At 44.3% G+C, this 144,179-nt stretch overlaps 2 protein-coding genes across 3 annotated transcripts in view; one reads left to right on the top strand and one right to left on the bottom strand.

Moving 5' to 3' along the window:
• Positions 1 to 35,542: 35,542 nt before the first annotated feature.
• Positions 35,543 to 91,677, bottom strand: Pdcd6ip (programmed cell death 6 interacting protein). 2 transcript variants are annotated; one of them, XM_052187088.1, is made up of 18 exons: positions 91,345 to 91,677; positions 83,969 to 84,023; positions 81,675 to 81,744; positions 76,162 to 76,289; positions 74,417 to 74,570; positions 72,469 to 72,569; positions 70,255 to 70,386; positions 64,973 to 65,195; positions 63,018 to 63,141; positions 59,136 to 59,313; positions 55,968 to 56,079; positions 55,000 to 55,169; positions 45,744 to 45,992; positions 44,465 to 44,599; positions 43,376 to 43,470; positions 40,783 to 40,906; positions 39,741 to 39,940; positions 35,543 to 38,898 (listed from the first exon to the last, which is right to left on the bottom strand). In XM_052187088.1, exons 1-18 carry the CDS (start codon positions 91,551 to 91,553, stop codon positions 38,724 to 38,726), a joined length of 2,634 nt encoding a protein of 877 aa, XP_052043048.1. In that variant the 5' UTR covers positions 91,554 to 91,677; the 3' UTR covers positions 35,543 to 38,723. The 2 variants fall into 2 exon arrangements, with proteins under 2 accessions (XP_052043048.1, XP_052043049.1); XM_052187089.1 differs by having other exon boundaries at positions 70,255 to 70,371; positions 91,345 to 91,676.
• A 32,837-nt stretch (positions 91,678 to 124,514) lies between these two features.
• Positions 124,515 to 144,179, top strand: part of Clasp2 (cytoplasmic linker associated protein 2) — a 181,953-nt gene continuing 162,288 nt past the window's right edge. The window contains exon 1 of the mRNA XM_052187084.1: positions 124,515 to 124,914. Coding sequence (XP_052043044.1) covers positions 124,720 to 124,914 — 195 coding nt within the window. The 5' untranslated portion in view covers positions 124,515 to 124,719. The remainder of the gene's footprint in view (positions 124,915 to 144,179) is intronic.

Here is a 144,179-nt window from a genome sequence, read left to right as displayed (position 1 = left end):
AATGTTGAGAAGAATGATTTGGCTTAAATGTCCCATGTCTATCATTTAGGGAAGTCAGGGCAGAAACTCACGGCAGGGAACTAAAAGAAGGAATGGAGGAACACTACTTACTGGCTTGCTCAGCCTGCTTTCTAATAGAACCCAGGTCCACCTGCCCAGGGGTGACCCCACTCACAGTGGCTGGGCCCTCCCACCTCAATGTTTAATCTAGAAAACGCCTCACAGACACGCCCACAGGTCAATCTGATGGAGGCAATTCCTCTGCTGAGGTTCCCTCTTCTTCAGGTGACTCCAATTTGTGTCAAGTTGACGAAAACTAACCAGTACACTCCATCACGGAGCCTCCCCTCCTGGAAGGAACCTATCTATAAACAAGCTAGAGACTGACACCTAGAACCTGGCAGAGTTAACCCATCCCTCCACTGAGTCTCAGAGACTGTGACCTTCCAAACGAGGTACAACAGCTCAGAAGGTTCATTCACAGTCAGCCAATCTCAAAACCCCACCAGCCTTGGATTGGTCTTCGTTTTTATTCACACTGAATAACTAAGAATTTGTTGACTCTATTGTCCTAAATTTAATTCATACTAGAGACAGGAGTGCTGGCACACCCCTATAATGCCAGCCCATGGGAAACTGAGGCAGGAGGGTTGGTGAGAGGGCTCAAGGCCAGCCCAAGCTACATAGTGAGATCCAGGCTGTGACAGCAAGATTATGTCTCAAGAAAACAACAACGTACGAGCATACATCAAAAGACTTGTACTTAAAGGTTCTGGCAGCTTTATGCAAAACAGTCCAACCTAGAAACAACTGGAATCTCCTCTAACAGAAAAGGAGATAAAAACTGTAAAAACTGAGCCCACATGACAAAATAATGTTCCTCAATAAATCAGGCCAACGAGATGGGACAAGCCAGTGACGTGGGGACATAAAAATGACTCTCGTAGTCGAGAGTTTGAGTGAAAGAGGCCAGTACCTTCTGAAGCACACTGATTTATGTAGACAATCAGAGTGGTGGTTATCTCTAGGCAGGGTGAAGGGAACGGGATGTAGGTAGGCTAGGCCATTGTCTCAGCTGAGAGAAAATTCCTGTACCTCTATCATCCTGGCAGTCACACAGTTGTACACAATTGTAAAGAGTCATCAAGACATATACTTCAGATGCATTCCTTTGACTGTACATAGATGAAACCTCTATAAGGAATCTCTAAATTTTACTCACCGTGTCTTGCGATGTAAGTGGTATCTGCCTTTCCAAGCAATCAGACTGCCCAAACCTCCAGCAATCTGCTTAAAATAAGTCTTGTTCAATATTCTTTGGTAAAGTGGGCACTTAAAGGTTCTTTGGAAAGTCAGTTGTATTGGATGGTGTTTTGCTGGGGCAAACATGTGAAGGAACGTTTGGCTGAAGCAGACACAGGTGAAAGGATGTTCTGCTAAAGGAAGCACATGAAAATACACATGAGAAGGATTCTTTGCTGACAACACACATGCATTGGTCTGCCTTTGTTGGGACTCCGTAGAGAGAAACATACAAAAAGACTTCTGGTGGTGTGCTGCACTTTCTTGCTGTTTCCTCAGACTCGGACTGATTGGCAGAGTGGTGTCAGCTGAGGCAAATCCCGTGGAGGACACGTGATGTTTGAAGGGACTATAAAAAGAACTCGACAGACAGTGACAGGGACTGAGCTAGGCTTGTTTATAGAGTTAGCTGTGCAATATTTGTGGGTCTTAAGTCTTCATTGATCTTCGCTTCCCTGAGAGAAGCACAGCTGGGAACTTCTCTTGGTATTTCTACTGGTCCCTCCTCGTCCCTCCTGCTGACTACTGCCAAGGCAGAGGCCTGGCTGTCTCTGCCAGGTAGTGCCACCACTGGTAATCTGTGTTTGATATCCTGGCACTACTTTTCTAAACAGGTTCATTAGCCCCACCCTCATCCCCCACCCCCGTATCCTTTCTTCCCCACCATCTCTGATGGGTTATGGGAAGCTAAATGCTAAAAGGGGAACTGGGCAGTAATGGTGCACACCTGTAATCCCAGCACTCTGGGAGGCAGAGGCAGGCGGATTTCTGAGTTCAAGGCCAGCTTGGTCTACAGAGTGAGTTCCAGGACAGCCAGGGCTACACAGAGAAACCCTGTCTTGAAAAACCCAAATCCAAAAAACTAATAATAATAATAATATAATAACAGTAAAATGCTAAAAGGGAAGTTAAATCATTTAAGAACCACCATTAAAAATAGGTTTTGAAAAAAATTAAAGTTATACTTGGGTTCCTGGATAGATGCATGTATAACTGAGGATGGATGGATGAAGGATGGATGGATAGATACATAAGACTGGATGGATGGATGGATGGATGGATTGTGAATGGATTATGAGTGGAAGGATGAATGGATGAATGGTGCTGGCATCGTGCTGGCACTTCAACTTTCAGAGACTAATTGCTGAATTGCTCTCGCAGAAGCTGGGCTGAATCTGTACCCACTCACATTCACCTGATCCTCCAGCTACCAGCAGCACACAGTGGAGAGATGAGCGGTGTGTGACCAGAAGAAAGACTGAAGTTGCACATTCACAAGGAAATAAAACCATAATACAGGCTCATACAGTTTGCCATCATCTGAGGTACTAGGAAACCAGGCTTAAGAACTTTAATGAAGGAAAGCAAACCTTGAATAAGTCAAACTTGAGACCAAAGCAACTTGCATTAAGGGTCTTGACAATTGTGACTGATGCCCGGATGTTTAGATCAATAGAGGCTGGGGATTGAACTCAGGATCTCACACACTCTAGGCAAGTGCTACATCACTGAGACATGCCCCTAACTAAAGCTAAGGTTAGGATTTTCTTAATGGATGAGAGGTACGTCAGCAAGTTAACTAAGAAGATGGGAGACAAATTTGTAGTTGCATTTGTTACTGTTTCATTGCTGTGACAAAACACAATGACCAAGACAACTTATAGAAGCAAGTGTTTACTTGGGCTTGTGGTTTCAGGAAGTTAGAGTCCATGACGGCAGAGCAAAGGCATGGAGGTAGAAACAGCAGAGAGTTCACATCTTGATCCACAAGCAGGAGGCAAAGAACACACTGGGAAAGACACAAGTCTTTTAAAACCTCAAAGCCTGCCTCTAGAGACACACTTCAACAGGGCCATGCCTCCTAATCCTTCCTAAACAGTTCCACCAGGGGGGGGACCAAGGCATCCAAATATATGAGCCTGCAGAATTCTCATTCAAAACACCACAGCAGACCATTAAAAACTAAGAATCAGTTACTTCTTTGGGTCTCTAACTGGTCTCATTTAGGCAGATAACATGCCTGAATCCAGATATGTTTGTATCTGTTTTATCAGCTTTTTATCTTTATCCTTTTAACAATGTATTGGTAGGATTTTTTTCCTTAAAGAAAAAAACATCTCTTTTTTAAAGAAAAAAACATCTTAAGCATGAAAACATATCTCCAGTTTTTTGAAAGAGGATTCTCAGACAAGGGTGGGCAGGACTGAGAATAGCAAATTGTATTACCTTGCTGAAAAGAAGGTTATTTTAACCTTTTGAGGTGGCGTTGATGTAAACATCTGCAAAGGAGCAGGAATATAGGTGAGAAATGTCCTAGTTACATGTGGGGAAAGCTGCAGCTACATAGGCATTGATTATTTTTAAGATAACAGCCAAGTAAGATGTGTCATCTCTGCCTCTCTATACTCTAGATCTGTGATGTTTAAGATAAAACGGGCTGGACTTCAGCTGATGATATTCTTCTAAATCTGTAGAACGTGAAGCTGCAATGGATTAAAATACTCCAGAAATCTGACCTTGAGCTGCTGCCTGTGTATACAAAACCACGTCTACTGTGTACTGTCTTCAGACAGCCCAGAGCCAAAGTCATCGGTTACCAAAGGCATTCAAGTGTAGCCCATTCCTCTTAAACAAGACTGTTGTATGCATGCACACAAACACACAAGCACTTGTTCACTCTTCCACATACACTATCCTAGCCCTGCCAACATCCCACACCACGGAACCAGAAGCTCTCACTGTTGACAACTTGGCTTTATTTGACATGGTCTCACTGCATAGCCATGGCTAGCTTGGAACTAGAAACTCTCCTGACTCAGTCACCACCTCCTACACCCCCTCCTCAGACACACAGTCCTGGCCACACACCTAGTTCTCCATGTGGCTCTGTTCCCCCAAGAGAAGTGAGTTTCAAGTACTCTCAGGGTTAGGATTGATGTCGCGCCTTTAGTTTCATCTCGAAAGATATATTGTCACCAAAGGTTTGTGCAAAAAGGAAAATGCTGAAAGCGGATTCCAAGTGGTCGGAAAGAAGAGGAGGTGAGCCCACCAGCCTCCATAACCTAGTCACTACCATTTAACTTTAGATAGTTAAAATACCCATAGACTGTTTACTCTCCATGACCACTCCCTATGTGTTCCAGAGAGTACTGGTAAGTTCTAGAAGATTCCAGAAGGTAGGGGTAGCCCTGTTGACTCCGAAACTCTGTTTTTAAAGGACAATGAAATTCTTCTCTTGGTCTTTATGGCCTCACTCACTGGCCTGCCACTGTGGCCCCAGCTCTATACAGCTTACCCACATCTCCATCCTCAGAGCCTGCCACTGAAGACTCAGGAAGTCCACGGCCCAGGAGGCTACTCACTTCTCTTGAAAAGGTGGCTTGCAGACACAATGTCATACACACTGACTGGTCACAGTGTCAGGCAAGGTTATCTGGTTGACCTGGCAGGGTTATCTGGTTGACCTGGCAGGGTTATCTGGTTGACCTGGCAGGGTTATCTGGTTGACCTGGCAACCTACAGTTCCTCTCCCTGTGCTGTAACTGCAGAAACTGCCTAAAGCCATTTGGTCAGAACTGCCCTTGAGCAAAAGAACAGAGATAGTACTGAGGCTTTGAACAAACTGGATCTCATCGTCCCATAAATGTTGTATTCTGGGTACTTAGAATCTCTCATTTACGTCTCAAAATCATCCTCAAAAAAATGAGTGTTTTCCATTTATTTGCATTTGTGAATGATGACTTTATTTTTAAAAAAGAAAATAAAATACTACTATAGGACAATACAATAAAATACCCTCCACCTTTGAGAGATTTTTTTTTTAAAAAAAATACTAAATTATAGTTCTCCAGAAACATCTTACAAATGGCCTAGACAAACCCAGAATTAAAATCAAGGTAGGAAAGTATGTTCATTTCTTCTCTCATCGCTGTGACAATGAAGTACCTAACAGTTCCTTCCTTAAGGAAGGGAAAATCTGTCTGGGCTCACAGTTTGAGCATCCAGTCCATCAAGGAGGAAAACATGGCGCAGCTGGTCACGCGGCACCCACACCCAGGAAGCAGGATGAATGCTGCCACGTGGCTGCCTTTTCTTTGTCATTAAGCATGTGGGTAAGGGGTGTGGGTACACTCACCCTCGTATGCACATGTGGGGGGATGCATTCACCCTGTATGCACATGGGGGTACACTTACCCTTGTAAGCACATGTGGTGGTGGGGGTGCATTCACCCCATAAGCACATGTGGTGGAGGGTACACTCACCCTCATATGCACATGTGGGGGGTTGCATTCACCCTGTATGCACATGTGGGGGGGTACATTCACCCTGTATGCACATGTGGGGGGAGGGGGTGCATTCACCCTGTATGCACATGTGGAGGGGTACATTCACCCTCGTATGCACATGTGGGGGAGGGGAGTGCATTCACCCTGTATGCACATGTGGTGAGGGGTGCATTCACCCTATAAGCACATGTGGGGGAGTACGTTTACCCTGTATGCACATGTGGGGGGGTGCATTCACCTTGTATGCACATGTGGGGGGGTGCATTCACCCTGTATGCACATGTGGGGGGGTGCATTCACCCTGTATGCACATGTGGGGGGGTGCATTCACCCTCGTATGCACATGTGGGGGGAGGGGGTGCATTCACCCTGTATGCACATGTGGTGGGGGGTACATTCACCCTATAAGCACATGTGGGGGAGTACATTCACCCTGTATGCACAAGTGATAACCAGAGATTGGTGTCGGGTGTGTCCTTTATTACTTGTTATTCTTTTGTTATTATTTTCTTTATTTACATTTCAAATGTTATCCCCTTTCCTCATTTCCCCTCCGAAAACCCCCTATCCCATCCCCCATCCCCCTGCTCACCAGCCCACCCACTCCTGCTTCCTTGTCCTGGCACTCCCCTACACTGGGGCATCAAGACTTCTCAGGACCAAGGGCTCCTCCTCCCTTTGCTGTCCAACAAGGCCACCCTCTGCTGCCTATGCAGCTAGAGCCATGGGTCCCTCCATGTGTGCCCTTCGGTTGGCCCCTTACCTTAATCTTTGAGTCAGGGTCTCTCACTAACCCTGTGGCTGGCCTTTTCTGCATTAGTGTCTTGCCAGCCTGTGGGATCTGCGTGTCTCCCTCCACTGGGCTGGAGCTGCAGATGCACGCTGCCACGTCTGGCTCCCAGGTACGGAAAAGTTGAACTCGGGTTCTCATTCTTGCACAGCAAACCCTTTACCTGCCTTCACAGCCTCTCTCTCTTTCAACTTTTCTATTCAGTACAGGACTCCAGCCCATGAAATGGTACCTCCTCATTCAGAGTTGCTCTTCCCACCTCAGGTAAACCTCTGAAAAACGGCCTCACAGTCACACTCAGAGCTGTCTCCTAGGTGACTCTAAACCCAATGGAGCTGGCATTCATGATTAACCGTCACAGAAAGTCTGCAGCTCCATGTGCGCTTACTTAACACAGAATCGCAACCGCTTCAGTTGTGCCCCTTTCTAGACTAGAGTGCAGGCAGTGAGCCCATGGAACGTCCTCGTGAAGGTAAGGAGGCAGCTGAGGGCGTGCCCCAAAAAGCACTCGTGTGTGTGTGTGTGTGTGTGTGTGTGTGTGTGTGTATGAGAGAGAGAGAGAGAGAGAGAGAGAGAGAGGACATTCACAACGGTCACCTTGGGTCCACAGAACAGAGGTAGGTTTTTCATAACATGGGATGAAGGGAAATGGGGTATAGAGGGATCAAGGTTGGCTGTGGACGGTTGTGGCTGTTTGTTAGTTGATGGGGTTTATTGTGTCATGTTCTGACTTTCATTTATGCCTGGGGTTTCTCTCAATATAGCCAAAAGAGTCTTTTAAGGATAAATTGATTTTAGGGTATTCTGCTTTAAAAGGGTAGAAATTATATTATGCGATTTAAAATTATGTCTTTCAATAGCAATTCAACTAAAATATGAAGGCACTTTAAAAAAGATGCTCCAAAAAGTTTATTTCTCTAAAAATAACTCAACTCATGCCGGTAATAGAGGAAGGAGAGTTTATGGGCTTTTATCTGTCTCTGGCTCTGTCTTCCCCACTCCCTCCAGCTCCTTTTCCCCCCTTTCCTCCCTTTCAGTCTTTGCCAGGTTCCAAATCTATTCTTTTTCCTCCCCTGGTTTTTCAAGACAGGGTTTCTCTGTGTAGCCCTGGCTGTCCTGGAACTAGCTCTGTAAAACAGGCTGGCCTCCAACTCAGAGATTCACCTGTTTCTGCCTCCCGAGTGCTGGGATTAAATGTGTGTGCCACCTCCACCTAGCCCCCCAAATCTATTCTTTCTGCACTAAGAATCTGTCTCTCTTCATGGGCCAACCACCTCTCAAATGGCATCTCTGTAGAATGGGCTCTGAGGATGCTGGATCTCCTGATGTGGCCTGACTCCATCCCCACCCCCTCCTCCCTTCTGTACCCTCTCCTCCCCTCTACACCCAACATGAGAAGCAGCTCACATGGAATAGATCTAACAAAAGCTAAGGATTATTGCAGAAGAAAAACTTGTGTCTTCTTTCCATGTCCCACATTTCTTTTAAAAATAAAGTCTTTGTGGACTGGAGATGGCAGATCAGTTAGCAGCACTGGCTGCTCTTGCAGAGGACCCAGGTTCGATTCTCAGCACCCACATGGCAGCTCACAACTGCCTGCAACTCAGGTTCTAGGGGATCAGATGCGCTCTTCTCGCCTTCTTGGGTACTGCACACGGGTAGTGCGCGGGCATACATGCAGACAAAACATCCATAAACATGAAATTTTTAAAATCTAAAAATAAGGAAGTACAGACCAGATCATTGACTAACAATCCCGTAGAGAGCCCTACTTAGCTGACCCTTTCAAAGCCATGGGGACCTCCATATTGCTTATGATTTTCAAAGCCTCTTTCTACCAAGGCGAAGCAATGCTAATAGCTCACTGTCACTCACAAAGCAAACCTAGCCCCTTAAATATATCACCAGAGAACAATAGGCATTTTATGTGTGTGTGTGTGTGTGAGAGAGAGAGAGAGAGAGAGAGAGAGAGAGAGAGAGAGAGAGAGAAGGAGAGAGAGAGAGAGAGAGAGAAGGAGAGAGAGAGAGAGAGAGAGAGAGAGAGAGAGATCAAGGAAGTCGGAGCCTTCGGCCAGTCCAGACAGTACAGTTTAAAGGAAATTAGACTCTAATTCAGAATTTAGATGGATAACAGGAGAATGAGGCAGTGTTATAGGCTCAGGGGGCACTCCTGCAAACCCCAAAGAAATGAAGCTCCAGTCAGGGTGGCGGAGGCCTTCTGGGATTTGGACCGATAACTGGGGTGGATCAAGTGGATTATGAAGGCTTTAACTAGGCTGATTGCATCCTTTCAGGCTTAATCACAGAGGTACTTCACTGCAAGGAAAGGGCTCCATCCTCATGAGGCGGTCAGAGATGGGAAGCCTATGGCTTCTGGGGGGTGGAGCTCAGCACAGCCTGGGAGGCTGAGATGCAGGGCAGCTGCTGTGTGTGACCGGATGGTTAAAGATGGAAGATATTTGCTTTCCAAACCAAACCACAGCTCATGTTCCCTGGCACAGACAGATTTACGACCCAAACACTGTCTGGAAAGCAAAACTTCATGTCTGACAAGGAAAGGACACTTGAGACTAGGCATTGCCGTGACTAAGAAAAGACAGACGCCATCCTTTGAGTCGGAGTAGCACAGAGACTGAGAGAGGTGATTGTGACTCCGTTCTTTGCTGGCAAACGTGGACTCCTGGGGCTGGCACACCCACTAAGAATGAAGAAGTGCTCTGCCGGCTTCCTGCCAGTCCCTTACACTGGCCAACCTGTCTTCATTCTCCCCAAATCTATCCCTTCCTCCATCCACAAGCCCCAGACTTAAAGGCTAACCCTGGGCAGTGAACTTCCTGATCTAGAGGCAGAGAGTAAATATAGACTTCGCAGAGTCTCCTTGGCTACCCCTCAAATCCACTGCAGCCATAGGCAATATGTAAATTGATAAGAATAGCTGTTTTTATAAATTTTTATGTATGGACAACAAATGTGAGAGCTTCATGTAACTTTTACACGTTGTGAAATATTATTCTTTCAATTATTCTTTCCCCAACCATTTAAAGCTAAAAGCTGGTTCCTAGCTCCCACACCACATAAAACCGGGTTGGCAGAATCTATCCCAGGAGCTTGCTAAGTCTTCATGTAGCCAATGCATAATATTCTGAGACATGAATATCCAGTGCTGTGACTGAAATACCAGCCTTCCCCCAAGGCAAAATGTATGTTAAAGTATCAGGGGTCCATTTTATTCCAAAACTGGTCAAAATGTAGGGAACAGCTGACCACAGATGCCCATCTCCAATTAACAGGTCTACAAACAACCTCTACACGTAAGGCTCGGGAGACATTGTGGAAGAAGAGAAGAAGACTATAAAAGCCAGAGGACCAGTGTGTCTTCTATGGTGTCTTCTATACATGCCAGAGACACGCCCATAAAATCTTAACATTATGATCACCTAAACAAGCCCTACCATGACAATACAAGCCAGTGTACCACTGTGCCTGTGATTAAAGCCATTACCAAGCCGGGCCGTGGTGGTGCACGCCTGTAATCCCAGCACTCTAGAAGACAGAGGCAGAGGCGGATTTCTGAGTTCGAGGCCAGCCTGGTCTACAGAGTGAGTTCCAGGACAGCCAGGGCTACACAGAGAAACCCTGTCTCGAAAACCCAAATCCAGAAAATAAAAAAAAAGCCATGACCAAAAGCAACTTGGGAAGAAAAGGGTTTATTTCATCTTATATCTTACTGTCCTCCATGGGGTAAGTCAGAGCAGGGATCTGAAGCCGAGGCCATGAACGGGTGCTACTGACTGGCTTGCTCCCCGTGGCTTGCTCACCCTCCTGTCCAGGGTTGGCACCGTCCACTGTGGGCTGCATCAATCATTCATCAAGAAAACACCACACAGATTTGCCCACCAAACAATCTGATGAAGACATTTTCTCAGCGGAGATGCCTTCTTCCCAAGTGGCCCTAGCTTGTGTCAAGTTGACAGAAAACTGGCCAGCGCAGCCCCGCCCTACATAAAGAACCTCACCTCAGGCAACTAACAGCTGCTGAGAGAAGAATCAGTCTTTTCCAGGAAAAAGACCCTTGTTAGGTTATCCAATCCCAGGTGGTCAGCCCTAAACACAAGTCCATAGGAGCAACACTAAATAAACTTAGCAGGGTGTGTTTACATCTGCAGTGTAAATACAGCAATAAAGATAATGAAAGGGCTAAGCCTTCATCTAAGCAAGCACAGTATCCTGAGAAATAAACAGCCAATACTGGGGTTGAAATACCAGCATTTCTCAGATTGGTAACAACAATAATTAAAATAGATGAGGTCATGAGTTTGCAAAGGAGTTAGGGTTGGGGACAGAGGAGGAGTTGGAGGCAGGGAGAGAGGGAGGTAGAAATGATATAAACTCGTGTGTGAGTTCTCAAGCAAAATAATAAAATACACATAATAAAAATGATTTTTTTTTTAAAGTTCACTTTCCCCAGTTGCTAGCTTTCAGCGGCTTCCTACTGTTCTATACCACGCTGCATGCTGGGAAGTAGGCCACGCATTCAGAAAAGATGTTCTAGAGCTGATGGTTGTCAGGGATACCTCTGACAGAATGGTGGGAGGAGCAGTCCAGGCAGGAAAAGAGACCGTGTCAAAAGGACGTGGAATCCACACCACTGAGCGCACAGTAGGTCTTGAACACAATCCATAGCCAAGCCAGGTCCAAAAAGGCCGGTGCTGTGCCAAGTGGTTCCCACCTCACTCCAGAATGCCCCGAGAAAGCCCTCTCCCAACACCTTGTTGTGAGTGAGGCCACAGCCTGAACTGTGGGTGGGTTGGAAAGAACTGGTTTCTGTTTGGTGTTTAGGATGTAGGACAGAGGCTGCAGAACTATGGAAGCAAAAGCGAGCTACTAACGCTCGAACCGCAGAGCTGAGCCGGGGTTGAACATCTGTTTGAAGGCGAATTTACCGATCGTAACTCAGATCTTAACACCTTCTGGGCAACAACACTCGTTTACACGCAGCCTCTAAAAACAGTGCTGTTCTGTCTCCCCAGCCCGTGAAGGGCGCGGATCGCAATCTGCACTTGCTTATTTTGTATCTAAGCAACTGTCAGATTCCATATCTACTAATAAGAAAGGGTATAATTATACCCTGATACTTTAATTAGCAGCAGATGCCAGTGTTTGTGAAGAAAATGTAAGATTTTAGAGCCCAATTATATGCAAACTTTAGGCACCCGATGTCAGGCCTCTAATTCACCCTGTAGGTCAGCAGAGATCAGAGGAGAGGGCCGCGGACTGTGCCAGCCTTGGCTGTGTGAGGAGAAATGGGGTCCAATTTGCATGGGATTTTCCTATCATTGGTTCTCAGTGTCGGCCTGTGTTCTCCAGCCACATTCCAGAAAGTGTTGTAGCACATCTATCTCACTTACTAATTCTCCATTTCTTTCTACCCAAAAAACTTAAGCAATATACCCTAACAAAAGAGCAAAACCCCAGAACCTGAGGAACTGGGGCAGCCCAGCCCAGTGCAAATTGTGATTGGGTCGTTTGGACAGCACCTTCCTGAGAGTGCTTTTGAGCTTTTCTGTGGCAGAAGGTATATGCCCTCAGGCCTAAAAAGAAAAAAAAAAGAACTTAAAAACATTTAACTAGTTCAGTTTATTTTTCTCTCTCAGAGTACAAGGCAAGTTACTATAATAAAGCAGAAACTTTCTTCTTAAAGTCTCAAAGTACTTGTCTTGTATTAAGCCTTTCTTTGGGGAAGGACAAGAGTGATTAGCTATGTCCTTGGAGTCCCCCAAGTTAGTCATCTTTGACTAGTAACGTGCAAAATCCTCTCGTGGCTTCAAATAGCATCAGATTTCTTTTTCTTTTTCTTTTCCTCTTTGGTGGTCATTTTTGTTTATCTGTTTTGTAATTTTGAAGGCAGGGTTTCTCTTTAGCTTTGGCTTTTTCTGCCCTCAATCCGTAAACCAGGCTGGCCTCAAACTCAGAGACGCATCAGCCTTCTGAGTGCTGGATCAGAGGTGTGCACCACCACCTCCCGGCTCAGATTTTTTTTTTAAAGGGTCAGGAGAGGCCAGAGTTGTAGCCCAGCTAGTAGAGTCCATTCCTAGCATGCGTGGGCATTCCAACCCTGGCCCATAGAAATTGGGTGTGACACCCATACCTGTGACCCCAGCACTGAGGAGGCAGAGAGACAAGAGACTCAGAAATCCAAGGTTACCTTCAGCCACACAGCTTGTTGAGGTCAGCCTGGGCTACATGAAACCTTTCTCAACAAAAAATAATAATAATGTTGAAAATGTAAAAGGTAGAAGAAAAATAGGAAGGAAAAGGAAAGAACTTAAGAGAGAAGGAAGAGAAAAGAAAGGTGGGAGGGAGAGAGGGATGGGAGGAAAGGAGGGAAAAAGGGAAGGAATGAAGGAGGGAGGGAAGAAGGAGAAAGGAAGGGTAGGATGGAGGGAGGAAGAGAAGAAGGAAGGAAGGAGGGGGAAGGAAGGAGGGAAGGAGGGAGGGAGGGAAGGAAGGAAGGAGGGAAGGAAGAAAGGAAGGAAGGAGGGAAGGAAGGAGGGAAGGAAGGAGGGAGGGAGGGAAGGAAGGAGCAGCAGGGATTAGACTTGTGCCTCACACCCTCTGTGTCTTCAGCCCTCAGCACAGAGCCTGGCTCGTGTCCACCCGTCTTGGCTTTGCTAAAATGAGCACAGTGGCTCTCTCAGAGCCTCCAACAAGACACGGCTAAGACATGTTCTCCCACCCATCCTACAATCCATAACCCTACTGCCACTGAGCCCACAGACTTCCACAGCACCAGCAACCTCACCAAGCCTCAGTTTCAGTTAGAGACAGACGGTCCCATGAAAAAACTCAGAGTCTAAATCTCAACACTGAAGTCTCTAAAACCAGTGTCCGCACCGGGCTGTTTCAGGCAGCACCGCCATCAAACAGGCCGGAATTCATTCTGTCTTCTTTTTAATGGGTTCCCAAATAAGTTTTCAAATTCTCATCTTCACTCACCAAATAGACCATCTTGAACCAAGCACCATAAGATAAAGAGACCAGGCTAGGCGCTGGGGAGATAACGTAGCAATTCAGAGCACTGGCTGCTCTTCCGGAGGATCCGAGTTTGATTCCTAGCACCTGTGTGATAGCTCACATCCTTCTGTAACTCCAGCTCCAGGGGAGTCTGAGGCCCTCTTCTGGCCTCCAAGGGAACTGCACATACATGGTGCACAGACACATACAGGCAGAAGGTCCACACACATAAAATAGAAATAAGTCTTTTAGGAGCTGGAGAGATGGCTCAGTGGGTAAGAGCACCAACTGTTCTTCCAAAGGACATGAGTTCAAATCCCAGCACTCACCTGGTGGCTCACAGCCATTCATAGAGATCTGATGCCATCTTCTGGTATCTGAAGACAGCTGCAGTGTACTTACATATAATAAATAAATAAATCCTTTTTTAAAATAGAGAGGCCAGGTTTAATAAGATGGCCCCACAATTCAGGGGGTTGTCTTTCATTCCAAGCCAAATTCTTCCAGTCCACAGAGGGTTTCCCAACCCCTCTAACATGGTTGCTGGTGCCCAAAGGGGATGCAAAATGGAGAGAACCAAAGAAAGCCTGTATGTTCTTTTCCCAGTCTGGTCAGTCAACGATGTGGACGTGAGGGCTCAATACACCAACAACTCTCCCTCCAGGCTTTCAGGCCAAAGGCAGCAAAAGTCAGCCTCTAAGAGGTGTGTAGGCACATGCCAAGGACCTGGAGTGTGGAGAAAGGATGTTCCCATCCCTGTAGCCTGCCTGTGACTAACCGGTGCTGCACACTGTCTGGCCGCTGCCTCCCATGACCTCTGGGAGCAGAACCAAGCAGACCGGGAGGTTCTTACCCACGCTTCAGTCTCTGCATCTTCACCGTTTCCAGCTGCTGATGCCCCTCCCCTGAGGGGGACAGTGTGTGTTTAACATAGCTAGAGGCCAAAAAAGCAAAAGAAAAAGAAGCAATTACAAACGCCCAACTCTCTCATTCCACAAGACGGACTTTCCGGTAAGTCTCCATTGCTTTCACGTCACCCCGACAATCTCCTTTCATGGCCCAACTTTGCTCAACTGCCCCCTACCCCGCCCAATGCGGCCTTATCATTTTGTCTTTCCCCTAGACAATAACCCAACTGCCTAGCAAACTTTTTTCCAGTGTCCTTCTGCTGCCATCTAGTGTACACACACTGTCACAACCACCAAGCCAGGAGCTACTAAGACACTCATTGCCCTGGAAATAAATGCAAGGGTTAGCTTTGTCCATCCTTGCAGGGAAATGTTTATTTCTGGGGACACACTAGTGTGGAGCATTTTGCCATGTCCCTGACACCCCCAGATAGCCTGCAGTCTTTCCTTTCAGAAGAACCCCTCTGTAGCAGTTCCTGGATTTTCGGGTGCATTCTAATCACAAGAAAATCTTGCTAAAATGCATATTCTATAGCAAATTCTTGTTGGTAGGATTCTTGCCTGCCCTGTGTGAGGGCCAAGGTTTGATTCCCCAAGACAGAGAAAGAAAGAAAAGAAAGAAAGAAAGAAAGAAAGAAAGAAAGAAAGAAAGAAAGGAGGGAGGGAGGGAGGGAGGGAGGGAGGGAGGGAGGGAGGAAAATCAAAATGCAGATTCTGAGCTGATAGTGCTTGGCTTGAAGCAAGAGGAACTGAGTTCAAGTCCCAGGACCAACATTAATATATATATATATATATATATATATATATATATATATATATATATACATATATACATACATACATACATACACCAGGCGTAGAGGTGCATGCTTACCACATTCCATGTGACAGCAGGGCGGGGCAGATCCCTGGAGCTCACTGAGCAACCAGCCTAGCCTGCCTGGCAAGTTCCCAGCCAGCAAGAGACCCTGTCTCAAAACTACAACGTGAGTGGGACCTGAGGAAGGACACCTGAGGTTGTCCTGTGATTGTCACATGCACGCATTCACATACACCCTCAGAGATACATGCACACACAAAAATAACTGATTAATTAAAGTGCATATTCTGACGCAGCAATCAGGGTTGCCGGGCTCTGCGTCTATAACAAACAAACTGAGACCCAGTTTGAGCAAAGAGCTAGAAACGCAGCCGAGGATGCAGGAACCTCTGCTCAGACTCTGAACAGCACGGGGTTCTGCGAACGCCACAGGACAAACGCGTCACAGCCCACAAGCCACGACGACAGCAGTGTGAGAACAGTTTGAGCTTGAAGATTGACATCCGACTGCTACTTGCTGTGCAGTCTTGAGGGAGACACTGAATCCATCAGAACCTCTTTTGCCTCGGTAAAATGCAGGAAACCGTGTGACCCAGTGAGAAAAAATGCATGGGACAGGCCTGTGTGTAGCACTCAGCCATAGGAAAGCATTAAAGCCCCTCCTCTGCTCTCGAAGAGAGGGGTGCTTCAGAACCCAAAGAGCAGACTCCTATGCGAAACAGGCCAGGAAGTGGAGAGGGGGTGGGAGGGCTGATAAGCAGCCATTCTGCCCCTCTGCATAAAACTAGTCAGCCCCAGCCCTGGGAGATGTTTGCTCCTCTGCTGGTACTTCTTCCAGGACAGGTGGGTAATGGTCGGTCCTACCCAGTTCCCAAACTGATGTCCCCTTTGCTGACGGCGTAAGGAACTAGAAGGGTAGAAATTATTTATTTCGTCCATTCTATTTGGACTACTGTTATTAAAGTGCCTATCTCAACAGCGTAAATAGTGTCTGAAGTCTCAGAATCACCCATGATCCTCTGGGCTCCAAAGGGCTTGGGTAGCCCGGTTGCTCCGGCTCTGCCATCAGCACCACGTGCGGGCTGTCACCCAGGCTCCACACCTGCCACTGTCCTTAGTGGTCTTCCCGCCAGTCTTGCATCTCCAGTATGGTTGGGGTCTCCATGGAAACGGCTTCACCCGCAGCCTCCTGGCCCCTCTGCGGGAACCGCATCCCTACCGCATCAGCTATCCATGGCTCCGTCCTGCCTTCTAAGCCAGTACCATGCTGGAGGCTCTTCGTATTACCAGGCTTGGCTACCATCTCGAGAGGCAGCCTCGGCCTCCTCCCTAAGCCACGGCATTCTGAGTGACGGCCCTGACTGAATAAATCCCGGGAGATTTCATTTCAGTGATGCTGATCTCTCTAGGATGGCAGCCGATTTCTCAGTCCACGCTGACCAGTAGGTCTTTAGGGGGCTCTGAGGCGTCGCTCTGAAACTTCGCAAGCCAGGCCTCCAGCCTTCTCACTTCTCTCTGCATTATCTGCCAAGCTCCTACCTCAGCTCGCTGAGCTCCGAGCACGTAATGGCTTTCCCAGCCCAGAGCTACAAACGTGTTCCCTTTCTTCCAATTACATAGTCTAAAATCTAAAAGCTTCAAGGTCAGCATCCCATTATCTGTTAACAATTTCTGTCCTGGTTCAATTCCTGCTGCTGTGACAAAACACAGACCAAAACCAACTTGCGGGTGGTGGTAACTTCAGCTCACAGGTTACAGTCCACCACTGAGGGACACCAAGGAAGGAGGACAGACGGGATAACGCTTCTAACTGGCTTGCTCTCCCTTGCTCAGCCTGCTTTCTTAGACAAGACTACCTGCCTAGGGTTGGCCCCGCCCACAGTGAGCTGGGCCCGCCCACATCAGACATATATCAAAAAAATGCCCCCATAGCCTTGCTCTCAAACCAATTCAGAAGGCAGCCTCAACTGGGGTGTCTGCTTCCCAGGCGATCCTACTTTATGTCAAAGTAACAAAAAAACAAAAAACAAACAAAAACAACAACAAAAAACTGAACCAGTGCACCAGCGTTGCTTGGCTGAGGCAGCAGCAGTTGGGCAGTCAATCTTCAGGCCCTCCCAAGCTCCTCCTAGCTACCATCATCTTTTATTCCTTCCTGCCCACAGACGTCTCAATTTATCCTCTCTCACAAAGGAAAATGATTGCAAGGTCCTACCCTCTTTTTCGTGAAGAGAAAAGAAAACTAATATTGTTTTTCTGCTCGGAGCCTTGTCAGAAATGCCTAGAAGACAAAATTAAATCTCAGATCAATCAAAACCTTGAGCAAAGAGATAAGCCAGACCTCCCTCCCTCAGGGCTCAGGCTACACAGACCCCTGCCAGGCACTGGAAGCCCAGGCCCTGGAGGTGACCCAGCCCTGGGGGGGAGTTCTGGATGCCCTGCCTATCCCAGGATTTTGCCTCCTGATGATGTCATCCTTGCCCTGCTCTGATCCCAGTTTCAGGTGCACAGCCTTGGTCCCTTACCACCTATTCCAGAGTGACATCGGGTACGGAGGGCTAAGGAGCCCTGAGCTGTGAGCCTGGCTTCTTAAATACTCTAAGGGTGGTCTCCATGACCCTCAAAACAGCAGCCGCAGCTAAGCATTGTGTCTTTCCCCAGCATAAGGATGAGATAGGTTGATTGAGGATTTTCTTTTTTGTCCTTTTAAATTGTAAGTGGCTGCAGCTCAAAATGTCACAAATACAAAAATAACAGCTCTTGACACTCCGAAGCTTAAAATCAGTTCCTGGGATGAGGTCTATGTTCTGTCTCTCCACACCCACTTGGCTGGCGCCTCCCTCCCTCCCTCCTTCCCTCCCTCCCTCCCTCCTTCCCTCTTCTATGATAAGCATCATGTCTTTTCATAGTCTGTTTTTGCAGGCGCCCTGGTCTCCTGCAGTATTTTCCCCATCTCTGCCTAGCTCTTGCCTCCTCGGACCCACCCATCAGAGCCTCCTCAGCAGTCACAGCTCAGGCACGGCCTTTGACCAGAGACTGCATGCTTGCCTGTACCCAGGATCCAGTTTCCTGCCTTCCCTCTGCTTTCAGACTTGCTTTGCTGCCCTCTGGGCAGAGGTTCTGCGGAGCTGAGACTTGTGTGGCTCACCTGGGCTCACTCCCAGTGCCCTCAGCCACCAGCATGAGGATGGGGGCAGAATCCTTGCCACCTCATCTAGGCGGGGAGCCATGGCTTGGAGCAGAGCAGCAAGTGTCTGGGGACCAAGGAGGGAACTGATGATGGAAAACGTGTCAAAAGAACAGGCGACCACTCTAGTTTTCTTTCTCAAAACACCTGACCAAGATGCCTCCTCTCTGTTTCTGTCAGACTATCCCAAGGCAGCCAAACGGGTCAGCTGCCTCACGTGAGGAATGGAGCTATGGCCAAGCACACAGAGGCACAGTCCAGGCCTCTGGGCAGAAATGCCTTGACACAGTGTTCTGTCGCCCAGGGCCTCAGTGTACTCACTCGTGAAGGTAATAACTTCTCAAGTTCACAGAAGACAGCGGCCATAATAGACTTGAGGCACCACTGTCTCTTGTCTTCTGTTCAAAACTTTTTCCCACTGAGGGTGGTAGTGCACACAACTTTAATCCCAGCATTTGGGAGGCAGAGGCAGTTGGGTCTCTGTGAGTTCAAGGCCAGCCTGTTTGACATAGTGATACTGTCTTAGTCAGGGTTTCTATTCCTGCACAAACATCATGACCAAGAAGCAAGTTGGGGAGGAAAGGGTTTGTTGAGCTTACACTTCCATGTTGCAGTTCATCACAAAAGGAAGTCAGGACTGGAACTCAAGCAGGTCAGGAAGCAGGAGCTGATGCAGAGGCCATGGCTTGCTTCCCCTGACTTGCTCAACCTGCTCTCTTATAGAACCCAAGACTACCAGCCCAGGGTTGGCACCACCCACAAGGGAGCCTCCCCCCTTGATCACTAATTGAGAAAATGGCCCACAGATGGATCTCATGGGGGCACTTCCCCAACTGAAGCCTGAAGCTCCTTTCTCTGTGATAACTCCAGCCTGTGTCAAGTTGACATACAGAACCAGCCAGTACAGATGCCTTATATCAAAAAAAAATTAAAATGACCTCTCCCATCTCTAGATAGGAAAGGTTGGCTCTTGGATAATTTCTCCTAAGAAAGCTCTCTTTCAGTCAGTCAGTCAATCAATCCACTTGTGAAAGTTTCCCGAGCACCTACACTGTGTCAAGACCCTTTGCCAAGTACTGGGCATTAAAATCAAACGAGACAACACTGCTATCTAGGGGATCCCAAGGCAGTGGAAGAGACAAATACCAGGTAAGACAGGCCACCTCAGGAATGCAGAGGAAGGGTAGCTATCAGATTCGTGGGAACAACTCACGCTCTCTTTGGAGCCGTGGCCTCAGTCAGGTGACCCGCCCTCCTTGAAAGGAAAGACTTCTGGCATGAAAAACAAGGGGCTGGAAGCCGTCAATATCTAAGGTTTGTAAGTCTTCCATGCCCTGCTCCACAAGGTCTTGCTATGAAGAAAACATGAAGAAGATGGGGCTACGGAGATGACTCTGCTAAGGAAGGGTTTGCCTCCCAATCGTGAGGACCTGGGTTTGGTCTACAAGACATGGGAGAAGCCATAATGACACACACTCAAAATCTCATTGCTGGGGAGCCTGAGACAGGGGAATCGCTGGGACTGGCTGGCAAGTGACCTTGGCCTATTTGGAAAGTTCCAGGCCAGTGAAGAATCTGCACCACATAGTATGAATAGTGCCTGGAGTGGCTCTTCCTGATTGTCAACTTGACTGCATCCGGAATGAACTATGATCCAGAATTGGAAGGCTCACCTGTGATCCTAATCTGGAGGCTGGGAGATACACATTTCTGACCTGGATCTTGGCCTGGAGATCTTGAGGCATAGTGGCTATGAATCCCAGATTAAGACAGGGAGATCCCTAAATTCAAGGTCATCTGGGACAAGGCAAGTCCCAGATTCTGGCATGGTGGCACACATCTTTAATCTGGGCCACACCCTCTGCTGGAGACCTACATAAGGACATTGGAGGAAGGAAGATTCACTCTCTCTCTCTCTTTCACCTGCTTGCCTCGCGGGACTGAGCAACTGCTAGATCCTTGACTTCCATGCACAGCTGCTGCTGACCATTGTTGAGGAGTTGGACTACAGACTGTAAGTCACAACAAATTCCTTTACTATATAGAGACTACCATACGTTCTGTGACTCTAGGGAACCCTGACTAATACAGTGCCTGATGCCTTCCTCTGGCTTCTACATGCGTGTGTGTGTGTGTGTGTGTGTGTGTGTGTGTGTGTGTGTGCGCGCGCGCGCGCACACACACACATACACACACAAAAAAATACTAAATAAATAAAAAGATTCTAACCTCCAGGTAAGCTTTATACTCTCACAGACTCTCCCCTCTCCTCTTACACAAACACACACACACACAGACACACACACACACCAGCACTCACTGTAAGAGCATTTGTGTATTACTCATAGCAAAGCAACCAGCCATCTACCCCCACACTCCTCTCTTTGGTCACGGCTGAGAGGTACCGCAGGGATCACCTGGATGCACCTGGAATGAATTCAAGTCTCATCCTAGCGTGGCACGCAGCTGCTGGAGTTAGTAAGGAAGCTCTGGGTGCTTTGGGAAGCAGTTCAGGGCTTTGAGCTATTTATAGACACTTCAATATGCACAACTGCCGCCTTACACTTTCCATTAACCCCTCCGAGGTTTGAACCGGCAGATTAATTTCACAGTTCTCTGAGGAATGCTGGCCTTTATTAACCCCATTAGGACATTTTCTTTAGGGGTTCAACTCTCTGTGTGTGAAAAAAGACACTCTGAACATCTTCATAGGCTTGTTCAATTTACCTTGCACTTAAGTTATAAAGTAATAATAATAATTTCAACTCCAAATGATAAACATTCCAAACACTTTCCATAGCAAATAAAATGCATGGCTGGGGCATGCAATTTCAAAAAAAAAAAACCCACAAGCCATGCATAAGCATGGTGCTTTATGCAGTTGCAAAAAAAAAAATGGTAACATGTATGGCTTTGTAAGTATTTTTATAAACTAAAAAAAAAAAAGAAGGGAAAAAGGAAAGAAAGAAAGAGAGGGAGAGAGAAAAAAGAAAGGAAGAAAGGAAGTAAGAAAGAGAGAGGGAAAGAAAGAAAGAGAGAGAGAGAGAGAGAGAGAGAGAGAGAGAGAGAAAGAGAAGGAAAGAAAAAGAGAGAAAGACTTTGCATATGACCTGAGTTCAAGTCCCATCTCTGCCACCAATGACTCTCTTTGTGCTGAGGTTGCCTTTGATATAAGAGAGGAGAACTCAGTTGAAGAATGTGCTGGATTTGATTTGATTCAATCAAATCAAAAATGATTCTCCTTTGAGCATCAGAATCCTCCTAGTGATGGTGTGGAGGGCCTGGCATGTGGCTCGGTTGGCAGAGTGCGTGAAGTCCTGGGTTCAAGCCCCTGCACTACAGAAACCATTTGTGATGGTGCTGAGCCATAATTGGAGCTTTCTGGGGGTAAGAGGAGGATGCTCGGAAGTTCAAGGTTATTGTCAGCTGTGTTGCAAGTTCAAGACCAACCTGGGCTACAGAAGACCCTGCATCAAAAGTTTTAAAGAGGATATTACAGATTGGTCGCATTGTATAAAATAGCAAATGCTCCACCTGCCCAGGGCATCTGAGTTCTACCCAGTGTTCCCTCTTCTCCCCGGTGTTGGGTCCATGGGGCTCCGAGGGATCCCTAGAGCATAGATTGAGGCTTCTTAAATAAGTTCTAAATCTCCCATAAGCCTCAAGCTTTGTTATTCTCACCACCAAGCCCTTGCTTCCTCAACCCAAACAGCACCTCAGGGTGGTGTCCTGCTGCCCTAAGTGGTTCTAAGCCTGTAAGAGAGACCTTCATAACAACACAGAATGACCACCTCCCTTGAAATAACCACATGTGGTGTGGTTCTGCCAGTGCGCAAAGGCATTCAGTAAGGGACGGGGGACTGAGGCGACCTCACTTCACAGCAACAAGAGTAGAATAAGGACACTGAAAAAAAATGGCTCAAGAATCCCCAGGAAGATGCAGGGAAATGACAACCCCCATCTCCAAGCACATGGCAGAGAACTTCTCAAAGACAAGCTCCATGTCCTGCCGCACATCACTAGAGACTGTGGAGACGGTCACCATGGCGACGGTGAACCCTCTCACCATCCTCTAGGGGGTGGTGAGCCCTGAGCCTGAGCAGCCCCAAAAGCAATGGACAGAGGATGGTGAGTACCATCCCAAGGTCCAGGATCTCAAAGCCATTGTAACTGAATGGGGAGACGCCACTCACTCCCACCCCAAGGGCATGGACACAGACTGAAACTCCAGCAACTCTGGAAAGTATGGAAATCCCACTGGAGACATTTGAAGAGATGACTGGCCGGTCGAAAATCTGGAAGAAAAAAAAAGAATCTGGCTATTTGTGAACTCCATAGCCAAATCAAGTTGGCATTGCCCATTCCAATTGCTGCCTGTTTCTGAGGTCTGCAGACCAGGGCATGGGTGAGATTTAGTTAAAAAGACACACCCAGGGAAAGATAAAACTCAGTGGACAGAGAATGTTCTGCAGGGCCAAGGAATCCCATAGAACTGTAATTATTGTAATCCTTGCCCTCAGCACCAACAGCCTACAGTGTGAACTGGATCACACAGCAGCCACTAAAGAAAAGAAAAGCAAGCCGGGTGGTGGTGGCGCACGTCTTTAATCCCAGCACTCTGGGAGGCAGAGGCAGGTGGATTTCTGAGTTCGAGGCCAGCCTGGTCTACAGAGTGAGTTCCAGGACAGCCAGGACTACACAGAGAAACCCTGTCTCGAAAAACCAAAAAAGAAAGAAGAGGAGGAGGAGGAGGAGGAGAAGAAAGAAAGAAAGAAAGAAAGAAAGAAAGAAAGAAAGAAAGAAAGAAAGAAAGAAAGAAAGAAAGAAAGAAAGAAAGAAAGAAAGAAAAGCAAGACAAGCTGGTGACACAGCTCCTGTCCCTTGATAGGGAAAAAAAAAACCTATGGAGATCAATGTGTCTGACTCCCAAGAGGGATCAAAGAGAAGGCCCCAGATAGCAATGGGGTGATCGGTGTTGGCTCTGTGGCTGCCTCGTAGTCCTGCACGTGGCATGCTAGGCCCTTCTAGTTCTGAGGCCTGTCTTCCAGTCTCCTCCTTCTGCTTCCCTCTCTCTGCATCTCTGCTATGTCTGGTTGTCTCAAGAACACAGTCTTGAAGGCTGTGATAATTAACCGGGGTAGGGCTTAGTGCAGAGTAAGCACACAGTGGCTGTGGACCAACATACTACAGCACAGCTAAGCATGTCCCCGGCATCACTGCCCACTTCAACATACTACAGCACAGCTAAGCATGTCCCCGGCATCACTGCCCACTTCAACATACTACAGCACAGCTAAGCATGTCCCCGGCATCACTGCCCACTTCAACATACTACAGCACAGCTAAGCATGTCCCTGGCATCACTGCCCACTTCAAACTCTAGCGCACACAATCCAGGCTTTCCTGGCATTTAGCATGAGGGACCTTGGCTAGGGTCGCTCAGCATCACTGTCCCCCGGGACCTGGGAAATGGAACAGCAATGCTTCTTGCCTCAGGTCTGTCGTGAGAATTTGAAAAGACAAAACAGAGAAATCAGAACACTCCTGGACACTTTAGGCAAGCACAGTATGGCAGGGTGGCCTCTGTCACCACACACAGTGCCATTTAGCACCCCTGTGGCCATTTCATCAGAGAACTCACACCCATCTGCCAAGCATCCTTTCATGAAGGGAGACAGGTTTAGGTCCTTTTTTTTTTTTTTTTTTTTTTTTTTTTTTACCAGAAACTTCCCTGATATCCACACCATCCTCTTCCCTGAGGCCTCCCCTGTCCCTGTCCTCCTAGAAAACAGGAGAGGATACCCTGAGGAAGCAGAGGTCCACGGGCCAGGGTCTGCTGTGCAGCATGTGTCCATAAGTGTCCATCCCAGTCCCTACTAACCTAGCAAGAAGAGAGTTCTCATCCCAGCTTGCTGTTCCTTCCTCTAACAACAACGGCAAGATGCCAAGGGTACCTCTCTGCCCTGTAAGGAGAGAAAGTCATGCTGGACCTGTATGTTAGAAATCAGTCCAGCCCTAGGGTAGACCGTGCAACCTTTCTTCCCGTCACTTCAGTAATGAGCAGAGTCTCCCTGGGCAGGCTCCATCCCCCACTGATGCCCTCAGAGCCCGGCACCCACCTACAGCAGCTTTCTGCCCCTGACCAAAGTGGCTGCAATCTCTCTCAGGTCATTAATTCAGAGTGCCAGTATCACACAGAACAGGGGAGGTACTTACTGCCTCAGCTACATCTGCTGAATAACAGAAAAGGAGCTGGGAAGAGGTGCTATCCCCGGCTCTAACCAAACTATAAACTTAGACAAGAGTCTAGGGAAATAACTCAACTGATAGAGTGCTTGCCACAAAATCTGGAGATCCCGTGTTCTCATGGTTGTGATCCATGGGAAGTTCAGACACGGTCAAACTCCTATAAAGGAGGCAGAGGTAGGTGGATCTCTGGAGTTTGCTGGCTAGGCAGTCAGTAGGCTGTAGCTTCAGTGAGAACCCTGTCTCAAAGCATACGGTGGCAACCAATCATGGAAGACACCTGAGCTCGGTGGCTGGCTTCCACTGGCTTGTACATACTTGTGAATCTACACACACACACACACACACACACAACTTACACAAGGTACTGGAGATGTAGATCCACTGACAGTCTTTGACCAGCACGCCCAAAGCCCTATCCACATCCTATGGTCTGCTCACTCTGTGGTCCGAGAATGGTTTATTTTGACCAGATGATGATGAGGTGTGATACAGGATTCGTGTCTGCAGGTGGCAGCCACTGGCTGGGGACAGAGACTAGTGATAAAGTGCTTACCTTGCAATCAGGACACTGGGTCCCCAACACTGAGGAGTTTTTGAGAGATCCTTAATATGACAGACACATGTCTCAATGTGGAGGTTGTTGTCACTTAGGTTTGTCTGTTTTGGTTTGGCTTTAAGACAGTCTCTCATTGTAGCCCTGGCTGACCTGGATCTCACACTGTAGACCAGGCTAACCTCCAACTTACAGAGCTCTGCTTGGCTCTGCTTCCTAAGTGCTGGGATTAATGACACGTACTACCTGATAATAGCCAGGTAAGCAGTTTGGGCATTGGCACAGGGCACGTTTGGAGGTGCTGAGAGGCCGGAGTCCCTGTGGCTTCTGAGTTGAGGCTGTAAAGTGCCTTGGGAGGACATGTGGTATTGTGCAGGAAGGGTCCCTTCATCTCCGTGGCTGCCGAAGGCCAGGGCTATCCACTCTCCAGGGAAGGTGGCAGCCTGCCCCCGACACAGCTCTTCTTTGTGGTCTGGGTGTAAATAAAGGCAGAATACACAAGACGGGGTGTGATTCGGTATCCAGTATTTCAGTTCAGTAAACATTTGTCAAGCCACGGCTGTGAGCCTAGCGAGCCCTCAGATCTGGAAGGCTCTACATTCAAACCAAGCCACCAGCCCTCCACCAGCTGGCCCTGCCTCACTCCCTGGCCTTGAACCCCTGACTCTCCGCACGCCTTCATTCCTGGCCTGCTCTCGTCCACTGCCTCCTGGGATACCCCACGCCCCCCAGTTGATCTAGAACACTCCTCCTCGCCTCTCAGTTCCCAGGTCCCAGGTAATTTGATGGAGAGCGTCATTTCGAGGGGAAAGTGTCTCTGAGGTCTTTCATTTGGGACTCAACCTGCTGCTCCCTGCTAGACTGTGATGTCTCCAAGATCCACGGCTGTGTCACAATACTGGCAGCAACTGAGAAGCCCAACAAGATACAAAGGAAATCACTTCATAACTGAACAAAGGAGAGAGAAGGGGAGGGGGAGAGAGAGAAACAGAGAGGAGGGGAGGAAAGGAGGGGAAAGGAGCGGGAGGGAGAGAGGGAAGGAGGAAAGAGAGGGAGAGGGAGAAGGAAAGGCCCAGGTTTCTCTCCCTTGACTAATATGGACCATTACTGATCCTTTCCAAGCAATGGCTCCAGAGAGTTTCATCTTCCACACCTACAGGCTAAACCAAGAAGCGTGACTAATACAAGATGCCTACCCAACAAACCGCTCCACTTTCTGAAATACTAACCCAGAAGATAACCCAAATCTACTATAGCCAACCCCGGTCAGTCCAGCCCAAATTATTTCATAAACTCAGACCCTCCCTCTTGCCTCAAACACTGTGGTTTCCTTCAGTGGGGTAAACTAGGAAGCCAACCCTGACTCGACCCAGGCCCGGTGGCTTTGAATGGGTCATTGACATCAGTTGCTGCCCCACCTCACAAAGTAACATCTTGACACAGTCCACGGCAGCACACCCTGCAATGCCCTACACTTCTAGGGGGGTACAACTCCCCCACCCCAGATTTCCTTCCTGGGTTTTGGGTTATTTCTTCCAGACAACTGAGGCAGCTAACCCAGGTGGGCGCGGAGCAGGCCACACCTGGAGTTAAGTCATCCAGAGCCTCCCTGCAGACCTCTAAGGATCTTGACCAAGCACTACAAAGGGGTTCCTGATGGTCACTCCTTCCCAGCCCGGGTTCTGAGAGCAGAACCCCAGGACAGGAAGGGAAGAAAATTGTGCTTTCTCAGCACTTCCTGTGGCTCCGTTCGTTTGTTTGTTTGTTGTTTGTTTGTTTCGCCTTCCATGCTGTTTTTACATTTGCAAAATTGCCATGACACTGCTCAACTTCTGAGACCACCGCTGAGGCTCCAGTGTCTCCCCAGATGGCACTTGGCTGATTATTGCAAGCAGAGGGCCGCAATCTCGGGCCCTTAATGGGAACACAAGTTAATGAGTGGGTAACAGCAAGAGCTTTCTCCAGAGGGAAGAAAGGGCCAGTCCTAGGGCTTAAACATCTCTGTAAAACAGCCGCAAATAGGACCGGGGAGGCTGCTGGGAGCACAGGGCTTCCGTATAACATGTGCAATTAGCGTTTGAGGATGCTGTTGGCTGAGGACACACAGCCCGGCCCGTGTGCGGACCTCACATCCATTTCTCCGCCGGAACGCACCTCAAACAGCTTCACGGTCTTCGTCGTAGCTCCCACTCCAACAACCTACCATCTCCAAGGACAGGGACCGCGGCGGACCCCTCTCTTCAAAGGCATACTCGAAGAAGCTGCAGCTTTTCTCGACAAGGAAAATGTGATCTTTTTTTCCTCAGCTTTAAAAACAGTGAGGCAAAAAAAAAAAAAAAAAAAAAAAAAAATCTGAGTGATCAAAAATAACAAAAGTGTTTAGGGCCTTTTAAAAAGAAATCTCTCTTTCTTACATTCCTTCTTTTCTCTCTCCAAAATGGTTCTTGAACTGGCAAGGGCAGTACAAACAACATCCAATCTTAAAAGATTCATAGAAAACCTGCACGCCTCCTCCCCCCCCCCCCCGTGTCCCAGCTGTTCTGTGGCTCATCCCCCCCCACCCCAGTCCCGCCCTTGTCGGCAAGGAAACCAGGTCACCCGTGCCAAAGCCACTCAACCTGGCTCCCTGAAAGGACCGAAGAAACAGATGCCGGCAGCCCCTTTCCTTCCCTAGTAAAGGAGATGGAAATATAACAAACGACCTTTTTCCTCCAACAAAAATCCATTCCACCAGCGCCATAAAGGGTTGCAAACCAGAAGCCACTTTGCTTGAGAAACATGAGACCTGGAGACGAACTTCAATTTTGTCACCTGTGAAGTGAGGTTCTTCCGCCTGACCCTACATCAAAGGCGTGTTGTAAGAAATAGCTGAACAGTATCTTTAAAATGCCTGTGGTTTCTCAGAGGGGAAAAATATAAAATGAGACTATAAAATAAATGTGGGAAGAAGAGCAGTTAAGAGCACTTTTTCTTGCAAAGGACCCTGGTTTGATTCCCAGCACCCACATGGCTGCCCGCAGCTGTCCGTAATTCCAGTTCCGGAAGATCTAGCTCCTTCCCTCGGCACCAGGAACATACATGCTTCACATACTTAGATGCAAACTATCCACACACATAACATAGTTTTTAATATCCATGCACATAAAATAAATAGTTTTAAATTTTACAAATGTAACAGGGCTGCAGAGATAGCTCATTGGCTAAAGCACTCTCCACACAGCCTCAGTACCAGAGGTTGGCTCCCCTAAAACCCACAGAAATGTGGGCGAGGTGTGATAGTCTGCCTGAAACTCCACCCTCAGAAGGCAGAGACCGGATCCTCAGAGCAAGTTGGCTACTGAGACCAGCCATATCGGTGAGCTCTGGGTTTGATTGAGAGACCTGCCTCAATGAATAAGGAAGTGAGATACAGGATGAATCCCGACATCAGCCCTGTGCCTTCATGCAAGCACGCATGTGCACACACACACACACACACACACACACACACACCACGCCTGCAAACATGTATATATGCACAAAACCAGAAAATAAAAAAAATAATTATTAATTGATCAATTACTTTAGTAAAACATCCATAAATGAATGAGGCAAGTTATTGGGCAATGATCAGAACCTGGTTTAGCTGCCAACACACCAGGACCTCCAAGAAGACAGTTGGGATCCTGAGGGGCTGCAGTCATGTCAGCTACTGAAGGCGGCGACCTGTGGTGCTGGTCAGTAAGGAAGCACTCACAGAGCTGAGAGAGGGAGCATCTTACCTCCCCACACCGCCTCCACACAGCTCCAGCAATGTCTACCCCATCCTTCCTCCTCCATGCACCAGTCCCTCATCATCCCTCCCCCGCCAACACCCCACTGTCGCCGCATGACCGCATCAAGCCAGCCGACCACCCGTCAATCACCTCCATCACCTGTTTTGTTCTGACTTTAAAATGCGTCCCCAAAGGGGCTCACGTGTTCCGTGTTTGGTCCTCCAATGGCTATGCTGGCTGGGGAGGGCGGGGAGCCTGAGCTAAGGGAACAACCTCCGCCAAGTTCCTACTGCCCGGAACCAGAGTCAACCGAGCACGAGCCCTCTGGGACGGTGGGTGAGGTGATTCCAAACCTCCCAGGCCAACACCTCATCGGTCTGTACACTCCACCGAGCAATGGCGCCACCAGCTCCTCACCGCCTGGCCTTCATCCTCACCGCAACCCCACCCCGCGCCCCTGCTCTTCCGCCCACTCCCTCTTCACTCCACGCCCCTCGTGTTCGGGACACGGGATCCAGAGATGTGCGATGGCAGGTCTACACTGCCTTTAAATGCATCGCCGGAGCACCGCCTGCGAGTTAGCCAGAACAACAGGCGTGATGACCTCAGCAGAGCCTTGAGCGGCTGCAGCCCGCCAGGGCCTAAGTGCTCATAACCGCTTTATTCAGAAAGCTGCTGTTACAGGTTAGAACTGAAGCGCCGAGACCCTACGTGGCTTAAAGCTTGCAGTCAGTAATCGTCCGACTGGGACTTACCACGGCCCGGGCAGCTCGGGGACCTGTGCCCTTACACAAGTCATCATGCTGTCAGCTCACAAACTCAGTCTCGGGCACCTTAGGGAAGGGCGTCTATTAGGTTCACAGGGTTTAGGACACCAGTGCCATCCATCTGGTGAAGCAAGGTATAGTAGCAGTTCGCACTCTTGGCTACAACAGTCCACGGGCCCCACGCTGACCGAGCACACCATGTTCACCGTCTGTTTGACGCTCTCCCATTGTCATCCTGTGAGGCTGGTAGTTCTGTTTGGAGCAAAATTATTTCTGTTTCGTATGTGAGAAGACTGAAGCTCAGAAAAGACAGTAAGTCACCACCCGGTAGGCATGTCTCAGAGGACTCACAAGTTCCCCAGCATGTCCCAAGCGTTCTGAAAGGTCCTCTCCCTCTCCTGGGGCTCCAGCATCTGGGATGGAGTCTGGGGAGGACAGCTTCCAATAGCCTTGTGAATGAATGAATGAATGAATGAATGAATGAATGAAACATGGCTCATAATCGATAGAAGGGTGAGAACAGGGTAACCAAAAGACCTCGGGGCCAAGGAAGCAGGCGACTGAGGAATGTCTGTTTCCGTTTCAGAGCCTCACAGACAGACAGAGCCTCACACCCAGACACAGAGGCTTCCTTCCAGCCTGACCTACTTCAGGCCAAGCAGGGTTTGCAGAGCTGTCCCCTTGAACAAATGATGCTGACTTGTAGAAGTGGCTGCTGCCCTCTGCAGTTAGACGCTTTGAGACCTCTTCTCTGTGCCCTGCAATAAAGGCGGTGACCTAAGTGCTGATGTGGCCAAAGGACCAGGGACGATGTGAAATTGTTCCCATTAAAACCAGCCCTGGGGCAAAGAGCAAAACCAAGCAGAAAGCCTGGACGGGCCCTCAGGTTTTGAGTGCAGGATCACAGCCTATGTCCGTTAAAAATGTCCTCCTACCCTTCCTTCACACCCTTCCAGCCCCTCCCCAACACCACACACACACACACACACACACACACACACACACACACACCGTGTTAACAGAAAACCTCCAGCTATAAGCCTATTCAGAATAGCAAAATAAGTATCTTCTCCGACGTCTGCAAGGTTTGGATGTGGGGGTGCAGGGCTGCAGCTCACGGGGCGGGATGGGGGTGCAGGGATGGGGGTGAGAGGCTGTTAACACTAATGTGCATGTTCTCACCTAGCCCTGGGGAAGCCACTCTTTCATCTCTCCTTCCTGGATTCACAAGACAAGAATTCTTCCGCTCCTGGTGTGGAGCCACCACAGACCCTCATCACAGGGCTCCGATCACACTGTTAACTCTGAGGAAAACTTGAACCAATTTTAGAACAAGTACTAAGGGGGCCAGAAGAAAATCCCTGCTGCCAGGTCTTGAAACATAAATTGTGAAATGTCTCCATCTTGTGGTCACCTGTGGAATTGCCATTCTTATTCCATACCCAGTAGACTTGAATTCTGTCAGCTGCGGCCACCATCTCCCCTTTCCCTGAACTGAAACATCAGAATCAGTTTTGCCGATGCAGCAGGCTAAAGCGCAGGCTTGCACAGCAGAAATACGTCTGCTTCAATGGCAAGACGGGCCAGGGACTGGGGGTGCTTTGGGTGAACTGACTTCAGCCACTGGGATCCACATAAAGGAAGGATAGAAACAACTACATACGATGTCCTCCGACCTCCAGACACGAGCTACTGCACACGCGCAGTAGGAGTAAATACTTCCGCCCTTGGAGACAGCCTTATGCAGGACGCGACCATGGACTAAGCCTGTTAAGTGAAAAACATTTTTAAGTGTTCGGCTTTCGTCTCTGAAGCACATCCTCTGGGGTGGTGAGAAACCATCTTAGTGGTCACTGGATCTTCACACAGTCAGCCACAGTGGTGCAGGTACCACCCTGGATGACCACACACCCTGTCCCTTCAGCTGTGGGCATTTCACCTTACAGGAAGCAAGCATGACAGTTCTCGGAATGTCCTAACACCACTATGCCGCTCCTCCTCCCAGGTTGGATCTTCGACTCTTAGACACAGAGGCCAGCTCCTGCTTGCACCTCCAACGGCCACACCCAGGGAGAGGTTTCTATAGTGCAGTGGTTATCATGCTTGCCTCATAATTTTAATACAGTATTCACCTTCACGTGTTCTCCTTCAATCTCACTCTCACTCAAAATGCAAATACCAGGCAGCAGCAATATCCCCAAAACCTAGAACATAAGTCGTCTCTCGCCGTGCAATTTAGTTTGGTCAGTTTTTATACATGCGTTCTCTCTTGCTCTCTCGCTCTCTTCCGGTTTTTGTTGTTGCTGTTTTGAGACAGGGTTTCTCTGTATAGTTCTGACTGCCCTGAAACTCACTGTGTATAAACTAGGCTGACCTCTTACTCACAGAGATATTGTTTTCCCTCCCAAGTGCTGGGATTAAAGGTGTGTGCCACTATGCTTGGCAAGTTAGAAAAAGAAAAAAAAAAAGTTCAAGGCCAGAGGTCTTAATCCCTGAGACATCTCTCCAGCCTCTCCAATACATTTACAGGAACTGCTGGAAACCTGGTGTGTGCTAGCCTGAGAGCTTCGTGCTGCTCAGTCCTAGTCACACACACACACACCACACAAACACCACACACAAACACCACACAGGACACCAGATACACACCACACACACACACCACACCACACACCAAACCACACACACAAACACACACACACACACACCACACACACAAACACCATACCATACACCAGACACACACACACACCACACAAACACCACACACAAACACCACACAGGATACCAGATACACACCACACACACACACACACCACACACCAAACCACACACCACACACACACACACACACACACACCACACCATACACCAGACACACACACACACACACTTTCACTCTTTCATGACATCTATTCCAGGATCCATTTGAGAAAGTGTCTTCATGGATCCAGCAAGAAGGAAGAGACAGTGGCTGCCTCTGCGTTCTGCTCTACCACAGTGGACCTTTCCAGCCCTTCTATCCTAAGACCTCATGTAAGGAGGAAAACCAAGATGGGAAGCACTTGTTAAAGATCATAGCTCAGGGCCACAGGCTCAAGCCCCAGGGTCTTCTCAGGACCCATGTGGTCACCTTACCACACCAAGAGTGCTCCTGCCTGGCACGGCCACAGCTACCGCTGAAGTAACTCTCGGGTCCACTTAAGGAGCTCCTAGGGAAAGCAAAGGCACTTTAAAAGACTACACACACACACACACACACACACACACACACACACGAATGAAGGAGCTGGAAAAATGGCTCCCTGGCTAAGAGTACATATTGTTTTTGCAGGGGACCCAAGTTTGATTCCCAGCACCCACATCAAGCAACTCACTAATGCTTGGGATTCCAACTTCAGGGGGGCTGATGCCACTCTGGCCTCCCTGGGAAGACACATACACATGTGCACACACATAATTGCCATTTTTTTAATGAAGCCAGAAGACATAACAGCCACAATAAACTGTAACCAGTGGCCAAGCCAGAGGAGCATTAACCTTGATCCTACAGTTCTCTATCTCTGTCCCTTTATCCAACATGCAGTGTCTTCCTTTTCAACAAACGCATGCTGAAAGGCAGAGTCTAAAGAGACATAGGCAGCAACAGAAGCAGATTCACTGGAACACCTTACACAACTGCTCAGGAAACACTGCAGGGAGATGTTTCATGTTGAAAAGAAATGACCCCAGCCTAGAATTCTGTGTTGGAAAAAAAAAAAAAAAAGCTTTGAACTGTCAATGTTGATTTACATGTAAAACACTACCTACAAACTCCTAGGGTCCAGGAGAAAAATTTAGGTGACTCTAGGTTGGGCTGTTTTACACAACAAAAGCATGCTCTGAAAGAAAGGGCCCTTAGAGAAGGTCGCTGATGTTTTTATTTCCAAGGTTTTTTATAATAAAGTTTTAAAATGTCGAATTTCTTAACTTTGCAATCTATATTGTGTATTTCTATAATACTCATTTTAAGATAACTACTTGAATTTTGAAGGTTAGCAAAATAAGGAAGCAAGCCACCAAATTGGGAGGGGTGGGAGATACAAAATACATCTGACAATGGAACTACAGCCAAAATATACACAAAATCCTTAAAACTCAATAAGAAAAGAACTCTCAGTTCAGATAGCTGCCTCTGCAGTTAAAAGCACTGGCCGCTCTTGCACAGGACCTCAATTCAATCCCCAGGGCCCACTCCAGTTCCAGATCTGATGTTCTCTTCTGGCCTCCATGGACAATAGACACACACATGTAGTGCACATACACACTTGCAAGCAAAACACTCACACACATAAAACAAAATAATCTCCTTTAAAATGAGCGGATGATCAGCATCTTCAGTGAATTATGAATTCAAAGCAATAGCATAACACCACACACATATTCATTCCAATGACTAACACCCAGAAAACAGATCACATAAATATTAACAATAATGGAGAGAAATAGGAACTAACTATTGCTGGTGGGATACAAAATACTAAAGAGACTTTGGAAAAGTATTTGGACAGTTTCTTTCAAAGCTGTCTACAGTCTATGCAGAAGTTGCAATGAGACTTTCACCCAGGTGGCACTGGAGCTGTATGGACACACGTTTCCTCCCGTGTTTCAAGAATTAAAAAGCACCCAAGATCCATCAAGAGAGGGGCAAATACCTGGGCAGGGATATGTCCTGGTAAATCCACATACACTGTGCTCTTGAGCCATGAAGAGGCATGGAGGAAACAGATACAAAGGAATCAGCCTTGAAAGGCTGTACTGTGATTCCAACTCTGAATTCTAATGTTCTGGAAAAGGCAACACTAGAGAGACAGTGTGAAGACCAGTGGTCACTAGGAGTTACAGAGGGAGGGGCAGTAGCTGGCACACAGGGACTTGAATGGATACATATGCTTCTGGCAAAACTTTCAGTGCAGAAATGGGCCTTAATGGGAAATATGAACTTCAGTTAATGTATATTGATTCATTCATTTGGTCAATGAACCATGCAAAATGTTAACAGAAGCTGGGTGGAGGGGCATGGAAACTCCTGCTTTCTGCTCAACTTTCTGTAAATGCCCACGTGCTGTGAAAAAGGAACTCAAGAAACTAAAAATAGAACCACCATCTGATGCCCTCATCTCATTCCTAGGTATATGGTCAAGAGATCTAGTCATGTGAAGGAGTGCCTGGACCCATGCATACTGTGGTAGCATTCACAATGGCTACATCATGGAGTCAGCATGAGTGCTAACAACAGACCAACAGCTCTATTCTGCCAAACAGTAAAAGTGTGTCCCAGGAAAATGAACCTGGAGATTACATCAAACAAAGATAAATATTCATGTTGTCGCTCATATGCAAAATCTAACTAAAAAAATAAAAAGACACAAAAGAGGAAGAGAGAAAGGAGATGATAATTTGACTCTTAAACCTTGTTCCTGGAGGAAAGACATGGGGGGGGGGGGAGGTATGATCCAAGCCCTTTATATATATATAAATGAAATGCCATTACATGCATTTATTTTTATAACCAACAGGCATTAATAAGGAGGGGAGAGAAGAGGAACACACGTTATTACCCCTTCTCCAATGAAATGAATACAGTAGTAATCATGTTGACTTGTCCCAAAAATTAGACCACAAAAGATCTCTAGAAGAAAATGCATGTCTGGAAAAGCTGCAGCCAAATTGCTAATTAATGAGAACCACAGTTTGCCCATAACAATTAAGCCCCAAGCTGGACAGCTGTTAAAAGCTGACAGGCGTCCTTCTGCAGTCTTGTACACTAGGCAGAGGGTGTGGCTTCCCAACCCACCAGCTGCCAAGGCAGTCATGGAAACTGAAACTCGAGGAGAAACACTTTAAATAAGAATTCATACTCCACAGAAGTAAGAATCTTTCAACTTTTATTTCTAGGATACATTCATCCGGTATCTTTTTGTTTCTTTACAATTTTCCCCCTAAGAGAAATGAATACAATAAAAATATAATCCAACTACCAGCAATGTTTGTAACCAGAAAGGAATCTAAAATCTCTGGTGTGATAATATAGGATATATTTCTAAAAAATATAAATTTCATACCAGAAATAAAGCCTGAATATTCTCTTTTGTTAAAAATATAATTTTCCTTCTTTGCTCTTCCACTTAGTTCTAAAGTCTGTACTTAAACCAGTAACTTTAACTTTCTTGCAAAGGTTTGTCCAGCTTGTGCCCGGTTCTACACTATGAGTCAACTAGATGCACAAGTCTTAGAGGCCACAGGGCTGCAGCAAGGCTTCAAAACATACTAGTCATTGATTTAAAAACTCCCGCTAGCAAACTGAGGCCTGTTTACTATTTTATCCTGTTCATGAAATTAGGAAATGTATATAAAGGAATGTTTACAAACTATAAATCTCAGTTGAGGGATAAAAACCCACTTATCTGTCTTGGCTAGAAAGGTAGCTGGCTAGGACAGAGGTGGGGATACAACTGCCACCTCCACACTTGTACTGGGGAACGTAACTGCAAGGGTGCTGGGGTATAGACTCAGGGTCTCAGAGTCTGGCTGCTGTGCAGTGTGATGTGACTGCTTTTCTCAATTGAGAAAGGGACTGAGGAACAGAGAAATCGTTCTCCATCTCAGAGAATGACACCACACTGAGTAGTCAAGCCACCCATCTCTGGGGACAGGAAATCCAAGTTGGATGGCTTTCCCTGTCTTCTGACTGGTGTCTCAGCAAAGCTTCAGTAGTTGGCAGGTAATCCATTCATTTCATAAGAGACTTAGAGTCAACATAAATGGCTTGGGAGCAGGTACCTTCATTTAAGAAGGTAGCAGAAAGTCTGGTTATAAACATGGGATACCACGCTTGAGCCAGAGTGGAACCCTCTACCTCCAAGTAAACAACCATCGTGCAGACGAACCTCTGCAGTGCGTTCTGAAGAGCACGGCAGCCAAGCACAGGTTAGGATGTGCTGACAAAGCCACCAGGTGAGGGCCGCCATCCATCGAGTTTCCTAGGAAGGACAATACACACGAGGAGGCTTCCCACCAGTCAAACCGGATAGGCTCAAGAAGGCAAAGCTAGCACTGTAGGCTAATGGCACCTAGCCTGAGACCCAAAGACCATTCTGAGCATTAAAGGGCGAGACCTGGCCAGCGCTTCCCTCAGGAGCTGGGCTGAGCAAGTGGGCAAGGCTGCCCTCCCATGCTGCCTGTCCTCTGGGACCTACAGGTATAGCCCGGGGCATGAGGAAATAGCCTCAGGCCTAACCCTTCCGCCCTTAGGCTCTCTAATACGCTTACCTTCCCTTTAGACCTCCAACCCTCTTTCCCCAAGAGAATATTCAGGCCATTTTTTTCTTTTTCTTTTTTCTATTTTTCTTCTTTTGGTGATTACTTTGCGTTAGTAAGGAATAGACTAGCAGTCTGGGAAGTCCCTAACTCAGGGAATATCTTATAAGATACTCGGGAGGGGAGAATATAAAATTCAAATGCCATTTACAGAGGACTCAAATAAACCTGTCTCATACAGCGAACAACCCAGGGCACGGGGCTGAGCAATGAAACGCCTGCTACACTTTGCAGAGGTTTAGCTCTCGGACTTTAAGCCAATGTCCATGTTCCCGGCAATCAGTGATTTATACTGAATTAGCACATCTGTGTTTTCTACATACAACAACAAAGTAAAGTGCTTTAAAATAACACACATTTAAACCAGCTTACTCCCTTTTACAATCATATCTCCAGTCTTACATTTGAGATATCGGCCTGAATTGTCAATGAGAGCAAAGGTGGACTGGGTGACAGCATCATTTAAATGAGGTGATAAGGTGACAATGTCAGCATTGAACTTAGGAAACATAGATCGAAAATCGTACACATGTCGGAAAGAACCTCACACGGGCAGAGCCGCCGTGTGAGGACAGCTCCTGCCTGTGACCTCCTGGTCCAGGATGCAGCTCCTCTCCGTCACAGGGCTTCCGCAGCACCGGGCGTATTCTGGACTAGGCACATGTCCCAACAATTGTCCTGTACGCTCCCTGGATTACAAAGTAACCTCGGCTTTCAGGAGCCACAAGAAATAAAAAAAAAATAAGAAGAAACTTTAAAAGAAGGGTTAAGATCTGTTCAAATACACTGTGCAGTAGACATTACAGGATAAGAATAGATGGAACCGAGGACTAGAAAGGCACAGGGAACTTTCTCCAGATTCTACCACATCAGTTGAGGCTGTATGGCTAAAACTACTCTTTTGAACCAGATTATGGATCAGGGAAATGAATTATTACCAGAATTTGCATCATTTTCTTGGAAGATCTCACAATAAAACATTAATACAAACGTTTTAAATGTTCTATTTATTTGAAGACTCTTTGGTAACAACTGTGTGTGTCTTCCACTTTAAAGGACCTTAAAGCCAACGTCAACCTGAGCCGACTGAGGAGCGGACGAAGATGAGCTCGGGCTCCTCAGCTCCGCAGAGCGGCCCTCGCCTGACCGCTAACCTGACTGCTCACGCATTTCAACACAGCACATGGAGCCTGTGAACATACAAAAGGAGAGGCTAATACCAGAAAGGAATTAGACAGCAGTGAGAATTAATGACAAAACATAACAATGACAACTGTTCGTAAGTAATTTATTTTTAAATTATAAGATTTACAATGCCTTGATTATGCAAAATATCATAATAGAAATTAAGCTAAATCAATAAACCAAAAGAGAAAAAGAACTTTTTCCTTAAATATCAGTACTTAAGCCATCTTTGTCCCAACCGCATCTTATAAAGTATGCTAATTTCAAATGTTTCACTTGCAGGTTTAATTTCTCATTTTCAGCGTTTTACGAACTGTAAATTTTTTCAAATGCTATTATAGCTAGCGTTTATACTGCAACAGCAGCAGAATCTCACGAGTGCGATCAAATGTGGAGGTGGGGCCCAGCCTTCGGCTTTTAGCCACAGACAGAAATCATCCACAGCAATCAGTAGAGCAAGATACTCTCGAGTGGCCAGGGCGTGGCTTAGAGCTGGTGGCAGCTGCTGTCCTGTCGCTCTGATCTGAACCAGCAGCACGGGGCAGCGTTACTGCTGTGGGTAGTAGGACTGCTGCGGGGGCTGAGGGAAGGGGTAGGTAGGCTGCTGGGGTCCTGGGTATGGAGCCTGTCCGGGGCTCTGGTGATACACCGGTGGGTACGGCATGTTGTACTGGCCATATGCGTAGGGGTTGTAGCCCATAGGCATGGGCATTTGGCAATACCTGACGGCGAGAAGAAAACAAGACACTGGGTTGATAAGCAGACCCTACAGAGTGCCTCACAGTCACTGCTTTAACGACAAGAATCTCTTTCCTTTATTTTTATTCTTCAGGAGAAAGGGATTGAGGCAAAGGTCTTATTCCAAGATACACAGAAAAAAAGCATTCCTACTATTAATTAAAAAGAATATAGCACTTTTAATACTACCCAGAAAATAATAATGTTGAATCCAACTACTAAAGGAAGAATAAAAAAGAGACAGTTTGTTTTAATGAGGCAATCTAGTTCTCTAAATATGTTCCTGTGTAGCTAAAGAAATAGCATAGTAGTTCAGAGATCTGGTTGCTCTTCCAGGATAGAACCATCCATGAATGAATGAATGAATGAATGAATGAATGAATGAATGAATGAATTGACAGACAGATGAACAAATGAATGATCCCCTGAACAAGGTTAACCTTTGAATGCATCCTATGACTAATTTTCTATTCATCAGTTTATTAGATACTGAGATTTCCAAGTATCAGTATATAAACAAGGCCTTACTGTCTTTGCTTCACATAAATAAGGGCGGCCATGAAATATATACTGAATTTCAAACAAAAGAGATATACTTATATAAATTCAAGATGCAAAAAATAAAAATATATATCTTAGACACCTAGTAAATAGCTATTCAGCTACTCAAACAAGTAATTATAACATGATCTTTAATTTCTGGGCAAGTTGACAACATAGCTAATTCATGAGACCTGTGTTGAAAGAAGGGACAAACCTGCCATTAAAGATTAATCACAGCTAGAAATTACTCACTCCTTGATGACCCAGAGGGCCACTGCCTTACCCGGGATATCCTGGATAGGTAGGGTACGGTGGTCCCTGAGCCTGCGGAGTGGGAGCCGAGCCAGGGGTCTGTGGTGGCGCTGCTGAAGCAGTCCCCACACCTGCAGGAGCAGCAGCAGCAGCAGCAGGAGGAGGAGGAGGAACTCGGTTTGCAGGAAGCACAGGAGGTGGAGGCCGGGCTGGAGGCTGGGGCTTAGCAGGCTGGAAGAGATAGCAGTGACAGGATGTGACGTGTGAGTGTCAAAGAGCCATCAACATTCAGGCGGACACTCCTGATCACCTGCCACTCCTAACACCAGCTTCCTGCACTAGAACGCGGCTGAGCAGAAGGCTCTCTCTCCAACTCTCAAGAGCCAGTGTTCTTCCTGGTGCTGATGTCTAGTCACATGCTGCCTCCACCAACAGTCAGACACATTCCTGGACCTTCTGTCAGGCCCCAAATTCTTTTTACAAAAGTCTTCAAACCTGTGAACACTTTTAAAATTCTCAGTCACATGTGTAGCCTCGAAATTCAGCGACTGCTAACACTACTTTATCTCCTATGCTTCTGTGAAACCATCTGAAGCTGCTAGCTTCACACCACCAGCAGACAGCAACCCTCAGCACGGTCACCTAGCAGTCACCCAGTCAGAGCCAAGATTCCCTAGTCACCTGAAAGAAAGGGCTCTGTGGCTGCTTTTGTGAACCAAATTTGAATCAAGGTTCATGCCACAAAAACCATAATGAACTGTTTACTCTCACCGACAATTCCCTCCCTCCTGCCTTCAGATGCCTGGAAAACGGCCGAGCCCACATCCCTGCTTTAAAAGGTCTGTCTAGCCATTTCTGGCGACAGGGCTGAGCATCAGTCTCCATCGCTCCATTCATTTGTGAGAGAAAGTCTGTCCTAACGTTCTAACGTTTCACTCAGAGGATCCATGAGCACTGCTGGGTTTACACTGCAGGCATCAGAGGTCAGGCCTGGTCAGAGGTGGAGGCCACCGGTCTCCTCACTGCAGCCTTCCTTCAGAGCTGACCAGCTGCAGAAGACTGGGCCTACTCACCGGCATGGTTCTCGGGGCTGGAGTTGGAGGAGCTGTCGCGTGCCCCCCTGCTGGAGAGGACTGATAGGCTGGGGGAGGGATTGAAGGAGCGCTGGGCTCTCTGGCAATGCTCTGCTGCAGATCCCTTGTGAAAGACAGGGGGTTAGATTGGCACCATGAAAACAACACCTAGGCCATTGTTTGTTTGTTTTTCTTCACACATGAAGTAGAAAGTGCCTCCAAATAATGACAGTATTCCAGAATGTGTTTTCAGTCTTGCCTAGAAAGTAAGTCTTTATTCCTGCAGCTAAACAAGGTTATAGCCTAATATTCCTAAAAAACTAGCAAAGAGGGTAGATTTTTCAGACATCTTAGTTACAACTCAAATATGGAATGTATTAACTAGACAAACAGCCTTCTGAGAAGACTGCTTCTTGTCTAATAAGAGGTAATTACAAAACAAAAAAACTACAGTCCATTCAGTCACCTGGCTAACATTTCAATCATGATATGACATCAGTGTCCAAACAAAATAAATCCCAGAACCAGGGATCGAAGCAGAAAGAGCACAGTCTAGGCGTAGCCCTGGCTATGTAGCAGAAAGCCTCTTTCAAACAAAAAACAAAGGATTAAAACAAAGATGGGAGCTAATTATGCAAATCATCATGTAAATTTCTAGAACAACTCTTAACCTATTATTTAAACACATGGCACTGAACTATTTTATGTTCAACGATAATATAACAATGTCACTAGGGTAATCTGTCACTAGGGTCATCTGTCACTAGGGCACAATGTCACTTAGGTACTATGTCACTGAGGTACTATGTCACTGGGGTACTCTGTCACTAGGGTAATCAATCTATCACTGAGGTACTCTGTTAATGAGGTACTTTGTCACCAGGGTAAATTCACAAAAGATACATTACTGAAAAGACATCAAAACACAGAAGTATTAAATGACAGATTTAAAGTCTCTTCAAATCTAAAGTCTGTTCAGTAAATTGGAATTAACTTCAAAAATCTCACTAAACCCCAAGGCCTATACTCAGTGACATACGGTGGCCATCAGCTTCTTAGGGCATGATCAATAGCTACAGGAGGAATAGCAGTCCTGAAGCCACAGTCACCCTTATCACAACCACCCCTCCTGCCTGCCACTCACACCCTTACTCTCACAAAGGGTGAAACATGTATTAGAGGAATATTCTTCAGTGAAAGAAGTCGATGTAGGCACTTAATGTAAGGAAACACTACTTACAAATGGGAAGTTTTTAGTCAGTAATAATATTCTAAAGGTCAGACTTTGAAAGATCTAAAATATATACATATACTACAAAGGCTTACTTATCATAAGATTCCCCCCTTAATAAACTCCAGTAATTAGCATATTCATAGGCAAATGAGAATTTCCTATGCCTTACTAGTACTGTAAATCAAAAACTATGAAGTCACAGGTCAATAATGTACAACACAAAAAGTAAACTGTGAAAAGAAATTGAAGTAAAAGCAAAAAACATTCAATCCTTTCAAATGTTCTGCCTTTAATTAAAACATTTCAATTAACAGTAAAATTAGGAAATCTGAAGGCAAATGGTCATAATTGGATAATTAATTACACTGATCGTGGTCACCTAGATCCAGAAAGACCAATGTTGAGTGTTCTCACCCACTTTAGATTTGTGTGTTCACGTGGAACCCCTGCACAAGGCAGGGAACTACAAAGGGGCTACCAGGGGGAGAGATGAAAGATCTGAAGGGAGGTATGGATACAGAACACAGGCAACAAAGGAAAGGAGAATAAAAAGAGAGATAGAAGGAGGGAGGACAACAGGAAGGAGGGTGAGGCGGAGGAAGGCTTGGGGGAGGGATAACCAAACACTAAGGATATTTCAAAGAGCCATCCAGAAACATACAATTTTATAAAGTTCCTAAATATATAGAGATATGTGGAGATATATATCTATATGTGAATGCATATATATATATGTGGGTGGGTGTGTGTGTGTAAATATATGTGTGTGTGTATATATATATTATGTGTGTGTGTGTGTGTGTGTGAGAGAGAGAGAGAGAGAGAGAGAGAGAGAGAGGGAGAGAGAAAGTGTGTGTATGTGCGCACACATGTGTATGTGTGTAGACTTAATTGAGATCCCACTACACGGGATAGTGTTCTGATAAGCAAATGAGAAGTCCAGTACCAGGCATGAATTTCTCCCCTTGGTTAGAGGTGTCAGTCAACAGTTCCTAAATCATGTCCTGTTATTCACATTATGAACACAGTATCTGTGTGAATACGGCCCAGCTTTCTCTGGGTTACTGGCTGTGTCGTCCTCCATCCCAGGCCCCTTTCGCAGTGGCTCCTGATGAAGGGGCAGTGCTATCTTCTGAACTGTTCACCTTCCGCAGGGTAATACACCTGAGCCTTTACCCTCTGCACCCCACTGTACTTCCTCAGCCTGGTTTTCTGCCCCTTTTCGTTCTTTCATCCCAGATCAAGATGTCCTATGACTCTGTGAGACGCTCAGAGGAGAAGGGCAACTGCTGCATCTGCACGCTCACCAAACACAAGGACACAGCTCCGCGCACCATCTGATACACAAAACAAACTCACTTCAAGAGCTCATCTCTTTCCGTCTTCCGTGCGAACACTATATCACTGCATTTGTTCTGGAACCTGACCAGGATTTCAGTCAGCTCATTGTAAAACTATAAGCAAAGAACAAATACAAATAATAAGTAAAAAGCAATTTTAATCTGGGGGAAATACAATCTAATAATAATTTATCAATGCTGCTGAAACTAAAAGCTGAAATCACTCCATGAGAAGCATTCTTACAATCAATCAAGTAGCATAGTCCTAAATATGTCCTAAGATTGGTAAGGAAAATAAAACTAATGAGATGATGTTTGTAGAATACTGACACTAAACATTAAAAACCAGTAAGTTAAAAGTTTTATCACTGAACATGTTCCCAATCCTTAAACAGAACCCTGTGCGCTGACTTCAATGCAGGCTCACGAAGGGCAATGTGCAAGACTCCCTCAGTCATCTGCTTGAACAGAGCACTGAGCCCCAGTGAACGCCACCACACTGTCACTACCCCAAGGCTTCCTGGGGCCATCTATTCAAAGGACTGCTGAGGATAACCACTGCATCTCATCCAAGACAACTGTACTCAGTGACCATTACAGAGTTAAGAACCAAAAGGAACTTTGCATCTGAAAAATTTAAAAATCACTTGTCTCAAAAGCAAAATAATCAGAAATATAAAAAAGCCTTTCTCTAACCCCTTAAAGGGCAAAGCAAAGAAAGCACTCAGGTAGAACTTACCTTTGCTCTCAGGCAGGCCCAAGTCTGCCCTCACCACACCACCAGCACAGAAGATCACAGCCGTGTGTCTCCTTCCACCACACGTCAGCCCCAACTACCCCTTCAGATGTCTTACTGGCTTCTGACAGCTCTGATTCCTGCTACCTGCAATTCACCTGTCCCTTCTCTACAAAGTTTATTCTTCAGGGTTTATTCAGCAGTTAAGACGCTGCTGCCTCCACTAAAAGTTCTCCCTCTACAAGCTCGACAGAAGGAGAAGGCACTAAACTCAAATCAACAGCACAAAGCTTGGCCGCTCGGGAATACCCGCAGCAGCCGCTCCTTTCCCATCTGTACTTAGCAGCTCTAGTCTCTCATGCGCACACATACCTTTGTGCCCTCCTTCAAGTTAGCTACAAGCTCAACAAAGTTGTCATACGCAGTTGCTAGGTTCTTCAGAACTTCTTCTCTCAAGTTGGCCTCATTGTTAGACTGCTTCATTTTGGAGAATTCCTGGTGTGAGACCTTTGTAAAAAACAAACAAACAAACAAAATGTATATTTATGAATAAATTTAATTCAGCTTGAAATACTTTTTAATTTTTCATTTATTACTTATAGAATACACATGTATGTGCTCAAATGTACATATGCCACAGTACACATCAGGAGGTCAGAGAGTTGGTTCTCGCCTTCCACCACATGGGTCCCAAGGATTGAACTCAGGTCATCAGGATTGGTGACATGCACCTTTATCCCGAGCCATCTTGATTTGTAACAGGAATGGGTGTAGGGCATGTGCCTTTAATCTCAACACTGGGGGAGGCAGAGGCAAGCAGCTCTCTAAAACTACTGAGCCTCTCAAAGAACAAGAATATAACCACAAATGTCCTCATCTCTTTTCCAATTAGGAAATCAGGATTGCAGATATGCAAATTGACAAGAAACATCTGGAATTTGTTTTATGCCAGTACACTGCTTTGACTTTAAGTAAAATCTCACAACTCCAATAAATATCAAAACATAATCAGTAAGTTAACAGTTTCTATCATTCTATAACGAAAAAACACTCAGATAAAAGCTGTTTACTTTAGAACACTTTATACCACTATAGAATTCTGCACTCATATAAAAAGGCGCAGTCTCAAGTCCTGTTAGTATAAACTTGTGTAAATGTGTAGCTAAAGTCTTATTATGTATTAGTCAGTTAATTCTGTAAGCACTGATGATTTCAACTAATTTTGACTCTTCCCTATGCATAGCAAGAAAATTAAAAAGGAAATACTACAAATGATTTGGAAAACCCTTGTCTGAAGTAACAAGGCCTTCTAACCAGGAAGCAGCACCCTAGTCAGAGGTGGCTTTGTTTCTAGTGCAGGGGACTGAGCGTAGGGCCTCAGCTCACATCAGGTGACGACAACCTACCCTAGAGATGCCTGGCCCTTGGGCGTGCACACTGCTCTGAACCCCAGACACACAAAGATGGCAGGTTTGCATCCTGCCTAAGGCACAGTGACAGTGAGTTCTGTCTAGGCCAGCCTGGGCTAAAAAGGACCTTTATTTTTGTAAACTCTACAGATATACCATCTTCTACTCTGTGAATTCTTCATTTTTACAATTTTCAATGGTCACAGGCTGGCATACACCTCCTATTAAAAAAATAAACTTACCTGTATATTTTTTAGAAGTCCCTCCTGCTTCTTCAGAGACTCTTGAACTTTACTTGTTAGACCACCATAGATCCGATCCAGCTCAGTGACAGAAAGAGCCTCCTCATTTATCACGCCATCTTGGGCCAGAGCTGTCAAAAACTTGCTTGTCATATCAAAATTCACTGACTTCAGGTCATTCTCAAGACCCTCTCTTTCCTTCTTTATTTCATCAAGATTTGATAGTAAGGATTTTAAGACATTTACAACCTAAACAACAAACACATACATGGTCAGTGGCAGAGCAACCCTGGGACCAAGGTTCAGGCTGAGGAATGCAATCCCTGAGGACAGGGTTCTGAACATTTTTTATATATTCAAAACACAATACTTTACTATTGAAAACAAATGGGCCTATCAAATAGCTACTTCAAAGAAAATATTTTAAACTAGGCTTGGTGTTACTCTCCTTTAATCCAAGCATTGGGAGGCAGAGGCAGATGGATAACTATTGAGTTCAGGCCAACCTAAACTACATAAGTTCCAGGCCAGCCAAGGCTACACAGAGAGAGAGCTTGTCTCAAAAGGAGCAGGGAGAGGGGAAGGGGAAGAAGGGGGAAGGAAAAGAAGAAGGGGAAGAAGGGGAAGGGGAGAGGAAGAAAACTACTTCAGCACTGGGTACCAGCAGTCAGAATGATAGACGGGACAGGTGAGCTCCTGGAAAGGTCCACTGAAAGATGGGAACAGTCCTTTGTTAGGAGCACTGTAAAGACCATGGTGACCCATATGAAGTGTTCCACAGAATTCCCTGCAGAAGGCAGAGCACCTACACCACGCACCCACTACTCCCTGGTACTCAAGGTTTGTAACGCCCAGCACAAGGCTGGCCGAGCCCACTTTGCAGCCTGGCACCTGAGCTTTATGGTATAACTGCAAACCTTGCAAACATTCTGAACTACAGAGAGGCTTAGAAATCTACACACTCAGACAGATAAAAAAGCAATACGAAACAGATCAGGACTTACAGTCCTATTTATTTAGTGAATTTAAACTTACGTCTTTAATTATGTGCCATAATTTTGGTGAAGTAAGGTTTAAAACTTTAAAATGTTAGACAATCTATACATCGGGAGGCTGGGGAGATGGCTCAGTGGGTAAACACTAGAGCCTGAGCCTGGAGCCCCAGTACCCATGGTTTGGTTTGGTTTGGTTTGGTTTGGTTTGGTTTGGTTTGGTTTGTAAGGCTAAAAGCAGTAGATCAGCCTGCGACCACTCTCCACCTACTCTCCCCAACCTGGGGGCTGGGGGGGGTGGGGGGGAAGGAAGTGAAGAGGAGCAGGAGGAACATGGGGACTCACAGGCCTGACAGTCAATCGAGACAGCATCAAGCTCCAGATTTACTGCAAGATCCTGTTTCTTTGTTGTTGTTGTTGTTGTTGTTGTTTTTATTTGTTTTTTTTTTCTAGACAGGGTTTCTCTGTGTAGCCCTGGCTGTCCTGGAACTCACTCTGTAGTCCAGGCTGGCCTCAAACTCAGAAATCCGCCTGCCTCTGCCTCCCAGAGTGCTGGGATTGCAGGTAAGCGTCACCACTGCCCAGCAAGATCCTGTTTCAAAAACTGAGAAGAAATGCTAGAGGAAGACATTCAGTGGCAATCTCTGACCTCAGTGTTTGTTCATGCATGTGTGCTCGAACACACGCACGAACCACAAAAAAATAAAAAATAAAAAAGTTACTTAATTTTCTATTAGCACATTTAAGTTGATAACGGACTAAGTTTATTTTAAATCTGTATACAAACTATATGGCTAACAAAAAACTCAGAATGAATGAGGGAGGAAAGGAGAAGTGGTTCCATCCTTGGATCTCATAGCAGATGGGGCTCATGGACAGCAGGGGAGGCCTCCCCACCACTCCAACAGTCTAACTGCCCACATCCCCTGCCATACTGAGTGACATAAAATAGGGGATCCTAGCAAAGTAGTGGAACCTCAGAATGGGCCCAGAACAAGGCAATGGCTGCTTCCCTGTTTCTATGGAAATCCTCTCAGGTGCTGACTGCCTGCCACCTCTCTATAAGGCCACTGGGATGGTTGGTTACTCCAGAGCTCCCCCCATCGGTCCAAAGGCTGTATAAAAATGCCTGCTGCCGCACAGTTCAGGAGATCTGCACCTCGATGATGTTCTCTGGAATCTGTTTCCCCAGGTTCATGATTCTGCCTCCCCCACTCTCTCCTCATCCTGGTTCCCACATCTCATCAGCCAAAAATGAAACTAAGTGTAGAAAAAAGGAAATCTGTAGAAGGGCGAAGAAACTAGGACCCACAGCTGGAACACACTGTCTGAAGACAAACTGTGTGCCTCGGACACAGCATAGAAACCTAAACTTAGATCCTCTCACCAAACAGCAGGCCTAAAAGGCGGTGAGAATCACCCCACTAGTAAGCGGCCAGGAAGAGCTGATGGAAGGGTCACACATGGACACAGGTTCCTCCCCAGTGAGGAACTGCATACAAGCGGTGAAGAATGAAGGAAGAGCCCTAAGGTTTCTAAGAAAGTCTAAAACCAGCTCTATTCATAGCTAAAGCCTGCCTACCTCCTGGTTTTCGTGCACATCGCTTTTTAATCATGGAGATAATGAGTACGTTCCTACACTTAACAAGTCTTGTGCTATTTCAAAATGTCATGGTTCTAAGTCTCTGAAAAATATATCATTTTAAACTGACTTATGAGTATGTGAAAGGGAACCACCAAGATGCTCCCTGTGTCACAGGGGCCTCTGTTCTAGCCTGGTAATTAATGGGCGCCTACACTAGCTTAACTATAGTTCAGACTGTGTGATACTGCCCTAAGTTTATCAAAGTGGATGAGAAAAATGGATTAAACTGCTTGCACAGATGAATGACCAATATAACCAAATTTAAAAAAAACACTGCCTAAATAATCTTATAAACTCAAATTTGAGGCTTACACATTGATTATCATATAAAAATACAGAAAATTCTGATGAATTTATTTCTTTCTTTCAAGTAGCTGCCATTATTACTTTTTCTTAACAGGGTCTCATTATGTAATCCAGGATGGCTTTGAACTCTCTACCCTCCAGTTAAGTCTCCTAGTGCTGATATTATGGGTTTAAGTTTATCATTACTACTACATCTGCTTATAATCAGCTTTTAAATGCAACTGCTTGAATTACTTTATTAAATTAAGCTGCCGCCAGGCAATGGTGCCACATGCCCTTAATCCCAGCATTTGGGAGGCAGAGGCAGGTGGATTTCTGAGTTCGAGGCCAGCCTGATCTACAGAGTGAGTTCCAAGACAGCCAGGGCTACACAAAGAAACCCTGTCTGGAAAAACAAACAAACAAACAAACAAACAAACAAACAAAAATTAAGCTGCCAGCAGTTACTGTTCCATCAAATGTGGGACATCGTCCTGAGTTATTGTCTTAATTATGTTAATTACCACTCCAGTTAGTGGCTCCCTTCACTTGGCAAGCAGACAACAGACTGAAACAGCAAGGACGGAGGAGCGGCTGGGATCTGAGACACGGAAAAGGCATGGTTGGGTGGAAAGTCCTTAAAGAAAATATAAACGTACAAAACTCCTGGGGTAGGATGGTGTTAACAGATCAGGGAAGGAAGAACTTGTCACAGCACAGAACCAAGAAACTTTGGTTTCTGGAAAAAGTATATGTCACAAAACTTTATCAGTTCAATAACTGTTTCAAATGGCTAGGTGTTTGGTTTTTGGTTTGTTTTTCTTTTTTATGAAAATGGACTTAAAGAGGCACCTTGGTGGTGTTTTGTATCAGTCAGGGACAGAGTTCTTTGTTTATCTTAGCCTAATGCCTGGCTTGGTGGCCAAAGCTTTTTTTATGCCTAGGACTCATAAAAATCAATCAAATCCAGAGAGCACAGCACAGGAGGAAGACAGACCTGCTGCCCTCCAGAGCACTGCACAGGTGGGCTACAGATACCTGCTTGCTGCCACGCCACACAGCAAGGACACGTAGGGGCCCACCAGCCATGTGGCCAGCCTGCAGAGGGAGCCACCACAATGTGAAATATGTGGTGGACAGATGGGAGAGAGAGAAGTGGAACAGCTTGAGTGTGGGTCAAGCAGACCACAGCACCAGACAGAAGACCTGGTAAGATTGACGCATGTTTAAAAACCCCACGAATTTTTATAATGAGAATGGCATGTATTAGAGCCAGCTTCCCACTGGGGTCTACCTGTCCCCCAATACATAACCATAATACCCCATCGAGAGGACCATGATAACCTGTCACGTAGCATGCTAATGAGGTATCTAGATAGGCCCCGAGTGTTTACCCTATAAGCTTCCCTTCCTGGGCATCCCTTTCTGCAAAAGCTATTTAATCCCTTTGCACCCTGATTAAGTATGCATTCACATCCTCCATAACAATAAAACATTTTGGATAAGCACGACGTCTCCTTCATCAATGATCACTGCAGGGAAGTGGGCAAGAGCCTTGTCATAAAGAGCTGGGTCTAAATCTCCCAGAAAAGGCCTCTCTTCCAGCCCCTCCGTACTCCAGCACTCACTCAAACAGACCAGAATTTGCCCCACTTTGGGCTCAGCCATCCCCTTCCCACCTGATGCACAGAGGAAGTGGGGGCCTGTGGACCCTCGTTCTCAACTCGTCATGGTCCCCCAGCAGCACCTGGGTACCCAGGAGGCTGGGAACCTCCATTCACAGCTTCTCACAGTCCCCAGAGGTATCTGGGTACACAGAAAATTGAGAACCACATCTGTTCCTACCCCTGCTGTTTCATACCCGGGTGACCCAGGCTAGGAGCCCCCAATCTCGGGTTGTATTCTGCCTTCCCTGAGCAACATGATGATGGCGGTGCCATCCCAGGGTCCCAGGGAGAGGCAGGCACACAGCCCACACTTGACCATTACAGAGATGGGAGTGGACAGGCAAGACTAGAGAGGAGCAGCCTGTTGTGAGTGGCCAATCCAAAATCTATTCCATCTGCAAACAGTTGGGAGGCTTGAAAGGATCAGTCCTGCTGATCCAAAGCTGCAGGATCTCCATGACACAAAGCAACAACAGGATAACTGGGAAGATGCCCAGTTAGGATCCAATATTGATGGTGTCACAGAAGCCGGAGATCTCAAACCAGACCAATGACTCATTGCAGTGAACATTTGCAAGTGAAGATGTGCAGACAGAGGGATATAGTGTGGGACATATTGTGACATACTACAACTTCCATGATGAAATGTGTAGGCATGTTTTTGCACACTGTGTAAAAATCATCCTTCTGTTATCAAATGCTGATTTCTCTTGCCCTCATATCTTGTTTCAATCCTGTAATGTTTATTTCATGAATCTCCTGTCTCAAGTTTCTATACACAATGCTTATCATTTATTCTCTGCCTTGTCAATAAAAGCTGATCAGGCAAGAGCTGGGCAAAGAGAGGATAGGGTAGAACTTCTACCAGCCAGGAGAGGGAAAGAGAGAAGAGTAAGGCTTACTCAGCCATGAGGAAGGTGTCCAGAGAAACATCAAGGCAGAAGACAACTGAAGCCCAGAGGGCCAGGCCAATACTGAAATACAGGTATCTTGGGATTCTGGCTGGGAGATAGCCAGATTAGTTTATAGGATTAAGAGAGATCAATGACTGCCCAGGTAAAGTTGGATTAAATAAATCTTTGTCTCTGTGTGTCATTACTGGGGAATCAGCTAGAATAAAGAAAAACAGTTGTTATATTTATTGCATACAGTTACCCTTACAAAGATATCTTATATGCTTTATATATTTTTGGTGTGTGTGTTTATTTTATGGGGGTAGGGGAGAGTTGCAAGGACAAAGGGCAGATACAAGAGGACAGAGAGATGTGTGGGATTGGAGTGCATGATGTGAAACATTGATCAAGAATCAATAAAGATTTAATAAAAGGAAATAGATTTTTAAAATGATTCCTGATGATATCATGCTATTCTTATAGACCGGTACCTTATCCAGTCATCATTAGAAAGACTTCCTCTGGCAGCAGATAAGAACAGATGCAGAGATCCACAGGCAGACATTATGTGGAGAGAGCCATCAAATCTCTTCCCTTAGAAGAGGAGGTGGAAAGTGTTGAGGGCCAGAGGGGAGGGAGGACACCAGGAGAGCCTCCCGGTCACCTGAGCAAGGTGTGTGCGAGCTCACAGAGCCTGAAGCAGGTGGCACGGGGCCTACAGGGTCTGCACAGCTCTTCTGCATGTATGTCATAGCTGTTAGCATGGTGTTTTTATGGGACTCCTGACTGGGACACAATTAGCAGATCTGTGACTCTTGTGCCTGCTCTTTTCCTCCTGACATGTTGCCATGTCCAACTTTAATATAATGGCTTTTGCTTGATTTTACTGTATTTTACTTTGTCATGTTTGGTTATTATCACTTTAAAGCCTGTTCTTTTCTAATGAGAGGGAAAGGAAGGGAGGGGAGGGTGTCGAGGAACTGGGAGGAGTAGAGGGAGGGGAAACTATAATCAGGATATATTCTGAGAAAAGAATATTTTTAATAAAAGAAAAAATGAATCTGAGAAGAAGAAATGGAGTGTGGATAGGATTAAAATGCATTGTGCCATCTATGAAATGCTCAAGATAAAAAAACAATAGACAAATATTTCTAAGACTTAAAAAAAATTGATTTTTTTTCCATAGAATATATTCTAATTAGCGTTTCCCTTCTCCCAATTCCTCCTGGTTCCTCTCCCCCTCCCCATCCATCTAGATCCAGACCCGTTCTATCTCTCCTTAGAAGCACAGGTATCTAAGGAATAGTAATAAAATAAAACAAAAACAAACTGGAATAAGTCAAAATAAACAAACAAAAGAAAAAACCAAAGAGAAAGAATAAGAAACACATATATTTAAGACAGAGTCTAGCCGGGCGGTGGTGGCGCACGCCTGTAATCACAGCACTCTGGGAGGCAGAGGCAGGCGGATTTCTGAGTTCGAGGCCAGCCTGGTCTACAGAGTGAGTTCCAGGACAGCCAGGGCTATACAGAGAAACCCTGTCTCAAAAAAACCAAATCAAAAAGAAAGAAAAAAGGAAAAGAAAAAAGACAGTCTCATCAGAGAGCCTGGCTAACCTGGATCTCACTATGTAGACCAGGTTAGCCTCGAACTCAGAGAGCTCTTAAGTGTCCACCCAGGCATGCACCACCATGCCTGGCTCTCAATGGCAATACTTTACCATGAACACTCTGGTAAACTATCATCAAATTTCATGATAACAGTCTGAAGCAGCTTTGATAACATACAATGCTGATCTTAATTAACAGAGGCTCATGACACATAAACAGAGTGCTGAGCATTTCCTTGCCACCTCTGTCAGGAAATTCAGCTTCAATACAATAGCTTAGTGTTGATTATAAAAGACTTTACTTCTGTGTGCAATGGCATTAAAGATTATCAAAAAGCCTCCATTAATATAAATTAATAAATTTACCAAAAACTACCAGAAAATAAAGGCTTACTAGTTCTGACTTTGCTTAGCACAAATAATTCTTGCTTTTCCATTAAAGGGAAATCAAGCCATACAAATTTATCAATAAGACACCAATGGGCTGGGACTGTAGAACTTAACAAACCTTTGATTTCAATTCCCAGGTTGGAAAGAAAAAAGAAGACACCAAAAAGAAAGATATGTCCCACAAGCATCTTTCTCAAAATTTAAAAAGAAAAAAGAAAACTGCAAAGGGCTGGAGATGCAGCTCTGTGATAGCACGCTTACCCAGCATGCACAAGGCCCCAGATTCAATCCCTGGCTCTAGAAGGTTGCAGGTAAAAGGCTTTCTTGGGCATGTATAAAGGCTCTGTGGCAGAAAAGGGGGTTTGGGGTAAGCTGGGGACTCAGGTCAGTGCTAGAATGTCCGTATAATATGCACCAGGCCCTGGTTTACTCCTCAGCCCAGCAGGGCAGGGGTTAGGAATCCTGTTGCTTTCCCTGGGGCTAGCCTCTTGTTTGTTTAGATTCCTTGTTCCTCCCATCCTTGCGTTCTGACCACATGCAGGCATCATGGTCCACCCATCCTGTAGACCTAGATCCATTAGACACTCCGCTCTGCAGCTCTCCTACTGTTGAGTGCTGCCTGGGACCTGCTCTGTTCTCCACACCCTCTACCAGTACACTCAGACTAACTCAGCCATGAGGAGCCTTACCTGTCTCTATTTATTCTACCTCTGTTCTCACAGTGAACCAATTTCCCAAGAAGACTCCCAAACTGGTGCCCCACACTACTGTCTAAATCCCAACAGCAACCCCTTATGCTTTTCCTGCTGAGTTTATAAACTTGTAACCAATCATTGTCATCTTTGTACATGACTAAGGCTCCAAACTGAAAAAGTTGAGATAAATAAAGGCTGTATTCATTTGCTAATTTTACGAAGTACTTAACACAGTATCTCATGCAATAAGTTTTGCTAGAATATATTAAATTATTATGTACAAAGAGAAATAAAGAACAGTATTAACAACTTTAGAAATCTATTATGCCTGGAAATGTACCTTTTCAATACACTGTGTGTTTCTTCCTTGCCTGAACTTATTTCCTAGGCAGCAGGGAAGCCCTACCCTAGTGTAACACAACCTTCCTTACAGTGGCCACCACCACATTTAGCCTGCATTTTCCCTCCTCTGTAAGACTTTCCTAACCAAGGGGCTCTGTGGATTTTCTCTTTACTGCTATCATTAGAAATATCATCCTGATGCTGTCCATTTATTAATATGCATACCTTGCCAATTTTCCCTTCAAACCAGCCCCATGTAGAATATTATGGGAGGCAGAAAAAAATCATAAAGAACAAAGAAATTACAGTTGGAAGGCTCCCTGTCTTCTTCACCCCAAGGGAAGTTTCTGTCCTTTCCAAGCCTCCCTCTTTTACAAAATCTGAGTTAAACACAGTTAGCATATGAAGTACCAGCTCACGAAAGTAAGTAAAAATTTCCAACAGGATGTTAATCGATAACTCCATTACCACTCCATATATAGAATACCAGTTTTGATATAATCCTAATTTTCTTCTATATGTGTTTATGTGTCTGTGTGTGAGTGTACAAGAATGTGGGGTACTTGGAGTCAAACCCAAAACTTGGTACAAGCTAAGCAAGTAGTCTTCCATGAAGCAACACCTCAAGCCCCCTTCAGCTTTGTTTGAGTTGACAGTAAAACCCTCACGGGTCTCTACATAGGAACTTGAACAGAGTCCCATAAACACAGGACGCCCATCAAGTTCCCCCTTCTCACCTCGCTGCCCTGCATGGTCTTTGCTGGGTTGGCAGAGGGGATGGCGGCATTGAGCTCGGGCTGCGGCTTACACAGAAGCGCGATGGTGTCGCGATGGCACTGGTAACGCTCCTTCACGTGTCCGTCCGCTTGCACAGCTTTCTCTAGAACGGCTCTGAATTTGGATCCCTCTGGGAAAAAGAGTTTCCAGAACTCAGCAGGCTGACGGGGCTGACTAGATCTTTAAAGCTCTGGTCCTCATCTTCCTTCCCCTTCTGTAAGCCCTAATTCACTAGGCAATAGACCTTCCATCCATCTGTGCAGTTGTGATTTAGGAAAAAACCAAAATTACTTATGAAGCTAGGGTGCAGTAATCTGTAGTCACTTGGTTAACAGCTGCCCAGTAAAAGAAAACTGGCATTTGTCTAGTTTCTTTCTAGCATTCATAAATACAGAAAGAAATCATTCATGCCAGAATGGGGTACGACTCACGGAAAAAGTAATCCTCTGTCACGGGATGCTCTCACTTCAAAGATAAATAGAACCATTTTCAGATATATCTAACAGAAATAAAATCTCTAGCTAAAATGAATATTGATATTATTTATTGTAAGCACAAATCTTAATAATCAAATTCTTAAAAAAGCATAATTTATTTCAAAGTATCTGTTATGGTTCTTTTTTTTTTTAATCACCTAGAATTCACTACTAAGTCAAAAAGGAATTACCAAATCATACAGATCACCTCCCTCGCATCTTTAAAATAAACATGGGCTTGGAAAAGCTGGAGCAGTACAGGATCTGCCTAAACCCATCACAGCGAGACTATGTGAGCTTCACTACAGCTCTGTCTTTGTTATGGACAAATGCCTGGGTTCATTATTCATACACAGCTAAGTAAAAAGTGAGTTTACAACTGAGTCTAGTTTTTAAAAATATATGCATAAATGTGAAATTCCTTGCATGCTGGTCATCTGTGCGATGGGTACCTGCTCGTAAAGGCTTGTACAGGTCATTAGACGGAGTCCTTTGCCAGCGCTCCTTGAATTTTGCTCTTAAGTCATTATCAGTTGCTTCTTCTTCATCCAACAATCTTAGCGACTAAGGAAGCAAAAATCATTGAGACAGCATTATTAGTATTGAAAAAAGAAACCTCAAACATTTTTATCGTTGTTTATGAGGCCTGAGAGGGTTGTTCATATGCTTTGGTTTTATGAGTGTCTAGCTACACAGACCTGGCTAGCCCAGAACTTGCTATGTAGAGCAGGCTGCCCTCAAACCTACTGTAATTCTTCTGTCTCCATTTCCCTGAGTGCTGAAATTATAAGCATAAAGCTACCAGGCCTGTTATTCTTTTAATGATTATATCCAATAAAGAAGATAACTAATGAGGTGGAAAATTTTCAAAGCCACTAATTGACTGCTATGTTGATTTTGTTTTGTTGGAAATGGTCTCAATATATAACCCATACTGGCCTCAGATGTGTGATCTTCCTGCCTTCTAAGTGCTGACATTATAGTTGTAAGCTACCACATCAGCTTAGTACAAAAGTGGTACATTCTTGTTGCAGAAATCTGAGTTACAACATGACAGAAACTTGATCTGGGGAGGTAGCTCAGTGTACTGGGTAGTTTTGTGTGTCAACTTGACACAGGCTGGAGTTATCACAGAGAAAGGAGCTTCAGTTGGGGAAGTACCTCCATGAGATCCAGCTGTAGGGCATTTTCTCAATTAGTGATCAAGTGGGGAGGGCCCCTTGTGGGTGGTTCCACCTTTGGGCTGGTGCTCTTGGGTTCTATAAGAGAGCAGGCTGAGCAAGCCAGAGGAAGCAAGCCAGTAAGAAACATCCCTCCATGGCCTCTGCATCAGCTCCTGCTTCCTGACCTGCTTGAGTTCCAGTCCTGACTTCCTTTAGTGATGAACTGCAATGTGGAAGTGTAAGCTCAATAAACCCTTTCCTCCCCAACTTGCTTCTTGGTCATGATGTTTGTGCAGAAATAGAAACCCTAAGACACTCGGTAATAGTGGAGAGCTTGCCTAACAGGTGCAAAGTACTGGATTCATGTACGTGTGTGAGTGCGTGTGTGTACTCGTGACACAAGTGTTAAGGGTAGCTATTATCTTTCTCAGTGAAAGAAAACAGGATGCTCAATGGTTACAGTGTTTGCTAGTATGCTTACAGCCATGGCTTCAGTCTCTAGCACCACATAAAAAACCCGGGTACAGTGAGCATGGTGGCGCATGCCTTTAATCCCAGCACTTAGGAGGCAGAGGCTGGCAGATTTCTGAGTTCAAGGCTAGCCTGGTCTACAGAGTGAGTTCCAGGACAGCCAGGGCTACACAGAGAAACCCTGACTGGGGGGTGGGGAGGGACCACACACACAAAACAATCAAACAAGTATAGTGTCACATGCCAGTCATTTCAGCACTCAGGAAATGGAAGCAGGAGGATTAGAAGTTCAAAGTCAACATTCCAACATGGATGGGAGAGGGGCTCAGTGGTTTGAACAAGGATGGCTGCTGAAGGCTTATATATGATATATGTGAATGTTTACTCATCAAAGAGTGGCACTATGTGAGAAGGATTCAGTATGTGGCCTTGTTGGAGGAGTGTGTCTCAGGTCTGAGGCGTGAAAAGCCCACATCTGACCTCAGTCGGCTCTCTATGGATCAGGAGAGAGCTCTCGGCTACTGCTCCAGCACCGAGTGCTACCATGCCCCTCACCACCGATAATGAGCTACCCTCAGAAAATATAAGCAAGCCCCCAACTAAATGCTTCCTTTGCCTTAGTCAAGGTGTTTCTTCACAGCAATAGAAGAGTGACTACGACAGGTGCTCACAAGGCTCACCCCCTAACTAGCAATTGGTGGCTGCTGGGGGAGGCAGCATTTCCTCTGTGTGGTGTGGGCTCTTGTGGGTTGCCTACATGGACAGCATTCGTATACATGCTAGCAGCACTAACTGGACGTGCCGGATTGGGGGTTGAGGAGAGCCAGAAACTGTGAAGGTAGGAGGGTAAGCATGGGAGTAGTCTGAGAGGCTGGAGGGTACCAGATATGTATGAAGCAGTCAAAGAATGCATTTCTAAAATTCTGAAAACATAAAAAAAATAACTGAGTGGGAAAATGCTTGCCTAGTTTACACAAAGGCCTCTCTCTGTTCAGTGTCATAAACTTGGATTGGTGACGCACACCTGTATTTCTAGCCCTTGAGGAGGGTTGGGGGAGGGGAGGTTTCAGGTTCAATGTCACGCTCAACTACTCCCAGGCCAGCCAAAATTACATGAGATTATTTCAAACAAGAAAGAAAGAAAAGTAACCACAAAAACAAAACACTGAGTGTAAGAGCTGCTGGGTGTGCACTGCCGTTCTAATAGCTAAAAAAGCACAGATCCTACCTAGAAGAATCCATAGGATATAGGGAGCGTGAATTCATGGTCAAACCTCATTCAACATTAAGCACAACTTAACAGTATATATGGGCCATAGGATACAAGGACAGGGTGTGTGTAGTGTGTGTAGCGTGTGTAAAACCTGATACTACGATATTCCCACTTCTTAGTTTAAAAGTGTATCACAGCCCCTAAGATCCTAACTCAGGAGAAGGGTGATTCCATGTTTACTAAGAAACCTGAAGTCCATGTCTGGGGCTGCAGCACAGTTGATAAAGAGCTTGCCTAGCATGCACAAAGCTGTGTTCAGTCCCCAAGCATTGCATAAACTGAGTGTGAGGATGTACGCTTGTAATCACAGAACTCAGAAGGTACAAGCAGGAGGATCCAAAGTTCAAAGTCATTCTTGGCTACAAGCCAGCCTGGACATCAGAATCAAAAACACAAACAAAAACAAAAATTTCCTATCTAATACAGAACCTAATGTTCTATTATACACAAAAGAAATGACTAATTATGAAGTGTTATGCCTGAACAGTTTGTTTGATCCCAATTCACTACTATGCAACAGTCAATGACTGGATGACTAATTTAGCTAATATGCATTTATTTTCCCCTAAGAATGGCTCATTGTCACTCAGTGGAATTCTTCCTGAAGCTAAAGGCATATAAGGCACAGTGATCTCAACCAGGCACTGAGTCCTAACCCTACTGCACACCACGAGGACAGTTTCTACTTGAAAGGCCAATCTTTTCTAACATACCTCCTCTAATATTTCTCTATTCCTTTGTAGTAGCTCAGGCAGCTCTTTGATCAGCTGGTCGACAGTCTGGATGCCTCCCTGTTCAACTACAGATGTAGACTTGGTGAGTATAGACTGAGGCACGGTGTCTCCAGACACATCTTCTATTGCTGCTGGAAGGTTAAGGGAGGCCAATACTCTGCAAAATAGGAAACAAGTTGTGTCATGTGCAAGTCTACACTGCCTTTAAAATAGCAGTCACTTAGCCAAGTGGTAGTGATGCACCTTTAATCCCAGCACTTGGGAAGAAGGTGGATCTCTGAATTCAAGGCCAACATGGTCTACAGAGTAAGATCCAAGACAGTCAGAGATAAACCAAAGAAACCCTATTTCAAAAAGCCAAAATAATAACAACAACATGACAGTCAACTATATCTACCCAAATCAACAATGAGTTAGTAATGACTTCTATTAAAAATAAGTGGGAGAGATCAATGATTAATGCAATTAAAACAAAATAATTAAAGAACAGACACTGGGGGAAGAGGAAATGTGCTGGCTGGGTAGTAGAGCTGGAGAAAGAAAGCATGGGACAGATAATGACAAGATTCATTATACACATATATAAATTTTCAAAAAAGTATTTAAAAAAATTAAAAACTGAGACATTTAAGTTCAGAGTTCAGAATTAAAGATAAAAAGCAAGAACAGTGGTGGGCACGGTGGTGCAAGCCGTGAGCAGCACAGACCTGAGGAGAGAGAAGCAAGCGGGTCTGCCCTGTGAGTTCCAAGCCAGTCTAGTCTAGACAGTGATTTCCAGGAATGCCAGGCCCACACAGAAACTCTGTCTCAAATTTTAAAACAAAATTGAAGGAGAGGGGGAATATGGCAGGTAAAATATTCTACCACAGTCTTGGATTACAGCTGAAACTTCAATTCTCTCTAAAATCAGAAACTGTTTGTTCTGTGTTACTAGAGTTTGAACCCAGGGCCTTAAGCATGTGAGGCAAACACTCTACCACTAACCCACACCCCTACCACCAGAAACTACATCTATTAAGATGTAATCTTTCATATTTGTCTTTTATGCTGTCACAAATAAATCAGCAATAATGTACAACTGTTATTTTATATCTAACAAAAACCAAAGAACACAGGAGACCAAAGTATTAACTGCATACTCTCCCATGTTCTGGGTTTTATGGTACAATAACACCATAAAACTCTTCAGTCACTTTTCATTGACATGAAGAGGCAGAGGAAGGAATCTACCCCTATTTACCATTTACAATGCCAAAAAAAAAACAAAAGGATATTGTAAGATAGACTGCTTAGAACATGGTTTTGTCTAAATTCAGATCGCATTTAACCATATAGAAGTGAATGCATTTTGTTATGTCTGACATAGTGGCACACACTCAGCTTCAGAGTGAAATCCTATGTCACAACCTGAATGTAAAATGCCCGCACAGGTACATATGTTTTAACAGTTGGCCCTAGGGAGTGGTACTGTTTAGAGAGGTTGTGAAATCTTTAGGCAGTAACCATGGCCAACAGGTAGGTCAGGGATGGCCAGCTTAGACGAATTAAGAGCCCATTCCACTTCTGCCAAGATATGAACAAACGATGCCACCAGCCCCTGCTGCACGGATGGAACCATGCCTGCCGCACTGTCCTGATCACTCCTAAAACCAGCAGACGTCATAAATCTTCTGTGATAACAACAAGAAAAGTAACAAGGGGCTAGAGATGGAGCGCAGTTGGTAGGTGCTTGCCTAGCACGGACAAACTGGGGTTGGATCCTAGGACAGCAAACCACACCTGTCATCCCAGCCTTCCAGAAACACAGCAGAGGACTAGGAGTTTAAGACTATCCTCAGCTACACATGAAATTTGAGGCCAGACTGGGATACATGAGGCTCTGTATTGAAATGGAGGGAGGGATGGTGGGAGGGAGGAAGGACCTAATACAAATTTTCATAAATAAAAACAGGCAAAATTTACATAATCTTTAACTGAAAACATGAAAAGTCAAAATTGAAAAACAATGCAGTTACACATCTCTGACAAAGGATTTGCATCCAAAACACATGAAGAATCCTTTAAAGACATGCCGATTAGGAGAGATGGTGCAGCTGTTAAGAGCACTCATTGCACTGTGGAGGGCCCAGCCCAGTGGGGCTCAGTCGCCAACATTCACACGGCAGCTAACAATTATCCACAAAGGCAGCTCCAGGGGATCTGATGCCCTCTTCTGTCCTCCATGGGCACTGCACAAGCATGGTACACATACATACATGCAAGTAAAATACTATAGTAATTTATAATATACTTGTAACAAATATAATAAATTACTTTAAATAGATCTTTTTTTAAAAGATGGTTTTTAAAAAATCTTAATTTATGTATGAAGGAGACACACATGGAGTCCTTACAGGCATCAGAGCTTGCCTTCCCCATGTAGGTCGTAAGGATCAAACTGAAGTGATCAGGCTTGAAGACAAATGCCTGTGCCCACTCAACTACCTCACTGATCTCAGGAAAACCTAAGTTTTCGAAACGCAATAAATGACTGAGAGCGGTAGAAAAAACACGGCGGTAGAAATGCACCTAACACATAACAGCTGGGATGAATCCTAAGTACCCTCCACACCCTCCTTACCCACCCCGTCCCTCTGGAACTCTAAAGCAAAATAAACCCTTTACACTGCTTTTGTTGTTAAGGTACCTTAACACAACAACAGAAAAGGAACTAAGACATTCCCTCAAGTAGTTTCCACAGCATTCTGTCACTCATAAAACACTGAGTATGAGGACTCAGCTGGCTGGGAAGGAAGTGGATCCCTGGAGGACAAGCTATGGAAGTCACAGCCCAGCTCTACTTCCTGACCATGCAGTATAACCAGTGACCTCATGTTCCTGAAGCCATGGCCAGCTGCTCCCACCCTCACGCCTTTCCCACCACATCATAAGCCAAAACAAACACTTCCTCCCCAGGATGCACCTGTGGGTACTATGTGACAGCGATGGACAGAATGGCCACCGCACACGGCAGGAGCAGCATGCACTGCTGATGGCACCCATGGTGCACGCTGTGGCGAACGAGGATATACACGCTAGTGTTCACTATGGCAGACTGCCAAGCACATGGCCCACGTGAGAGAATCCAGGAACTAAGGATAGAGGGAGGGACTGAAGAGGAGGCAGCGTGAGGGCTGGTTTATGTTATCTTCTCTTTGTAGTAGTTACATGGATAATGCATTCAGCAGACTGAATAAACTACATTTTAAATGAGTACATTTCATTATATGTAAATTATACCTAATTTTTTCAACCCATGGAATGTTTACTTAATCTAATATAAAAATTGGTTTACAGTACAGTTCCATGAGTTTTTATTACTTGCACTTATATTTATTGAGTATGCATGTGGACACCCACCTCCCACAGTATACATGTGTCAGAGACAACTTGTAGGAGTCCTTCTACAGTATGGATCCCAGGAACAGCACATGAGTCAGAAGGCTTGGCAGCGAGAACTTTTACCCGCTGAGCCATATTATGAGCCTGGAGTGTGCATCTTCAAGGACTCATCTCTACCCATTTTGCCTCACTCAATCTCTTGAAATACAAAATAGGAGTCAAATATTCTTACTTTTTTCTGTAATTCCATTCCTTCCAATTCTAGTTTACCTAAGGCTTTTTAATAAAATGACTGCAAGAAAGGTGTGTGTGTATGTGTGTGTGTGTGTGTGTGTGTGTGTGTGTCTATGTCTGTTTGGTATTCATTTCCAAGCTAATAAAACTAAAAAGAAAAACTAACAACTAAAAAATGTTCATAAATTACTCAAAACACAAACTTGAGAACCTCTAAGTCAGTTCTGAAAGCCAGGATCCACCTACCCATTTGCCAAAGTAGTAGCTTCTCTCATCTGAGCGATTGATCTGTTAACCAGGTCAGCTTTCCTCTGACTGAACACAGCCAGGGACTGCTGCACAGACACAGGGACCATCTTCTCAAACAAATCTAAAAGACAGGAGAATATCCAAGTAAATACATGGAACCGACTCAAGCTACAGACATGACTACGCACATTCTGAATAAGATCACAAGATCATACTGAACAGCAGCCGTGAAGAGAATCCCAGACCGCCACGCAGATGGGCAAAAGCGGTGACCGCTTCCTTTTGAATTTTTGTTTCCCTTAAGGTTTTAAGTCATCATATGGGGGCTCTTGGTGGTACTGCTCACTTGGGAACTAGACAGACAGACAGTATAGTCAGTTCATCCCCTAGCTATGCAGCCCATCTGGGCTGCAGCATCCTCATCAGTGGCACAGACATCAATAAGTTCCTGGGCCACACAGCTGCTGTGAGAGACAAATACTCATCTTTTGGTGCTTAACAATCACTGGCACATGGTAAATATAAATACTTTCTGTTTATTAAATTAAAAATAAGTTCAATAACCACTCTTTCCCAGGAACTTAAATATTCTCCAGATCTGCCAGAAGCTATAAAATACTACAAATATTACATATATTCACACTATCAAAAGAAGGCTATAAGAACATTGATCTAATGAAAAAACTATCCTAGAAAGATAATGGTTTAAAAATTATTGATCCAAGTATGAGGGCACATATCTGTAATTTCAACACTTAGGAGGCTAAAGCAGGAGAGGGGGAGTTCAAAGCCAAGCTAGTTTACAGTGAATTGAAGGCTAGGCTAGGCTAGATGAAACCTCTATCTCAGATGAATAAGTAAATAAATAACCATATATTTGAAGATTTATTTATTTTATTTACATGAGTACACTGCAGCTATTTTTAGACACACCAGAAGTAGGCATTGGATCCCATCATAGATGGTTGTGAACCACCATGTTGTTGCTGGGAACTGTACTCAGGACCTTTGGAAGAGCAGTCAGCGCTCTTAACCGCTGAGCCATCTCTCCAGCCTCCCAGTAACGGTATCTCAAATATAACAAATGTTCCACCAACATATGGTATGGCTTGTCTCAAGCCCTAACCTTATTAAGCTCTGTCTCAAACACCACATCTGGTTTATCTGTGACAGACGCTTCAGTGCTTGCTTTTCCCTTGAAAACCACACAGAAGACACCACGCTTAACTTCCCACACTCCCGTGTCCGGTTATCTGGCAGTTTGCTGGCAAGTCTTACTCATCCTACAGCCAAGCTAGGCCCGGAATTCACTTTGTAGAGCCGGCTGGCCTCAAACTCAGATCCCTGCCTCGGCCTCACAGGAGTTAGGATTTCAGGCACGAACCACCATGTCTATTCCCACATTTCTTTTAAACAACATAAATGAATGTTATAATCTAAGTATTAGAAAAAGAATGTGAGATTTTATATGAATCACACAGATCCACCTAGAAAAAAGAGAAGGCTGCACCAGAGCATTGTTTTCTTCATGGAAAATGGAAAATAAAAGCCAAGCAGTGGTGGTGCGCACCTGTAATCAGAGCCCTTGGGAAGCAAGGAAAGGCAGAGTTTAAGGACAGCCTGGTCTACAAGAGTGAGTTCCATGACGGCCAGGGCTACAGAGAAAGCCTGACTCAAAAAAAAAAAAAAAAAAAAAAAAGGAAAATAAGTAATTTTTAGGGTCTATGAGGGCAAAGGACAAGGAAGGAAGGAAGGAAGGAAGGAAGGAAGGAAGGAAGGAAGGAAGGAAGGAAGGAAGGAAGGAAGGAAGGAAGGAAGGAAAGAAGGAAGGAAGAAAGGAAAGAAGGAAGGAAGGAAGGAAGGAAAGAAGGAAGTGAAACAGAGGGAGGGGAGGGACAGAAGGACCTAGAGAAATCACCAATTTACTAAAGTGCGTGTAGAGAACAGCGTACCGGTGAACTTCTGGCTGATGGGCACATTGACTGGGGTGGGTTTCACAAGTGTGGCTTTGCCGATAGGATCCAGATCCTTAAGGTCCGGAACACGGTCATGATAAATAAAGTCATTATCCTTCTTTGCTGCAGTAAGGGCACGGTTGATTTTGTCAGAAAAATCCTTCACATTGACATATTCATCATAGCGGGAGGCCACATTCTTAATCAGTTCTGCTGCATGCTGAAAGTGAACATAACAGAGAGGGTGTGTTTATAGATGGATGTTTCTCTACCAAGCCTGTTTACGTTCTCAGGATTCCCAGTGCTATTGGCAGGACAACCTGGAAATTCCATGATAAAACACCTAAGACTACAAGGGGAAGAGCAAATCCCTGAAAATACACAAATGAGATGCCAAGGCAGTAAAAGAAAGCTGGACCAATCAACATACCCTGACATTAATGAAGGTTGGATGTTAAATTATTTCCACAAGCTATACAACTATTAGCAGTAACACCTCTATGGGGCCCTAAGACAAAGGTCTTGAAACTATAGAAATAAGCAGAGATGCAGGCTTTCCAACAATTAACATGAGCAGAAGTCAGCAGTCAGAGATGCACCCACTCCACACCAACAATTCTCGTAACTGTCAGGGATGAAATGAGTATTTGTTTTAACATCTGCCATCACAAGCTACAAAACTTCTTAATTCTGTATATAAGATTCTAGCTATGCAAGTGATTATAAGTTGCTGGTAACTCAATCCATATCAAAGTTAATATTCCTGGCTGAATGTTGAGACACATACTGGGACTAAGTTTGAAAAAAAAAAGATAAAAGACTTGAACAGCACAATCAGTGCAACTGACCGTATCTTTGGGCTTATACAGGACCATAACTTTGACACATGATGAGATACCGCAAGCCTAAAACACCAAAGCCACACTACATAAAATAAAATGGTTTAATACTAGACTACTAGCTTACACGATTCTCGAAAATATTGAAATTTAAATGTGAAAATGTCAAAGCTTTTGATAAAGCACCACATTCTCATCATTGGGACAAACATCTCAGAAGCCCACAGGTCACAGGCTTGGTCCTGAGCCCGTAGTTCAGGGAGACTCATGTAAGCTTTGAGAAGTGCAGCTTCCTAGAAGGTATCTAGCACTGGAGGTCCTCCATGAAGGGGCGAGAGAGTCAGCTTCTGACTTGTCCACTCTTGCATCCTGGCCATAAGATGATACAGTTTGCACACTGCCCCATGAGGTATTGACTCATTGCGGGACAAAAGACAACACAAGAGATTCATCATGGACGAAGCCTCCAAAATTGGAGGATAAGAAAACTGACGGGCAGGATGGCTGATTGGTTTGTTTCTCTCTCTTTTCCTTATACTTTTCTTTTTTCTAGTTTTTTATGACAGTGTCCCAGGGACACTGAATATGCCTGTCCCAGGGAGTGGCACTATTAGGAGTGTTGCCCTGGAGTAGGTGTGACCTTGTTGGAGGAAGTGTCTGACTGCAGAAGTAGGCTTTGAAACCTTCTTTCTAACTTCCTGGAAGCCAATCTTCTCCTGTCTGCCTTTGGCTGAAGATGTAGAACTCTCAGCTCCTCCAGCCCCATGTCTACCTGGATACTGCCATTTTCCCACCTTGATGATAAAGGTCTGAACCTCTGATCCTGTAAGCCAGCCCCAATTAAATGTTGTCCTTATAAGAGTTGGCTTGGAAAAAAAAGAGTTGCCTTGGGCCAGGCGGTGGTGGCACACGCCTGTAATCCCAGCACTTGGGAGGCAGAGGCAGGCAAATTTCTAAGTTCGAGGCCAGTCTGGTCTACAGAGTGAGTTCCAGGACAGCCAGGGCTATACAGAGAAACCCTGTCTCAAAAACAAACAAACAAACAAACAAAAACAAACAAAAAAAGTTGCCTTGGTCAAGCTGTCTGTTCACAGAAGTAAAGCTGGAACAAAGACAACAGCCTGGCTGTCCTAAAACTCACTCTGTAGACCAGGCTGGCTTCAAACTCAGAGATCCACCTGCCTCTGCCTCCTGAGTGCTAGGATTAAAGGTATAAGCCACCACCACCTAGTGGCTTTTTCATTGTTTATTTATTTTTGTGTGTATATGCATACAGGTGCACCTGGAGGTCAAAGTCAGTTCTTTCCCTCCACCACATGGATTCTAGGACTTCCGTTCTGGTCATCAGGCTTAGCAGCAAGTGCCTCTATCCACTGAGCCATCACCCTGGCTCAGTGTTCCTTTTCTTTTTGTTATCTTAATAGAACAGAAATAGATACACAGTTCTTTAAACATAATAAAAATCTTCCATCCATCCCTAAGTTGGTACTATGCTTAACATAAACATGTACTATTCCTAAAAGCAGAAAGTGAAGGCCACCAGTGTCACCATGATCACAGACACAGCAAGCAACTGGACAAGCAGGTGATTAAAAAAGGGGGGGGGGCTGTAGAGATGGCTCAGAGGTTAAGAGCACTGACTACTCTTCTGAAGGCCCTGAGTTCAAATCCCAACAACCACATGGTATCTGTAATGAGATCTGATACCCTCTTCTGGAGTGTCTGAAGACAGTGTACTTACAAATAATAAATAAATAAATAAGTAAATAAATAAACAAACAAACAAACAAACAAGCCTTTTAAAAAACTCAGTTACAGGTGATACATTGAGAATTTACAGGTAAAAGGCATATCTCATACATAGTACCTGAGACAAATTTTTTTTTTAATTTGGTATTTTTGGATTTGGTTTTTCCAGACAGGGTTTCTCTGTATAGCCCTGGCTGTCCTGGAACTCACTTTGTAGACCAGCTAGCCTCGAACTCAGAAATTCGCCTGCCTCTGCCTCCCAGAGTGCTGGAATTACAGGCGTGCACCACCACTGCCGGGCCCTGAGACAAATATATACAGCAAATATAAACACACAACCTCTAATGTGAAGAAGCAACAGAGGAATTAGATCTACTCTTAATAACAACAAACAAGATGTACACGTATAGATACTTAGTAAGAAAAGCAGTAGCAGGTTGTTGTTGTTGTTTTGAGAGAGGGCTTTTACTCTGTAGCCCAGGCTAACTTGGAATTCACTATGTAATCTAAGCTAGTCTGCCTTGGCCACTAAAATACTGGGATTATAGGCATAAACCACCCCACCCTGATTTCTAAGAAATTAATTCAGCAACAGCCCTACATCTCCAGTCATCTATGACGCTGTTCTTTAACTTCTAATTATGGCCTCCTACCCGGGTATCTGCTTATTACAAGTAATAAGCCATGCTGGGCTGTGGTGGCGCACGCCTGTAATCCCAGCACTCTGGGAGGCAGAGGCAGGCGGATTTCTGAGTTCGAGGCCAGCCTGGTGAACAGAGTAAGTTCCAGGACAGTCAGGGCTATACAGAGAAACCCTGTCTCCTCGGGGAAAAAAACAAATCAAAAAAAAAAAAAAGTAATAAGCCATAAATTATGGAACTGAAACTGTTACTTATTTATTTACAACCAAGTCTGCTCCAGGTACAATGAAGATTCTGCAGCCTGGCTTGAATTTAAATGACCTCCTCTTAGCACCTGCATTTCCCCAGGCATTTTCTTTAACTTCTATGGGTCTTAGTGTCTTCCTCAGCAAATTGCTATTAGCCCTCACTTTACGGGATTGTGGTGGAGATTTAGAGAATTCAGCGCAAGCCTTAGGCAGAGGCCCTGCAGTCTTCCAAGCTCACACTTCTTTCTAGCTGTAGAGATGAAAGGCAGATCATAATGACTTTACAAGGTTAAATTTGGAAATTGTTATTTGTGTGTATGTATATACATGGGTGTACAAAGCTAGGTATTGGGTATACTCAATAAACTGCTCTTTATTGATCTAGAAAAAAAAATACACTACTTTAAAACATCTAAGACCCTGGTAAAAGAGACTGCCAATCCTGCCTCAGGAGGAGCCCACACTTGTCAGATGCCTCCAATCCAGATGTATGCCTGATGTGAAAGTGGCTCTTCCAAGCAGAACAAGTCGGCAGTAGAGGGAGGAGCTTCAGTCTTTCACTTGACAACACCCATGATGGTGGCACCTTGAGCAGAAAGCTACTATGGAGACCCTAAGGGCCTGAGAACAAGGAGGAACAAGTCAGAGCCTAAAGTCAGGCTGTCACAGGATGAGACTCAACCCTCAGAAGTAATCCCAAAGAACTAGAGCCCTGGGCTCTGCATGCCCGTCAAACCCTGCAGGCAGAAGTGTACTGGGAGGGGAACACTGACTCAGCATCTGAGAACGGCCCTGGGGTCTGATGTGTGTGTGGATCAGTCTCTGGAGCCCTGTACTTGCCCTCAAGGACACTGACCTAGCGCTGGACTCCGATGCTCCAGCAGACTACTTGCCATCCATGGCCACATGCCTCTCCCGCAGTACTGAATGCTTAACGGGTTTTGAACATGCCGACAGATGCACCAGGACAGAGCTCAGCTGGGCTCACTTGCCGCATCACTGACAGACTTGAGGGGGCACTCCATAGCTAGATAAGGCACCACAGGGCTGGGATCATCTCAGGATGGCAGGTAGAGCCTTCCTGATACACAGCTACAGAGCTCAAGGAATTTTGGCAGAAGCCCTCGTAGGAAAAGGAGGAAAGCAACTTGGGTGAAGGCAGCTGTGGCACAAGCTGACACTTGTCCAATCCAAACACTGCAACCACACAGTCAACTAGCTAATGTGCCTTCCAGCAGCTACCCTGCGAAGGACACAGAGAGGCCTCAGGCCTGCATGGTGCCTATTAGGGCTTTGCTGTGCTTTTCATCTCTCGGTAATATTTAAATGAAGAAGACACCTGGCATGGACTTCTGGCTTCTAGGCATAGACACACACACACACACACAGAGCAAGAGCAAGAGCACCTGCCGCATACACACAGTGTAGAAGGAAAAGAATCACACAGTGAAAAGAGCGTATCACCAGAGTGCATAACCCCCATCCCTCTAAAACTGTGGAATTATAATCTCCAGTTTACCAGTCTACAACACAAGCTAAGCAAATAATTAACGTAGAACACTTTTACATTAAAATAAGCATGGACAAATTAAGAGAATGGAATAAAAATTTAAATGCAATTTTTAGATAACGCATAAGATTTTACAAAGCATGTTTCTGGGTAAAAGATAAAGATAGAAACCATCACTTGCCTCTGCTGATAAAGACAACAAATGGGAACCGTGTTAATGGTCAAACCTGGGTCTTACTCAGCAGAAACAGGAGAAGAATATCACCTAAACATTTATCATCAAAAGACTCACCTGCAACCTTGCGATCTCTTCCCCAAACTTCTTCTGCTGCTTGGCCAAGATGGACTGGTGGTACTCAGCATTGGCCTGCATGACACACTGCTTGGCAGCCAGGGTGGGGAATACCTCCTGGAAATAAAAATACTGACCAGGGGAAAGTCCAACCACACAAACCATCACAGACAACAAGGATGCAGGAAGAGAAAGGAGAAGGAGACAGAAATTACAATCACCCAGTAATGGCTTAGGTAGGTTAGTCAGGAGGTGTGAGCAGAGACCTCCTGGTTTTGCAGGAATTGCCATCTGTGAATTCAATTTTCTATCAGTTAAAATTAGGGTTTGTCTTTGCTTTAAACTGTTAAGGGAAGCCAACTCAGGTTTTTTAAAGCCCATTCTATGGAGTCAGAAAATCAGCATTTTGTTTACAGGAAGAAAAGCATGCATTAGAAAGAGTTGGGAAGTTCATGGGGGATGAATATCAAGCCCAGCTTGAGGTGCTTCCTTAGCCCTTACCCAGCCTTCAGGTACCTCACTCACATACACTAACGAAAATGCTCTAGAGCTGACTGTTTCATCATGTTTAAAAGACAAAAGACAGTAAGGTAAGTTCTCACTTAAACTTATATGCTAAGAGACTGTAATAAAGATTATGGTAGCCAATACAAAATGATTTAGTATCATAAATATTAACATTTCAATATTATATACTCAAAAATACATCCCAGACATACAAATGCATTAGTTACAGTGACAATACAGTGTAACTTTGCCCAAATTTATTTCTGAAATCAATATAGTCTAATATACTTAAATCCAAACATAAATCAAGAAAGCCATGATATTGCTAGGGGCTCTTCCTATCCTGCAATTTCACTGTTTTTATTACGAACATGGTATTTTTAAAACCAATGAATACACTAGATCAGTGTTCTATTAAGAACCAAATTACTACCGTGAGCATTTTTTGTCTGCTAAAAAAAAACCCCAGCACTCTGAGGCAATGCGTGCAGACATCCAGTTAGAACCACAACTGACTTGCTGCTTAGGGACCTCCAGTTAGAACTGGATATGAAAAGACCTCCAGAGACTCAGTGAAAGAAGAAATTCAAAAACATTGCAGTCTAAAACTGCCAGTACTCCAGGAAGGCTGGAGCATCTCTGTAAAGATGTTTCAAGAGACTCAGGCATGCTGCAGAGTGGCGTCCAAGTTTTTTGAGATGACAGGACTATGGTCAGACTGGAACAGGACTGAATTATTGATGCGACAGGATGTGACAGAGCACTGTGCAGCTCTCCATGTAGAGAGGATCTGAGTAATAGCACTAACACACTAGCATCCTGGGAGACTTCAACACTGGGGGAGTGAAGGCAGGGTTGTGGGTGGTATCTTCGGTGCTAAGAAGTGCCTAGCAACAATCTCAAGCCTGTTGCGCACTAAATCTCTAGATCTTGACATTAGCTCTCCACTGCTCATGTACCATTGGGCACCTTAGGTCTATTTTTAACTGTACCCTATGTTTTCTGTGATTTCATAATGTATAAAGATTCCTGAATAATGTAAACTCACAGATTATCCTACAAACACCACCAACTACCACAGATAACCAATTTCTTGCCCAACTGTGAGGAAGAGCAGTTAAAACCTCCTTCGTGCCCACACCCAGGTACATGCTTTGTCACCTGCAGGCTATCTCAGAACATTCTTCTCTATTACCCCTCAGAAGAGCGGTATGTGGTCAGGGCAGCTGCCTTTCCTTCATTGTCCATTAGCAACCAAATTTGCTATCCCTGTTTGCAAAACTTAATTCTAATCATGGAATCAGATGAATTTAGATTTTCTGTTCCCTTCTTTATGTCTGTTTTTGTGCTTTAAGGCTCATCCTTAAGAAGACAGGATAATTAAAAATGTGGGTCACCAACATGCTCCATCTCCATGCTTCTCCCAAAGCTAACCACAACCAGAATGATAACAAGATGGAGACAGATGGCCGAAGTTTTCCAGAAAGAGTTTCAGCTCAGGAAAAGAAGTTCAGTAAAGAGCAAATAGAAAGGTAACCCCCAAGAGAACAGCTCATGCATCTAAAAATCATTTTAAAAGCTATTCTTGAAATGTGTCCATTAAAATACCACATTTATTTGTTAAAACATACTTTTCAACTTGTTTCTCATACATAAAGATCTCCCCGCATGCAAACCCACCAACCGTCTAAGGAGGCGGTGACTGACCTTGGGGAGGGTATCTTTGTACTGACACTGTTTGAGAGCATCACCAAAGTAATCTGCAGCCTGATTTGCCAGTTTCGCTATGATGGCATCTTTCATCTTATCTGAAATAAAATAGTAAACTGATCATTATAACTGAAATAAGTGAGAACAGGGCCAGCGACTAAACTCAGCAGGTAAAGGTGTGCAGTGCTCCCCTTCGACAGTCTGCATTCTTCCCAACACACACACACACACACACACACACACACATTCTTTCTCTCTCTCTCTCTCTCTCTCTCTCTCTCTCTCTCTCTCTCCCTCCCTCCCTCTCCCTCTCCCTCTCCCTCTCCCTCCCTATCTCTCCCTCTTCCCCTCCCCAGCACATGCACACAAAATAACTGATATAACTGATACACGTGACGTGGTGCGCACACACACAAATCATTTAAAAAGCATGTGTACATCTGGGACTGGAACAATGGCTCAGCAGTTAAGGACATTGGTTGCTCCCCCAGAGGTCCCAGTCTCAGTTCCAGCACCTACATGGAAGCTCACAACTGTCTAGTACCCAGTGGTACCAAGCACAATAGTGGTGCATAGATATAAAGCATCTACACTATCCATACACATTTAAAAGAAAAAAAAACCAAAAGTAAAATTTATACATCTAAGAAATCTATAGTGATGAAATTTAGTCTTCTGCACAAAAAACATTCTACAACTAGCAAAACATGATGATGCCAATCTATATAACCCTAGCACTTTGGGCACAGAGCCAGAAAAATCAAAAATTCAAGCTATCTTTGGCTACAAAGCAAATTCAACCAGGCTCCATAAACCTGTTTCTAAACAAGTAAATAAACAAGTAATTCCATAAACAAGTGGACAACACAGGACAGACTAATTAATGGCTGCTGGAGGCCGCAGAAGGGAGGGAGGGAGTCCTGAGAGTCATTCTCGGGGTGACGACACTCTAACAGAAGGCAGTGGTAACGGTTATGACCTTCTGGAACACTCCAGAAAGCACTGCATTACCAAGCAAAGGGATGGTGAGACACATGACTTCTTGCCTTCCATCTCCTCATCCACGGCTCCTTTCTTCCTTTCTCCCCCTCCTCAGATTTTAAAGTAGCCTCAATCTCTAGCCCAGGATGGCCTCCAACTCAGTTTAAGTCTGACGGCTATGATTATACACACGAATCACCACATATAGAGTTTTTTGTGTGTTTTGTTTTGTTTGCGGACCCTGGAACTCACTAGGTAACGTAGCGTAACCTCAGTATCATGGCAATCCCCCTGAATCGGCTTCCAAGGTGTAGGATTACAGGCATGAGCCACCAAATCCAACTCAGATGCCATTTTAAGAAAAAAAAAAATAAGATGTGCTTGTACTTCTGCACTTTCAGTCACTCTGTACGTAGACATTCAGTCTCTACTCTCCCTCTTATATTGACTAACACACCTTTACAAGGATTGTTTTTATAGCCTGTTCACCAAGGACACTGCTGGAATAGCAGCTCCTTGTCATTCCCATCTAGTTTAAACAGGACTACTTTAGGAAGCCATTCTTGACGGCTCAATGACTTAAGAGCACTTGCTGCTCAAACATGAAGAAAGACTCCCTGCACCTTATCAAGTGGCTTACAGTGCCTGACTCCAGCCCAGGAGTCCTGTCCCTTCTTTTCACCTGCAGAGCACTGACACTTGCACACACACTCCTGAATCTTAAGAGAATCCATTCTTAACTAACTTGACTAATGCAGTGACCCCACAGGCAGACCACCAGCCACCACAGTGAAGCTTTCTACCTTCTTTAGGTAATGCTCCCTCTGAAGTGTGCCCAAGCACTCAATGACCTCTCAGTATCCCTACCCGCCTGGAATATACTGTGTTCTAATCACCATCTTGGTATAAAAGCCTAGCACTTGTTTTCACATGTAACACTAGGTAAAGAAGAAATTGAAGTTACCTCTTGTGGCTTTTAAGAAAAATACTTCTTGAGCTTGGGCCAGCATAATAAGACTAAGAGTCCCAACAGTATCTGGAGATATGTCCACAGTAGGCTCGCGACTTAAGGCAGATAACACTGTGTCTTTAATATGTGAAAAGGCACCACTAGCAAACTAGAAAAAGAGAAAAAGAATTCTTTAACATTGAGACTTAATTTTCTACTGCAACACACAAACATCTACATGCCGACTGAGAAGATGGTAATTATAGATACATTTCCATACATTCCATACATACATCCCAATTCATAGGCGGGGCCTTTGCAAAATTTTAAGAAAGATTCAAAGGAGTCTACAGGGAGAGCAAAGAATGTAAAAGGTGATCAAGCGATTTATTAAACACACTTCTTCACAAATGAAAAGATAAAACATTATTCAAATCTCTCTCTGTGTGTGTGTGTGTGTGTGTGTGTGTGTGTGTTAGACCAAAGGACAAAGCGAGGTGTCATCTTCAGGACCATCACCTCCTTCTTTGGAGCTCACCCGTTAAGCTAGAGAGGCTGGCCAGCAAGCCCCGGGAACAGGATTACAAGTATATACCATCAAGCCCAGCATTCAGTGTGTGAATTTGGAGATCAAACTCGGGTCCTTGAGCTTACAAGGCTTTAATGATTGAGACATTCCTCCAGCCTCTAAGAAAATGTTTTTAGTATGGAAATACTCTTGTCTTTATCCCAAAGTCATCTTTCAAATAAGCATACTAGACTTAGGAGACATTCCAAGGGCCACTCCAAGGGCCACCAATGCGCTGAACGTCAGAACTTCCTACTCAATGTTTCCCTTTATATTCTTCTTCCCAATTTTATTTGATTGGGGTTACTACTAATATTACTGTTTATGACAGAAATTAAACTGAGAAAAAGGACATATCACTCTAGAATTTTTAAGGTGGGTTATCTTGGTAGGCTACAACGACAAAATTCAAAGTCACAGTATTAACAAGACTATTCTGAGGCCAGCAAGATGGCTCAGTGTGTCAAAGTGCCTGCACCAAACCTGACAACCTGGGTTCAAGCCATGGGACCCATATGGTGAAAGGAGAAACTAACTCCCCCAAGTTGTCCTCCATACACATGATTAAACATAAACACACACACACACTTTTTAAATCAAACTTTTAGAAAATACTTATTGTTCTTTTATCTGAAACAACAAATAAAAACTGAGTGCATATAACAGTACAAACAGCATGTTATATTTGCCTATGCTAGTCCTGAGCTAGTTATCTATCTTAAAAATATTCCAGGCCTGACCACACTGACCACATTTAAACATGACTTCTCCACAGTCTACAGTTATCTAATTTTCTTGCCAAAAGTTCTTAATTTTGACTCACTACTTAAAGTCTGGATGTGCCTCGCCCTGAGAGAACATACAAATATCTAACCATTTTTGAATGAAGTCATTCACTTATAAGAGGTTTTCCACATATTCATCTATGTTGTCCAATCAACATTCATTGAGCCTCTATTATGTGCCAGGCACTGTGCTAGGTGCTGGGTGGGTGTACACAGGAAGGAAAACAGACATCGGCTATATTACAACTGCTAGTGCTGAAGTGTTTATCAACAACAAGGATCAGTTTACTTAAGAATGCGACCTTCCCGGAGCATCAGTCATGAAGGAGGCAGCGGCTATCACCTAAATGCCAATCACGCCTTGAATCCAGTGTGCATCCCTGTGTAGGAACTGCTTTTCTGCATACCTGGTACTGCTTAGCAGCGGTTTTCAATCCTTCATCATTATCCAGGTTCTGCTCTGCTGCAATCTGGCTAGCTAAGGCAGCACAATTGAACAACACACAGCTCTTTTCATATCCTAAGCTTGCAAGAGCTGGAAAAAATTGAGAAGGAAAAGTGTATCATTATTTTTTCTAAAGAAAACAATATTTAAATGAGTAATACTAGGGCCTCTATCCCATGGGCTTTCCCAAGACCTGCCTCCTCACCTATTGCAGGCTGGTTGCCCGTATTCCCACATCATGTCTATCATCAAAAAACTCAAAAGATAAATAAATTATTCTTTTTCTCCTACTCTTTGTTCCCATGTTTTTATAATTGCCAAGCTTAAAACATAAAACTTAGTTTTGTTATTTCTTAGTTAAAATAAATCATTTCCATTTTTCCATGACCTTTCAAATTTTCATCTCCTCCCACACACACAATGCATGTGAATGTGTGTGCATATACACACATGCACATACTCACACACTTTAAACGATCCTCTTCATCCACATAATCCTGAGTCAATGCCAGTGCTTCCTGGATGGTCTTCCCGACATCCCTCTCTGATGAAAACTCTACACAACCCACATTCTTCAATATAATATTTAATTTAAAGATGAAAAGAACAAGTGCTGATGGCGACAGAGGCGAGCTGCAGCGTATGCAGGGCTACGGAAAAGTGTGTGGGTCCTCAAAACATTAAAGATAGATTACCGTATGACTCAGAAGTCCCCTTCCTGGGCATATGCCAAAAAGAACTGAGCGCAGACTCTCACCAAGTGAGGGATTTCTATACTTAAGCTCACAGCAGCATCACTCAGAGCGACCTGAGTGAAGGGTTTATCAGTGAACCACCAAAGAAGGACCCTACATGCTCCAACCTAAGACAAACCTTAGGAGAAATAAGCAGCCACAAAAAGAATGAAGACTCCACTTACAGGAAATACTTAAGGGAGTCCAAGGCTTAGAGACACAAAGTACAAAGACCATAGTAGAAGGTAGGAGTCGGCAGGTTTTGTAGTTTAAAGAATAAAGTACTTCAAGATAAAGTTTTGGAGATTTGTTTTATCATGTGAATGTACCTTGTACTACAAAAAAACATGTACTTCAAAATGGTTAAAAGACAATTCCATGCATTGTTCCCTTCAACTTCTTAAAAAGACAGAGATGTAAGTCTACTTAGAAGAGTAAGAGTCAAAGACAAGAGGATGACAGGTCTGCCAGAAGCCAACAGGAGGAGAGGAATGGGAAGTTCCTGTTTAATGGGTACGATCTCATTTCTGTAAGAGGAGAGAGCTTTAACACCAGCTGGCAAGATGACCGCACAGTACGAAAAGTGTGCTGAGTAGTTTTATGTCAACTTGATACAGGCTAGAGTCATCTAAGGAGGGAACCTCAGCTGAGAAAATGTCTCCAAAGATCACCCTGCAGGCAAGTGACTGATGAGGAAGGACCCAGCCCACGGTGGGCGAGGCAGCCCCTGGGCTGGAGACCCTGAGCAAGCAAGCAAATCAGCAGCAGCATCTTCCATGGCCTCTGCAGCAGCTCCTCCTCCAGGGCCTGCCCTGACTTCTCTCAGTGACAGCTTGTTACCTGGAAATGTAAGCCAAGTAAACTCTTTCCTCCCCAAGTTGTTTTGGTGATGGTGTTTCATCACAGCAATAACCCTAACTAGAACAGTAGCATAATTAATACCATTTGGAACTGTAAGCTTATCATGATTAAGACTGTGTATTTTATCAAAATTGAAAATAATTATTTTAATCTACAATAGCTTTCAGTTGCTTGTAAAATTCATTCACGGGATAATTCAACATCTGTAGTTCACCAGACACTGATCACTAGGCCAAACACTCAGAAGGCTGCCTATACAGAACACTGTGAGCCCATCCCAGAGAACCAGAGCAGGATGACAGCTGTCTGTTCTACAGGAAGACCATGAAGTAGCCAGCGTCTCTCTAAAGGCAGCCAGTCCTCTACTTTCCCCAACCTTCCGTTCTCACTTAGCAGACATACTACCTGCTCCAATCGAATTCTAAATAACTGCATAAAAGCAAGGTAACACCAAATAGTAAATAGTGAGACAGGGTCCTAAGGAAGAATAAATGATCAAGGAAGAAGATACTATCTCAAAAACAAACTAAAAAGTGAGCCCAGAATAAGAGTAGAAAATTCCAGACGTCAACAATCAGAGTTGACATCCTTAAAAAACCTTTAAGGCTGAAAGTAAACTATACAGGGTTATTGTGTTGTTGTCTTACACACTCGCGGTTACCCAGGCTGGCCCAGAACTCTATGTAGCCAAGGCCAAGCTAAATCTCACCATCCTGCCTCCCACGTTCTAGGGCTGCAGAGTAGCAGCCATGATGAAATCCAAGCAGATGTTTTTTGGGTTACTGGGTAAAATAAATTTAAAACTTGATACTAGCATTTTTTTTAAGATTTATTTACTGATTTTATGAATGAGTGTTCCATCTGTATGTAGACCTGTATGCCAGAAGAGAGCATTATAACTCATTACAGATGGTTGTGAGCCACCATGTGGCTGCTGAACTTGAACTCAGGACCTCTGGAAGAACAGCCAGTGCTCTTCACTGCTAAGCCGTCCCTCCAGCCGTATACTAACATTTTCTTGTGGAAAGAAAAAAATGTAGATGGTGTACCTGGATTCAGAACCATCAACATCTAACTAATAATCAAGAGGCAGGTTGGGAAGATCAAAGAAGTATTTTTTAAAACTTCTAAGAGCTGAAAAGAATTAAGTGTTACAACTAACAGGACCAGAAATAAATGCTGTTGTATTTCTCATAACTATCATTACCCCAGGCTGTCATCTGCCATTTTATTTTCATACTATTTCATATCTGAGAGATTTCTGATTACTTTTTGATCTTTTAATTGGGATTTGTGCTTTTCTAACTTCATGATATCTCCTATAGAATCTAAACTGAAACTAGCTTTTTAAGCAATAAATATTCTATTCTTTTTATCAATAGAGCCCATTTTTTCCTACCATCCAATTCTGTTCTTATTTGTCATAATCTCTTCTTCTACACTAAGTTTATTTTAAGGAAATAACTTAGTTATAAATAATAACTGTTTCCCAAAATTCAAACTGTTAAAAAAAAAATTACAATTACAAAAGAAAGGAAAATTCAAATCACCCACTATCTTGCCTCCTAGAAATAAACTTCTATTTTCACAAATAACTGCAGGCAGGCTCACACACCGTTTCTCACAAGCCGCCACTGCACATGCTCAGGCTGCCTGGACACACACTCCAGGGAGGAGTCGGTCGGAAGAGGATCTTTACAAGCACCCCTAGGGGCCCACAGCAAAAAGCCCTTAAGGTAAGGATGTAGGTACTGAATCTAGTGTTCTCTGGGCACAGTTTAACATGCCACCACATACATGTCAGCATGGAAACTTACTCTTCTAGGAGGATACAAGAGCAGCAAGTGTGCAGAAAGGTACTACTGAAGAACATTGGATTTCTAATTTTTGCTACTAGAAATGACTATCTTCCAGATGTTCCACTATAACCTGTTTCAAACTCAGAGTCAACCTCACTCAGCTGCACAATCTGCAGTCAGCTGGAGACAGTTACTCAGGTGCCCCACCCCACAATTCCTTCCATGGCACCAGGCACACTATACTGCATATTCACCTTTAACATATCCCCCAATTGTTCTAACATGCGACCAGGTGTCAGAGCACTGGACAGCATCACCCCGAGACACGTCAACATTCACCTCCACAGTGACTAGATTTCCTGCATCCTCCATGGCCCAAAAGCTTTTTCTCAATTTAACTCTAGTTCTGGTTTTTATACACTTTTGTATATAATCTGTCAGAGGGGATGAATTTTACCACTAATGATTAGCTATTACCAAATCTACAACTCTCTCTTCTGAGCTTCAAATCTACTATTTCCAGATGTCAGAGAAACGCTTACACAGAGGTGGTAACAGAAAAGCGACATCAGACATACCATAAACTAAATATCCAACCGGCAGAATCTCAGAGTCAATCCTCTGCTCCTCCTCCCTCTGACTGGCAGCAAAGCCAATCAATTTCATTTCACCAAAGTTCTTCCAAGCCCAAGCCTTCTGTAACCATCCACGCTACCTAGTCTAACTCACCATCTCTCAGATCTCCCAGCGGTCTGTTTCTCTGGTCTTAGAAACAGGCTCTCTGCATTCCTCTCAGCTCCTTTAAATCCTAGCTACACACCCTTCACAAGTCACTTAACTTTTCCAAGCTAATATATTCAACTAGCCATGAAACTGCCTTTCCTTATTGTGTTACTGGGGATTCAGTGACGTAATACATGTGAAGCCCTGTCCGGTACCTGAGTGAAAGTAATAACAACTGGCTATTAATATGAACCTGGGAAAGTGCAAATTCAAGAGTATATTTGTACCTCTTTGCAATCTATGCATTACCATCAGCCTTCAAAATCCAATTCAACTTACAGTTTCAAGTCATAATAATTATTACACTGATCACATTTTATATAGAACATATAGAATATAATATCATATAATAGTCCTACTTCCTTACCTATAAGGGTATAAATATATATTTACTTAAGTGTATATATGTACATATTATATATATTAGTATATACTATATCTTATATAATATATAGCTACTATATAAAATATACACACATAACACATTTGTAAAAACATGTATATCATGTGTGCATACAAATATAGTTTATATGTAGTAACATTACTATTTATTATTATTCATTCATTGTAGCTAATACTTAACAAACACTGAAACTTTTAATGAAACATTTAGACTTTAAATGTTTTCATCTTTTAACTCTATAACATAGTAACTCTATAAACTAAATACTACTTCCATTTTTCAGATGAGGAAATTAAGGCTGGCTGACATAAACATCTTTATCACCTTCTGAACTTGGTTATGATGTTTGTACAAACTCATCCCTCAAGACCTAACTCATCGCTTGCTTTCTACAAGTGAAATTAACTTCTTGCTCATCCAGGCTCCCATAGACTTTACAGCCATACCTCAATGACTTCAATACATTCTGAGAAATGAGCCTTTAAGCACTTTGTTGTTATGGATGTAGTTAGACAGAGTAAGACAGGTACAGTATCACCAGACAACAATCGTTACGTGACCACCATCATACATGTAGTCTCTCGTGGATCAAAACATCACCATAGGCTGCATTCTGCACTTATGTACATACAGTACATTTCAGTGAGATAATTGTTTTCACAAACAAACTGGACACAACTGCCTTATGCATCTTTGTAACTAGGACAGTGCCTGGCAAGGCATGGGCTCTGCAAATATTTTGAAATTACATTGGATTAGAAGTTAAAGTCAAAAAAGAAAATGAGATTTTTTAAAAACTGTAGTATTCACAAGGAGTCATTAGAAAAACCAACTTTAAAACTAAAAACAGCAAAAATGCTTGTCAAGTCTCTATTTTTCATTAAATATCACATACCCAATTTCACAGATCCTCCAAAAAGGGAACCTTTATCAAACGCATCCTTCCACGTAAACGTCAAGCAGATCTAGGATGAAGGAGAGGAAACAGGAACATTATTACCTCTGTGGACTTTGTTAAATACTGAAGAAGAATCCAGTAAGGAGGACAGAGTCCAACCTGTGTAGTGCCACCTCTAGCCAATGACTCCTTTCCTTCTTATGAACTTTTTCTCCCCCATGTAAAATACTAACAGTAAGGTTTTTCAAAACCTTATTCTGTGTGGTCTTTATAAGCAAAGAGAATCAAAGGAAATAAAGCACCATGAGGTTTCCTGATGGCCCAAACTGAACAGAGAGGGAAAGCAGGAAAAATGGGCTGGTGGGATGGCTCAGCAGATAAAGAGCTTGCCACACAATCCTTACGAGAAGAGTTCAATCCCTGGAACTCATGCAGAGATGGAGGGAACAGAACCGACTCCCAGAGTTGTCCTCTGACTTACATATGTAGACCATTATATCCACACACATCATATGCATATATACTACTAATAAATAGTTCTTTTTTGAAGCAAAGCTTCACTGTGTAGCCCTGGACTAGTCCAGTCTTAAACTCACAGAAATCTGTCTGTCTCTGACTCCTACATGCATGGGTAAAAGGTGAATGACACATTTGGCCTAAAATATATTTTTTATTTTGCTTTATTATTTTTAAAAACTTAGAAATAAAGATAGCACATCAAAATTAACCAGACTCAAAGAACATACAACTTAATGAACTTACATACAATTAGAAATAGCATTCAAAATGCAAGCTGTTAAGTTTCAACATTAAATTTTACACTTATAAAATATTTTTTAAAGACATAAGAGAATGGCTTTGGGGGGAGAGTGGGATAAGGTAATATTTTATTTCTTGCTCTGAGTAGTAGTTATACAATATACTTACTTTGTAAAAAGTCAAGCTATATATGATTATAGATGAATAAAAGTTTCACCTAATAGAAAACTAGCTGGGCCTGTTAGCACGAGCCTATAATCCCAGTTATTCAGGAGGCTCAGGCAGGAAGGTCTGCCTGGGTTACACAAGTTGAAGCTGGAGGCCAGCCTCAACAACTTAGTGAGGCCATGCCTCACAATAAAAGACAGAAAGAGGGCTGGGGATGTAATTTGGTGGTAGAATGTTTGGGAGCCATGGGTTCAATCCAAAGTAACCAAAAAAAGGGCAGGGGGTGAGGGAGACCTACACCTCTCCCTAAATCTTTCTTGTTTTTCTAGACAGAGTTTCTCTGTGTAGCCTTGGCTGTCCTGGAACTCTATAGACCATGCTGGTCTCGAATTCACAGAGATCTACCTGCCTCTGACTCCCAAGTCCTGGGATCAAAGGCATGCAACCACCACACCTGGTTTTCTTCCTAATTCTAAAATAAATTTAACCCATATGAAACCTTGAAAGACCTTAGCTTCACTTAAATAATTTATGAAAATCCAATACAAAACTCTTTCAACTGAATTAGATATCTCCCCCCATACACAACTACTACACACCATCTCCATCCCCTTCCAGCTCCCAGCAGCAGCTTCTGCCTTTGACTCTTCTGAGTTCATCTACTCCAGGCTCCTTTCCGGCCATCACGTGAGCACATGCACACGCCTCTCACCCTGGACTTCCTTAAAGGGAGTCTCCACAAATGATAACTTCATCTGCAAAACTATTGGTACAAGAATAGACCAGGCAGGGGTACATGCACCTTTGATCCCAGCACTCAGGAGGCAGAAGCAGGTGGATCTCTAAGTACAAGCCCAGCCTGGGCTACAGAGTTAGTTCTAGGACAGTCAGGAACACACAGAGAAACCCTGTGTCAAAAAAAAAAAACAAAAAACAACCAAACAAGCAAAAATGGCTTTCCCAAATTTGGTGGCACATACCTTTAATCCCAGCAGAGGCAGACTGATCTCATGAGTTCAAGGCCACCCTGGCTTACATAGTAAATTCCAGGACAACCAGAAACCCTGTCTTAACCATCCTCAAAAAAAGTCAAGGGTGAAAATAGATACATCCCATTAGTATAAAATAGAGATTAACACTCTATACAAACTTCAAAACTGACTGAGGACATGAAGAAAATTCAAGAGAATCTTCAAAAGGACAATATTCACATCAGACAGAATCAAAACTTCTAATTTATATAAAACTGCCACAGAAGCCTAACCATAGTAAAGACATATTACTGACTTCAATGAAGCAGAGCCACGGGTAGAAGGAAGTGGGAGACTTGCAACCACAATTTGACAGCAAAATTAACAGCTTACCTGATTTTCAGAAAATGGGAACTTGGGTTCAATGGAACAAATCTGATCATAATATCTAGAAAAAAAGAAAGAGAGGGAAAAAAACTAATTTTTAGCAGAATAAAATGAGATGAATTTATATAAACCCAACTGCTGGAGAGAAGGCTCAGCAGTTAAAAAGCATTGGCTGCTCTTCCAGAGGACCTGAGTTCTATCCAGAATACAACTAGTTGCTCATAACCATCTCTAACTCCAGTTCCAGGTGATCTTCTAGGCTCTGCATCCTCTTCTGGACTCTGTGGGTAGCAGGTATGCATATAGTGCACACACATGCAGGCGAAACATCTATACACATAAAATTAGAATAATAAAACTTTAAGAGAATAAACCAAAACTATTTGTGGTGGTTTGAATGAGAACATCTCCTACAGGCTCATAGATTTGACTGTTTGGTCATTAAGTAGTGACACTACTTGACAGGGATTAGGATGTGTAACCTTGTTGAGTAGGAGTGGCCCTGTTGTGTCACTGGGGTGGACTTGGGGTTTCAAAAGTACAGGCCAGCCAGTCTCTCTTCCTGCTGCCTGTGGATCTGGATGTAGAATTTTCAGTCATCTCTCCAGCACTATGTCTGCCTGTTTGCTGCATGACTTCCCTTCCACCATGCTGATAATGGACTAAACCTCTAAAACTACAAGCAAGCCAAAGTTAAATGTTTTCTTCTATAAGAGCTGCTTTGGTCACAGTATCTCTTCACAGCAATAGAATATTGACTAAGATTCAACTTGTCCCCAATTACAATGGCCCACAAATCCAACTTAACCCATTGTTTTAAGGTTACTAAGTGCAATCCTTAAACCACACACTAAATTATTCACAATAAAGAGCTATACTAAAAATGAAAAAGGATGCTCACCACCACAGACAAACATTCACCTCGTATTAGTCAGTAAAAGTCAACAAACACCTACTTGAAAACTTTGTATTTCTTAAAATAGTTTATTAAGATGGCTATGTTTGGCCTTGTGTGACAGTTCACACCTTTAATTCCAGCATTGAGGAGGCAAAGGCAGGCAGATCTCTGTAAGGCCAGCCTTTTCTACACAGCATGTTCCAGAATACCCATGGTTACATAGCCTGTCTCAATATTTAAAAAAGGTTCACTATTTCTAAGTTCACATATCTAAATGAACTGATTAACAACTGATCAACTTTCTGTCAGTTTAGACATATCCATTACTGACACACACAGCTCCCCCAAAGCTCACAAATTACATGCATTTCAGGTCCGCCAATCCAAAGTCCTCACTTCTTGCTCTTTGGAGTACAAGGTCCACACAGTCATCGATATCTCACCGATATCGCACCGATAATGCAGGAAACCGACCCTTCCCAAACCACCGCACTCAGGGTGAGCCTTTACCCAGCAACTGGAGGATGGAGGGAAAGAATCCCAAATACTGGAAGGGGCAAGGTTGGAACAAACTGTAATTATAGAGTGGACTGCAAGTATCAATGTGAACTCATTTTTTTTTTAACATTATAGAGATAAACAAGAACAACTACAAATGTGTATTATACATTATATACACTGAGAGGGCCTTGAAGCAATGACACCTCACCAGAAAAAGGAACACATTAGTATCCAGATAATCTCCTGCACTAAAGAGAGATAAATGGATGAAACTGAGAAAACAAGAGAATCAAGCCAGAAAGTGATGAAGATGAGAAAAAACAAAGCAACCCAAACCACAAGGAACTAGTCTTAAGGAATTCCTCATGGTCAGGTAGAGAACAGTCAAACAAGAAGTTGAGGAGATGGCTCAGTCAGTAAAGTGCTTGCCACGAACAAAGGAGGAGAGTCTGATCCCTACTTGTAACCTCAGCACAGGTGCCCTGAAGCTCTGTCTAGCCTAGCATCTCTAGGCTAGATACTCTACCATCTTAGGTCAACGAGAGACCCTGTCTCAAAACACAGTGGAGGTCAGGAGAGATGCTCATCAGTTAAGAGTACCGACAGTCTTCCAATGGACTTGGGTTTGACTCATGTGGTGACTCACAGACATGTTCTCCTCCAGTTTCAGGGCATCCAATGCCTGGCACAAGGCATCAATGTGATGTACAGACATATACCCAGACAAAACACCCATATGCATTAACTAGACAGACAGACAAGTTTGAAAGGAAAATGAACAAGTGGATGCACCAGAAGAATGGCTTCCAAGGTTGACTTCTGGCCTTCACATGAATGTACACACATGCACACAGACCCGTACACACATGCAACCACATTCTGATGAACACACACACTGTCACACTGACAAATTACAATCCACTGAAGAAAACAACAGTATTGTCTACATATTGTGTAATGGCAACTAGTAAATCTTCTCCCACAGTATACATCTGGTTGTGGTAATATTCATCAATAGATACTGAAGATACTCAAAGCTTTGTGCGTACAAAGCCCAGGGTACAATCTCTGGCACTACACGAGCTAGAGGGAGTGCTCTGCAGCTGAAATCTCAGTCCTGGGGAGGCAGAGGCAGAGGAACAGAGTCTGAGGCCAGCCTCAACAGAACAAAGCAAGAATAATATAAGTTTGATGTGGCACCCTACACATGTTTATTAAGGAGTATAAATAACTTATTAACTGTAAAGTCAAAGAACCGGCAAATGGTATCTTAACCAAGTCATAAAAATCCAAGTTATCACACAGTACCACACTCCTCATACGCCCTGAAAGCAGCACAGTCCACCTGGGCACAAACACCCAAGCCACAAGGAAATCTAACACAAAACCTTACCAAGGGGGGCCAGAGGAGCCAGATATGGTGGCACACATCTTTAATCAAAACAGGATTTGAGTTCAAAGCCAACCTGATCTATACTGTAAGTTCTAGAACAGTCAAAGCTACATAGAGAGACCTCTTAAAAAAAGAGAGAGAAAAGAAAAAAAAAGAAAAGGAAAGGAAAGGAAAGGAAAGACTTTATCAAGGGGCATTCTGCAAAGCAACTAGCCTGAGCTCTTCAAAAATGCCAAAGTCATAGGAGGAATGTAGTTCACTAGCCTAACATGGCTGAGTCCCTGCATTTGATTCTAAGTAACCATTAAAGGGAAAGAAAGCCAAGGCTCAAATGATGAAAGTAACTACTTGGACTGAAGGACATTAAAGAGGCATTAGCAGTAACAGAAGCAACACACTGGTCAAAGACTAGACCCTTGACCTGTAAACCTCACCAATGGAGTATCAGCAAAACTTGAGTTCAACAGATTGAATGAAGTCAGCAAGTTTCCTAATTATGAAAGAAGTATCAATGTGAACTCATTTTTTAACATTGTAGAGATAAACTGGGGTCTGGATTATCCCTTGGAAAAAATTTTAAGTATTAAAACCTTTTGATGGATTACTGTTGTGGTAATGAATGAGATGTCCACAATGGTCTCAGGTATTTGAACACTTGGTCCTCAATTGATGGTGCTGACTGGGAGGTTCAGAGGTGTAACTTTGCTGGAGGAAGTATGTCGCTGGGATGGGCTTTGAAATTTCAAAGCCTCTCACCATTTCTTATGTGCTCTCTCCCCACTTGTGGTTCAAGATGTGAGCCCTCCGTTTGCTGCTCTAGCTGCCTTGTCTGATGATTCCCCATAATGGTGATAAACTCATCCCTCTAGAGCAGGGGTTCTCAACCTGACGCTGAGACCCTTTACCTTTAAGTTGTAGTGACCCCCAACCATAAAATTATTTTTGTTGTTACTTCACAACTGTAATTTTGCTACTGTCATGAATCATAATGTAAATAGTTTTGGAGATACAGGTTTGCCAAAGGCGTTACAACCTACAGGTTGAGAGCCACTACTCTAGAACTTTAGGTTCTAATAAATCCTTCCAAGTTGCCCCTGGCATGGTGCTTTATCATAGCAATGAAAGAGTAACACCCATTATACTTAAAATTACTTTCAAATGTTTTAATGATGCTATGCATTACCTGGCCCCCAATCAACTCTGGAGCTCAAAATCAGGATATTTATTATTATACATTCAAGTCAATAAATTACATTCTCTCTGGCTCAGGGCCTTCACTCCCTTCACTAGACCCTAAGGAAGCTACCTCGAGGCCTGGAGCAACAGAGCCTTAGATGTACCTGCTGCAGTAAGGCCAAGCCGGATACAGACCAAGAAGTGGCAAACGTTTTCAGAAAAAGGATATTCCAGACTGCTGATGAAGGGGAAAAGCAAAAACTGTGTAAGTACTTACATAACTAGAAAGAAACTTCTGCCCCTACCCCAAGCCTAAAGACACAACAGCTGTTCCACTCCCATCTACTAGACACATTCTCTGGAAAGTGCCACTTTGCAGGAAAGGAGACAGAAGTGGCCAACACAGGCAGCACCCCCTGTAGTTTGGTTATTCAGTGTCACCCCAAGACTGACTTCTTAAAAGCTCTACTCCTGCCAGTGGTACTCTAGAGAGTACCTGAATTAGGAAATGCTTATCCATGAGTTAATCCACTACTGCTGGATGAAGGAAGATCTCCTCTCTGGCTGCCCCATTCCCCAAACTTCGAAGCTGCCAGAGGTGAGTAGCCTCTGTCATCACATACTCAGGCTGCCTCACTCTAGGCACAAAGCAACTGAACCACAAGCACAGACTGAAAACCTCTGAAATCCTGAACAACAACAAACTTTTCTCCTTTTTTTCTCAGTATTTTTGTCACAGCAATAAACAACACCCAAATTCCAGTGTACTCTCCTCCCCTATGTGAGAACAAAATAATCCACTGTAAACTTCCAGACTGGGGGTCCACTGGGGAGCCAAGCACGCTGAGCCAGTAAGCCTAGACAGCTGTGGTGTGCACACCGCCTGGCCAACAGGAAGAGCCCTGAGGCAAAGGGCAGATTAAGCACAATCAGCATTAGGCCACCAAGACTCACAGAGCTAACCCACCCACGTGTGCTCTGCAGGCAACCCATAGTCCTAATCCTGACCCTGCTAGAAAGTAAGCAAAGAGGAAAATAGGACACGAAGCTACTTGCTTCAAAGGCATAAAAGAATGACTGCATAGTATATACTGAAACCTTTGTACCAAGCCTCTTCCTCTATAACCTGAGGTCAACGGGCAAAACCAGAGTTGCATGGGCAGAAGAGGCCATGTATATTATATATTTACATGGTCACAATGTATGAGATGGCTTCCTTAGAACATGTTACAGAAGGTGTCAGGGGAGAGCAGCCAGTAGAAATCAAAAATGTATGACCAGCCTGAAGCAAACTCCAACAAGATCAGCTATGGCTTTACATGAGGGAACCCACAAAGCTAACTATACCATGGGCAAAATGCTGCTCCTGGACAGACAAATACTACAGCTATGTACTTCCACAGAGCGAGCAGACACCAGTAACTAGCTACCCTCTAGTTCTGCCTCTGATTCAGACACCACAGTTCTCTAGGAAGGCAATCTACCAAAATCAAAAGACTTTATCAAGACATTAAGATACTTACCTAATGATATAGAGAGACCTTTGCAAGTTTAATACAACTTGAAAGCCAATATGCTTTCTCAATATGACTGAAAGTTGTCACCCAAAAGGCATCCAAGAGCCGGGCAGTGGTGGCGCGCACACCTGTAATCCCAGTACTCTGGGAGGCAGAGGCAGGCGGATTTCTGAGTTCGAGGCCAGTCTGGTCTACAGAGAAACCCTGCCTGGGGGGCGGGGGGGGGGGGGGGGGGGGAGGGCCGGACGACAGACACCAAATCCAAGAATCCCTAAGGATGTTAGTTTAGAAATAAACATCTCCTCAGGGCTGGCCAGAAAGCTAAGTACAGGAAGAGCTTGCCACCACACCTGACCACAAAGCCAACTACTATGGAGTCTTCCTGTCTCCATATGCATGTTAAGGCATGCAAGCCAAGGCATGCACACACAGAGTAGGAGAGAACATTCTTAGAAATAAGTACATTTGCCATTTTTTTTTTATTAAGCAGACTTAAAGATATCACAGCTGGCAGAACTCTGCAAAGCACACAACCCCAGGAAGGATTCGATGTCTTAGGCATTGTCTAAAGACTCTTAAGGTAAAGGCAATACTTCCCTTACAGCAACGGGGAACCATTCTCAACCTTCCTACTGCTTCACCCTTTAACACAGCTCCTCACTATGTGGTGACGCCCAACCATAAAATCTGTTGTTACTCCATAACTGTAATTCTGCTACTGTCACGGATGGCAATGTAAATATCCGCTATGCAGGATGTCTGATATGCACCGGAAAGGGGCTGTGACCCACAGGTTGAGAACCACTGCCTTGGAGGAACAGAAGATACAATGAGCATCAAGTGCTTGAGACAGCCCCTGGATACACAGACCACATAAAAAACCCGTAGACAAGCACTGTGTGACTACACCTGAGCACTTTCAGATGTTCCTTACTGTTTTACAAAACTCAGGCACTTTAAAACAAATCCACTTAAAACTCTCATGGGAGAACTGTTTGAAATCTGGCTCCAGTCTGTCAACAGATAAAGTTTACACCATTCTAACTATGGAAAGGGCTGCTAAAGGCCATCTCCCAACACACAGACCTCACCTCTGAAGGAAACATCATGGGGGCAAGATAACAAAACTACGGCTGTTCCCAGAATTTCTGCACCTTATGCCCTAATCCATCAGCGTCCCTTGCATGAAACATGATCACGTACCAGAAACTGGATCATAAGGTACCACAAAAAAGTTGTCATCATTAAGTACCTGGGTTGACTCAGACTGCAAAAAGGACCAATGTATTCCACATGTGCATGCCCCGCCCCCATATCAAAAGATTGTAAGTAACCAGTCTGTCTCAATGGTCTACCATGTCATTCAAGTTTTCTTTCAAACGACAGTAGCGCCTAACTTTTATAACTGTCAATCTGACACTCGATTGTTTTGGGCATAAGATGACTTATTTCAAGTGAACAATGTAGTAAGTCATCGACATTTGGTTCCGTGTCCAAATTCTCTCCCTTCCCTTACGTAACTATTATTAGGAAATCTAGATGTGGCCCAATAACGTCGCAAACTGGGAATGTAAAAAGGAAGACTTCGGTTTTAACACCCGCAAAGTGAAAACCGGTCAAACGGCTGGAACCAGAGAGATCACTACACGGCAGACGTCCTCCCAGGTAAGGAGCCTCGGCGACAGGAGGAGGGCAGGGTTACGAGTCCTCTCACCAGGAAAGAATGCTGACCACACCTACGCCGCTGGCCTGAGTCAGAGTGGAGAGGCCAGGCGCGGGGGAGAGGAAAAGGGAGCGAGGCTCTGAAGGAAGGAAGCAAAGCTGGGGAGGAGGGACGCTGGGAGGGGAGGAAGGAGACGAAGGGGGGCTGGGAGGGCGCCCCGCGGCCCGGGCCCACCTCAGCAGCGTCTCCAGCGAGCCCTCGTGCTTGTCCAGCGGGCGGCCGAGCGCCGAGCGCCGCAGCTTGCTGAGCTCCTCGGCCGCGCGGCAGTACTGGGCCTGCTCCTCGCCGCCGCTCGGGTAAGTCTGCTGGATGAACTTCACCAGCGGCTTGGCCAGGTCCACCTCCGAGGTCTTCTTCAGCTGCACCCAGATAAACGACGCCATGGTGAGCGGCCGGCCGCCGCGTCGGGCCGGACAGACGGAGGGACAGCGACGACGGCCTAAGCGCGCTCGGCACCGGCAGCGGACAAGCGGACCGACGGGCCGACGGACTGGGTTGCCAGCGCTTCGAGCCGGCCACTTCCGGGAGCCCCCGCGCAGGCGCAGGCGGAGGGGCGCGCCGCTCGGTCACGTGATGGTGCCACCGAAGCTTCGCTCACCTGGTCTCGCCTGTGCGGCGCCTGCGCGGTGGGCTCAGGCGGTAGCTTGCTGCGACAATTAAACTTTCAAAAAGATTCTTTGGTTATTTTGTTTCGGTTTGATTGTTTTGTTAGAGGCGGGGTTTCTCTGTACAGCTCTGGCTGTGCTGGAACTCACTTGTAGTCCAGACCCTCCTCGAACTCTCAGAGATCCTCCTGCCTCTGCCTCCCCAGTGCATGAGCCACTACCGTCCAGATTAAAAAGATTCTAAATAAATCTGAAGATTATTTAAAGAGTTAAATAAATCTGCTTTATTTTTCTTTTTAAATATTTTTAATTAATTGCAGTTTTCCTTTTTTAATTACATAAAATTAATTTTATAGATCAATATATTCTGCCTGGCGGTGAAATACTCCATTGTTTTGCTTTCTCCTATTAGACCAGACCCTGGGGCTTTGGGGTTCTCATCTCCTCAGTCCAAAGTAGGCAAAGTCCCTGCCTTGGCACAGCCTGGTAAGGACACAGACGTTAGTAAGGTAAGTCAAAAGAGATCTCTTAGAAGAACATAGCATAAGCAAAATAATTCAAGAAACATCCTCCCAGAAGATGAACTTAAAAGAATACTCGCCGTATGACATTAAAGGAGGGCACGGGTGGAGCGCCACTCTTTTCCACTTAAGAGTGGAAAGAGCCCCCACACCAAAAGCATGTGTATCCCATATCTGGAACTTAGAAGGGAAGTAGGGACTAGAATGAAAAGAAGTTGAAGAGTGACAGCACAGAGCATTATGGAACTTGTAGTCAATGTATAGAATCTGTTTAGTACAATCGGTGGTACTTAACCAATTTATTTTTATATTTTAAAAAGGCCTCCCTGGGTAACTGGAGAAATAGATTAGCAGTTAAAGATTGCTTGCTGCTCTGCCTGAGAGGGAGAGAGCTGGACCTGGGTTCCCAGTATCCTCTTTAGGCACACGTTCAGCACCTGTAACTCACGTGACCCATCGCCCTCTTGTGGCCTCCTCTGGGACCAGCTCTCACACGCACATACATAAAATGGGTTTTGAAGGCCTCCCAGGAGCCTAGTCCAGCATTTTTAATTTTTGTTTTGTTTTGTTTGTTTGGGGGTATGCAGAGGTCAGAGGACAACTTCTGGAGTCAGTTCCTTCTACCATGTGGGTCTCAGGGCTGGAACTCAGGTGGTCATGATTGGCAAGCAAGCACCTTTCCCTGCTAACCCTTCTCACCACTCTTGATTGAGCAGTAGATGAACAATATCATCTATGAAACATTCCAGGCAAAACTAACTTGATCTGTCAAGCCTTCACATCAAACACACAATTTTTTTTCATTTTCTATTATTTTTATATGTATGGGTATGCTGCCTGCATGTATGTCTGTGTACCATGTATGTTCCTGGTGCCCCCTGAAGTCAGAAGAGGGCATCAGATCCCCTGAGTTTCAGAAATGATGACCTGCATGCGGGTGCTGGGAATTGAACCTGTGTCCTCTGGAAAAGCAGCTAGTGCTCTTAACAAGGACCCATCTTTCCCATGCCAAAACACACAATCTATAAGAAATACAACAGGTGTAATAAGAAATTCTGTGACACTCTGGAGGATAACTGGTGTATAAGCTTCAACAATGTATCATCCTGGAAAAAACAATGGTTATATTAAAAGGTTTAAAAAAAAAAAAAAAAACAAGCAAACTCAGGAATATTACAGCCTGCCCCAGATCCTATTCCGAACAGACAAGCTATAAAACACCTTTCAGGACAGCTGAAGGAGGAATGAAAACATGGAATTTTTGATAAGATGAAACTGTGTTGCCACACAAACCTTGGGGGTCATTAAGAAAATGGCAACTCACAAAATCGATGTGTGTAACACTATCTTGGTTTTTAAAAAAATATGTGTATTTATGGACTATAAAAACGGATTGTACCTGAGGTGCTACTGATTATAATCTTCTGAAATAGAAACATACATTTTGTCTTATTTTTATCTTCGTGTAATATTTTTGCTTTACAGGTTATATTTGTTCACTAACAATAAGGCTTATTTTATGAAAGTTTGTCTTATTTATTCATCTACATTTACTTTTTAATTCAAGGGGAGATGTGTGTGTGTGTGTGTCTGTGTGTGTGTGTGTGTGTGTGTGTGTGTGTGTAGGTTAAAGGACAACCTGTAGTATCCTTTTCTGATCCAGCTCACATTTTCAGGCTTGGTGGCAAGTGCTATAAAATGTCTTTATTCTAATTATACTATTTCTACTTACAGTAAATGCCACGGCCACCCTGCCCGGTGTGCATCAGAAGGATGTAGTGAGGCAAAGTATGAAACACATCCAGAAATCAGGCAAAAAAAAAAAAAAAAAAAAAAAAAACCATCCTCAAACCTGACCTAAGGAAGATGATCAAAACTGATACAGTTTTTGAGTTAGGAAGTGAATTTACTAACACCCAGACAGGAAAATTAGGACCAGGGAGTAAGGGAGGATGGCACCTGGTTTGGGTACCTGTGTATCTGAACATTTGGTGAACATTTGGTTGTCAGAAAGAACGGTCGTGGATAACTCACTGAGCAGGGTGGAGAAAATAGGTTATGGTCAGAGAGTTTCAGCTGTGGCCTCAGCTAGTTATGCCACATGTAGGGCACCAGATGTCGGGCCGCATGTCTGCCCGCCAATGGGGTGCCCCATAATAAGCATCCCAGTCCGTGTTTCCCACAGTGAGAAACGGCGGAGTCTGAGACAGACGCTGTGGTTCCTAGTCTCCGGTATACCCAGACGCTACCGCCACCGGTGTATCGCTGGGAGTTGGGAACCGGGTCTGAGGGTCTGTGTTCCCTCTCGGGGCAACTACTCACCAGACAGGAGGGGGAAGGCTCAGTTCAAGATGGGGATGGAATCCGCTTTGGTTCCAATTGAGTGCCAATAATGTGGAGGGGCTGGGAGAGAAAAGGCTTTCTCCAGGAGATTTAGGCGTGGCTCTTTACCACAAAGGCTTCACCACCACCACCCTCCCTCCCCGGGATTCTTGTTGAAGAGCTGGTCCTTGCTTGTCCAAGCTGTGTTATTTGACGGCGGATGTGACTGTATATGCTTTACTTGGGGTGAACCAGGAATTAAATAGCTTTTGCGTGAAGGAATGCCCAGAAAGGGAAGTTTATTGGCTTACACTTGGGGTCTATCTAGATATCTCATTAGCATGGTGAACTCCAGGTTTTTATGGTAGGTGACAATTGTCTTGGCCCTCTTAGTGGGGTGTCTTGGGGTGTCCAGATCAGGTGGTTTGGCAGGGCGCTGGCTCCGTGCGCATTGATCTTAATTCTGAGATTCGGCGGGATTTGAGCCTGCCAGTTCTTCTGCTTGGAGGCAATGTCCGCTTCCTCCATAGGCTGTGCTAACCCCCACACATTAGGATCATTGTGGTGGTGATATATTAAAATAAAAATTGAGTTCTACAGATTGGTTTTGTGTAGGAGTCCGCATTCAGCACGCGAATTACCTACAAATCTGGGGGATTATAAAGGGCCACATAAAATAGGTCCAAAAATTATCAACAAGTAAAGGTTCAATTTAAGGGTTTGTTTGTTTGTTTGTTTGTTTGTTAATGTGTGAGTGAGGGTGGGCACAAGCCACAGATTGTGAGAGAGTGTGTGGAGGTCAGAAGACAACTTTTCAGAAGTTGGTTCTCTCTTCTACTTTGCTTTTGTTTGCTTTTGAGGCAGGAATTCTCTCTTGCTGTTGCTGTGCTGCCCGAGTGCTCCAGAGCAGCTGCCCATGCCCCAGACTGTTAATTCTCCTGTCTTCAGCTCCACCTCACTGCAGGGATTGTGGGAGCTGCATCAAACAGCTTGTTTTTTTTGTTGTTGTTGTTTTTTGTTTTTTTTAATTTGAGACAAGGTCCCTTCTGTGTAGTTCTGGCTGGGCTGTCCTTCGAACTCCATATGTAGACCAGAGGTTAAGGGTTCTTTGACAAGTCAGTTGTGTTGGATGTTTTGCTGGGGTTGGGCAAACACATGAAGGAGTGTTTTTTCCAGAAGTGGACACAGGTGAAAGGCTAAGGCAGACTCATGAAGGAACATTTGGCTGAAGCAGACCCAGGAAAAAGGATGCTAAAGCAAGCATGTGAAAGGACACGTGATGAAGGATTCCGTGCTAATGACACACATGTATTGGTCCGCTTTACATTGCATATTGAGCTGCATCTGTCCAGAGTCCATAGAGAGAAGCATACCAAAAACACTTCTGGTAGCGTGCCTCGGTTTCTTGCCACCTCCTTGGACTCAGGCTGACAGACAGAGCGATGTCAGCTGAGACAGACGCAAGTGCTGAGGCGAGACCTGTGGTGAGGCGAGACCCGTGGAGGACACGTGATGTCTGAAGGGAATATGACAAGGACTCATGGAACAGTGATGGAGGCTGGGCGTGGCTTGCTCGCATAGCTCAATTGTTGGTCTAATACCTTCCATGCTCTTCGCTCCGTCCAGGCAGACACAGCTGAGAGCTGCTCCTGACATCTCTGCTTGTCCGAATCCCTCTTGCCTGCCTATTCCTGCTGGGTCGTGCCACCTGCTGCTCTCCTGACCCGAATGAACTGGACTGCTGGTGTATCTGTGAAGTGCTTGTCAGTAGATCGAGCTGCCACTGCTGACCTGTGGACTGAACTGCTAATTTCCTTACAACACAGATGCCAATTGCTCCAAAGAACCATTCTAAACAGGTCCACTTCCCCCATATCCTTTCTTTTCCACTACCTCTGCCCTCATATCCTCTTGGTGGGGTGCTGGGCTAGAAGGGAGGTTAAAGCATCTAAGAACCATCATTAAAAGTAGACTTTGAAAAATTTAAGTTACACAGATTAGCCTTAAACTCACAGTCATCTACCTACCTGTACCTTCCAAGCATGCACCAACATACATGGCTTACATCTAGATTGTGTGTGCACGTTCTGAGGATCAAACTCAGGCCAGCTCACATGCACAGTAAGCACATTTACAGGCTGAGCCTTCTTGCTAGCACATAATTTGCTGTTGGTGGTGGTGGTGGTGGTGGTTTTGGGTCTTTTTTTCAAGACAGGGTTTCTCTGTGTAGCCCTGGCTGTCCTGGAACTCACTCTGTAGACCAGGCTGGCCTCAAACTCATAGAGATCCAATTAACTCTGCCTCCCTAAGGCTGAGGCTAAAAGTGTGTGCCACCACTGACCAGCAAAAATGGATTTTTTTTTTTACATTTCACTAAGATGTACACCATCAAAGAAGCCAAATAGATGGGGGTGGGGCAACAGTAAGCAGCAAGTGTACAAGAAGGAGATGAGCTGTAAGAAGGATAGAGAACACAACAGACGAAGGGCAAGGGACCTGACAGGCAACGTAGACCAGGCTGTAGAGAGCTGTTCTGGCTTACATGAAGCCATGGGTTTGGTCCCAGCACTGACTAAATATTACTGGCTGTAATAGCACATGCACGTAATACACCTTTCAAGGTGTAAGATGGCCAGCACGCACCATTCTGCCCAACCTTGATGACTAAATTTTTGTCTGACTTCCCCACTAGGATGTAAGCTTCATGGAAGAAAAGTTTGTGTTTGTTTTGTATAGTGTTACAAACACCCCTTGACTTACCAAAGAACTATGTCTGTCCCATGTAAACTGACTCATCATAGGTCAAAATGTATCTTTAACCAAGAAACATCATCACTTAGCAACGTGGTACGCCATGAAGGATGGTTTGTTTGCCTGAAGGAGTGTATGACCCAATGACTCACTGCACTGCCGGGTATCGTAAGAGAACAGCATACAGCATATCACTAAACCAGGAAAAAGATCAAACTTGTTGTGTAGCCAAGAATGACCTTGAACATCTGACGGTCCTCCTGTGAGTATAGACCAGCAGACAGAGGTCTAGAACTACAGGCCAAGTGACTACTTCTCCCATTATGCCCCACTTCCTAAAGGTTCTGCAGGGCCACCACCCCCGCTACCCCCTCCAAAGATCTTGCCCTATGCTGGGGAACACACTTCAAAACAGGAGCTCTAGGCTGCTGAGATTGCTCAATGGGCAAGGCACTTGCCTTGCAAAGCTGGTAGCCTCAGTTCCATCTCCGGATCCCTGGAGGGAAAGGACTGGCTCCCGACCTCCACACAGAGATGCACATACACACACACAAAGGATAACAAAGAGCTGGCAGTGGTGGCACACACCTTTAATCCCAGTACTTGGGAGGCAGAGGCAGGTGAATTTCTGAGTTTGAGGCCAGCCTGGTCTACAGAGTGAGTTCCAGGACAGCCTGGGCTACACAGAGAAACCCTATCTTGAAAAAAAACAAATGATAACAAAGAATTGCACAGTGGTGTGTGGTCTCTGAGTTTCATTCAGTCAGTTCCTACACAGTTGTGAATTTAAACCCAGCCTAGAACCCAGCCAGTCTGATGTTTCATCTCAGGCTTTTTTTTTTTTTTTTAAATTCTGTGTCACCTTGCATGAAAACATGAAAGGCCGTCACCCTGTGTGACTGATATACCTTACCTGAGACCAGTGGAAGGAATCGTACCCAGGAAAGAAAACTACCAAAGTTTTATGATTTCTGGGTCGATGTATGTTTCACTGAGTTGTTACTCTGTTTTCATAAAGAATCTGCTGTGTGCAAACACTGGGACAGGTGACAAAGGCCCATTTCATTAAGAAAGAAGAAACCAAAGAGGGAAAGGATGTAATGATCATGGATAAAATATGGCAAATGTTGGTGAAGGGATGAAGGCAGGCAATGCTTAGGCACAGGTCTTCTGTGCTTTTTAAATGGCCTAAAAAGTGTGAGTGTGCGTGTGCATGCGTGTGAGTGTGCGTGTGCGTGTGTGTGTGTGTGTGTGTGTGTGTGTTCTACCTTCAGTCTCAAGGATTTAAACTGACATCATCAGGCTCACTCAACAAGAACCTTCAAAGCCTCCCCATGCACCCCAGACCTCTGGGATTTTTTTTTTTTTTAATGACTGACTACACTTCAGACACACCAGAAGAGGGCGGCATCATATCCTATTACAGACCATTGTGAGCCACCATGTGGTTGCTGGGAACTGAACTCAGGACCTCTGGATGAGCAGTCAGTGCTCTTAAGGCCTGGCTTTGGTTTCCAGCCCCCTTATGGTGGTTTTGGATTGTCTGTAACTCCAAGGGATCTAGTTACCTCTTCTGGGTTCTGTGGACACCAGGCATACATGGGTTACACAGACATACATGCAGGCTAAACACCAGTACACATGAATATATATATATATATATATATATATATATATATATATATATATATATATATATATATATATATTTAGTATATGCGCTGCTGAAGCAAGCACAAATACATATATTTTTTGAGTCAGGATTCCTCTGTGTAGCCCTGGCTGTCCTGGAACTCTTTCTGTAAACCAGGCTGGCCTCAAACTCAGAGATCTGCCTGCCTCTGTCTATAAATGCTCAGATTACAGGGTGTACCACCAAGCTCTCTTCCAATCTCTTTGGGGTGATGCCGACGAGAGGAGAGGAGAGGAGAAGGGAGGGGAGGGGAGGGGAGGGGAGGGGAGGGGAGGGGAGGGGAGGGGAAGGGAAGGGAGGGCAGGAGAGCACAGAAGCAAGATTACAGACGAAGTTGCAGTTTGCAAAGCGTCCCAGCATGACACATGTCATGCTGCTGGGGCAGCCCCAGGGCCTGTCACTGAGAGACCAGCCGGGGTCACATGTGGCTTTCTGTCCTGCGAAGCCCAAGGGAAAGTAAAACTGGAGTGCCAAGGCCGAGAGTTGACATACTGCTGGGACCGGATCAAAAGAGGCACTTAAAATGTGCCTATCACAGATTCAGGCATGGATTTCACAAAGGGGCAACACCTAGACCCAAGAGGGGGGCTCCCACAGCGCCCAGCTCAGCTCACCAATCTCAGAAAGCATCATAAACATTCTGATTTTTAAAACTAATTTAAAAAAAAATCAATCCTTTCAGTTATTATCCCCAGGGAAAGTGAGATTGATACAGAGTTTCTCTATGTAGCCCAGAATGACCTAGGACTTGCTCTGTAATGGCAAATAACCTTAAACCTCTGATTCTTCTGCCTCCATTTTAGGGGTGCTGGGATCATGGGCCACACCCACCTGCCTTGGTAATAGTTTTTTTAATTTATTTTTATTTATTCATTTTACATCCTGATGACTGTCCCCCTCCTGGTCACCCCCTCTCACAATCCTTCCCCCTCCCCTACTCTGAAATAGTGAAGCCCCCCCCCCACGTGTATCCCCCACCCTGGCTCATCAAGTCTCTGCAGCACTAGGTGCATCCTCTCCCACTGAAGCCAAACAAGACAGCCCAGCTAGAAGAACATATCCCACAGAAAGGCAACAGCTGTAGGGACAAGCCCTGCTCCAGATGTTCAGGACTCTCATGAAGACTGAGCTGCACATCTGCTACCTATGTGTGGAGAGGCCTAGGTGCAGGCCATGTATGCTCTTTGGTTGGTGGTTCAGTCTCTGAGAGCCTCAAGGATCAAGGTGAGTTGACTCTGTTGATCTTCCTGTGGAGTTCCTATCCCCTCAGTCCTTCCCTCAACTCTTCCATTAGAGTCCCCAAGCTCCATCCACTGTTTGGCTGTGAATCTCTGCATCCATCTGAGTCAGCTGTTGGGTGGAGCCTCAAGGAGGACAGCTTGCTAGCTTCCTGTCTGTAAGCATACCAGAGTATCAATCAGGAATTGGTGCCCATGGGATGGGTCTCTAGTTGGGCCGATTATTGCCCTCAGTCTCTGTTCTATCAACTGTCCCTGCATTTCTTGTAGTCAGGATAAGCAGGACTGAAGGTCTTGTGGGTGGGTTGGTGACCCTATAGCTCCAGTGGGGTTCCTGCCTGGTCACAGGAGGTGGCCTCTTCAGATTCCATATCCCCAATGTTGTGGGGCACGCTAAGGTCACTCCCATTGAATCTTGGGTGCCTCCCTTATCCCAGGACTCTGGAGGATCCTTGAGATGCCACCACACCTTCCCACCCCCCACAGTTGCAGATTTCCATTCATCCTCATGGTCCTCTGGCCATCACCCTGTTCCCCCCACACTTGATTCTGCATCCCCATCTCCCTCCCCATCTCCCCACCCTGTTGCCTCCCTCCATCTGCCTACTACTACTAGTTTTTCCCTTTCTAAGTGTGTCAAGCATCCTCACTTGTGCCTTCTTTCTTGTTTAACTTCGTTGGGTCTGTGGAGTGTAACATGGTACCTTATTTTATGGCTAATATCCACTTGTAAGTGAGTACATACCACGCATGTTCTTTTGAGTCTGGCTTACCTTGCTCAGGATGATATTCTCAAGTTCCATCCTGCAAAATTCATTATTTCATCGCTGAATAGCATTCCATTGTGTAGATGTACCACCTATTTTTTTTAATCCATTCTTCGGTTGAGGGACATCTAGGCTGTTTCCAGCTTCCGGGTGTTGTGAATAAAGCTGCTATGAATATATGTGAACAGATGTCTTTGAGGGATGGTGGAGCATCTTTTGGGTATTTGCTCGGGAGTGGTATCGCTAGGTTTTGATGTAGAACTATTCCCAGTTTTCTGGGAAACCAACACATTGATTTCCAAAGTGGTTGTGCAAGTTTGCACTCCCACCAGCAATGGAGAAGTGTTTCCTTTGCTCCACATCCTCGTGGGCTATCACTTGAGTTTTTGATCTTAGCCATTCTGACTGGTGTAAGATAGAATCTCAGAGTTGTTTTGATTTGCATTTCTCTGGTGACTAAGGACATTTCTTTAAATGCTTCACAGCCATTCGGAATTCCTCTGTTGAGAATTCTCTGTTTCTCAGTCTGTAGGCTGCTATTTTGTACAAATGACAGTGTCCTTTGCCTTATAGAAGCTTTTCAGTTTCATAAGGTCCCATTTATCAATTGTTGATCTTACAGCGTGAGCCACTGAAGGTCATCTTTTTACCAGGGCTCAAGAGATCTTAATAACAGCAAAATTTGAGACAAAATTTTTTTTCTTGTTGTGTGTCCTCAATCCCCTGAACCACAAGGGGGAGCAGAGGCCCAGGAACAGGCAGAAAGAGATTAGCATGACTAAGATTGTCTTAGACTCCTGCAGTCTTTGGAGCTGTGGCTCTAAAGGAACAGCTGACTGCTCCCTGGCATCCACACCCCCTCCTTCTCCAACAGAAAGGCCAGCATTGTTTCTAAACACTGAGACAAGCAGAATGGAATCTTTCCAGGGGAAGGAGGGTAAGCGACCTTGGTAAGGAGTGGTATAGGGTGGGAAGGCTGGGTACACATTTTGCTGGGCCAAGAGGATGACGTGTGCTTGTCTCAGTTTGTGAAGGGCAAGTTAAGCCATCTCTGACCCAAACAGCTGCTGCCACAGTGTCATAACCCTGCATGGAAATGCACCTCTTGGCTTGGCCAAACTTCAACAACACCTATACCCTGGATGACAATACACCGTCTCTTTCCCATCATCCAGGGGTTCCCGGTCACCCAGGGACCTTTGCTTCTTTTCTATTTGTCGTGCCCAGCCTCGCCAGCAAGGAAAGACGCAACACCGGGGAGTTTTCTTCCTCCTTGCAGTTTATTTCGGGAACCTTGAACAAAGCTTCCTTTTCTTATTCTTCTTATTGGCGGCCTGAGCCCTCTCCCTGCCGCCCTTATACAGCCTTACAGCCTCGCCTGCAGAAGATAGATAGTGCGCAGCTTCCTAATAGGTGAACTAAGTGAATTTTTCATTAGCATGTAAGTGTGATAACAAATACAGCTCACTGCGCATATACTAAAGTTATTTACCACCAGGGAGCTGCATCTGGCCAGTGCCGTCTTGTAATGGAGATGAACAAAAGGTGGCTTACTATGTCTATTGTTTTGATAGAATACCCTGACAAAAACAACATAGGGAGAAAGGGTTTATTTTCCCTCACAATTCCATGTTACAGTCTATATTTGCGGGAAAGTCAAGGTAACAAAAGGTGAAGCCTCGAGTTCTATTACAACAGCTGTCAAAAGCGTGCATGCTGGTGCCCATCTGGACTTCTCCTTCCTCACACAGTTCAGGATCTCCCATCCAGAGCATGTTGTCACCTACAACACATGGGTCTTTCCACTAATTAACACAATCTAGGCCAGCCTGATATAGACACTCTATACTCAAGTGATTCTGCACACTGCCATATGGACAGTCAAAAGTCACCTAAGCTCAATACCCAGAGACCAAATGGTAGAAGGAAGACGAGACACCCCCAACTTGTCCTCTGACTTCCTTCCGTGCACACAAAATAAGTACAAGCAAATAGGGTGGAGAGTAACTGAGGAAGAGACCTGGTATCAGCCTCTGTCTTGCACACGCATGGCATATGCACCTATAGACATGTTATATGCATATACCTCACACACCAGCTGTTCAATCTGCGGGTTCATTTGTTTGGCTTTTTACTTTTTCTATTTGATTTAAGACAGGGTTCAGTGTATCACAGGCTGGCATTAAACTCACTACGGCCAAGAGTGACCTTGAGTCTCTTCCTCTACCACCTGACCTTTTCATTACAACCATCCTGATTCCTTTTTTTTTTTAAAAAGATTTTATTTATTTTATGTATATGATGAATACAATGTAGCTGTCTTCAGACACACCAGAAGAGGACATCAAATTCCATTATAGACAGTTGTGAGCCACCATGTGGTTGCTGGGAATTGAACTCAGGACCTTCAGAAGAGCAGTCAATGCTCTTAACCACTGAGCCATCTCTCCAGCCCAATCATCCTGCTTCCTGTCAATGGTATCTCCCACTATGGGTTTGCATATTTCCCTGATGGCTAAACATTTTCACATCTTTGTCAATGTGCATGTTTACCATTTGTGTATCTTCTTTTTACAAAAGCTTTTAAAATTATGTGTATATGTGTATGTAGTCTGTGTGTGAGTTAGTGCACATATGTTCAGGTGCAGTATGTTAAGGAACAGTTAACTTCATTTTAGTTAAACAATGTTAGACTTTGATCATGCCCTTAGCTAGAGGTCACCTTGTTTGGTTTTTGTTTGCTTAATTTATTCTTTGTCAATAATCTTGTGAATTGCATATTGTAAATTGTTTCCATTGTCCCAAGAATTGGTTGACCATAAAATGTTTCATAATATGTTAATTGTCTGACCACAAAGTTGTTGTTATTATTATTATTATTATTATTATTTTGGTTTCTCGAGACAGGGTTTCTCTGTGTAGCCCTGACTGTCCTGGAACTCACTCTGTAGACCAGGCTGGCCTCGAACTCAGAAATCTGCCTGCCTCTGCCTCCCAAATGCTAGGATTAAAGGCGTGCGCCACCACTTCCCAGCTGACCACGAAGTTATAACATTTACCTATCCCACCATCATGAAAATAACTGCAAAATTCTGCTTTTTTAGTCACTTGCTTGCTTGTTACAAAAGGGTCCTCTTGCTTCTGGCCTATGCTGCTTCATTTTCCTGCCAAAGGAAAATGTAAGTCTGGCCTGGCCATAAAGAGAAAACTTTGCCTGGCAGCATCTTGGTGTTGCCTCCTGGTTTTCAACACCATAACATAGAAGAGGGTTGGATCCCCAGGAATCAGAATTACAGGCAATTGTAAGCCTCAAGTTGGGTGCTAAGAACTGAACTCAAGTCTTTGGGAAGATCAGCAAGTCCTCTAACCACTGAGCCATCTCTATCCCTGGGGAACTGCTTACTCAGTCCCATGTCTTTCCTTAAATTATTTGTCCTATTTGTTTCTATAAGTCTATTGTATATTGTAGATGCAAGTTCCTACACAGAAATAAGATTTGTAAATATTTTCTCCCATTCCACAGGTTATATTTTTCTTTCATTTTGTCTTGACACAGGGTCTTAATATGTAGCCCAGACCTGGAACTTGATCACTCTCAGTGGTAAAATGACATGGCCTACCTCACCTTGAAGATGTCACCAAACAAGATGGTGGCCATGTCACATAGCTGTTGTTGTTTTGATGAGAGAACTAGCCAAACTGACAACAAAGCCTCATGGTTTTGCCTTTTTTGCCTGTAGTGAGCTCAGCTCCAAGACCCTCTGTGATGATTTTATCCAGTTAGAAAAGCATCTTCCCCAATGGAATACTACTCAACTATTAAAATCAATGAATTATTAGGCAAGTGAATGGAACTACAAAATATCATCTTGAGTGAGGTAACCCAGTCACAGAAGTGTACACATGGTATGCACTCATTGATAAGTGGATATTAGCCCAAAAGCTCAGAAGACCCAAGATATAATTCACAGATCAAACGAAGCCCAAGAAGAAGGAAGACCAATGTATGGATACTTTGGTCTTTCTTAGAAGGGAGAACAAAATACTCATGGAAGGAGATACAGAGACAAAGTATGGAGCAGAGACTGAAGGAAAGACCATCCAGAGACTGCTCCATCTGGAGATCCATCGCATATACCAAACCCAGACACTATTGTGGATGCCAACAAGTGCTTGCTGACAGGAGCCTAATATAGTTGTCTCCTGAGAGGCTCTGCCAGTACCTGATAAATACAAAGGTGGGTGCTCTCAGCCAACCATTGGACTGAGCACAAGGTCCCCAATGGAGGCTCTAGAGAAATACTCAAGTTGCTGAAGGAGCTTGCAGCCCCATAGGAGGAGCAACTATGAACCACCCAGTACCCCAGAGCTCCCAGGGACTAAACCACCAACCAAAAAGTACACATGGAGGGACCCATGGCTCCAGCCTCAGCTGTAGCAGAGGATGGCCTTGTTAAACAGCAAAGGGAAGAGAGGCCCTTGGTTCCGAGAAGGTTCAGTGTCCAATATAGGGGAATGGCAGAACAGGGAAGCAGGAGTGGGTGGGTTGGTGAGCAGGGGGAGGCAGGATGGGATAGGGTGTTTTTGGAAGGGAAACTAGGAAAGGGGACAACATTTGAAATGTAAATAAAGAAAATCTCTAAAAAGAAAAGAAAACCATCCTCCTGAGGACCATGTGGTCTAAGGCAGTGGTAAAATAACCACCCTAAGCAGTCGTGCATTCTCCCTCCCTCATCCCTGATCTGAGAGACCCATGGCATATAGGAAAAGGGGAATACTAGACCCAGAGATAACAGGCAGGGAGGTCAACCTAGCATCGTTTAGCTTCCACCACACGGCCATCAGTCAGCTGGAAAAGCCTGAGAGAAAAAGAGGCCTTTAAAAATTGTGTGTGCATGTGCACATGGGCACGCCGTGGCATGCGTGTGGAGGTCAGAGAACAACTTCATGTTTTCTCAGCTCAGTCTTTTACTCCTGAGTCAGTAACAAGAGAGTGATACCTTCAGATCACTGATGCACTGCCGGAGGAAGAAGCCTGTTAAAACTACCCAAGCTCAGCCAGGCAGTGGTGGCACACGCCTGTAATCCCAGCACTCTGGGAGGCAGGGGAAGGTGGATTTCTGAGTTCAAGGCCAACCTGGTCTACAGAGTGAGTTCCAGGACAGCCAGGGCTATACAGAGAAAATCCAAAACAAAAACAAAAACAAAAAACAAAAAATAAAAAACAAAAAAACTACCCAAGCTCTCCTAACATACTGTCCAAAATGCATAGTGTCCAATTATTAACATATCATTAATTATTCGAGAACTACAAAAACCTCACTCTGATGAGAAAAGGCAGGGACAGGTGGAAACTCCCAGGATGTCAGACATGGGAACTATCTTAGGGTTTCATTGCTGTGAAGACACACCAGGACCATGGCAACTCTTATAAATTATTTAATTGGGGTTGGCTTATGATTTCAGAGGTTCAGTCCGTTCTCGTCGCGGCAGGGAGCACGGCAGTACGGAGGCGGACATTGTGCTGGAGAAGTAGCCGAGAGTTCTACATCATGATCCTCAGGCAGCAAGAAGAGTGATCGTGCCAGACCGGGCGTAGCTCAAACAAGGGAGACTTCAAAGCCCACCCCCCACGGTGACACACTTCCTACAACTAGACCACACCCACTCCAATAGACCACACCCACTCCAACAAGGCCACACCCAATCCAACAAGGCCACACCTCCAAATAGTGCCACTCTCTATAGCCAAGCAGTCACACCCATGAGTCTGTGGGGCCATTCCTATCAAACCAAAACAGGAAATGTCTGAAAAGGGTTGGAAACAGGACATAATAAGGTGACTTGGGAGAGATCGTGGACATGCTTGAAGCAAGGGCGGGGGAAGTTTCAGTTAAAGCCAGGCGTGATAGTTGTCTTAGTCACTGTTTTATTGCTATGAAGAGACACCATGACCAAGGCAACTATTATAAGAGAAAGTACGTAACTGGGAACTTGCTTACCGTTTCAGAGCATTAATCCATCATCATCATAGGAGAGAATATCACAGCATGCAGGCAGACCCTGGAGTAATAGCTGAGAACTACATCTTGATCCATAGGTAGAAAGAGACAGGGCCCAAGTCTTTGGACATGCGTTTTTTGAAACCTCAAAGTCCACTCCCAGTGACATACTTCCTCTAAGGCCACACCTCTTTTCCCTTCTACTCCTTTCAAACAGTGACCTTCCCTGATGACTGAGCATTCAAATATATGAGCCTGTGGGGGCCATTCTCTCTCTCTCTCTCTCTCTCTCTCTCTCTCTCTCTCTCTCTCTCTCTCTTTTGTTTTCAGAGACAGGGCTTCTTTGGGGGGGGGGGGTTCGAAACAGGGTTTCTCTGTGTAGCCCTGGCTGTCCTAGAACTCACTCTGTAGACCAGGCTGGCCTCAAACTCGGAAATCCACCTGTCTCTGCCTCCCAAGTGCTGGCTTGTGGGGGGCCATTCTTAAACACTGTGGTGCACACACCTGTAATCTTGGCCCTCAGTAGACTAAGGCAAGAGGATTCTTGAGAGTTCAAGTCCAGGCTGGTGTTCAAGGCTATGTCTCAAATAACAGGGAGGTTTCAGGGAAAAGAAAGAAAGAAAGAGAGAGAGAGAGCGAGGGAGGGAGGGAGGGAGGAAAGAGGGAGGGAAGGAAGGAAGAAAGAGGGGGAGGAGGGAGGGAAGGAAGTAGGGAGGAGGAGAAAAGGAAAGAGCTAAGTGAAAAAATATAGAAAATATAAAAACTATGACCAGGGCCATAGCTCAGTTAGCCTTTGGTAGAACACTTGCCCAGCTATAATAATGAAGCCCTGAACAAGAGAAATAAGCCTGGTGATGCACACTTGTAATATCAATATTGATGGTCGAGGCAGGAAGATCAGAAATCTAAGGCCATTATCAGTTGCATAGTGAGGTCAACGCTAGCCTGAACTACATGAAATTAAGTTCCACAGAAGATGAAAACAATGTTTCAAAACAATGAACAGTGGGCTGAAGACATGAGTCAGTGGTTCAAAGTGTGACCTGCTCTTGCAGACGACCAAGTTTGCTTCCCAGCATCCATATCAAGTAGCTCCCAACCATCTACAACTGCAGCTTCAGGGAGATCTGATGCCTCTGGCTTGTGAGACAGACACACACACACACACACTCACCACTAGCCCACCACTAACACACATATACTGATAAAACACACATACCACTAACACATACACACATGGCTTACACACACACCACACACATGGCTTACACACATACCACTAACACACCACTAAGACACACACACACACATACACACACACACTTAAGAGTTTAAGAGTAAGAGCTGAAGAGATGGTTCAGTGCTTGTACTGCTCTTCCACAGGACCCGACTTTTTCAGTTTCCAAAATTCACACCAGGAATCTCATCATTGTAATTCCAGGTCCAGGGGTTTTGACACCCTCTTCTGGCCTCCAGAAATAATACATTCACAAGCACAAAATCACAACCTCTCTCTCTCTCTCTCTCTCTCTCTCTCTCTCTCTCTCTCTCTCTCTCTCACACACACACACACACACACAGTTTTACAATGATAGTATAACTATTTATAGCAGCGATTCTCAAGCTGTGGCTCGCGACTCCTTTGGCAATCCTCTATCCCCCCCCAAAAATATTTACATTATTATTCATAATGGTAGCAATTTTATAGCTATGAAGTAGCAAATAATTTTATGGCTGGAGGTCACCACAACATGAGGAACTGTATTAAAGGGCCGTGGCATTGGGACAGTCGAGAAGCACTGTCGTAAAGGATGGAGAAAGAGTCTTCCCATGTCCAGCTCTGACGTTCTCCAATAGGCAGAACACTTTTTCCATGATGGCGGCCGTGGGGGAGGGATTTCACTGAAATTAGACGGGAGCCTACATAATTCTAGCAGCCGACTGAGCCCACCAGTGCTTCCTGTGCTGGGGTGGAGCTCGGGGCCTTGTGCAGGCCAGGCAATCACCATCTCCAAGTTGCACAACCAGCCCCATAATCAAACTTCTGAAAAACCAGAGACAGAAAAATGAACCCTTGAGAAAAATGAAAGGGAAGTGACATCCTACCCACAGAGAAAACCAGTTCCTTTAACAACAGTCTGCTCATCCCAGACCGTGAAAACCAAAAGGAAGCAGGAGAAGGAAGCTAAGGAACCGTGAACCCAGAATTCTGTATCCAGCAAAAATGTCCAAATAAAGGGGATGTGAGCATTAAAAAAAATTGTATATGTGTGCTACATGTATGTTTAGTGTATGCACAGTTGTGTGTGCATGTGTGTGCGTGCATGTGGACATGTCAGCACACATGCAGAAGCCAGATGAGGAGGTTGGGAACTCCACTCACTGAAGCCAGAGTGAGGTGGGCAGACAACAAGTCTCGATATAATCTTGCCTCCCCCTGCCACAGCACTCAGGTTGCAAGGATTTGTACTCAGGTCTGGCTTTGTCTTTGGATGCTGAGAATTTGAACTAAGTTCCTCAAGCTTGTGCTTCAAGCCCCGTTACTCACTGAGCCCTCTCCTCGGCCTATGGAAAGAACAACTACAACTAACTCATCTGGCAGAGCATATGCTTTATAATTTATTCAAGGTCCTGGGTTTGAACAGTCCCCAGAACTTGAAAAAAACAAAGCACCCCATAATAATTTACCAGGAATAAAATAATCCTTAGAAAGTGACCAAAAGAACAACAAGAAAAGAATCCACGAATTAAACGAATATTATTAAAAAGGCTGAAATAAGATGCTTCCATGTCCCTCTATGTTAGCTACTTACCCACTGTTCTGAGCAAAACACGCAACAAGTAACCCTTATGGGAGAGGAGGTTTATTTTGGCTTTAAGAAGAATAAGAAAGAAAACCAGAGAAAAAATAAAATATAGATAATAACAATGGTACAATGGACTCTTTGTGCCTTGAGAATTATTGTTTTGTTGTTGTTGTTGTTGTTGTTGGTGGTGGTGGTGGTGGTGGTGGTGGTGGTGGTGGTGGTGTTTAGTGGGAACCCTTGCACAAGCCGGGAACACCCCTGCCTCCGCTCCACCCTGTCTGCTCTTCTTCGCTCAACCCTGCCCACACAAAGGAAACCCATTACCCATTGGCTCTGTGCTTCCATGACAGGTGCCTGCCCAGGGACTCAGTTTTTGACCATATATGGGCACAATCCCAGCTCCTAGCAAAAGTCATCACTCCTTACCTATGCAGCTATAAAAATGCCTTGCTCAGCCGGGCAGTGATGGCACACGCCTGTAATCCCAGCACTCTGGGAGGCAGAGGCAGGTGGATTTCTGAGTTCGAGGCCAGCCTGGTCTACAGAGAGAGTTCCAGGACAGCCAGGGCTACACAGAGAAATCCTGTCTCCAAAAAACAAAAACAAAAAAACACAAAAATGCCTTGCTCAGCCCGGGTACATGGCTTCACTGACCTTCCCCTGTGAGATTGGCCAAGCCACCTGAGAGCTGCCTCCCTGTAAACCTGCCTTTATACTCTCAGATTTGGCTTCAATTGGCTTATTGTGTCCTTGGAGAAAACCTATTAATTGTCTGGTTTTGTTTGTTCTTTGTTTGTTTTTCAAAACAGGGTTTCTCTGTGTGGCCTCAATTGTTCTAGAACTCTTTGTTTGCCCCTTTGTGTGGCCTTGAACTCACAGAGATCCTCCTGCTTCTGCCTCCTGAAGCATGTGCCAACACACGTGCCCCTGACTCCAGGATCTCATATAAGTCAGGCTAGCTTTGAACTCCTCATGTAGTCAAAGATAAGTTGAACTCTTGACCCTCCAGTCTCCGCTTCCAAGATGCTGGAAATGATAGTTAGAATTAATGTATCAACTTGTCAGGATCTAGAATCACCTAGGAGATGGGCCTTTAAGTATGCCGGTATAGAATAATCCTTAGCTTTTTAAAAATTGTGTCTGGATGGCTTAGCGGTTAAGAGCACTGATTGTTTTTCCAGAGGACCGGGCAGGATTCTGTACCCAGCACTCACTTGGTGGTTCTGGGAAATTTAATGACCTCTTGTGGCTTCGATGTGTACTGGACATACATGTGATACACATATGTACATGCAGACATACATCTTTCTTTAAAAGGGAGGAAGAACCATATCCATAGTGCCGGGGAAGGCATGACAGCAAAAATAGGTGGCCTAGGAGTCCGGAAGCAGAACAGGAAGTGAGCCAAACTCCCGCACCTCAAGGCTGCCCCTACTGACCCACTTCCTCTGTGGAGGGTCAGCTTCCTAACATTCTAAACCAGCCACATCAATTGAAGACTCTATTTAAACACTTAAGTGGAGAGTTGTGAGGGAGGTTCTGTAGGAGGCATTGCATGATCACGCATGCAGGGAGACTCTATCCCCCCGGAACGTGCATTTCCCAGGCAGCACAGTGGATTGGCTCAGGAGAGTCCTTGGGCAACCCAGATGTCCAAGGAAGCCGATGATGGGCAAAGAGCGGGTCCTCCTTGTTCCCAGCAGGAGGCAACGCCTGGAAACTCTGAGAAGCAGCTGGGCACTCGTGAGCACTGGCTCACAGGTTACATACACCACGCCTTAGAGCTCTGACTGAGATAATGAAAATGGAATCTCATTTTATTCCTAGGTTTAGTGAAGCTCAGAAGTACGGGCTGTAGCTGCCTTTCCCAAAGTCTAAGGATACACCTGCTCTTTAGACCAGTGTCCAGAACACTTTGGGCGAGAGGCCAGTTCTACAAATACTAAGAATTCTTTTTCAGATTTTTTTCATTACTTTTTTATTGTCTGAGAGATTTTAGTTTATTAAAATTATTCTTCGGGACCAAAGAGATGGCTCATTGTTGGAGAGCACTGGCTGCTCATCCAAAGGACCAAGGTTCAATTCCCAGCACCTGCAAGGCAGCTCACAACTGTAACTTCTGTTCCAGGAGATCCGACCCTTCACACATGCAGGCAAAACACAGATGGACATAAAATAAAAATTAAGAAATTATTTTAAAAATTATTCCTCATCATAACCCACATATTTAATTTCCCCCAATTATTTTCTTTTCATTAGATTTGGGAGACAGCTGATATTCATATTTATTTTAAGCACATTTTAAAAGGTGCCATTTGATCATTATGATTACATTAGTCAAGTATTTTATTGGCTGCAAGTGGGAAAAAAACTCAAATATGTCTAGGGGTGTATAGTCCAATGGTAAAGTGCAAACCTTGGCCCATGGAGATGGCTCAGTGGGTAAAGGAGCTTGCGGCCAAAACTGACAACCTGAGTTCAAAACCATGGAAAGAGAGAACCAACTCTCAAGGTCTCAGTGATGTCCTTTGACCTTCACACAAACAATATAGCAAACAAGTGTCCCCAGCACACACACTCACTCTCTCTCTCTCTCTCTCTCACATGAAAACATTTGTTAGGCCCCATCTTTATGGAAGAGGAGGAACAAGAGGAGGAGAAGAGAAAGGAAAAAAACAAAGTCTTTCAATCAGAAAACATTTGGGGCTGGAGAGACTGTTCAGCTGTTAAGAGCACTGACGACTCTTCTTAAGGTCCTGAGTTCAAATCCCAGCAACCACATGGTGGTTTACAACCATCCGTAATGAGATCTTACGCTCTCTTCTGGCGTGTCTGAAGACAACTTCAGTGTACTCACATACAATAATAAATAAATCTTAAAAAATTAAAATAAGCTGGGCAGTGGTAGCTCATGCCTTTAATCCCAGCACTTGGGAGTCAGAGGCAGGCAGATCTCTGAGTTCAAGGCCAGCCTGGTCTACAGAGTAAGTTCCAGGACAGCTAGAGCTACATAGAGAAACCCTGTCTCGAAAAACCAAAAATTAATTAATTAATTAATTAAAAAATAAATAAATAAAAATAAAACAAAAGAAAACATTTGGTCACGTTTGGCTTTGGGAATCTGGGGGCTCGGTCTTGAGACCCTCAGGTTTGCTATTTGTATATAAGAAAAGTCTATTTTCAACAAAGAATTAGTAAAAGCTCTGGAGGGGACAGAAAGATGGCTCAGCAGTGAAGGGCACTGGCTGCTCTTCCAGAGGGCCTCGGTTCCATTCCTGTACCTGGATGGCAACTGTCTGTAGCTCCAGCCCCAGGGGCCCCAATGCCCTCTTCTGGCCTCCAGGATATTGTGTGCACATAGAGCATATACATGTATGCAGAGGAAACACCCATACAAATCAGATACTTCTTAAAAAGTGAGCATGAAAGAGACGGGGGTGGGGGGGAAGCGAGGAGGATGGTGAGTGGGAGACCAGAGGAGCATAATTAGAGGTCACATCCTTGAGATAATCCTAAGGACAAAGGGATTTTATATGTTTGGGAGCCTGGCAGGAGGTTTCACATGATATGATTTATTTCAACATAGCAGTGTCCATGACAAAGAGTGTGGAAGAGGCAGGGACCGGTTGGGGTCATAATTTAACGGCTGCTGATAAGCCGTAGCATAGACAGCTTCTAAACTCTCTGTCACAGCGAGAGAGCTTCTGGGAGACTGGCTGATGTCTTCTGGCCTAACGATGCGGGCCCACATTCTAACAATGTCTGCCGATTGTTCCTGGCAATGTGAGTACATGAGTGGGAGTGGTGGAGATAGACCACAGCTGCTGGCCAGATGTGGCAGCACGTGCCCAGCTGGTATCCCAGCATCCACACAAGGTTTGAGGATCAGTAGTTCAAAGGCATCCCCTGCTGCATAGCAAGTCCCAGGGTAGCCTGCGCTACCTCAGGCTCTGACTGAAAACAATACAGCTTAGACAGGACTACCGCCACTAGCTTCAAGAGCCTGCTGTCCGTTCTCTTTCCTGTGTCTTCCCGAGTTCTAAATTTACTAAATCAATTCACTTTATTTACAAGGTGCTATTCCAGCCTGGAGTCTTCTGATTTCTATTTAAAGATCTTTCAGCTCTGGGAATTTCTCAGGGGTTTTTTGTTGTTGTAGTTCTACTACAGAAAAATTTCCACTCCCTGTGAAAACAGACATTTTAAACTGAAAACATTACCTGTCTACTGGAGTCACCAGCAAAACTAGGAAAACCAGAGGTGGCTCAGTGTTCTAAAAGACATCTTAGTGAGTAGAGTCATTCCAAGGAAAAGGGTTCCAATCTCCTCCAGCAGTCACGGCCAGCATAGGTGTGCCTCTGACATGTCCCAGTCACAGCATAGGCGTGCCTCTGACATGTCTACGCGTGTTCTGGGCATGGACTCACTCCACCTAGCCCAGAAGCCTGGAGATTCAAGGTCTGTTTCAGGTATTACTATGGCTTGGTGAAAAAGAGAAATGGGCTTATGTATGAAGCTGCAAATTCCAAAGACCTGTTACCTGTTTACCAGCAGGTAAATGCTCACTGTTATGGTTGACCAGTTGTGATGCAGCCATTTAGCCAGTGTATGAGAAGAAAATCTAAGGGATTCTTTCCCTCTTGTCTCCGGCCTTAGGGACTGAGGAGTTAAACCTTCAGGCAGTAACATTCCATTTACCTTGGTAATTCCTTGCATCTGGGCCCAACCCCAGTACCAACCCAGAACTCAGATGGAGTGGAAGAGAGGATTTGAGGGCATGGAAGTGCTAAGGAGCAATGGAGACCAAACACAAGGAGAAGATGGGATTTCCAATGAAAATAGGGTTTTTTTTTTTTTAATACTTTTCTACTTGGGTTCTTGTTTTTAAGTCTTCCTTTTCTCCTCCCCCTCCCTCCCCTGCTTTTCTCATTTTGGTCTTCTTGCAGCAGCTTCTAAGAACCAATGTGTCTCCCTCCATCGTCTTCCTCTCTCTCATTTACCTTTCCATTTTTGAAGTCAAGGTCTCATGTTGTCCAGAGCACCTTCAAACTCATCATATAGCTGAGGATGGGCTTGATCCTGGACTCCTGATCCATCCGATCACCCCTCTTAGGGATTATAAGACAACAAGAACATTTAAAAAAAATACAGGGTCTCCCTCTGTCGCCCTGGCTGGACTCTAGAACTTGTTATACAGACCAGGCTCCCTCACAGCCCCCTCACAGGGATCTTCCTGCCTCTACATACTGAGTTGTAATTATGGACACGCACCACCATGCCTGGCAAACAAAAAAGGCTTTTTAAAAAATTTGTTCTTAAAATACCAGTTAATTCGGAGTTCTAAAAATAGGAATTTTTAAGTTCTGGATGAAGGCTTAAGTCTTCTTTAGGAAGTAAGAGCTTGAGGAGGTCAAACTGCTCTACAGAAAAAAAAACTGGAAAGAATTTTATGTATTCATTTTTTTCACACTGGTTTGTTTTTCTGTTCTGAGGGTAAGCCAAGAGCAGAGCTCAGGGGGGAGGCAGCTGGGAACGGCTGGGTCTGGAGCTTGTGGCTAAGTTGCTTCTGTGGTTCTTGCCCCCTGACCGGTCATGGTAGACCACTGCCTACTCAGAGCCGCAGGACCATTCTTGGTATGAAAACTATGGGATGGACTGATGACAGGGTAGAGTCAGACTGCTGAATGAAGACCAAGAATTCAGCAGAGGCAGCCAGTGGACCATGAGCCCACAGCTCCATAGGGAGTACACAGAGATCTTGGCCAGGGCTCTGGGTTCCTTCTCCCTGAGGGGTGGAATATGAACAGGCCAATCCTAGCTGGATCTGTCTGAAAACTAATCATACCTGGGATGTGAAGTGCACATCACATCTTTGCAAGATGACTTTATAGAACAACATCCAATCAAAACACCAGAAAAGTGAGTCACACGAAAACCACAAAAATCAGTAAGAGTGTGTATGTGTGATGACCTTAAGAGGCTAGAGCCATGAGTTCCAGGCCAGCCTGGGGGTACATAGCAAGATCCCATTACAAAACGAAACACAGGAGGGTGAGCACATTGTGTTAAGGTCCTAGTTGGTCCTCTACTATGTAACACTTTTTTGATAGCAATTTACTATGACAAGGGCCATGCTACTACTATACAGAAAGCTTCTCTAAAAACCTTAATAATTAATCAGGGACCTAATAAGTGTGTCCATTTAAGCCCTCCTCTGCTGCATAGCTTCTCACACTGGCTCTGGTCCAAGCTGCTTGTAGTAAAATTGCTGTCTGAGGTTACACATCCCATGACACATTAAATCTCTTCTACTTTCTCAGTTAAGATTCCGGTATTAGTTGGGTGTGGTAGCACACTCTTCCAAACCCAGTACTGGGAGCCTGAGGCAGCAGGATCTCAAGTTGGGAGTCAGCCTGGTCTATGTAGTTCTCCCTAACCCTCCACCCCCTAAAAAACCAAAACCAAACCAAAAGAGCACTTTCATGTTAAGGAAAGTGAGTGTTCAAGACTATTGAGGGCTGGCAACACGGTGCCGTGGATAAAGATGCTCCTGTTTGGGTGTCCTGCTGCAGAGGTCAGAGGAGAATAGCAGGTGTCCTGCTCTCTCTGCCTTACTTCCTTGAGACAGGATCTTTCACTCAATCTGGATCTATGCTGGCAGCCAGGAGGCCCAGCAATTCTTCAGCATGGGATTATACCTGACTGTTTTTCTGTCGGTTGAGGATTTGAACTTGTATCTTCTCTCCAGCTTCTCTGGGCTCTGCTAATAAAAGCACTTTCAGCTGATTTGCTTCCTCTGTGTGTTCTGTCCTCCATCCTCTGGCCCTTGTGACCACAGTTAGGACAGTTAAGCATTTTCCTTTAAGCAGGTCACAGATGATCATTCCAGGAGTCCCTCACTGTCATGGCTTCACGAGAACCTAACCACCTCCTAATACTCATATAGGGCTTTAGGGCTTTGACATGAATATGGAGGAAAGGCCTGAGAACTGTCATCTGATGGTGTGGGCTTCAATCCCCGAATAAAGGCTTGAGAAGCCAATGGCCAATGGTGGAAGTTCCAGTCTGGGTCTAAGGCCAGAAACCAAAGTCAAAGGCCTCAAGTGGAGAATGCACTCTGCCACACCTACCCTTTGTCCTCTTCAGGCCCTCAGTGAACTGGGTGAAGCTCTCCTGTTAGGGAGAGGGGAAGGCAAGGCTTCTTCCTTCACCAATCACTGGTTCGAACATAAGCCCACCTTGACAGCTACACTTAGAGTAAACATAGAGCCTGATAGCTCTGGTACCCTGAGGCCTGGCCAAGTTGACACAAAGCAAACACCACAGGCTCCATTTTATCATCAGAATTAGCTGTTATACATGTGTGGGTGTGTGCATGTGCACGCATATGTGTTTGTGTGGGTGTGATACCCAACTGTGTTCATGTGTGTGGAGGCCAGATGTTAGCGTCAGGTGTCTTCAATTGCTCTGTCCCACTTTTGAAACAGGGTCTCTCACTGACTTGTAGTTCAGAGATTTGGTTAGACTGGCTGTTCAGCAGGGCCCAGGGACCCCCTCCACCTTGCAAGCATATGATCACAGACACACACCACCATCCTTGGCTTTTATGTGGCTGCTGGGAATTGAACTCATGGTTACCTGCTTGTGCAGCAAACAGCTTACCAACTGAATCATCTCTCTAACCCCAAGACTGTTAAATTGTGTGCCTGACGACTCACTCTTGAGCATATCTTTTTGCTGGTTGAGTCACATTTCTAGAATCTAGATTTTTGTTTTTGTTTCTGGTTTTGTTTTTGAGATAGGATCTGATTATGTATCCCTGGCTGCCATGGAATTCTCTGTGTAGATCAGGCTGATCTCAGACTCACAGAGATTCCCCTGCCTCAGATTCCTCGGTGCTGGTATGAGTACAATTTTAAACTACTTTATAAGTTATGTAAGATAATAATTAAGTAGATGCCATGGGAGCTGACAAAGCACCAGATCAATACATAAGTAGGCTACCTTTTATTTTACCTCCTCCCCATTGTTGTTGTTGTTGTTGAGAAAGCTCTTGGATGTAGCTCAGGGTACCCTCAGTCTCTCTTGTGTCAGCATTTCAAGTTCTGGGATTACCAGCATGTACCACCAGGCCCTGAGAGCACTGTTAATGAAAAGCTTTAGGCCTGGTAGTGCTGCTGAACTCTTTCAACCCTAGCACTCGGAGGCAGAGGCAGGCAGATCTCTGAGTTTGAGGACAGGCTGGTCTATAGAGTGAGTTCCAGAATAGCTCCACGGGGTAACCTTGTCTCAACAAACCAAAAATAAAACAAAACTCATGACGCTCTTGCCTTTCCCCCTGAGAGACAGGCTTACAGGTTTATGCCTCTATGACCAGCAGCAGGTAGGATATTTATTATTGCAAGCAAAAGAAACATCAGTTTAGGCAGAGGTGTAAATGTACTGCTTAGAGAGGTGGTAGCCCACATTTGCAGCTGGTTTCATTGGAGACTGTTTGAGTGGTCCAGCAGTGAGGGCCTTGGGTCTCTATATGAGGCCAGGATATGCCCACCTAGAAATCAGAACAGCAGCCATGGTAAGTTATCCAAATTTTAAAGAGACACGTTTCCCTTAATGACCCCAGCAGAAAGGTCCTAGCGATAAACTAACTTGGTTTAGACCCATCTACTAAACAACCACTGTGACCATGTGGACAGGACTTACTCATTATTAGAACTTGACCATATGTCCCCAACATAGACAAGAAAGGACTCTGGCTTTCAACATAACCACAAGAGTAAACCTAAGAAAATCCAGCCCTGTTTTCCTGTGTCTATGACTTTCTTGTGCCCAGCTCAGTGAGAGCTGAAACTGAGACACTCAGGCCAAACCAAGCAGCGAACTCCCTTACCCTCCTAGCAACCCAAAGGAGGGTGGGCAGATAAGTTCCCTTCCTTCCTTTCTTCCTTCCTTCCTACCTCCCTCCCTCCCTTCCCTCCCTCCCTCCTTCCTTCCTTCTCCTTTTTTTTTTTTTTTTTTTTTGCTTCTTTTCTGAATTTTGGTTTTGGTTTTTGAGACAGGGTTTCTGTGTCTAACCCTGGCTGTCCTGGAACTCACTCTGTAGATCAGGCTGGCATAGAACTCAGAGATCTGCCTATCTGCCTCTTTTTTTTAAAGATTTACTTATTGTACGTATATGAGTACACAGTAACTGTCTTCAGAAATACCAGGAAAGGGCATCAGATCCCATTACAGATGGTTGTGAGCCACCATGTGGGTGCTGAGAATTGAACTCAGGACTTCTTGTTAATAACATATATTCATCTAAATGTAAGGAAAAGGCTTGGGTTATGTATGATCCTGAATAATATTTAAATATCATTTTTACAAGAAAATAATTTTTCAGATTGCCAACTTGCTCTTTGTCCTAAACAAGTTTGGAAATATCTATCATTTAAAGTGTCACTAAACTAATTTTTTTTCCTTCCTCTTCAGTTTCCCAAGGTAATTAAAAATCACTTTCAAAGTTGTGAGCAGTTTTAACTTGGGCTGTGTATCATCTTATCATGTTTTAATCAGGGAACTCTGTAATTGACAAAAGCAACCAGTTTCCTTAGGGAGTTGCATAATTTGACTTGACCATCACGACTCTGGCCATGTAACCCAGTATGGCCTCCATTTTGTGATTGCCCCTGCTTCAGCCTCCCAAATTCTGACATTACAGTTATATGTCACGATACTGACTTTAAATGTCACTTTTTTCCCTCAAATACTCTGCCACTAAGTTAAACTCCTAGCTTCTTAAATGTTGCTTACATTGTTTTTTTTTTTTTTTTAAGATTTTGTGTGTATGAGCTTTTGCCTGCATGTATGTCTGTGTACTACATGTGCCTGGGGCCTGAGAAGACCAGAAGAGGACACTGGATACCCCTGGAATTAGAGTTTCTGACAATTGTGAGCCACCACGTGGTTGCTGGGAATTGAACCCAGGTCTTCTAGAAGAGCAGTCAGCACTCTCAAACTGCTAAGCCATCTCTCTAGCCCATTAACATACCTCTTTTTCATTAATTTATTCACTTTACATCCCAAGATCCCCCATCTCCTCGCAATCTCCCACAATTCTTCCCCATCCTTCTCCCCTTCTCTTCTGAGGAGGAGCAGCCCCCTTCCTGGGTGTCACTATACCCTGGCACATCAAATCTCTATAGGGCTAGGGACATCCTCTCCTACTGAGGCTGGACAAGGCAGCCCAATTAGGGGAACAGGATCACAGACAGGCAACAGGTTTAGGGACAGCCCCTGTTCCAGTTGTTGGGGAATCCACATGAAGACCAAGCTACACATCTTCTACACATGTACAGGGGGCCCAGGTCCAACCCACGCTAGCTCTTTGGTTGGTGGTTCAGTCTCTGGGTGCCTCCAAGAGTCCAGGTTAGTAGACTCTGTTGGTCTTCCTGTGGAGTCCCTGTCCTCTTTGGGCCCCTTAACTCTTCCACAAGACTCTATGAGCTCCATCTGATGTTTGGCTGTGGGTCTCTACATCTGTTTCAGTCAGCTGCTGGTGAAGCCTCTCAGAGGAGTTATGCTAGGATCAGGCCTGCAAGCATAGCAGAGTACTGTTAATTGTGTTAGGGATTGGTTCTTGCCTATGGGATTTAGTCTCTGGGTACTTTTAAGCAATTGTTATTCTTTTTCCAAAGCAAGGGTGAGAACCTGTTAGATTTCTAAAAAACAAACTGTAAGGATACCACCCCATCACATGAACAGGAGGCTTCCTGAAAGTCTACAAGGACCCACCAGTCTAGTGTAAAGAATTTCCACTTTATGAAAGACCAATTTTTAAAAAAGATTTATTTATTTTATGAATATGAGTACACTGCAGCTGTATGAATGGTTGTGAGCTATCATGAGGTTGCAGGGAATTGAACTCAGGACCTCTGTTTGCTCTGGCCCCCGCTTACTCCGGCCCAAAGATTTATTATATGTAAGTCCACTGTAGCTGTCTTCAGACACAACAGAAGAGGGCGTCAGATCTCATTACAGATGGTTGTGAGCCACCATGTGGTTGCTGGGATTTGAACTCAGGACCTTAGGAAGAGCAATTAGTGTTCTTAACCACTGAGCCATCTCTGTAGCTCCCATGAAAGACCATTTTAAAAATATTTTGTAACAAAAAAAATTATCCAAAAAGTCCTACAGATAAAATCCTGTCCCCATTACCCGCAATTGAATGTTTTTAAACGGCACGTTTCCATTTCATTTAGCAGAAGCTCTCTGATAAGAAAATCATATTACAGTCTGCGCTGCACTTCTACTTGCCCGGCTTGCTGCGTTCCCCATCTGTTGCTAGCAGTGGGCTGCCTCTCTCTGAATGGCCTAGAACAAGGGCACCATTCATCACCTCTCACAGCCCGGCAGGGCAGGCGCTTCAGAGACTCCCCCACTGATCTGGCTCTGGTTCTTTCCTGAGGTGACAGCTAAGACAGCAGCCCAAGGCTGTGATTGTCTGAAGGCCACCTCCATGGGAGACTCCAATGGTCTCGTCATCTCCTGGCTTTTACCAAGAAGCAGCAGCCCTGTTTGTCTTGACAGGACAACTGGCTTCCTCTCAAGAATTATTGGAGGAAGAGACAACAATATTTTTTTTATTACTTATTTTAAGAAGTCAACCGCTATTTCCATAGCCACCTTTTGTTTTCATAGGTCAGTTTACACTCACTGTAGAGAGCTGGTCTGAGAACATGGAAATCTACAGGTGAAGATGGGGGGAACCGTGTTGGAGGCTGGCAACTCATTATATTTACTTTTATATTGTATTTTCAAGTGGGAACATGCACAGCTCCGTGCTTTAGCCATGCCACCTCCCCCCAATAAATAATGTAATACAAATTTCAGAATAAATCAAAGTGGAACCTTCTGCCCTGAGTGCAGATTCAGCATTTTTAACATTCCTGTTTCTGAAACATTTGTTGGGGGTTGAGCTCTTTTCCCACAGAGGAGCTTAAATTCCTTCTGGATTTGACTTCTCCCTTATAAACAGTTAGCTCAGCAGCTTAAATTCTCCAGTCAAGGGTCTTTTCCAATTGAAGGGCCACAGGAACGAGCCCTGCACTCCAGCACACAGCGAGAGGTCAGGAGATCCAGACCATTGTCGGTGAGGAGATGTGACGGAGGAACCCACAGTTCCAAGCATTTCAACTCAACTCTGTTTTGGATCTGTCTTCTTAGCTAGACTCTCTCCCATCCAGGCAAGTGTTTAATCACCAAGTAACAGACCTACTTCTGTCCTCAAGGAGTCATTTTACTGATATTGCTACGAGGATTCTATTGTGTGTGGCTATGGCACATCTATATCACAGTGTGCCAACAATCTGTGTTGTTTCCAGTTGGGTTGTGCCAAATCTTGAGTAAGCCACTCCCGCTTGTTCCCTAATACCCCACCCAGGAGAGAACACAATGCCTTTCTTGGTGGACATTTGTTGAAAATATGACTTCAAACTAGCCATGTGGTCACTTCTTTCCTGGCTTTTGTATGGAAAATAAACTCCCATTAGAAAAAAATTTACTCAGAGTTTCCACTATTTTTTACAAATAAATAGGCTGGGAAGTCAGGCTCCTGTGTTTCAATACACCATTCCAGTCTTGTTAAAAATAGACACGTTTCTAGATATATTCTAGTGACTGATCATGAAGGGATATTCAGTATATCATTTTATTTCCTAAAATTCCATCTAACCCTTTCATTTCCCTGCACCTTTGTATTTTTTAAAGATTTATGTGTGTGACTGTATTTCCTGCATATCTGTATATGTACTGCATACATGTCTATTGGCCAAGGAGACTAAAAGAGAGTGTTAGATCCCCTAGAACTAGAGCTACAGACAACTGTGGGTTGCCTTGTAGGTGCTGGGACTCAAGCCTGGGTCTCTGCAAGAACAGGTGCTCTTGACACTGAACAATTTCCCCAGCCTCTGTTGTGTTTGGAGAGAATATCTCAGTAGCCTAGGCTGGTCTTGAATTCCTGACCCTCCTGCTGCCCATGTGCTAGGATTATACCAAGAGAAAGACAGTTCCTAAATGGCAATATTCAAAGCAACACCTGCATTATTTAAGGATTGATATTTTAAAATTTCAAAATACTTTTAAAATATTTATTTTTATGTGTATGTGTATTTTTTAATGTGTATGAGTATTTTATGTATTCGTACCGTGTGCATGCCTGGTGCCTTTGGAAGTCCAAAAAGGCATTGAATCCTCTAGAACTGTAGGTAGATGGTTGTGAACTGCCATGTGAATGCTGGGAATCAAACCTGAGTGACCTACAAGAGGAGATCTGATGCTTCTGCCTTCAAGGGCATCCAGACTCAGGTGCATATGCCAACCATTATGAAAAACTGCAAACAACCCAGAAGCCTATTGCTATACGGATGGATCAACAAGCCAGAGTATAATGAGGAATGATTAAGTATAAAAAGGTAGAGACTTTTAAGATACCCACTTCATGGGATAAAATACAAACATTTTGCTACAAGAAGTTAGACTCAAAGAAAACAGCAGCTGATTGAGCCCTAGAGATATTGAGATCAGGGTTAAAGAAATTGGGAGTGGGGAAGGAAAGGAAAAAGAACAGTGTAGAGTTACATAATTTTTTTAAAAAAGGAAAATTACCCTACCATGTTAGAAATAAACTTAGAATGTAAGAGACTGAGGGAGAAGGATCAAGAGTTCCAGACTAGTTCAAGTTTCACAGCTAAAACCTATTCTCAACAACACTGGGCTGCAGAGATGGTTCAGCAGTCAAGAGGGCTTGCTGCTTTTGCAGAGAACACAGGTTCGGCTCCCAGCACCCACATCAAGTGGCTTACAACTGCCTGTAATTCCACATCTGACTTCCTCTTTTGGCTTCTCTGCAAGCAGGCACGTGTGTGCAGTGTGCACGTGGTGTGCGCGCGCACACTCAGGTGCACACATGTACACATGAGATAAAAGTACATCTTACAAAATAACAGCCCCAGCCACCCCAAAACAAAACTCGAGTTTTGTGGCTCAGGCTTGGGAGGTAGAGGAAGGGCCAGAAATTTAAGATCATCCTCTGCTATAGGCTAAGTTCGAGGACATCTAAGTACTGTCTAAGTCCCTGTCCAAACAAAAATCGAATTGGAACCGCGTAGGGCAGAGGTGGTTAGTGGGTTACAGCGCGTCTGGGAACTTCTGCGGGGTGAGGGTGGGAGGTGAAAGTGCGTCAACAGAAATGTGGAACCACTTGCAAAACCTCGGTATCAACTAGAAACAGAAAGTCTTCCATGGCGACTGTGGGGCGGCTGCAGGAAGGGACAGCCAGGCCTTTGCCGAGGAAGAACACGACCCATGTATTCCTGTTTTAAAAGACGGCAGGGGCGGGGCAGGGAGTGAATAAGTACCAGAAAGTTTTTAGTCTTGATGATGGCGGCGGAGCCAATCGCCCGAGATGCCAGAACCCCACAGGAGCCTTCCGGGGGCGCCCACGCGACTCGACCTACATGGCCCCGACCGCCCAACGCTGCGGCCCTCGGTAGCGCCACAGGCCGCAGCCCACAGGGGCTCGGGCGCGCCGGGAGGCCGGGCAGGCGGGCGGCGCGTCGCTCTGACGTCACGCGCGCGCTGACGTCGCCGGCAGCCGCAGCCTCTGAAGCCGGGCTGGGACGGGGGGCGCCGAGTTTGATTAGTTTAGGGGGGCCGTCCCCCGCCGGCCGCCGCACCCCGGGGAGCGGCGCCTCTGGGTGGCCGGGCGCGTCCCGGAGGCTTCACCGCCGCGACTCGGCCGTGCTGCGAGGAAAGTTGGCGTCTGAGGGGCGACGGGCGTCCGAGGGGCGGCGGGCGCGGCCATGGAGCCCCGCGGCGCCGAGTACTTCAGCGCCCAAGTGCTGCAGAAGGACGTGAGCGGCCGGCTGCAGGCGGGAGAGGAGCTGCTGCTCTACCTCGGCGCGCCTGGAGCCATCCCGGACCTGGAGGACGACCCGAGCCGCCTGGCCAAGACCGTGGACGCGCTCACCGGCTGGGTGGGCTCGAGCAACTACCGGGTGAGCGGCGGTGCGAACGGGCGCGCGGCCGGCGCGGGCGGGCGCGCTCCTCGACGCGGCGCTTTAACCCTGGCGCGCTGCCGCCGGGGTCCGGGGACGCGCCGGCATCGCCCCCGGGCTTGGAGTACGGCCCCAGGCGGCTGTCCTGTGACACGTTGTGGTGCTGCTAGGCGCTGTACAAAGTGGTAACTTGCGGCCAAAGGCTGGGAGGCTTTGTAACGTTTTACACGCCCGTGGGGAACGCCTGCGCTGAGACAGGGCATTTGGGCACGGCGTGAAGTTGCACAGTCAAGCCGATCTCTTCCGAGTAGTTTCTGTTGTACTTGATTTCCAGTGTCTTTGCTCTCCACCCACTTTTCCTCTCCCTCCTCCTCTCTTCCTTTTGGTACCCCTTCATTTTTCTTCTCTTTCCTCCGTCTTTCCCTCCTCTCCCTCCTCTCTTTCCTTCTTACCCCCCCCCCCTTTTCTTTTGTAGTCTTTACGTGAAGGTTGTGATCTCGCAAAAGCACCGTTAGCGCTTATTCAGGTCCTTCGCACAGAAGGACGGCATACATCGTGGCATTTATTTACTTTCCCCTCAGTTGACAGCAGAAAGCCGTTGGCCGCTCATCTCTTGTTTTCCCCCCGCAGTTGGGGACGAACTGAGATTTGAAACACCATGCGGTTTTAGGTTTAGTTGCTGTTGCAAGCAAAGGGGGAGTGGGGTGAGGTACAAGGAGGAATGGATGTCCAATCAGCGTCAGGGAGTTGTTATGTAGCCACCGATGGACAGGAAAAGTAAATATTCTGTAATTAGCTGGAGTTGTTAGTAGTTACTTTTCTTTTTAGTCTTCTGGTGGCAGTATTGCTTTAAAATGCAGGCGGGAACTTCCGGTGGATGGGCCAGTTCTTAGTGAAGTATCCAGCAAATAGGCTGTACTTTTGAGCTTTTATCTATAGAGACATGAAAAACAAACTACAATCATGCAGATTTAATGATGAGACCTATATGGAATTGTAGGAAGCTTAGACTAAGATTTAAAATAAAGTTTTCCTAGCATATATTATCAAATATACGTAATGGGTACTGGCCTCTTCATACATCATTCACACGCACCGCTGTTTCCCACCCATTCTTGCTATTTTCATATAGTTCCATTTTACCTTCGTGTTTTTTTTTTTTTTTTAAATTAAATGAATCAGTAAGCTTAGGATTATTTAAAGGAGCATGACTGAATGACTGAAGGGTTTAGTAAAGGACCATGGGCATCTTACTAGTGGCTGCATCACTGAAGAAAATGTTTCCCTGATAGATAATGTTTGAGGCCAAATTGGACTATGTGATGAGGCCCTGTCTCAAAAAAAGAGGAGTAGGAGGCTTGGGGGAAAGCTAATATTTACTAAAATACCGGGAGTATTAATTTCTTTTGAAGAAATTAGCTAGCTATCGTTATAGTGTCAGAAAGGCACATGCCTGCACATCATGGCTATTTTGTGCTATGTTGCTGCATTGGCTGTTGTGGGAAGTCAGCCCTTTAGTAATGTTTGCGCACCTTCTCCAGAGGAAATTTCTGGGCTTCATTTTCCACACTAACAGTAGATTGCCTAGGAGCCTTTGCAGCCCTCAGATGTTTGTCAGCAAGTGGCAGTAGTGATGCCACATTTTCAACTCTTCTGACATATCTCTGAGTGTCCAGTTAACTGGTTAGAGTCCTTCCAGGAAGTATCTGATATTCACACATTCTTTCCATGCTCCTTACAAGATACCTTAACCTGGGACAGCTTGAGCAGTTGAAGCGCCACAGGCCTTGTAGCTCTGTCAGACACTTTCTGGTGGCGCTGCTCATTATTAGTCTTTATTTCTGGTCATCTATCTTTCTTAGGTCAGTTCCTTGGCTCTGCCATTAGATGCCATGCCTCCTCTACCCAAGGACACTCAATTTTCTCTCCTTCAGAAATTCAATTTTCTCCCAATTTTCACCTAATTTTCTCTCCTTCAGAAAGTACTAGTCCTCGGTACTTAATATTTTAGCATAAAACCTTTGCTAATGTTTGTTAGAGGACATTCTGTTATAGTGAACCTGTTATTTAGGTTTTGTTTACTTACTTATTGACAGGAGATCTCACTTCTCATTATGTTGCCCTGGCTAGAATAGAAATCGCTATGTACACTAGGTTATCCTTAGATACACAGAGATTGGCCTGTATCTGCCTCCCTTCTCTTACCCCAAGGGCTGGGATTAAAGGTATGTGCTACTACTCCTGGTTTATTTTTAATTTTTAAATAATTATTTTTTTTGTTTTATTGTATAAATGTGTGGCTGTTTTGAATGCATGTATGTCTATGTATGTGTGCATGGCTGGTGCCCACAGATACCAGAAGAAGGCATTTGAATCCATCGGAACTGTGCTTACAGGCAGTTGTGACCTGCCATGTTGATGCTGGGAATAGAACCTGGGTCCTATAGATGAGCTGCCAGTGGTCATAACTGTGAAGCCATCTCTCCATCCCTCATAGCTAGAGTATAATTAGTATGGTGTGAAGACAAAGTTGGAGGCCGGTGGATATACAGATGCACAGAGTATAGTTTGTTTATTTTTCTGAGACAGGGTTTCATGGGACTTATGCTGGCCTCAAACTTACTGTACATCTAAGGCCACATTCTCCTATTAAATGTGGTAGGGTTTATATGAGGGACAGTCCTTTAGTCCTTAGTTGGAAAGGAAAGGAATAACAGATGAAATCCTTGGTAGTAAGGGCTAGTTTGGTAGCAGGGACAGTGATTTTTTTGTTTCTTTTCTCTTTTTCTTTTCTTTCTTCTCGCCTTTTCTCCTCCTCCTCCTCTTCTTCTTCAGCTTCTTCCGCTTCTTCTGCTTCTTCCTCTTCCGCTGCTTCCACTGCTTCCACTTCTTCTGCTGCTGCTTCTGCTGCTTCTTCTGCTTCTGCTGCTGCTTCTTCTGCTTCTGCTTCTTCTTCTTGAGACAGGATGTGGTGGCTTGAATGAGAATGGCCCCCTTAGGCTAATATATTTGAGTACTCCATCTCCAGTTGGTGGACTGTTGAGGAAGGATTAGGAGGTGCGTGCATGTGCGCGCATGTGCGCGTGCATGGGGGGCGGGGCTTTGCTGGAGCAGGTTTGTCACTGAGGATGGGCTTTGACATTTCACAAACCCACACCAGGCCTGGTCTCACCTCTCTTCCCAGTTTTCAAATCAGGATGCAAGCCCTCAGATAATGTTTGAGTACCATACTAATCTGCTCTCTGCTTTGATGTTCATGAACTAATCCTCTGAAACTATAAGCAAGCCTTCAGTTAAATGCTTCCTTCTATAAATTGCTTTGGCTGTAGTTTCTCTTCATAACCATAGAACAGTAACTAAGATACAGGGTCTCTATGTAGTCCTGGTTGGTCAGGAACTCACAGAGACCCATCTGCTGAGTTCTGGGATTAGAGGTGTGTACCACCAGCTAACCATTTGACATGTAATTTTTGGTAGGTCCAGTAGGACTTTGTCTTGGATTGGTTTGAGGATTAAGAGCAATTAATTAATTGCTCTTAGTAGTAATTAGGGATACTGCCTTCTTGAGCAATAGGATAGGCATGCTGCCTTCTGAATTTGGAGACCAGGTGGATAAAGGCATGGAAAATTCTTTTTTTCTGGTCTTAACATTTACAAATACTTCATGTGCACATGAACATAGAAGAACACAAATGCAATCGTTACAAACTAGAGAAATATATAAAGTGTGGGACATTGAAAACTCAAAATATGAGAAAATACACATTTTTAATATCCTTTCTCATTTTGTTGTTGTTGTTTTTTTAATCTTTATCAATAGTCTGATTCATTATTATTTGAAAATAACTTATAACCAAAAAATGTTTTGCAAGTTTCATGTTAATGACAGGGCAAAAACTCTAAAATCAAATAAGCAATAAGATGAAATACACTACTAGAGAAAAATCATTTAATCACAAGTAAAAACTGTAAATGAAGAAAAAGAAAAGCATAAACTATACTAGAATAAAAACAGTAAGTATTGACCTTACCCGTTAATAATTACCTTAAATGTAGGTAGAGTAAACTCTACAACTAAAAATATAGTGCCTGAAATGAAAAGTCTGGTTTTGACTAAGTTATGTTGGAAAGATTTTTTGATCTGTGTTTAAATGATTGGGATCTCAAATCTGGTGGGGAAGTCTTAACTAGAGACTTAAGCTCATAGTAGTCAGTATATATGTGATACATATACTTTGGTGTTTTGAGTTTTTCCAAAAGCCTTGTAGATTAATACAGTTTTCTTCATACATATTGATAAAATGAGAAACAACATTTAAAAGCTGTCCTTGTGAGTCTCAGGGCTAAATTTGCATATCATTTACTCTCTAGGATGGCTTTAGTAAGTCTGTATCCTTACACATCCCACTTTTGTAAAAAAAGATGACCTAAGAAGTGTTTTGCCTTAGGTCGGAGCCCTGGTGAATTAGCAGAAGAGAATGTGAATGTACATTTGTTCTTTCTTTTTTCTTTGTACTTCTTAGGATTAATAACGTTTACATTTGCCTATAAACATAACAGTAAGTTCACTGAAAATAACTTGTAATTGTAACTTTTATTTTTCTGAAGTAATTGCTGTCTCCAAGGCTTACTGCCTCTGTGTGCTAACCTAGGCCTAGTCCTGGAAGCTTCTAAGCTCTGTACAATCTTATCTAGGCCTAGAATGTTTTCAGCCTCTTTCTGAACTTGCTGTCTGATTCAACTGAGCCATTCTGGCTCAAAACTCCTCTCCTCAAGGACTGATTCAGTCTAGCCTGCTTCCTCCCTCTTTCTCCATCCCTCCCTCCACCCTCCATTCTCCTCCACCCTCTTTTTCTTCCCTCTTCTTTTTGCTCTGCTTGACCTTAGAATGACTCCAGCAATCTGTTCTAATCTTCTGGCTCCTTCTCATTCTCTGGTTTGTTCTGTCTTCACCTGTATCTGGCTTGTCCTTCCTCTGCATCCTGTCTGTCTGGTAAAGCTGCCTCCTTTGTCTTCTCTGCACTGCTCCCTTAAGTAGCTTCCCTTTCCTCTCTCTTCTTGGGAGAGTTGGGCATAGCCTATTCTGTTAGATCTTTCTCTGATTTGACACTTTGTCTGCCACTCAATTAAACATCACTTTCAAACTTGGGTGTTTCCTTCTACAAAGTAACTTTACCTTTATTGTTTGGGATTAAAGGTGCGTACTAAGGGACTGTCTGTATTCCTGCCAGAGGGATTAAGGGTGTGTGATAAGGGGCTGAGCCACACGGCCAAAGAATAACTTACAGGAGACATTTTTCTACTTTTTACCATGTGGGTTCTGAGGATCAAACTCAGGTTGCAAGTACCTTAACCCAGTGGCCCCCTGAACCATCTTGCTTGCTCCCATTAATATCAGTATTACCTAAGTCATATTTCCTGTTAAATACCACAATCTTTTTTTTTTTTTTTTTTTTTTTTTTTTTTTTTTTTGGAGACAGGGTTTCTCTGTGTAGCCCTGGCTGTCCTGGAACTCACTCTGTAAACCAGGCTGACCTCGAACTCAGAAATCCTCCTGCCTCTGCCTCCCAAGTGCTGGGATTAAAGGTATAAACCACCACTGCCCAACAAATACCACATTATTAAAACATGCCAGTTTTATTATATTTTACTGAGAGAGAGTATGGGCATAGATGTGCGGGGTGTCAGAGGACAACTTGTAGGAGTCAGCTTCTACCACATGGGCTCTAGGGATTGAACTCAGGGTGTCAGGCTTGACAAGTGCCTCTACTTGCTGTGCCATCTTGTTATTCCTAGTGTGGGAGCTTTGGTTAAGGGAAAGGAGGCAAGGTTTCCTCTCATAACTGAATACTGTTTGTCTGTTCTTATTTACCTGCTGGGCAGGATGAACAACCAGGTTGTTTTTAGCTTTTTTTTTTTCTTATGTTTAACGTTGTCTCTTTATGTTGCCAGTCTGGTCATACATGAGACTTTGTCCTGAGTGATTTTCAGTGGAGTCAGAGTTTAGTCTTTCTCTCAGGGCATTAATGTATAGCTCAGGACACTTTGAATCCTTCTGCCTCAAGCTCCTGTGTGCTGGGCTACAGTGTCTAGCTTAGTGTCTTCCTTAATGCTCCTTTCACAATTCTGAAATAACATATTTGGTATCAAGTACATCATTTAAAAAAGATCCTTGTAATATCCTAACTATACTATAAAGGAAACTTACACATAATTTATGGTAAGAGAAAAAAGTGTAGTTTCTCCAGAATATCAATAAGGGATTGGTTCTAGAGCTCTCCTTCCCTCAAATACTAAACATGCTTGGCTCCGTTACATAAAATGATGTATATGCCTATACATATCCTCCAATGTACTTGAAATACTTCCAAAATTCTCCATCTGATGTCTGTTGAATCTGAGAATGCAGAACCTGTGGATATGGAAGGCTGATTGTATCTAAATGTACCAGAAGTCTGACTAACCAACAAGATATAACAATAGTCATGGCCGCAGCAGAACATGTAATTGCTGGAATGCCACTACACCAGCATAGAACATTACAGATTAGTGGTTGATAGTGACTCAGATGTTGAAAGTGATGAAGTTATTGGCAAACTTTATTTCTTCAGTATACCTGGATTTAGAAGTTTGACTAATTGGGCTGGGGAAATGGCTCAGTGGCTAAACTTAGCTTCCCATGGAAGTACGAAGACCTGTCTTTGAATTCCTATCTCCCGCATAAAGACTAGTGGTGGAAAGGATGCATAGGTAATCCTAGGTAGGTAGGAGATGGAAGAAGGAGCTAGGTGGATTTCTGGCTACCTGGCAAGCTGGCAAAACAAGAGGACACCCCGTTTCTAATAAGGTGGAAGTCAGGACCAACACCTGTGATTGTTAGCTGTTCCACACACATAGATGTATTGTACCTGTGTGCCCCACCCCATACATATACACGCATGAAAAACTGGCTTGACCACCTCAAGGACTTCCATGTCATTAAGACCCCCTTTATAAAACTGTAAAAGAGAGATGGTTTTCTAGCAGTATTATTGTTTAGGGTATCCTCGAATTTGTAATCTCTTTCCTCCACTCAAAAATAGTAGGATTATAGGTGTATGTAACATTACATTTAGCTTCATTAAATTCTGTCTCTGTCTGTTTTATTTAGCTTTATTTTCTTCTTGAGACCCAGTCTTTCTAAGTAGCTTTGGTTGTTGTGGAACTTGGCTATGTAGACCAGGATAGCTGGAAGTCATAGAAATGTGCCTGCCTCTGCCTCTAGAGTTTTGGGATTAAAGGTGTGCACCACTATGCCCAACTTCATTAAGCTTTCAACTCTTCTACTTTGACTCTTTACATTTTTAAAATTTTATTTTGCGTGCATGAGTGTTTTGTCTGCATGCATGTCTGCCATGTACATGTTGGGTGCTCTTAGAGATCAGAACAAGGTATTGGGTTCCCTGGAACTGCAGTTGTAGATGATTGTGGGCACCATGTGGGTGTTGGGAGCTGAACCTGGATCCTTTGTAAGAACAAGTGCTCCTAACCACTGAGCCTTCTCTCAAGCCCCATTCTTTTTTAATTCTTAATTCTCATCTCTCTCTTCATTCTTGCTTTATGGTCCTTATTTAATAAAACACAACTCTCCTTCATATCTGAACCAGTGCTACTGAAGATCAATGAGGACAACCACAAAACCTCTTTAACTGGGTTTAATTTAAATTGCTGCACTCTGTGGTGGTCTCTAATGCTGTCTGGCACTTAGAGTGTGTTTTCTGAGTTCATTCACTCACTTATTTTATATCTTTTTCTGTCTCGGCAGTCTTACCAGTGTCTTGTCTTCTGCTGACACTGTAGATCACTCAGTTTTATTCATTTCATTTGTATTTTTATGCACATTTGCTTGGCACTTATTCTATAATATTCTTTCACTAATTTTCTTAGAGTTTATAATTTTTTAGATTCTTTAAGTAAATTTTGTAAAATAAACAAACAAAAAAAGACCTATGAACTTGTTTCCAGCAAGAGTGTCCTTTGTGGGTGCATGTCCTTTATGAACAACATGTCTTCTTGTTCTACCTTAGTGGAAGACCATCTATGATTATGAATTAAGCTTACATGATAGCTACAGGCCAAAACCTCTTGTCAGTTTTGCCAATGTCACAAATAAAACTTTCTAGCTCATGAGTCTTAAATCAGGTGTGATCATTACTATTTTATTGCTGGGGAATTTTCTAGTATCACATGCACTGAGGTAAGTTGGAAGAAAGCCAAAGACTGATGATCTATGGCCTTGTAACTCTCTCTTCCTGTTCTGGGGAAGAGAAGCTGATGGCCTCTGGAAACTTAACACTCTCTCCTACTGTTCTGTGCTAATAAAAGCTGGTTTCTTTTCTCTGTAATCCTCTTGCTATTTTGTGCTAATAAACACTAGTTTCTTTTTTCTCTAACTCTTATTATTTTGTGCTAATTAATGCTGGTTTCTTTTTTCTGTTGCTTAAGGACCTCTTCACTTGTCAGGTGAGAGGCTTGGACTCATTGTCATGAACCAGAGAGAAAGAAGAAAAAGAAAATTCATTTACACAGACAACATGCACAGACATAACACACAGTCATACATTCATACACACACATGTTCTGGTCGTGTCTGTCTCATCAGCTCCACAAGTGTTCCTGCATACTTATGTACATAAACATACCTGCACATTTATATATATATACATACATAGAGACAAACATATGTATACATATATACATTTGGATGGTTGGGGCAGAGTCCTCCAAGCCACACACATTTGGTGAATAGATGGAGCAGAGCCTCAGAAGCCACCATCTTATTTCTTTTCTCTTGCCTCTTAAACCTTCTTAGACAAAAGTTCTTTAGAAAAATACCTCATAGATAAAATGTTACACAAAAGGGGAGTTACAAGAGATTGTTGATAGTTAAGTTCAAAGCAATGCTTCATTCTGTAATCAACAGTTTCACATGGCCTTGCTTTATCATGGTGCACACCTATGGCTTCATCCATGGACCTGAACTAGAAAGAATGTTTTTCCTTGATCACAAATTTGTCCCAAGCCTATATCTCTTTTTAGTATAATGTAAAAACTCTTATTCCTTATTATGCAGCCTTTACTTACTATTCTATGAGGAATTGATCCATTCTATTCTTGATTCTGACTTTATTATATCTTTCTGGCAAAACAACTAAAACCATCTCCTAAAACTTTAAATTTATTAAAACTAATAAACTTCTAAAACTTTATTTAAATAAAATCAGGAATTCTATACAATCATTAATTCATCTAAACAGAATTAATTCATCAAAGTTTATCTTCATGTTTATCTGTAGGAAATCTGCCTAGTAGGGTAGGCTAATGCCCAGGAATCATTAGGTTATGCCATAGTGATAGGTAGGAAAAGGAATATCAACATTAAGAAGCAATCCTGAGATAAAATCTCTGAAGGCTGGTCTTCCAGCCTCCATTTGCACCAGAGAGCCAGGCGGCTCCACAGCCTTCTGTGCACAGACCCTGCCAGAAGAGAGTTGTCTTCTGGGAGTACAGACACAGGCTTACAGGCCCATAGGAGGGACAAACTCCAGCCAGAGACAGCAAGACCAACTAACACCAGAGATAACCAGATGGTGAAAGGCAAGCACAAGAACCCTACCAACAGAAACCAAGGCTACTTGGCATCATCAGAATCCAATTCTCCCACCACAGCAAGTCCTGGATACCCCAACACACCGGAAAAGCAAGAGTTAGATTTAAAATCTCATCTCAAGATGCTAATAGAGGACTTTAAGAAGGATATAAATAACTCCCTTAAAGAAATACAGGAGAACATGGATCAACAGGTAGAGGCCCTTAAAGAAGAAACACAAAAATTAAAGAATTACAGGAAAACACAAACAAGTGAAGGAACTGAACAAAACCATCCAGGATCTAAAAATGGAAGTAGAAACAATAAAGAATTCCCAAAATAAGACATCTCTGGAGATAGAAAACTTTGGAAAGAATCCAGGAGTCATAGATGCAAGCATCAACAACAGAATAGAAGAGATAGAAGAAAGAATCTCAGGTGCTGATGATAGAAAATATTGACTCAACAGTAAAAGAAAATGCAAAATGCATAAAGCTTGTAACCCCAAGACATCCAGGAAATCCAGGACATAATGAGAAGACCAAACCTAAGGATTATAGGTATAGAAGAGAGTGAAGATTTCCAACTTAAAGGGCCAGTAAATATTTTCAACAAAATTATAGGAAAAAACTTCCCTAACCTAAATAGATACCCATGAACATCCAAGAAGCCTACAGAACTCCAAACAGACTGGACCAGACCAGAAAGTCCTCCTGGCACATAATAATCAAAACACCAAATGCACTAAACAAAGAAAGAATATTAAAAGTAGTAAGGGGAAAAGGTCAAGTAACTTATAAAGACAGACCTATTAGAATTATACCAAACTTCTCACCAGATGAAAGCTAGAAGATCCTGGGCAGATCTCATACTGACCCTAAGAGAACATAAATGTCAGCCCAGACTACAATACCCAGCAAAACTCTCAATCACCATAAATGGAGAAACCAAGATATTCTATGATAAAACCAAATTTACAGAATATCTGTCTACAAATTCAGCCCCACAAAGGATAATAGATGGAAAACACCAACACAGGAGGGAAACTATACCCTAGAAAAAGCAAGAAAGTTATCGTCCTCCAACAAACCCAAAAGAAAGTAACCACACAAACATAAAAATAATATCAAAAATAACAGGAAGCAACAATCACTATTCCTTGATATCTCTTAACATCAATGGACTCAATTCCCCAATAAAAAGGCATAGACTGACAGAAGTATATTTCATGTAAATCTTCAATTTTATCAAAAAATATTGGTAATTCCTCTTCCAATTAATTTAGTAATGTTTTTATGTCTACCATTTTATCTGTATTATTTCCACGATAATCTTCGATTTTAGCACGTTTTTCTATATATTTCTTGAATTTTATCAGAAATATTTTCCTTGTAGATCTTCAGTTTTATTAGAAAATGTTTATAATTCCACTTTCAATCAACTTAGAAATATTTTTAGGTCTACCATTTTATCTCTATAATTTTTCCATGAATTAGTCAATCTTAATGTGTTTTCCTATGTATTTCTTCAATTTATCAGAGCTATTTTCATGTAAATCTTCAATTTTATCAGAAAATATTTATAATTCCACTTTCAATCAATTTAGAAATATTTTTAGGCCTACCATTTGACCAAGCCCGCTCTGTCAGTAAACAGGTTCTCCAGCGCTGGAGTGAGGATTAAAAAGAAAGAGACAATTAGACAAAACTGCAGTATGACCCCAGCCAGTTCTGAGACTGAAGGCGGGTTTAATAATTCTCAATCCATTTTTATACTGATTTAATTACTTGCAGGAATTAAGATCCATAGTAGTACAATGAGGAACAAGCAAGACAGTAAATACAAAATTGTCAAGGCATTAAGCAAAGTCCCACATCACTTCAGTGACAGCTGTTTCCAAGGGTGTGTAAGGATGACCAAAATACCTGCGCCTACTTCCTTGTCCAAGCCCAGAATCTTGCATGAAGCTTGTTTCTCTCATTCTACCCTAAGATAAAAATTCTGCTTTAACCTACTTCCCTATTATGCCCTAATGTCAGATTCCTGCTTGAAGCCCTTGTCCTTGGCCAATGTCAGGCTTCTGCCAGGCAGCACGACACCCCAGTAAGGCTCTCCACAACCATTTTATCTGTAATTTTCCATGATAATCTTCAATTTTTAACATGTTATTCTACATTTTTCTACAATTTATCAGAAATATTTTCCACGTAAATCTTGAGTTCTATCATAAAATGTTTCTACTTTTTCAATTAATTTAGCAATGCTTTTATGGGAGAGAGATGTTCTCCCATTTACCATTTTACTCTTTAATTTTCCATGAAAATTGTCAATTTTAATGTGTTATATATTTCTTCAATTTATCAGAAATATTTTCTATGTAAATCTTCAATTTTATCATAAAATGTTTTTACTTCCTTTTTCAATATAAAAATAATGAAAAAATATAAAAAAGATTTGAAAGCCAAAAAAAATCAAAAAAGAACATATCATGTATATTTAAGAGGCATTTATCTATTGTTAATTATTTTGATGACTTAAAAATATCAATACTGAGTTGTATATTTTAAAATAAATTTTATCAGTTTAATAAATATTTTTAATCTGATTGCAGATATTTTAGTATTTGTTGCATATTCCTCCTGCTATGTAAATTTGAACACACACAAGCACTAATGGATGGCCAGAGGAGAACTTTTAAGGAATCAGCTCTCCTTTCACTAAGTTGGTTCTGGGGAGTGAACTTAGGTCCTGATGCTTGGGTACAAGTATCTACCCACTGAGCCCTCTAGCCAGCCATTGACTGACATTTCTGAGCTAAATGTTTCCATTGAACTGAAACTAGTAGAGCTAAGATGACAACAGCATGCTCATTTGTTAACATCAGATTACTCAAACATGTCCCATCATTTGGGATGCAGAGGCCAGGAGGAAGGGAGAGAATGATTGATAAGGAAAAACATGGAGATGGTCCTGGATACTGAATCTTCTCAGGATAATAGCATTCTTTAAATTTTTGATGAAAAGATGAGACAGGATGTTGCTGTGTATCCAAGCTAACTAGATCTTACAGTCTTCCTGCCTTGGCCTACTGCATGCTGGGATTGCGAGCTTGTGCTGCCAGATCTGGTCTTTTAAAAGTTAATTAATTAGTTGTGTGTATGTGTTCCTTTGAGTATGCCATGCTTGTGGAGATCAGAGGACAACCCATAGGACTTGGTTCTCTACTTGGTCATGTTTAAGGGATTGAACTCAGTCAGGTTGTTGGTCTTGACTGTAAGTACCTGTCGAGTCATCTCCCCAGCCCTTGTCCTGACTTATTAATCTTACTTTTATGATTTAAGAACAAACCAAACCAAACCAAAACCCTTAAAAATTGGCTTTAGTTGATGAATCTAAAAACAGTTCTTTTTTGTTTGTTTGTTGCAGTTTGTTTTTGTGCTTAGGATATGGTAAATTGGAGCAGTCTGTCAGTGTGTTTATGCTCTTAACTGGGTTTAAATTAGCTTTGTTTTCAAAGAGCAGGGTGTAGCTCAGTGATACTGCACCTGTATAGATGCATAAAGGCCCCACACTTACTGCAAAAATAAAATAAATTGACCATTTTGGTGAACACTTAAAAAAACTTAAAGTAATTTTCATTTGTCTTTGATATGGTTTTTGTTTAATTTTTATAAGTGATGTCATGTGTAAGTTGAGGCCTATTCCTTTCGCATGTTGACATCTAATTATTTAGCAACATTTGTTTAAAGACTGATCACTTCATTGAGTCCCTTTGTACAGCTGCTAGATATCAGCTAGTTTTTGTCTATTTTGTACTCTGTCTTCAATTCATGAAACCCTGTGTTTGTTCTATTATAATAACTATACTTTCTTTTAAAGAATTTAATTTATTTTTTATGTTTGTGGGTGTTTTTTCTGCATGCATGTCTGTGACCACATGTATGCCTGGTGCCTAAGGTTAGAATTGGGCATTAGATCTCTTGGTACTAGAGTTATAGATAACTGTGAGCTGCCATGTGGCGCAGACCGGCTTTGAATCTGGGTCATCTGTACAAGCAGTCAGTGTCTTAATTGCTTAGGCATTGTCCAGTCTCAGCTATACTTTCTTTTCTTTTCTTTTCTTTTCTTTTCTTTTCTTTTCTTTTCTTTTCTCTTCTCTTCTCTTCTCTTCTCTTCTCTTCTCTTCTCTTCTCTTCTCTTTCTTTCTTTCTTCTTTTTTTTCAGGGTGGTGGTGGTGGTAGTTTTGTTTGTTTGTTTTTCAGTTAGTTCTTTTGTGGTCCTGAATTCTTTTTTGATCACCCTGCACCTTGCCTACTGAGTGCTGAGTACCATGGTGTAGTGCTGAGAATCTCATGGAAGGACTTGTATATGGCAGTTAAGTTTTCTATCAACTGAGCCGAAGCCTCAGTCTTCCTCCTTTGTATTTAAGAGTTTTTGTTATTGTTATGATGCTGATATGATGATGTGTATTGGTTAGGTTTTTCCCCCTTTTTGTCAACTTAACCCAAGCTAGAATCGTCTGAGAAGAGGAAACCTCAACTGAGAAAATGTCTCCATGAGATTGGTGTATAGGCAAATGAGGCATTTTCTTGATTAATGATTGATGTGAGAGGGTCCAGCCCTCTGTGGGCAATGCCAGTTCTGGGCAGGCGGTCCTGTGCTATATTAAAAAGAGCAAGTGAGCCATGGGGAATATGCCAGTAAAAGCATCCTTCTATTGCCTCTACCTTCAGTTCTCTCACTCCCTATCCTCCCTCCTCTCTTTTTAAGGCAAAATCTCTCCACGTAGCTCTGGTTGTAAGAAGGCTGGCCTTAAACTTAAGATTCAGCTGCCTCTGCCTCCCCAGTACTGAGATGCAGCACTATGCTCAAAGGTTCCTGTCTTGAGTTTCTGCCCCGGCTTGTCTTCATGATAAACTATAAAATGTTTACAGTGTAAACTGTATGATGAAGTAAACTCCCCTTACCCCACTATTCCTCCCCAAGTTGCTTTGGTCATGGTGTTTATCACAGCAATAGAAACTCAACTAGGACTTTGTGTGTGTGTGTTAGAGATGGGGTACTGTGCTGGTAGGGTGGGAAGAACACATATGCCACGGTGTGCATGTAGAGTAGAGGCCGAGGACACCTTGGTGGAGTTCTCTGTTTTTATGTGGGCTCCTGGGCTGAACGCAGGTTGTCTGTCATGCACAACAAGGGCTTTACCTGCAGAGTCAGTTAACTGGGCCCTCTTTTTTTTTTTTTTTTTTTAAATAAAAAATATTTTGGGTTTTTTTTTTTTTTTTTTTTTTTTTTTCCTTCAAGACAGTGTCTCACTATGCAGCCTTAGCTGGCCTGGAACTTTTTAGGTGGACCAGCTGGCTTATGCTTCTCAAGGTTTCCATCTGTGTGCTGAAATTGCATATTTATTCATGTATGTTGTTAGGGTGTTTCTCCATGCTGCTGGGTGATGCCAACACATGTCTTTAATTCCAGCATGGGTGGGAGGGGCTGCAAGGGGAGGGGAAAGAAGCAGAAGAATCTCTGAGTTTGAGGTCAGTCTGGTCTACAGAGTGAGTTCCATGATAGCCAGATACACAAAGAAATCCTATTTCAAAAACAAACAAACAAAACAAAACAAAACAAAAAACCCTCTCCTATGTAGTGTAGCCTCCATGACTGCTGTTCTCCACCATGTCCAGTCTGGATGGTACTGGGGATTAAAATCAGGGCCTCATGCACACTAGTCACCAGTCAGCTTACCCTCTGCTAGGCCTGAACCAAGGCTTTTCAGTCTCTAGTTAAGTGCTCTGTTAACTGGCTTTCACCCTGTGCTGCAAACACATTAATCATGGGTTAAACTTAGGCTTCAGACCTATACATTGTATTTTGTTTGTTGATGGCTTTGGTCTTGATATTGGGGCCCCAAATCCCTACCTTTTGCTTTTTTCCTGTGCCTCATACTTCTTAGTTGAAAGTTGCAGAGTAGTCAAGAAATTTAAGACTAAATTGAATAGTTTTTATTGTTGAAGTAGCACCTTTTCCTTTTGCTAAGCTTTTAGTGTAGAGCTATCTAATCAGTCTAGTCAGGAGCTGAGTTCGGTCTGTGTATTGTATTTGCTTTTGATTCCTGTTTGCTTCTGGTTCCCTTGAGTTAGCTTGATGAGGGTTTTCTTCAGTATTTCTGATCAACCCTCTGTTTGAATCCTATCCTGTTTCCTGTAACACTCTCTTCCCTTTGCTCTCGATTTCTCTTGCCAGCCTGATGTAAGGTGTGGGGCCAGTCTCTTACTTTTTCTGGTGCAGTGTGGGGCACTGGACTGTGCTAGGAAACTTGGTGAGGTTGAGCAGGATCCTGCCAGTAGCATATGCTTGTCTCAAAGATCAAGCCATGCATGTCTAAGTACGCAGGGCTGGTGCAGTGAAACTGCGAATGGCTCATTAAATCAGTTATAGTTTCTTTGGTCACTTGCTCCTCTCCTGCTTGGATAACTGTGGTCATTCTAGAACTAATACATGCCAACAGGTGCTGATACCCCCTCCCAGAGGAGGGGGGGAGTTGTTCATGCATTTATCAGTGAAAACCAACCTGGCCATTGGGGATTAGGGTATTGGGTGCCAGGGGGCTTTAGTGACTCTAGATAACCTTGGGCAGATCTCTTGTCCCCTGTGGCCTAGACAACCCATTTGAATGTCTGCCCTATCAATTTTTGATGGTCGTAGTGCCTACCATGCCCACTATGTTGACTACGGGTGATGAGGGAATCAGGGTTTGATTCTGGAGAGGGAGCCTGAGAACCAGCTACCTCATCCAAGGAAAGCAGCAGGTGTGCAAATTACCCACTCTGGGAGGTAGTGACGAAAAATAACAGTACAGGACTCTTCCAAGGTCCTGTAATTGGAATGAGTCCACTTTAAATCCTTAAATGAGGATCTTAGAACATGGGGCATAACCCAGCTGGCAGTCCACACAGACCCACATTGGAACTCCAGATTAAACAAAGACTGTGAGTAACTCCTGGCACTAATTCCAAAGAGTCAGACCTTCCAACTCTAAAGACAGACACTCTTGTCTTCTTCCTACTTTTGATTTTGGGCAGAGGTACTATACCGACCCTGTCCAAATCCAGACAGTCCAACTGACCATTAACAAAAACTCTATCCACACCCCTCTCCCCCAGCTCCCCACCTCCGGCCCTGCCAGTACGTGCCACCAAGTCCCTATGCTTCTTCTCTTTCCACTCTACTTTTAGGGTGAACAAAAAACACTTCATCCCTGCTACCTTCTAGCAACACCAGCCAAGGAAAAACATTCAGGGAGAAAAAGGGACCTACTACCTGCTAGAGCATGCAGCCACAGCCGCTGTGGCCAAGCAGGCCCTTCCCCCTCCACCTAGGTGAAAAGAGCCTGCCACGCAAGGACAGGAGATGAGATCTTGCTGCTGAGAATTTCGGGGGGAAAAACATGCCTGTAACTCCTGACACTACATTTTCATGCTTCTGTATTTAAATACTTATTTTTCTCCCTAACAGGAACACCTGAAACAATGTTTGTGCTTTCTAACTAAAATTGTCCTAAAATTTCTTTTAAACTTCAAAAATCATATTTAATCTACTCCCATAGGTCAAACCAACTATGTTAATAACAGTTATTTAATCCTTAATTAACAACCAGTCTCCTTTTACAGACAAGCTGTTACTGCTTATCCCAGATACATAATTAACATGGTATTTTCTTCCTCAGCTATTCAAAGCAGATAAATCCTCAACTCTTCCCTCTGATTTTCTTAATACAACACGCTTAAAGGATTCCCTCCAGGACTAAATTCCTCAACACCCTTGATTTTTTTTCTAGAACCATTACAACAGACTATGATATGTTCCCAAGCAAACTGTTACAGGCTTAACATATACACTACCCACCCTGTGCAGACTGCTCCTGCTGGGGTTCTGCTTCCCTGTTGTGATTATTACAGGTTTATCTCTACAAAAGGGAAAAAGAGAACTGCCGCTACAGGCCAGATAGACTGACCAGCCATCTCCTTGGACCTGCCTCTGGCAGTAAAGCTGCCTTTGTCCAGACACATCATCTGACTGGAAGACTTCATAGACAAACAGATGCTGACAGCTTCGGGACCTTCTAACCACAGATGAACTCTCTTGCTAGAGTCTAATGGCTACCGAACTTGGGGAAACTTACATCATGTCTGTGTAGATGAATCAAATATTGTTTAAAACTGATGTTAATACCCTCACAAACTCTGTACAAACTCATTCTCAATTTCAATCCACTGAACAATTAATCTAATAATCCCTTGTCTTCCTAGCTCCCATCCCTCTGGTTTATGTTGTGTTACATTTATGGCTAATGTTGTTTTATTTAATGCTTAACACTCCACCACACCACACCCCATCACACCCCACATTTTCACTACAAATAATATAAGACACAGTAACTCCAGTGACACCTTTCCTTTATAAAAAAGAAAAGGAGGGAGGAGTTGTGGAGCAGTGGATTGTACCAGGAAATTTGATAAGGTGAGTGAGTTAAAGCCTGGGAACCTCTGAGAGGATGGTAGGAGCTTCTCTTGCCTTTGACCAGGACCCGTTACATGACCACTCACACCCCCTATGATGGTGACCTACGGTCACATAGATCAGAACAGAGTTCTCCATGCTAATGAGGTACCTAGATGGGCCCTGAAAGTTTAGCCAGTAAGTTCCCTTTCCAGACATTCCTTCCTTCAAAAGGTGTTTAATCTCTCGTCCATTGTGAGGAGATGGTATGCACCCATTTTCCACGATGAACAATCAGTAAACAGTTTGGAACCAAGGACTGTCTCAAGAACCACTGTGGGAAGCATGGAGAAAGCCTTTGTCTACAAAGCTACTCCTCCTAAGTCTCCGCAGAAGGCCTCTCTGAGTTCCCTTGACGATCTCTGCTAAGCTAAGGACAATCACCAATGAGCTAAGCTGGAGTTCCCATGCCCCCCTCCCCCAAGTCCCAGGCTCTTCATCCTGGGGACCTAACTCCATTCCCAACTTCCCCAGCGTCTGGATGTCCAGGAGTTTGGGAGTCCCTGGCCCTGGGCTCCTCATTGCAGGCCCATGGGCCTCTGACCCCATAACCCTCCATTCTTCTCTGCATGGTTTCCAGCAGGGACTGGGAATCGGGAAATCCCAGCTTTGGCCTCCCACATCTTACACTGTGTTTCCCACTCCCTGAGCAGTGTATTAGTGTTTCCCTCCAGCCAAGCACCAACAGCAATGCAGGGTAATCTAGGGCTCCTCGACTGTCTGCCTGTTCCCATATACATATTCTCGCATGCGTTCCCATTCCCAGTGGCAAAACCACAGTACAGTCTTTGGAGGCTCTTCACGGTTGAGCTTTGTGGTAAAGCTTTATCAGAAACAGTCACCTGGATAGTGTGGGCTGAGGGTAGTTTTCTGTCTCATAGTGGAGTAGCTTTGGAGCCTTGCTCCTTTCCTCCATTACAGTTTGTTGTGGATAGCCCTGGGCTTATATTTTGATGCTAATTCCACTCCTGAGAGAGGCTGCAGATGAGAAGTTAATCATGTATACAGGTACCTTGTGAACCTTCTCCCCACCTTAGCTTTTCAAATAAAGGCTAGAGCCAATGATTGAGCAGGAGGAAGG

The sequence above is a fragment of the Apodemus sylvaticus genome, chromosome 7 (genome assembly GCF_947179515.1).
Source record: "Apodemus sylvaticus chromosome 7, mApoSyl1.1, whole genome shotgun sequence".
Classification (NCBI taxonomy): domain Eukaryota; kingdom Metazoa; phylum Chordata; class Mammalia; order Rodentia; family Muridae; genus Apodemus; species Apodemus sylvaticus.
The sequence above is the reverse complement of the archived record's forward strand: the minus strand, read 5'-3'. Positions and strand labels throughout refer to the sequence as shown.

Bases quoted from the DNA above. Each gene is read 5' to 3' on its own strand.
- Pdcd6ip (XM_052187088.1), bottom strand. From the start codon at position 91,553: ATGGCGTCGTTTATCTGGGTGCAGCTGAAGAAGACCTCGGAGGTGGAC. The intron at 84,024-91,344 runs GTGGGCCCGGGC...CTTTTTTTCTAG, and splicing joins TCGCTGGAGACGCTGCTGAG to ATATTATGATCAGATTTGTT. The intron at 65,196-70,254 runs GTGAGTCTTTTG...GTTCACTTTCAG, and splicing joins AAGAGATCGCAAGGTTGCAG to CATGCAGCAGAACTGATTAA.